The sequence below is a fragment of the Seriola dumerili genome, unplaced genomic scaffold (genome assembly GCF_002260705.1).
Source record: "Seriola dumerili isolate Sdu_G_001 unplaced genomic scaffold, Sdu_1.0 BDQW01000050.1, whole genome shotgun sequence".
Lineage (NCBI taxonomy): Eukaryota > Metazoa > Chordata > Actinopteri > Carangiformes > Carangidae > Seriola > Seriola dumerili.
Genome location: NW_019174305.1, coordinates 2,592,576 through 2,736,754, shown reverse-complemented (window position 1 = coordinate 2,736,754; position 144,179 = coordinate 2,592,576). Strand labels below are relative to the sequence as shown.

At 41.2% G+C, this 144,179-nt stretch overlaps 4 protein-coding genes across 13 annotated transcripts in view; 2 read left to right on the top strand and 2 right to left on the bottom strand.

Annotated features, from left to right (window-relative positions):
* LOC111217928 (neuronal pentraxin-1-like) overlaps positions 1–3,084 on the top strand; it is a 4,813-nt gene extending 1,729 nt beyond the window's left edge. Inside the window, exons 3-5 of the mRNA XM_022739970.1 lie at positions 237–478; positions 903–1,082; positions 1,760–3,084. Coding sequence (XP_022595691.1) covers positions 237–478; positions 903–1,082; positions 1,760–1,981 — 644 coding nt within the window. The 3' untranslated portion in view covers positions 1,982–3,084. The remainder of the gene's footprint in view (positions 1–236; positions 479–902; positions 1,083–1,759) is intronic.
* Positions 3,085–28,831: 25,747 nt separating this feature from the next.
* endov (endonuclease V) lies at positions 28,832–91,973 on the bottom strand. 8 transcript variants are annotated; one of them, XM_022740036.1, is made up of 9 exons: positions 91,833–91,973; positions 89,146–89,317; positions 85,418–85,552; positions 83,255–83,294; positions 82,740–82,852; positions 76,833–76,897; positions 76,512–76,640; positions 59,055–59,124; positions 28,832–29,159 (listed from the first exon to the last, which is right to left on the bottom strand). In XM_022740036.1, the coding sequence occupies exons 1-9, from the start codon at positions 91,874–91,876 to the stop codon at positions 29,049–29,051; spliced, it is 879 nt and encodes a 292-aa protein (XP_022595757.1). In that variant the 5' UTR covers positions 91,877–91,973; the 3' UTR covers positions 28,832–29,048. The 8 variants fall into 8 exon arrangements, with proteins under 8 accessions (XP_022595757.1, XP_022595759.1, XP_022595763.1 ...); XM_022740039.1 differs by having other exon boundaries at positions 29,077–29,159; positions 76,833–76,901; XM_022740041.1 differs by lacking the exon at positions 28,832–29,159 and adding an exon at positions 34,551–34,631 and having other exon boundaries at positions 76,833–76,901.
* A 1,592-nt stretch (positions 91,974–93,565) lies between these two features.
* Positions 93,566–125,030, bottom strand: LOC111217909 (SEC14-like protein 1). 3 transcript variants are annotated; one of them, XM_022739936.1, is made up of 18 exons: positions 124,658–125,030; positions 124,044–124,059; positions 122,978–123,067; positions 106,781–106,930; positions 106,403–106,534; positions 105,150–105,278; positions 104,364–104,637; positions 104,012–104,121; positions 103,594–103,783; positions 102,813–102,901; positions 102,493–102,563; positions 101,238–101,409; positions 100,760–100,894; positions 100,480–100,614; positions 99,572–99,823; positions 99,289–99,467; positions 98,810–98,836; positions 93,566–96,511 (listed from the first exon to the last, which is right to left on the bottom strand). In XM_022739936.1, the coding sequence occupies exons 2-18, from the start codon at positions 124,047–124,049 to the stop codon at positions 96,406–96,408; spliced, it is 2,247 nt and encodes a 748-aa protein (XP_022595657.1). In that variant the 5' UTR covers positions 124,050–124,059; positions 124,658–125,030; the 3' UTR covers positions 93,566–96,405. The 3 variants fall into 3 exon arrangements, with proteins under 3 accessions (XP_022595657.1, XP_022595658.1, XP_022595659.1); XM_022739937.1 differs by lacking the exon at positions 98,810–98,836; XM_022739938.1 differs by lacking the exon at positions 124,044–124,059.
* A 4,649-nt stretch (positions 125,031–129,679) lies between these two features.
* Positions 129,680–141,994, top strand: LOC111217986 (RAS protein activator like-3-like). Its single transcript, XM_022740062.1, has 19 exons — positions 129,680–130,521; positions 132,864–133,006; positions 133,147–133,225; positions 134,462–134,529; positions 134,642–134,715; positions 135,822–135,951; positions 136,076–136,174; positions 136,251–136,925; positions 137,052–137,196; positions 137,291–137,435; positions 137,557–137,793; positions 137,901–138,102; positions 138,925–139,013; positions 139,107–139,220; positions 140,197–140,383; positions 140,604–140,714; positions 140,817–141,007; positions 141,327–141,411; positions 141,611–141,994. The coding sequence occupies exons 1-19, from the start codon at positions 129,903–129,905 to the stop codon at positions 141,719–141,721; spliced, it is 3,504 nt and encodes a 1,167-aa protein (XP_022595783.1). The 5' UTR covers positions 129,680–129,902; the 3' UTR covers positions 141,722–141,994.
* Positions 141,995–144,179: the final 2,185 nt, after the last annotated feature.

Genomic DNA, 144,179 nt, shown 5'->3' with positions numbered 1-144,179 from the left:
AAAAACAGTGTTTCATACATTATCAGATTGGATAGTGGTAATTTAAACGGCTGGGAAAAGACAACCTGACTCTAATCATAATAAATCATTAGTTCACGAATGTAAAAATATATGTTGGTTTATGAAGGTTTAGCCTCTGGGTAATGCCTAAATAATACATATAAACAAAATGATGAAAAATCCTCACTATGTATTAAAATTGATTCTGACAGTTGAAACATTAATATCATTTACAGGCAAAGACACCAGGCCCGCAGATAAGTTCCAGCTCACCTTCCCCCTGAGGACCAACTACATGTACGCCAAAGCCAAGAGGAGCCTCCCTGAGATGTACTCCTTCAGTGTGTGTCTGTGGATCAAGTCCAACGCCTCGCCTGGGGTGGGGACACCCTTCTCATACGCTGTGCCGGGTCAGGCCAACGAGCTGGTCTTGATCGAGTGGGGGAACAATCCCATGGAGATTCTGATTAATGATAAGGTAATGGTAAACTTATGATGATGAAAACTCATTTCACACATTGTTTGTAATATTTGCAGTGCATCATTGTGGCATTTCTGCATTCATATGTAACATGTTAACACGTGGGACGACTTGCAGTGGGTACAACAGAAGGGAAAAGTTAGAATACTTTGTGCTTGGGTGAGTCAGAGGAACCTGACAGCTCCTCTGTGCCAGAACTGGAAATAGAATAAAAATAAGTGCTAAGGTGAACAACAGAAAGCTTTATATATATATATAGAGAGAGAGAGAGAGAGGAAGAGATATGTGATAGGGGAAGTGATTCAGCAGGAAGAGGAGAGGGTGTGGAAGCGATGAGTTTTCAGGTGGGGAGTGACTCTGCTACTAAAGTGTGAAACAGAGACTGGAGGGAAAGACTTATGATGAAACGTCTCTGCTGCAGGTTGCAAAGCTGCCGTTTCTCATCAACGATGGAAAATGGCATCACCTCTGCATCACATGGACCACCCGTGACGGTATGTGGGAGGCCTTCCAGGACGGAGTGTTGCGGGGCAGTGGAGAAAACCTGGCACCGTACCATCCCATTAAACCAGAGGGAGTGCTGGTCCTGGGACAAGAGCAGGTGGATATACATTTTTAAATAACTGCTGCTTCCACTGCACTTTAATCCCCCACATAGCTGCAGATAATCCTGGCCAATTATGACTTTCATTCTGGACAAAGATTAAAGGTGGACATATTAATGAAACGAGAGTGTGGAGACACTGGAGAGGTGCCCAATTAAGGATCTCCAGTCTAATTAGTGTTTAATTTATCATCCCATCATAGGAAGAAAAATGATACTGCTGCACCAGTTGGGCCTGAATTTGGACAGGGAAACAGAATTTGAGACTTTTTTTTCTCTGTTGAAAGAGCTATATACATAAATCCAACATGAAGAGACCCTTATAATCCCAACCATCTGGCCAAATGACACTACTATGTATAAATCATGTCATTCATGCTTACAGGAAGTAAATGATTTTCACACTGGAGCTAAATAAAGATATCCCATTTGCCTCTAAGTCACATTTTTGCATTTTTTTTAACTAAAGACAGATAACTAAAAGGAAATTAAATTCAGGATTAAATCGTAATCACTTGTGATCTTGTGCTCAAAAGCACAACAATATAAGGATTCCTCACAAAACAAAAAGTGTCCACCCCCCTCTTCCTCCAGATAAATAGGCCCGTGAACACCTCAGTTCAATTTTATTGCGACACTGATGTGGTTAAACACTTGTCTGTCTCGTTCCACAGGACACATTGGGAGGAGGCTTTGATGCGACACAAGCCTTCGTAGGAGAGCTAGCAAACTTAAATATCTGGAGTAGGAAACTTTCTACCACCGAGATCTACAACTTGGCGACCTGCAACAGCAAAGCACCAGCTGGCAACGTCTTCTCCTGGACGGAGAGCAACATTGAAGTATTTGGCGGAGCGACCAAATGGACCTTCGAGCCTTGCCGTTCGCTCAACTGAACTGCATTTCATCGATCAAGAAAAAGGCCTCTCTGTATTTCTGAGCTTTTGTCGTTCTTGTCTTCATTTGACGTTTGTTAGAGACTATTTGAGTTATTGGTAAGCTTAAATCTGGGATTTCTATCATTCTTAGGTATTTATGTGCAAAACAACAACTTTTCATCTTGAGGAAAAAAAAAAAAAATCGAATTCGTCTTGGGAACCTCAGTGAGAAAGTATTGGTATCTGTTGCTCCTTTTTTTTCCCCCTCCCCCCCCTCCCTCAGACGTTCCGTTAAAAGCACACCTAAGCTTTTCGTTTGGCTTATTTCGTCTTGGACTGGCAGCTGGCAATCTGCGCCTTATGTTTGAACAATTCAATATCCAAGTGAGGAATTACATAACCGCTCCCACCCCCTTCCCTCAGGAGAGTGGGAGATTGTGCTGTCCGTCCAATTCTTGTCAGTGTTTGGCGCTGTGAAGTGATGTCTGACGCGGTACAGCTCCCTGCGAAGCCCAAATTCCCACCCCCATCCCACCCAGCCCCACCCTCCCCCCATCCTCCTCCTCCTCCTCCTCCTTCACTCTGCCCCCACCCCTCCGGAACTTGCACTGTGACTGATGAAGAGAACGCCAGGAGAGGAGGGTACGTTGAAGGACACTGCAAAGTCAGACTGTGGTACAAGTCAATTTGTTCTCGTTGTTCGCTTCAAGTGTTTCTGTAAGAATGTCGTTAACTTGCCAACATTGCTACAAAGCCTGGGTGCCTTGGGCTGGTACAAATATTCAGCACATTCAGTATGTTTTCAGTTGCAAATTCAGTGTTTATTGGTTTCTGTTTTTGTTTTGTTTTTTCTGAGCTGGTTTGAGTTTCTTGTTCCTCTGGTAAATGTAATTTAATTACAGTTTGTTATCTGACATAATGTGTTTTGGCAGGTGTTTGTACTACTCTGTATTAGGAATGTTACAGTATCTGTATAGTAACAGCATGAATGACAGAGTGCTGTGAAAGCATTGTCGAAAATCTGCTTTACTATCTTCTCTGGGTCTGGGTTTTTTACTGTATTGTTATATGCTCCAAGCATGGCAAAACTGAGAGATGAAGAATTTAATTTTTGTAATAAAATTGTGATACTTAATGTCACAGTGCTTTCCTGGCTTTGGTTATGTGCATCGAGAGGTGTGATTGTAACGGAGGGAAAGGAGTGTGAAGGGAGGCGACAGTCGGTGCAGGAGAGACAATCTCTGATCAAACATAACATGTCCACCATGTCAAACAGTAAGAGGGGGAGCTAATTGCGAGATAAGTGAAACATCCAAGGGCAGTGAGGGTCACACAGACAGGGCTTCAGAAAAGAAATGAGACCGTGTGAGTGCCTGTGTGTTTCTTTTTAAGCTGACTGCGGAAGATAGCCCACTCGCTGCTTTGTTGTTCCCGCTGTGAGATGCGGTGCCTGCGCCGAAGCCAGCGAGGCTCTCCGAGGAGAAAAGTGCCTCGTCATATCAGCCTATCAGTGGCTCGGTTCAAGTGAGAGCAGCCTAAAGTAAAAACTACAACACTTAAGGCCGGACTTTAATTATCAGTTCAGTCGGATGACCTGTTGCCGTAGCGCCACACGTCTCAATCGAAGGGATGGATCTGGTGACAGCTCCTGCATTTAAATTAGACACTTAATCAGTTACTCATGCGTCAAGTGGTGAAAGCAATACATCAGAATAACACAATTTGTTTTTTCTCAAACCACCTTGAGATTTTACTATGAGACATTTCAGAGAAGCTCTTCACGGTGGACAGCTGCTATTTTCTATTTTTGTTTTGTTTCATCAAGAAGCTCTAGGTCCTCAAGGTCAAGTTTATCGTGTTATGTCGTGCTGAATCATTTCAGATTCTATACATCACACATTTATCTAGAGTTTTGCCTAAATAAGCTCAATTCCTTGACCTTGAAGTGGACTTTCCTCAGGTTTCCTTACATACAAATGAAAATCTCACCTACATGGTTTAAAGATGAAACTAAAATTTAATTAGAGTTGGCTTTCAACTCGAACACTTCAAACCTTTTCAGTGCTTCAAAGTCAACTGACACTAACACTGCTCAAAGTGCCTGTAACTAAACCTCAAAGTGGACTTTCTTTAGAAGAAATACATCACCTTAACTGACATTTAAAACACTTAAAACACTCAACTGATAATTCAATACTTTAATTTCCAACTTCAGTGTCTACACATCAACTGACAGTTCAACTGCTTACAGAGCAAAGAACATTCTTCAACTCTGGCGCTCAAACTTCAACTGAAATTTTAATTCCTTTGATTGTTTCCAGCTCAGCTGACGTTTCAACTGCTTTCATCTCTCACCTTTTGAGAAACAGTTCAACTGTTTTCATTGTTTCCACTTCAGATGGTACGTCACCTCTCTACAGGGCTGCCGTCTGCAACAAAACCTTTTCAACAGCTTCCAGCTCTTACATTTCAACCAACACTTTCATTGCTTTTCGACTTAAATTTCAACTACTTCCAGCTTCAACTGACACTTCAGTTGATTTAAATTGGACAGTTCAGCTGCTCACTGCTCACATAACAGCTGATACTTTAATTATTTACAGTGCACACACTGACTATCCTGAACCTCACCTGAAATATCAATTACTTTTATTGTTTACGTTTCGGCTGCTTCTTGTTGACTCGATTAACAGTTCAGCTCTTACACTTCAGCAACTGTCAGTTTACATATAAACTAAAAGTAAAGCTGCTTAGAAGACTAACTGAAACTAATATTTCTATATTTTTAGGTTCTCAAACATCAAACGCTTTTCTGTGCAGAAAATTAATCTTTTTCACTCATCACGTTGTGTTTTCTGGAATGAAGTTCTACTCCTCAGGGTGGTTAGCTCATGAGTGAATTCACTGAAATGATATTGGGTTAAGACAAAGTTGTAGGTTTTCACAGGGGTTTCGGTACAACACATTTTTGTCTTAAGTTTGACCTTGAAGTGGATTTTCTTGAGCTGAGAAGCTGCATCACCTTAATCTTCCATGACCCAAAGCAGCCACCAGCCAGGGTCGTGAGCCTGTTGACAAGGCATTATTAGAAGGAACATATTCCTGTTACAGCTTTAAACACACACACACACACACACACACACACACACACACACACACACACACACACACACACACACACACACACACACACACACAAACTAACAAACTAATAAACACACACACACACACACACAGCAGAAAACAATTTATTCTGTCCCTTAGCCACATTGGCAGATGGATCCCAAAACACTCAGGTTTATCAGCCAATTACATTTATAGAAAATACCGGGACAGCTGAAAGATGACTGGGTAGTGGCCAAAGTGGTTGTCTCTGTGGAAAAACTTTTTGTCTGCCCCATCCAAATGGAAATGGAAGCAGTCACTGAAAGATAAGAGTTTTAAACTATTTTGACGAACATTGTTTTGTGTTACCACATAATAAAGAATATCTAGACCAGGAGGTTATTCCATGAATGCTGAGTGAATCCAGCCGCAGGGTTCAGCAGAGGGGGCATGAACCACAGCCAGATAAGCCTGCCTCTAATTTTGAAGCCACGAACAGCACCCATCAATGGGCACACAGTCATAATCACTAGGTCTTCTTACTACACTCAGCTAATACCCTGCCGGCGTAATGCTGCTAAACCCTGACAGAATCCATCTCTTCAGTGCAGTTGCATTATTGCTGCAGACACCTTTGTGCAGAAAGTATATCCAGGGAGAAAATAGATCCAGGCGGCCTAAAACGATGATCGTACACCCTGTATACATAAGAAACATGAACCTCTTACATGAACTCAATCTCTGCTGACATCATTACATGATGAAATGGTTGAGGTGACACCCCCATAAAGCCTTGACATAATCACTAAGGAGGCCACATGACTTAAGGACAATCAGTGCAGAGCAACTTCTGGAGTGTTGTTAGTGATTCTCTGCTCCTGAGGTTCAGCACATTACGTAATGTTTTGCTGGCAAAGCACATCTTCTAGGGCACCTCCTCACCTGGCAATGTAAACAGATGCTGTGATTCGTGTAGGAGATTAGGAGAAGGTGCCCTACTTTACTTTTTAAGTCCTCTTTATATCTTTAGGTAAAGTGCTTTTCAGAAACCTCATATTCAGGGAATATATCATTTTCAGAGAGCCTCCATAATCAAATAACTTCCTGGTGCTTTGGTACCGCTCATTATTGACTGGTGAGACACTTAGCAACAGCCCTGCGTTTCCATATTGTAGAAAGTGAGATTTCCATGTTGTTGTCTTTAATATAAAGCAGGTCTAGGTTCTATATTAATCCTGTGAAAGTATCAACCAGCTCAGTCCACAATGCACACAGTCTGTATTCAGAAACTGAGACTCATTGTCCAACCATGCTGGATGTGGTTCTGAAATCTGCTTCACTTTTATTCGTTATTTTGCTTTTTGATCGATCTCTATGAAGGACTTTCTAAGTGTTTTGTTCAGCCTCACCAACGCCAGTTCTTCTACTGTTCGTTGGATTATTTTTATCTTGCCATTTTCAGTTTCCCATCTTATCTGTCATGTTGTTTTATGAGTTACACTTGAACTGAAAACCAGCTATCATTACAGCCGTGTGTGTGTATTGCAAACTTGCTTACTCACAGTTATGGGATGAGATCCATCGCCTGGCGTCAGAGTGCCCCGGAAAAAGGATAAGCTGCTTGATGGCTTTGTCTCCATAGCTGCTGCCCAGGAAAAGCATATTTTGTTTATGCAGTCTTCCCGATAACCCACCTCCCTGATGTCCTCAACGGACTTGGAATCTGCCCACTGGCACTGTACAGGTCCATCTGGAGGGTGTAGCAGTGGAGGAGAGAGAGGGGCAGCGGGCTGCACCACTCCTGCATTGGTCTTGGACTCTGCAACACCATGGATGGTCACCCCAACGCCAAAAGACGATCGAGGGACTTGCACCAGAACCGGTGTATAACTCCACACCAAGTCCAGCTGGAGAATTTCAGACTGAATTTGACTGTTTGACTAATTTCAGCGCTGACTGTCTGTCGCCATTTGCATTACCAGTGAGTTTACCAAGCTACAGTAGTAGGTGACAATCATTTGCCTGTGGTTGGCCTGGCCATGCGGCACTTATGCTGTGTCTCAGTTCACATTCTTCCATACTCGCACTTGCAAGTAGCTGGATGGTTGAGTCTAAAACGAGGGACCTACAACCTCTTTGCAAACTTGTGAAAACAGCGACCGAGGAAGGAGGACAAGTCGTCAGCGCCGATGGCCGCCTGACTTCCATGTCACACGACACAGGAGGCACACAGGAAAGTAAAATGTTCAGCAATCGCGGCCACATGTTGTAATCGTCATTTCCCGTGAGTGCACAACAGCGGTGTTTGATTAACTCTGCCCTGTTGAAATTCACACACTACGCCAGTGAGTATACTGTGTACACGGTGTACTACATGCGAGTGTACTGACTGAAGTATCCGATTTGAGACACAGCATTAGAAAACAGAAGAAACTCTGAGCCTCGATTGGCCGACCGACACAAAGCACCCTGTTCTTGCTAGAGCTCTGAAGAGAAGTGTGATAGAGATGTAACGCTACACTGAGATGAACTGAAAATGAAAAACTTGAAATAACACACAGGAAGAGTGTAAAATACGGGGCCTTTAAAACAGTGCAGGGGGCTGCGTCGATAGGAGTGTAGGTGTGTTGTTTAATGACCTGGTGAGATGAGGAAATACGATTCAGTGAGTCCAGATGGAGCAACACATTGATGTGTTTAAAGGATTAGTAGTACGGTGGCCCTGACAGCTCAATGCACTGCAACTTAAGAAAACACATGCAAATAGACACAACACAGGCAGATTCAGAAACATCTTCATCAATTTGGCAACACATGCGCTGCAGATACACACAACACAACCAAATGCACGCAATGAGCATGAACAGTAAGAGCCATAATGGACTCATGAAGGTTAACCAGACTGTGTGTGGCCGGGCCGTGGCAAGGCCCGGAGTTAACTGAAAATTTAGGTGTGACTGTCCTTTAATACCCCAGTAAAACCAATTAGTCCACAGATCCCTTAACGATACAGATGACGAAAAGAAAATGAACTGACACAAGGATTTCCCCCAAGATTACCAATTTATTCAACAACAAAAAAAGGTTGAAAAGGTCAATATATAAAAACAACAATTGATTTAAGTTGGTAATTGAAAAAACAACTATAGAAAATATAAGCGCTTTAAGATCTAATCTGTCCGATGTTTAAATGAATAAAACAGCTGTAGGATTAGCAGCTGTGGCCGCAGACAGGGAAGGGAGAAAAGTCACACTGGGATAGAGTACCTCACCACACTCCAGGGCCCTACGCACATAGTGAAGGAAGTGCAAAATTTACCACAGGAACTCTGAGGAACTCTACCACGAAACCCTCCACCGTCGGGCCGACCACACCCGCTGCTGCACCTACAGCACTCGTACAGGGACAGAAAAACACATATCAGATCACAGCAGGGGTATGCATTCTTGGGGGAAATAACCAAACCAATACCAGGAGGGCCAACAGTGTAAAAACAAAAGAAGCAACTAACAGAAAACACCAAATGAACTAAAGGCTAAGTGCAATGCACTGCATCAAACAACAAAACTGAGCAAAACTGTGAACTAAACAGACAATAACTAAACTGACAAAATAACCAAACAGAACAAACATGGAGCAGAGACAGCACTCTACAGGCCCACCAGGCAGCAGAGAGAGAGAGAGAGAGAGAGAGAGAGAGAGAGAGAGAGAGAGAGAGAGAGAGCAGCATCAGGGTAGATATATAGCCTTCCCCAATTAAAACGAGGAAGTACGCATGACTAAACCTCATGTTGACCTGGAACCGATCTCCCACTACCTGCTACATATGAATAGAAGGGAAGACATGCAGCACTCACAAAACAGCCAAGTAAGCCAGGTTTTATAACCACATGCACTGCACAGGTCAAATTACAACACAACCCCTAAACAATTACACAATGAGCTGTTACACATCTTCACATTAAACCAAATCTAATCTGAATCAGTGATTGGTTAGATTTCAGTAATAAAATAAGTGTTTTCCACTGATTTATTCCATTTCATTTTACTCCAAATGTATATCTGTCATAACAAAACAGAGGGAGGCAGCGTTTTTTAAAGATGAGGTCTCCTGAGTCAAGCCACCCGAGACAGACAAGATTCATGGTGCTACGTTACATCTATTCCTCCGTGGAGGTTGTTTTTTCTTTTGGAGAGATTGAGTGGATAAAGACGTGACATCTCTTCTGACATCTCATTAATTCATAAGCTGTCCCCCGTGGCACAGGCAAGACAGGAATAATGCTTCAGTTCAGAACTGCAGCAATTGCTCTTGTTAACATTGGGGTGACAAAGCAGCACCATGTAATGAGAGTTTTGGGGGCGTTGTGCTCAACAAATTAAACCGAGAAGAATATCTGCTCAAAGAGCGTGTGGTCCTTCAAATACCAGCAAAATGGTGAAGTATTTGGACATTTGACAACCTGCTTATTTCTGCGCTGGAGCTGTTTCATGTCGAACCCCAAAGCAGCAGATACCTGAAAGTGGAGAGCCAGCATCCAGCTCCTCAGAGGAGAGGGAGAAAGGAAGAAAGGGCGCCTCCTCGTTTTTCCTCCTCTCCGTTCTCCTAGCGTGGTGAGAGCTCCAAGAGACAGCAGGGAGTGGAGCTTGTGGCATTTACTGATCAGCAGAAGCTTCCAGGAAGGCTGCAGGGAGGATAATGAGGCTTCCTGTGCAGGCTGGGATCAAGGTGGATGTAGGCCATACCAGGAGTGAGCTCTACTGGTAAGGACTCGCTGTGGGACAAAAACTCTCCACTAAACGAAGACTTGCCTAGATCCATGCAGAGAGGACCCACTCCTATTTTAGCCAGCTACTTTGAACGACTGAGGTGTTATTCCTCTCTATACAGAGCCTGAACATCACAGGTCTCAGTGGGTTTCACAGGCCCACAACAACAAAAACAGTTCTCGACCTAGCAAGAGAAAACAAAGAGAAATTTCCCTCTAAAATAAACTTAGTGCATGTGTGACAATGAGAGAAGTCCTGGGAGAGACAAATCAAAGAGAGAAGTCTCCTCCACAGATAGAGGAGAAGCTGAGCGTAGGAAGTGAAAAAAAAAACAGAAACAAACTTGTATCAACTAATATATAAAGTGCAGCAGCAGGATTATATACTGTATACAAACTTGATGTACTAAGCCCAATATAATAACAGTTTCACTTTAATCTACCTTTGTGAAATGAATCTACTTAAACCTGCATAAACTGATTTTTTGACCACTTGGGAGCCATGGAAATACACTAGTCAGACCCAGACTCAGATGAGGAGTCTGTTGTAACCAGAATCAGAGACTAGCAGTCAGCATCTTTTATTTGTTTATGTTATTTGTTAGCTTGTAACTAGCATTGGCTCATGCAGCGTTAGTGGTTGTGCTGATGAAAACTCTCGCACTGCACACTGTTTCCGGGTTATTTCACCTGCCCCCTGTCCCTAAAAGTTGACAGGATTGGCTCCTTAGGTATATTTAAACCCTGGCTGTCAAAGTCCGTTTTTATGAGACTGTCATTGGCTCTTTAGCAGACGCACAGCTGACCACCAGCATCGTTAGACGCTGATATTTGGTTGAACGTAGGTTGTGACGTCAGTGACCAAAAGTCATCTGTATATTTTGTTGGTTTTAAGTTGTGTTGTTAAGTAACTAAAAGCCAACGTCCTCTTAACGTCTGCTGATGTCATCTTGACATGGAGTACAGATATTACAGGTATGGTGACCAAAATTTAATGTCTGTTAAACGTCAGTTAGTCCACGCTGGGTTTTGACGTCAACCCAATTTTAATTTCGGACTAAAATTTGACATCTCTCCGACATTAGAGTTGCTCAAGTCTTTTTGAGACTGTATTTACGTCTACTACTACTACAAGTGACCCCTTTCATATACAAGTTTACATGAAATCCATTGTTAATATTGAAGTATTGATTAAAGCCACTTATACAGAAAACCACAGATATACCATAAATATGTAAAACCATAAATATTTAAAGGCTGCATGCAAGTAATTACTTAATTAATCTTGCAGCAAAGCAGTTACAGTAGCTCACTGGGATAAGATATACTGTTCTGTTCCCTGGTGCATTTCAGGATTTGATTTCTAGTCTTGATATGCCGTCAGATAATTCTCCCAATATGGTTTCATTAATTCAGTCTCATGTACTCTTATAAAGGAGACAGTGAGAGCAAGGTGTTAGCAAAGCCTGCAGGTTCTAGGCTGAATTATTGTCTTAGGTTTACTGGTTAGCTGAGAGATTACTATATTGTTGCCCCATAGTGCTCTGATCTGGAAGCTCTGCTTTTATCTGTATTTTATCTTTTCTGTTGATCTGATTTAAGCCACCAAGCTAAACTCAAAGAAGAGAAAACACTCCGTCCTAACTCTGGGTTACCAAGTGGGCAAAGTGTGCAACTTCCCCAGGTCTCAAGATCCCTTAAAGGGCCAAAAAAACCCTAGTTTCACATCTTGTAAGTTGTTGTTTTGGTTATTTCAAACCATGGTGAACACCACAATGATGCAACATCAACCAAGTGTACTATTACCCAGTCTTATGGCACTGCTTTGTGGGAATGTAGACTCAAAACTAGTTCTTGCTACTTTATTAGTTTATTTTATATTGTGTTTACAAGCTGCAGGAGCCCAAATGGATATTTCTGCCCCAGCACCTCCTAACAGGGTAATCCAGCCGTGCTACTTAGGAACATAAATCATAGAAATGTATTAAAACATCATTTAAACACACAATTAACAGAAAAATCAATGGAAAAAATAAATAAAATACAGAGCAGAACAGAGAGCTTCATTTAAATTTAAAAGTGATTCCAATCTAAGGAACGTTTGAGCTCATCAGGAGGTTGTTTCTGTCTAGCAGCACTGTAGTTACATGCGGCTTCACTGTTATTGACGTGCCCAGCACCATTATAATTCTATCATTGTTTGATTGTTTTGGTCGAACTTCACATTTCATACGGTGGTACCCATGCAGCCGATTGTGTTTTTGCTCATTAACACTTGTTGTGGAGGGTCTGTCTCTGTCCGCCTCATTTAGTAATCCACAAGCAAACTTTCTGAATTAGAGATAAAAACTTCTTCTTTGAGACACGAGTGTCTGTGTGAGCCCGTCTGCCTCCTAAACAAGTCTGGACAATCCTGACAATTCAGGCCGTTCTTTGAGATGCCGAAGCCTTTTGAAGTGTGCGTTTGATCTGAAGCCCTGCAGAGTTATACCTCGGCTCTCCACAGATGGATGCTCTTGCCTGCGGTTCTGGGGCCTCTCAGGTGTTTCCTCCCTCTGTTTGTTATGAGTTCCTCCCAGGTGATTCCAGGTTTCCTCCCAGTCACTGGACCTCTTGGTAGTTAGTCTGTTTTCTTGTATGAGTTTTTATTTTGAATTTTTATTCAGTTTCTTTTTTTTTTTTATGTTCAAGGGTCATAAAACAAACACAGTTTCAGTTCAAGCAAAAAGAAACCATACAACCATTACTGCAGCACACATGCCCACTGCCATACCAGCAGCAGCTCTGTATGAAATCCCACCACGCCACTTCCGATCCGCTTTGATTTATTAATGTGCCTAGCCCTAACCTACTGCCACTTACCCCTCGCTGAATCCTCAATGAAATATGTATGTGTGACGCACGACAACAGGATGTCAAAGAGGAAGCTGGAGGAACGCCGGGGGAGGTGAAGGGGAGGAGCCGCCATCGCCAGGAGTCCTGATCTCATTTAGAGGGTTGTCTCGGGTGAATCAGGATCTGTGAGGCAGGCAGAGTACGACAGAGCAGCCATCAATCAGAGGAGACGACAGAAACAGGAGTGGTTTGCATCTGGAAACTTTTTTTTTTTTTTATGAAAATAAAAATAAATGAATAATCTACCTTATCAGTCTCTCAGCAACCAGGCCTAAAAAATGTCTCTTCATGGATGTTGTGAGACACGTTTGGGCCTTAACCTTTTCTGTGTGTCAGCCTGCAGCAACTGAGAAAGAGAAGATGGTTTAACAAAACACACAACAATGCCATTCAAACACACTATTGTACATGTTACATTTATAAGAGCAAGCGACTCTTACAACTCTTACATATTGACCATTAATAAGAACAACCTTGCTAACACTCCATTTACTGTTTAGCAAGTCATTGAGTAAAGGTCACTAGTGTCTCATTTTCTAATAAGCAACAAGGTCTTCAGTTTTATCACGTAATTGATAAAACAATCTGTTCATTTTGCAGGTCCAGAGCACAAGTTGTTGGAGAGGTTTTTGCTGATGAATTTTAGAGCTGAATAAAAGGAAAGAAAAAGAAATTCACCACAGCCTGGCAACTAAAAAAAGTTCTTTTTACTAAAGGCTCTGAAAACTTTTCAGCTTGTGATTCCATACAAATATAGCCTTTTATTCTCTGCCAAAGTAAGAAAAGTTTTATTTACTTTTATTTTTCTGTGTTCTTTCCTTCCTCACTGTTTTGCTTTCTTTTTTTTTTTTAAATCTGTGTTTTTCTCAGTGGTTTAAAGTGGGCGGGACTCAGTTGGGAAATGGTAATGTCATAAAAACCAGGCCTGATGAAGCTGATTAACTTATTTAGATTATTAAACTCTCATTAAATAATATCTGAAGATCATTGTTTTTCTCTTTGATGTTGTTTATTTAGTCTTGAATATTTAATGTTATAGAAAAATGCTAGATTTAAAACCACGTTTTTAGGGGCTTTAAAGGCTTTTAACTGATCCATAAAGATCAGTAAGTGATGAAGCCATAATTAAACTATGAGTTCTGGTGGCTCATTAGAAAGTGGTACAGAACTTGTAAATGTAGAGTTTAACGACACACTGCTGTTGGTTGCTGCAAATGTTCCTTGTACTTTCAGACTTTATATACCCGTCTCTCTCGTTTTCTTCCCTCCAGTCTTCTCTACCTCCTCCATCATCTTTATTTCTCTCACTGTGAACTCAACTAAGCAGGCGTATACGCTCGTGCCTTATTTTCTCCTCCTGCGTGTTCACCCTCCCACATTCCCCACAAATTCTTTTCTCTCTCTCTCTCTCTCTCTCTTTCTCTCTCTCTCTCTCTCTCCATGCCTGCTCTCTGTCTCTCTGGGGAACCAGTTACAGCCCATATCTCACAGAAACGGGCCATCCACCAGAGGAGGCCAGTGATTTCCATAACGGGGGAGGTGGGAGGGAGGGGTGGGGGTAGGGGGAGCCTCACAGTGGTCTGCTGCATTGAGAAAACCTACCAGAAGAAAGGGGTGTGCACGAGAGGATCACAGAAAGGATGAAAAAGTAAAAGCATCGAAGACAAGAGGAGGAAAATGAGGTGTCTGGAGACGAGGAGGTCAAAAGGTTTGAAAAAGCCATTTGGGCCGAATATACTGTAGGTCCTGGACTTGTCTTTTACAACTCCCCTCCGCAGGGGCCAGTGGAGTGAAGGGTGAACTGTAAATAGGATGATGTAACCTCCCACAGGGGGTTAAGTATAGGGAGTGATCACATATTCAAGGTCAGCTATATGAACACGACAGTTCGCTGCCTGATGGAGATAATTACCTCAGCTCTCCCTGGAGTTTTGAGGGCTCTAATGATCGGGCTCATCCTGTGATCAGGACCTCAAGGAGGGATGGAGATACAGTGTCACAAGGAAGGAGAGAAAAGAGGAAAAGAGATCAGTAAATAAAGCAGATAGAGAGCGACAGATGAAGTGAACAGGAAAGAGACTGGAAAGGGAGAAGGAGAGGAAATAAATGAGCAGATGTGAAAGAGGAGGACAGATCAAATGGAGCAAAAAGAGGCAGACAAAAAGACAGGGAGAAAAGAAGAAGAGATGGTAGAGGTTATGAGAGGCAGGACGGGTAGATGCTGCCACTCCGTTCACATACATATTCCATCTCCAGAGCTGCCTTTCTTAGGAAACACCAACTCCCCACCCCTCACTTCACTCTTCCCCCCCTCCCTCCCTTCCTTCGCTGCCTCACTCCTCCTCCATCCTTCTCCCTCTCCCTCTCTCTCTCTGTACCAGAGCACCGCAATAGCAGTATGAATAATTGAACGAGCCTGAATCGGGATTGAGAATTTCTGTTGCGGTTGTGTCCGCTGGTGCGGCAGGCAGCAAGGCATTCATGACAAAAACAAAACAACAAACACACAAACACAATCTCCGACTGTCCTCTTCACTTCAGTATAAATGTGAGAATAACCTTGAAGACACACAAACACACTGTCTCAAGCACAAGGCTGTGGCTCGCGCTCAGAGTGAAGTGGCCTGGGTTTGCCATCTCACTGTGGGGATTTGGGAGTAAAGGAGAATATTCGGCTACAGATGTACTCGAGCATTTCACAGCCTTGTATGACACTGAGCTGATGTTGAGAGTCAGAGCCTGAAGGGGAGAGAGAACAGGCGATGTTTGATATTAATATTCCTGAGCAGATTTCTACTGGAGGGGAATCTGTGCAGGATTGGATCAATCAGTTTTCCCAGCGGAGGGAAAAAAGAAAAAGCACATGTAGAGGACAAAAGTTAGGAATGTACTGCAGTCGATGTGGATGTGTGTTGTATGTGAGGGGAGAGAAGAGACAGAAGTGCTGCAGTGTGTGTGAGTGTGTGTGTGTGTGTGTGTGTGTGTGTGTGTGTGTGTGTGTGTGTGTGTGTGTGTGTGTGTGTGAGGGAGGGACAGAGACACTGCAGGATGTGGTTGCATACAGTGTGTGTGTGTGTGTGTGTGTGTGTGGGTGTACCTGCTTAAGTGCCTGTGGGATGTGGAACAGAAGGAAAACGTATGTGTTTGTGTATGAAAGAGCAGGAGGGTGTACCTGCAGGGGTTGTCAGGCCAGGCCAGAGCTCGAGCTACAGCATGTGTATATGTGTGTGTGTGTGTGTGTGTGTGTGTGTGTGTGTGTGTGTGTGTGTGTGTGTGTGTTGGTGGGTGTGTGAGAATTTGTGTTTAAATGCTCCAGTTCCAGCTTAATTGGCCCAAATCTGCCAGTCAGTGACACCGGTTCCTCGCCCCTCCATGTGGCCTCCTGGGAGAGAAGGAACATAAGTGACACATTAAGCTAGTACCCTCTCTCTCTGTGTCTCTCTCTCTCTCTCACACACACACACAAACACACACGTGCACACACACAAACACCTGCCCACTCAACCTACCTCCATCTGGGAATACTGCCAATGGATGTACAAAGTAATTAGGTCAACTGTAAACTGTTTAATGCATATTCACAGGTATACAGTAAACACACGTACACACACACACCTTCATGATATAACCTGAATGCATTTTGAAATCTGTTGTTTGACTGTATGAGTTTTACCTGATGGAGGTCAGAGGACCAAAACTTCATTGAACGTGAGAACAAATGATCGACGGAGTGCAGGATTCTTTGGTTTCTTCACAATCCTTTGGGGTTTTTTTTCCTACACACCTGTCAGTAAGACTTAATGCATGCCAAATAATTACCTGCATAGACTGAAAACAAACAGTACATAAGTACAATTCAAATCATTTGTGCATGCATAAACACACACATGTAAACACCCACATATTATAACACACAATGGAAAGTATTGCCCACAAGTCTTAAAAGGTTATCCAGAGAATTTAGAAGTGAACATCCATAAAGTTTGGCGCTTAATTAAAGAAAGATATCAGCATTTTTGCAGTTTCCTTGCATGACACACTGTGTGAGATCTCGGTCCTCTCTGTATCAGATTGTGCCATTAATAAGTGGTGAATTACAACATGACAAAGAAATTAAAAAAACACAATATCTACTTGTGATAACTTGCATGTGTGCTCTTCTCATATTTTAACAAGTTTAAAAGTCAACTTCCAATGCTAGAGGCTCTGTGAAGCTAAAATCAGCTAAATGCTAACATCAGCATCCAAACATGCTTGCAATTGCAATGCTAACATGCTAATGTCCGGCAGGCGTAATGTTTGCCATGTTCACTGTTTTAGAGTGCTAACATTAGCTAATTGAAACTAACTGTTCTGTACTAATGTTAGTACAGCAGATGTTTATGGGAACGTCTTTAGGTTTGCAGGTATTTGGTCATAAAACAAAGTACTGGATGAACTGAAATTGTGAGTGCTGGATGAAAAGTCCAGAAATCACAAGTCTTCCTGAAGCGAACATGAATGTCTCAACAAAATTCAAAATCCATTTAACAGTTAAACATTTCACTAAAAACCAACATGAGGTTGACTTTTGTCAACCAATAAAAAGTTGAGAGATCACCAGAGTCATTAGGGTTCATCATATGGGGACCACGTTTGTACAAAATCTTAATGAAACAGTTACTGAAATATTTCAGTCTGGACTAAAGTGGTAAACCAAATGACCAGCCGACAGTGGCACCCCTGGAGCCACACTGCAAGAATGGCTAATGCTACAAAACCAAAAAATTAGTAAATAAGCTTTGGTTGTATCCTAAATTTCTGACACTGACATTATTTTGAAACAGGCTGTCTCTGGTTTCCAAAGCTCCAAGTCAGCCAGTGGTCGTGTCTAGCAATGTATTCTAGGATTGCATTTGGATTGACAACAGAAGATTTCAACCACTTTCTCCTACAAATGCCACTCGAGGTTTGGGACAGCTGAAAAACCTAACAACATGTGAATGCTGTGGAAAAAGAAAGGTCATATCGGTACAGCAGAGAATAACCATCTGGACTGAGCTCCACAAAATCTGGGTCCTACATTTCCCATGATGACTTAATGGCTTCTCACACTTAAATCCTCCCTGCTTATTTAACAGCCATGTCTTAACACCATGGCCCCAGTCTGTAAGGCTGATGACATCATCAGGGTTAATTTCTCAGAGGTCAACTTCTAATATAAATCCAGTTTGGGCATCTAAACTGGTGCAGCATTAAACCCTGCGGCCACATGAGATGTAAAAGCAGCAGATGTAGATTTGCAAAAGCAGATAAAACTCTAAATCAGTATTTAAATGGTCATGCAGAGCCAACAATTAGGGAATTGAAAGCAAAATCTCAGCCGCTGAATGAGCTTTGCTAAAAGTCTGACTGCATACGAGCAAGTTAAATCAAGACAGCAAGGGCCAAGAGAGCTAGCTAGCACGCCGCTGCGGTAATAATGCTTCGCTAAAGCCCTCATGGTAATAACCAACACAATGCTGCTCATTAGTCGTGACAACTGTTTGGTTCAATATGATTCATCTCTGCATAAAGCCTCACTGGCAAGGATATTGTTTTGAGTGTTGCTACTGCAGCAAAAAACATTACATAATATAACATATAAATAAGTTGGAATTACATAAGCGAGCACAGAGCAACTTTTTCTTGGATCAGCGGCTGGGGACTGAGAACTGGCAGATGATGGAGGGAAACAGACAGAAAGAAGGGAATCAAAGCGATGATTCAGCAACTGAGTGAAAGCCAAACAGAAGCCATGTGGCTGCGAAGCTCACGATGACAAGGCAGAGAGAGAAAAGACTTTCAAGGCAACAAGGAGCAGAGGACCTGGGTTCACCTTCAATAGATGAGGTTGGTGCTGAGAGACTGATAGAACACAAGAGCACAGAAAACTAGGAGAAACGCAGAGATGAGGAAGTGGGAGAAAAGAGCAGAGTCAAAGACGGAGAATACAGGAGAAGATAATGCACACTCAAATGTTTCTCATGTCCTGTTTTCACCTCTTCATACTATTCTGTAAACATCACTGCGGCTTGCATGTGGATGACAAGTTGACACAGGCAGAGAGGGGCAACCAATCAGTCTTGTGATGGAAAGGGAAATGATTAGAGGACTTTTATTTTAGGTTCCCTGCATTCCCTTACTGCTTTACAGCACATCACTGTAGCGATATAGGGTGAATCGTTTTCAAGAAGCTTGTGTCATATTTTTTTTCCAACACCTTTTTTAAAGCATTTCACAGCGATCACGTCGTATTCCACTGTTCTAACCATAAAGAAAAGCATAGCAATTTTAAGCTAAATGTGTACATCACATTAGACATTCTGCCTTTTGTCAACATATCCTGTGAAAAGACCAAAACAACAATGAATTGATCCCAAACAAGTGTCGTTTAAGTACTAACAAGACTGATATATCTTATTCCTCTGTGCCACAGAGCTCCATTGTTGTCCGTAACTATTAAAAACTCATCAGTGAGTCACTCTGTCGCACTGGGAGACATATTCTTGAACATGGGCATTGTAGTTTGAGTCGATCCCACATACACCATCCTTTTGCCATAAATACTCACTTGACCATCAAATGTGTATTAATCCGCATCTGAAAATAGTCCCAACAAATTCACTGTTTACTCTTCAGGCTAGTCTGAAACCAAGTGCAGAACACATAGACCCAATTATTTATGAGCAGGTTGGTATTAGAGGCAGGGAATGAGCGGAGCAGAATGGATGGCTTGAGGGGATGTGGGGCTGAGAGACGAGGAGCAAGGGCAGAGGCAGGCGGCAGGAGGTCAGGGGGTAAGGAGGGAGGCTTGAGCTGGGGAGCAGAGCTGAGCAGGTCGGGGTCTTTACAGAGGGGGAGCGGGGCAGAGTGAGTCCAGAGAGTGGGGAGGAAGACTGGATCCAGGCAGGGATTCAGGCGGTGGAGGCAGGAGTCAGACCAGGGACTGGTGCAGGAAGAGGAAGACAAGTAGACTACACTACTACTACACTAGAGAACTGCTGAATAACTAACAGCTGGAAGGTGACTGACTGTGTCTACGATCTGAAAAGGGAGAGGGAGAGAGGCCAACCAGGAGGGAGTGGTGGGCCCGACACTGGTTTTAACACACATCTCTCTATGCAACTTAGACACATCATCAGTGATGTAACCTGGGGTCATTGGGTATTTCGGGTCTTTTCAACATCAAACACCCTCACCCAGGCTCCAGCTTGTGTCTAAGGAGCTTATGTGGTCCACAGATTGCCCCGTTTGCTCCACAGTCATCTTGATGCCTTCTCTGCGGCATCAGTGATGTTCTTGATGGCTCTCCTGCTGTGCAGTCCCTTGACACCCAACATCTTGAGAGTTCTGTAGAGTGACGGGCCTGGGAAGCCTCTGCATCCGACCCGGATGGCGTTGCATCGGGTCCTCTACCCCCTGCTTCGGCATTCACTTGCCAGCTCCTCATACTTGGCGATCCTTCTCTCAAAGTCCTCCTCTATCCGGTCTTCCCAGGGGACGGTCAACTCCAGCAGGACCACTGCTTCGTTGTCTCTGACACCAGAACCATGTCTGGCCTGAGCGTGGTCACTGCGATGGTGTCTGGGAATCTGAGCTGTCGGCCTTGGTCGATCTTCAGCTGCCGGTCCCATGCTGATACCAGAAGCCCCCTCGGCTTGACTTGGGTGCTGTTGTGGCTTCTCCCCGGCTTTGACAAAGGTGATGGTGTGCCTTGCTGGTTGTTATTGCCTGCTGGTGGAGATCCCTGTACTGACGATCTCTGCTGTGGCCTTCAGCACCTGGTTATGGCGCCAGGATTAACGTTTACTAAAAATTACAGCGCCTGGCTGTGTTAGGAAATCCTTAATCCCCTTTTTGAAAATTAAGCTATACGTTTTGAACCTTTTTTTTAAGATTTATGTCTTTAATAGGAACCTGTGGGCTTGGGGCTGAATACCACATAGAGAAGTGAGAAAGGCACTAGGAAGTGGACTAACTTGCCTTGGTTCAAATATTTATGCTGGAGATCAGGTGTGTGTGGTAATTTAGAGGGTCCACGTTGTCCCTCAGAGGAAAAGGACCTGAAAAGTCTTTGCAGACCAGTGTTTTTCAAGTTTGACAGGTCTCTCTGCTCACTATGACAGTAACATAAATGCAGGACACAGGAGATCTCCCACTCACCATGACTCTGATTGTTCTTGATCAGCACATTAGTACTGTACATCATGTCAAATTGAGTTTTTTTTTTAAAAATGTGAAAGGTTTGAAGTCACAAAAGTGATTTTAAAAATAGTTTTATTTGTGGTAGGTATTCAGATCAGGGGCAGACTTAAACAATTATTAATTTAATTATAACTCCACCCTAGACCCCCTTCACACAAACCACTAATTTTGTAGGCGAATCCTGTATGCTGATGTATGTATAAATATGAAAAAAAATATGTTCAATTCTAAATATTATTTTTTTTAGCATTTTAGCAGTTAGATGTTGTCAAAGGAGAAAGTGGAGGCTTCATGTGCGCTACATAATCATAGCAGAAACCCCATGTTGGCTGTAATTATGTCGATAAGTTAGCAGAACATTAGGTGATGGGTAGTAGTTTTCCAGTGCTCCCTCTCTCTTAATCAGAACAAGGATAAAAGCAATCACTCGACTGTTTGCTGGTAACAAGTCTTCACTTTTCAGACCGCTCATCAGCAGTGACTGATTATTATTATTGATGGCCATTATCAAAGGCAAATGGCAAGCAGCAATGATGTGGGCACACACTGCGTGGTGCAGCAGTTCAGGTAGCCGTCAAACACGGGTGAGGTGATACAAGAAGTCCATGAACTCATTCCTGCTCCTTATCTTATCGATAAGATGACTGTTCATGGTGCAGGCCAAAACAGACCTCAGGCCTCCGGGAGATGTCCACCTTTCCACCTCTGGTTCAGATTAAAAGGGACTGGAATCATAAAAATGAGCTGAAACATCCAGTCTTGCTGTAGTCATCCTTTGGGGGAAATGTTTTGATGCTCTGCTGAATATGACCTCATGAACTGGACACAGCTCCACATGGGGTAAAGGACAAGCAATTCCCTGTCAGTTTATCCCAGTACCCCTTTCCAATTACTGCCCTGAAGTCCCAAGGAAAGACAACTTGAGCCCCACACACACTGCAAAAATCCCTCGCCCCCCTCTAACCACACACAGGTAGCTCACAGACTCATTAAAAACCCTTGCTCTGGTCCTCTCTCATGTGTACATCTCCCCTAAGAGACCTCTGAGAATCTCTTCCCCCGTCTATTTTCTACTTAACTGGGCCACAGACTGACCTTCACATGGATGACCACGCACAGAAGTCTACATATGAAAAGTGTTCACCACCAGTTCAGACACATTTGTCATGTACTCTCTTGGCAGTGAAAATGTAGTATGCAGCTGAATGCACTCTTTTGGAGGAATGAGTAGAGCATGCATGATCACTGAGAAAGAGAAACTGTATTAAAAAGTAATGTGTGTAATAAGAAACCAAGAGAAAAACAAGTGAAGGGCAGGTTTAAATATTAAACTTGGCCAAAAATAGTCTGAATTTAAGATTTCATTGACCAAGAAAATCCTGCCCTTCTCTAATGCCCCCAAAAATGAGCATCTATGATGTCTTTTTTCACTTTTTAATGTGATGAGTTTGACTTGTGCTTTGTCTGCTGTGAAAAAGGCCTGTTGAATCAAGGTTTACTTTAAGATTGATCTCACAAGAAAAACAATAGCAATTGTGGCTTAAATTAAACCCGCATATAGTATATGTTTACCTGAAGAACTTCTTGCATACATGTGAACTATGACCATTGTCTGTGGTTCCCTTGTAATGAGCACTTGTAAATGACAGATTTAGGTTTTTGGATTTTTTGTAAATTTGCTAATTGTTTTACTTTGAGTTTATTGAGTTTAGATTAATGGGCAACAATTTACAAAACGATAAAGTGAGAAGGTCTGAATGTTTTCTCAAGCCACTAGTTGGTTGAGGTTAGGGAAATGTTCAATAAACGATGGTTAAGATATGATTACAGTTAGGTAACTGTAGTTCTTGGTAAAGGTTGGTTAATAATTGTGGTTATGGAAACAGAAAGGTTAATGTGAAATGCATTGTTTGTGACAGGATACAAACAATTAAGGAGCTATTTGTAAGTTTTGCTACATAGCCAACATTGGCATTAACAGCTGTTTACTTACCAGTCAAGAAGATACGTTGCAAGTTCAGCATCAGACTTCATTCTTTTACTCACCAAAAGCTGTCTCCATAGGTGGAAAGCAGTTGTTTTGCCTCTTCTATCACTTCTACTGAAGTTAGCATGCTAAACAGTTAGCCCCAGTCTCCTGTCACTTTCTGACACTGCAGCATCCAGTCTGCCCTGAAAAAGTAAGGCTACACAGAGGGCGTATTATAATCACTTGTATTTTAAACACAACAATGGCTGAAGCTCTTGACAAGCGATCATCATCATCACCTGCTCCCATCACGAAATCTTGTTCGGCAGCAGAGAAAACTAACAAATAGCCCCCTCAAACTCAGGTGAACTCAGGTCCATCGACCATTCTGACCTCTATTCCCCTAGCTTGACGACATAAAGGCCACACTTCTTCCTTCCTTAGTGTGTAATGTTGGCATTGGCAAATCATGAGGTGCATGTAATAGATGTAATTTCTAGTAAAACTGGGCAGGTCAAACAATACTGTCCTCCCAAAAGGCATCACAGGGCAATTTCAAATGACGAGGACTTTTATTGATGAATAAGTGATTAATCATAAAAATACCGGTGGTATTCCCAAATTCCAGTTCTGCTTGATCATCCTTGAAGTATCACTCTGTGTAACACAAATTACACTTAAGGTACACAGCAGGATGGCAGCTCCACAGAGGTGACGGAGGAGACCATCAGGAGGCGGGCAAGGAGAGGACAGAGCCGGCCCGATGGAGATGAAGCTCCTTCTCAAAACAGATTTTCCTACAAGGACTCCTGCATGATACTTTGGGGGATTGTGAACTGCTGCTAGCACATACACTAATACATATATTAGTGTGTGTTTGCATATTCACCTGTACTTGAGCACACAGTGTCCTAATGCATAAATGAGTGTAACCTTCAGTCAAGTAGGCACAAAGGGAGGCGGTGTGTTCGCTCTGCTGATCTTCTGTGCAGCTCTGTATGACGTGATTTCTGTCCTTACCCCTTTAATCTCCAGCCAGCTGAACACCACCACGAGGCCCAGGTATACCATAGCTGTTCCAGGAGGGAGACACAGACAGACAGTTAATATTTCATGTCTGCAGAGATTTTCAGTTCACGAAGAGCCGGGGACCACATGAAACACTGTTTGATGGTCAAACCAAGTGATGAGAAATCAACTGGATGAAACCCTCTGGATAAAAGGGACTGAAAGCACTTTATCTCTTCTTTCTCTTGGAAGTCATTCATCTGAGAGAATTGGAGATCGTTTTGGACCACAGAAAAAGCAAAGTGTAAATCCCTGTGATTCTGTGCAACCAAGCATTAGCAGGTCTGCTTAGATACTCACCAACATACGAAGGATGCTGTGTTTGTGTGTTTTATATTAAACATATTAAACATATTAATCCCATCTGCTGCATAATATATGTTTCATATTGTGCAAAAGAGAAGTACAGACCTGAGACTCGGGCTTGGGTTAAATTTCAATCACAAAAATGAAGACTTGAAACTTGACTGGAACTTGACTGCTTGGAGACCTGACTTGCCTGAGCTTAGACTTCCTAAGGACTTGACATGATAGCAAAAACATCAAGCTTGGAACAAGGCCAGCCTGACCTACATATCCACACTGCTTGAATATTAAATTATTAGGCCGTTTGTATGCTGAAAGAACTTTTCATAGCTATGTAAACCGCACTATAAACACACCTTTGAAAGGAAAATGTTCTAATACCGCAGGATTTGATGGCCATTATTCAGTTTTAAAAAATTGCATGTTGACTTGATGTTGAATGTCTTAAGACTTGAAGCTGTGCCAAATGACTTAAGACTCGACTTGGACTAGCCTCATATGACTTGGCATCCCATTTGTCTTGAATGACTTGAACATGAGACGACTTAAACAATTTGAAATTACTTCAGACTTGACTTGGACTAACTTCAAATGATCTGATCTTGCTTGGACTCGTCTTGAACAACCTGATGGTATAAATTGACTTGTGACTTGACTTGGGCTTGTTTTGAATTACTTTAGACCTGAACCAGTGTCGATTGACTTGGGACTTGACTTGAACTTGTGTTGACCGATGTGAGACGTGACATGAATTATGAGTTATTTGAATTTAGATATGACCGTGACTCAACTTGAACATAGCTTTAGTGCTAAATCATACTAATTCTTCTTGATATATTTTTAATGGTTTAGAATCCTCATGAACAGCAAATATGGAAGAAAAATCAAACTGCAGACATAAAAGCAAGTGTCAGTGGCTCTGATATTTTTTAAAGTAAACAAATCCAAATATCAAAAAAGAAAAACATTTTTTTTGATTAACTAGAAAGCAAGAGGCAGTAAAACATATGACCCTTGTTTTGACAATGAAACATCCATTTGGATCAATAATTAAAAGGTCTTCTCCACCCTAAAATACTATAAAAGAAAAATAGCTATAAAAGAATAGCTATAAAAGAATAGCTATAAAAGAAAAGCTATCTGTGAATATTCCCTTGTTGCGTTGGTGTTGTGCAGTTGAGGACAGATAGACAATGTTTATGAACTAGCTAACCACTGCCTGCTAGCTAAATAACTATTGCTGCATCTCAATTTGCATTTTTCCATAGTCAGACTTGCCATTTTGAGACTGTAAGTACCTGGATGGTGAACTCAAAACAGGGAAAAAAATTAAGTGTAAAACGATGGACATTTCTCACACCCAACAGTTGCCATCTTAGCAACGTATCGGAAAGGGAGGGACCATCAACATATTTTCAAATTTGAGAAAATGGCGACTGAGGAGTGGGAGGAAACATCATCTGCGCTGATGGTGGCTTTTGGAGCAAAAACTGCGCTGTCGAAATACACGCACTACACCAGTATACTGTGTACAGGTGTACTAGTACACCGTTTACACAGAATACTTGCACACGCAGTGTACTACATGTAGTGTACTGGCTGACCTATCCGATTTGAGACACAGTTTGTTTTCTAAGGGATACCAGAGTTCATTCTGAGAAATGTAAGAAATCACAGACTGACGCAGAAATAGATGAGACAAGTTAATACACAAAGAAAGTGAATTGCAACATTGATTACAAAATACCTTCAGTGATTCACCGCTCTGGAGGATTTCTTTTCAGCTTACCACGTCTCTACATGACTGCTGTTTCTCAGACAAAATTCCTCTGCCTTCTGCCGACACCTTAGACTCAGGAGCTTGTCGACTTCAATCAAAAGAGAACTGAACACTTTGCTCTTCTCTTTACTGACTGCCACAGCACTCACCACTGTCTTGCTCACCGACCTTTGGCTTTGATGCAGTTCAACTGAGAGGAACGTCTCAAGGACAGCCGTGCTTTAGGGCATCTTCTCATTAGTCCTGGTCAGAACGTCAAGCGTTTGAATGATTGATTTCTTAAGTTTTTCTGTGATTCTTGTTTCAGGCTTTAACAGCTGGTTTTTCCTCACGACGTGGGGGTGGGATACAGGGGGCAGATGCCACTGCTCCCCACCTTTTAGACATGTATTGTGCCTCACTGCACTTGTTTCTACAGTTTATACCCTTGGTCTTCTTTCATGCTCTCCTTTCTCTTTGCCTTGGTTGGCTTCAGTGCCTCTCCCAATAACAATCAGTTTGTTTTGTATTTAAATATGTAACTTAATGAAGAGGACCCTAAAGAAGCAACGATGATTTAGTAAAAATTAAGTTTAGGCTTCTGAAGATTTAGAATTATTTTGTATCGTTGACGATAACTTTTGCTAATTTAATTTACTGTTACAGAATTAATAAATATCATATATTTTGAGAAATATCTGTGTTTTCAACTCCAAAAGCCAACAACTAAAACTCTAACCTTTGATTCTAGTTGTATAAAATGTATTTTACAGTAAGTTAAAGAGATCAGGGCACAGCCGTAAAATACAACAGTGGAAATGATCAGCCACTAAAGTAAAAAAAAAAAAATCACATTTTTCAACACCAAATGAAATGTGGGGAAAAAGACAAGAAGATATAAGGAGGTCATAGTTGATAGTGAGCCAAAACAAGCCAGGTTTTCTTCAAACAGAACAGGGGAGAGAACGGAGAAGACAAATGCTGCTGAGAGAACAGTGGCAGAGCTGTCAGAGGAGGAACAGCAGGATCGCTGCCCTCTGTCAGAGTCTACAGGGTCTAAATAACGAAAAAGCAAAGATGTCCACCCAAGTTTCAACTGCTCAGGGCCTTTGAAACTGAATGAGTGAGAGGGGTGATGGAAGAGAAGATAGAGGGATTGCAGATGGGAAAACTGTGGAGTAAAGAGAGCAAACTGCAGAGCAGGAAGCTGTCAAATTCTTTCTCTGAGTGTCAGGTCCTCACAGACCACAGAGGTTCATAATTAAAGCAGAGATCCAACTGAAAAGTCTAATGAAGAGGTAATGTATGATGATGTAAAACCCTGTAGCATTAATTCTACTTAATGATTAGATTTTTATGAATAGTTATGAATAGTGCAGAAGTGTTCATGGTGGTTGCAGTTAAAAATGTGAGGAGGTAGGAGGTGGAGATGGGAACTGACTGGCAACTTCAATGTGTATAAGGTTTTATATCAAAAACAGGATATGACCTAGAAAATTTTGACAATCCAACTTGAAAAAATTTGTTTCCATGGGATTGTAAAACATCTTGCACAATGGAAAAAGAAAGACTTGGGTTCACCCGACCTTGAAGTTGCAACTGTTAGCATGTCTGGCTAACTTGCTTTGTAGCAACTGAGTATTACTTTCAAGATCAAGACTACACTAGTTTGTGGGATTATATGATGGTTATGTTGATGATTTTTTTTAAAAGCCCAATGGCTAGCATACCACTGGATAAAAAAAGTTAACGATAGCAGCTCTGTCCTGCTCTTTGGTTGGGGGAATTGCAGGAAGTTTACACTCCAGCAACCCCAGGCGACGCTGCCTGGGATAGCGTTGTTTGCCAAAGACATCAGTTAGTTGGTTTTCATCCAACTCGTCGAGCTAACATTAGCTTGATTAGTTAGCTAGCTACAGCTATAGTCTGCATTTCAGTTGATACAGTACGGCTCACTATGTAGCTCAAAACAAGACAATTGTGTTTTAAAGCACATGACAAAAGATTCAGATTTCAGTTTAATGTGTGTTTGGCCAATCATTATTCAAAATACACGTACTCTTCCAGTGTTTTATGTAGTGCTGATGTAAACAAATCACTGTGAGTGTAATACCAGATTACAAGTTTTGGGTGTGTCTTTTAGCAGAGGGGCCTTTAATATACTCAATATAAAAAATGTCTAACTGCTGCTGTAATGTTAAACATTTAAAGTGCTAAGAGGTTACCTAATCCCTGATCACATCAGGGATAACTTGATCGAGTATTCTAGTTTCCAGTTAGCATCAGTCACCGAGCATCTTGTGTGATTTCTGCACACTGATGGAGTGAGCACGTGATGACCTGCATTCTTTCCTCACAATCTGTCCATACTGTATCTACAGTATTTTAGTCCTATACTCTGTACATCGCTCTGACGTGGGCTCAGTCTGCGGTCTCCACCAGCTGATCCTCTGACCCCTACTGCTGATCAATACTGCCCCATCTGACCACTTCTATTCCTGGCCACCATCCCTGCAGAGTCAGCCCCCTTCCCCCCTGCCCTTCTTTTCCGTTCGCCTAGCTGGGACCAGCCTGGCACAACGGTGCCCTCTGCCAACTCTGACTCATTCAAAGAGAGACGCTCAGTGACCACACATTATACACAAGGCCTGGGTATGTTTTTGTGTTACAGTGTTTGCTGTTCCCACATATGGGAAGAGCTCACTGTATAATTCAACATAAAGCAAAATTCACACACCTCACAGAAATTAACAGAAGACATGATCAGGGACATTTATGATTTATTTACAAAGCTCCCAGTGTAAAGAGCTGAGTGACCCAAAATGTAATGAGAACAGCATATAAAAAGAGCCAGTCTGACCCATATCCAGTTTAAATATGGGGCGAGTGCATAAAAAAGATACAGTCAGTCTGATGGTGTCTTCTTGGCCCAGACTAAAACAGCTGTGCTTTTAAAAGCACATGAAAGTTACTGCACTTTTTCTCTCTCACTCACACTCACACACACACACACACACACACACACACACACACACAGGAGTCTCCTGTAGTTGCTGGTGTTTGAGGGTCTTCAGATCCTTTCTGGCATCATTTGCAACCTGAAACAAGAGAGGAGGAGACAAAGAACAAACCTCTTATTGCAATAAAAATAGCACAACACCTATATTGCTGCGTCACCTCTTTTCAAAGATGAAAAACAAATACATTGCAAAGCTTTATAGCATTTAAGTCAGAGTCCTTTAGCATTGAGCAGCTGCTCTCAGCTCAAATTGCTAAAATCCCCGGAGATACATGAAGTCCAGCCTGAGTTGGGTATTTATCAGGCATCTCACAGTCACTCCTAGTAATTGCGTTGAAAGTTGACCTAGGACTAACAACACTCTTACCTCAGAGGGTTATTTATGAAGCGTCCTACACTTTCTGTCGGCAAAGAGAAGGACCACTCCTCTGAGAGAGTGTGACATCTCTCTATTACAAAACTCACAGCGGCAAAGTAGAAATTATGTTTTATGATAATAAGCAAATAAGATAATGAGCACAACTTTATTATGTGTAGGTTTTACATGTATAGGCAAATAACTTGGTTATAGATATCAAAATATGAAGCCAGTACAATCACATGGGGGCTATTTTTAAGTTTTCTCTGCCGCAGAGTGTGGTTTCTTGCTGGAAGCGGGTGGTGGTGATTGTCACTTGACAAGAGCTTCGACCATTATTGCGTTTACAAGACAAGGGGGTTTTAATACATCTGCTGAGCAGCGCTACGTCTTCAGGGCAGATCGGAGGTTACAGTGAGTCACTATTGGAAAGTAACGAGACGGGTTGGAGCTAGCTGTTTAGTATGCTAACTGCAGTAGAAGAAAAGACATCATAGAGACAAGAGTTAACATTGGTGTTCCTTTCCACCACTGGAGACAGCTCTTGGTGAGTGAGACACGCATTACACAGACACATGTTGAAAATCTTCTGTGTGCTGTGGTGCACAACTCCATGAAGAACATCTTCTCCTCCAATCCCCCTATCAGCTACACCCCTTCTTAACTGTCTGCCCGACATGTACATTAGGACAAGCTTTTTATTTTTGTCTGTAGTCACATAGTCCTGGGGAATACACCATAACAATATAAAAATATATTTTATAGTGCATATTAGCCTGAGCTATTATTTGAAAGAGCCTAAATAAAAAATAATAAGATATAATACCTTATAAAAACATTTTACCTGCTGTAATTGAGTTGAGACATGAGTCATTATGCAGCTGACATCCAGCCAGGGGGACATGATAGTGTTCAAATAAGTTTTAGTCTCCTGTCCTTCACCCTGCACATTATCTTTATGACGTGTATAGGCACAAAGTTTGATTTATTGCTGCCAAAACTGTGGCTCTGACTCATCACTGTTGCAAACCTGCATTTTCCCTGTTGTGTAACGTCGTGAGGACATGCAGGGACAGCATTTGTTATCCTGACACAAGGTCAGTCTCAAATATTATTCCGTTCATGTAAAAATGATCGTTCAATAAGCTTATTGTCATCAAGCTATCTCAGAACATCTGTCCTCTCATTGACTCTCTCTTCAAGCTCCTGGCATCTCTTTACAGGTTAGCACATTTGTAATAATCACTTCTCAACTTCTGGCACATTCCTACATATCAGCAGAGGTAAGAGTAATTTTCGAAAGGTAAAGTTAAATGATTAATATTTTTAACATGGTTTTCCCACTAAAAAGTGAAAAAAATCTAATATAAAAAATCTGGATCAGGCCTTGTGCCCCGCCCACCACCACTACTTGCGCTAAGTTGACCAGTGAAAGAGCAGAGGGTATCATGATGCTACACTCAGCTACAGTGCTGAGTCAGACCCAGACTCAGATGAGGAGTCTCTTCTACACCAAAATCGGTCACTAGTAGACGTATCAGAATGGTTAGCGGAGTTAGCATCTTCTATTTCTGTTTATGTTGGTTGTTAGCTTGTAACTAGCAATGTCTGACACAACTCTCGCTCTCTGTACTGACAAAATTTTGGTTTATTCAGCCCTGCCGCTGTCCCCGAAAGTTGATTGGTTCCTTAGGTTTGTGACGTATGAAATCCTGTCCTGTCTGAATCTGTTTTTATGAGACTGTCATTGGTTCACTGCAGTTCAAGGTGGAAACACTCAGTCATGGTGATGTGTTTATTTTTGTCATGATATGTCTTGTATTGTAACATATGGATGTTAACAAGGTTAAACATCGGAGGGGGTCTTTAAGAGAGTTGATAAAATCCTTTTACTCCTAGCCCTAAAAGTAGGACCAGAAATGTATCACTGGGATAATTTTGGCCAGTAGTCTGCAGTGATTTCTGACTGAGACTCTGATCCATCCAGACGAATCTGAAGAGGTAGTTTAACTTACAAGTGAGTTTACACCCAGGGGCTTCATCACACTGCACTGAATACATTATACTATCATGCCACAGCGTTTTCTGTGCTGTAACAGCAAAAACTGGAGCCTAACAGAGAGGCCCATTAGCGGCCTCCGTCATTATTTTCCCCCCACACCGTGGAGGCCTCAGCCTGCCTCCCCAGTCCAGTTAGTTTTTGCCCTACAGCAACACAACATGAAGCAATTCGCTCTGAATATCCACCCAGGACATTTTCAGTGCATTACAGAGGCAATCAGCATCAGCAAATAAACTGGGGGAGAGTGTCACTGAGCGACAGAGCAGTGGAAAGAAAGTAGAGTCAGAGACCGGGCGAGAACGACGGATGGAGAAAAAGAAAAAAAGAGAGAGCCAGATGGAGAATAAGAAGGAGAGCTGTTATCATGTTACAGGCAGCCACAGAGCCGGTCAAGGTGCTGAATGGGCAATAAAAGGACAGCATAATGGAGTTGTAATGGCAGGAGAGTGGACATTCCATAAGGCTGACCCAGGGTCAGTGTTAGAGGGAAGAAGATGAGGCCCCCACTGTGTCAACAGCAGGGGGGCTCTCAGAGGACCTGATGTTAATATACTGCAGCACAGATTAGTTACTAGATGTAGACACATTATGTCACGGCCAGTGATTACGAGGAGGTATGATTAGTTCTATTGGTGGGGTTTAATGTGTGTGTGTGAGTGTGCATGTGTTTGATGACTCGAGGAACCATATTGTTTTCTACAAAATCGTCTTTGCAGGTGGATGTCTATTTAACACACACAGCACCCCCGAGTGCACAATGTGAAGCAGGAGGGCTTGTTTCTCCTCTTTTGTTTCAAGTAGTCACTTTGCAGAGAAAAATATTATGCTCTAAACATATAATCAGTACTGTTTCATCTCACCTTGTATCACCATGCAGCACAGTTGGTAGATCTGGGTACTATCAGTGCCAGGATTAAATTATAATTCCAGTTTACAGCAACCTGGGTCTTATTTTTTTGCTTTGGCGATCATTTGTATCAGTAGTAATAAAATTGTACTCATCAGGATACCTGCTGAGAGCTGTGGAAACTGGAAACTGGAAATCAGATGGGGCAAAGAAAATCAGGCAGATTTTAAATAGAACACACATTTGAGAAGCATTTGAGCAAATGGCAAAGATTGGATTCCTCAAAGTGAAGGCACTAAAAACAATTTTCTCAATGAAATTGTTTTGAGCAGCACATGAAAACAACATTTTCTGCCAAAGTTGGAACAGTCTGGGGTGTTTGATGTGAGAGATTTGGTGTGTTTTTTAGTTACTTTTTGTTTTGTCTCTGCACTTCTCACTGATTTAATCTGGACATAAATGAAATGGAAAACAGGTTGAGCTACATATTTCTGTGCACTAGTGCTGGGTTTCTGGACTTAGTACCACTTGAGTCAAAGTAGGTTGACAGTTGTGCTGTGGTTTGTTTACTTTTCCAGGTCACTGTCAATCAAATGTAATTGGACCACACCCACACAGTCCTGATAAAGCAGATTAGCTGAGTTTATGTGACTAAACTCTTGAAAATATTTATGGATTTTTTAATCCAAATCAATTTTAACACTGATTTATGCTTATTTAGTAATTCATAGTTAATATAAAAAAACAGTGTAACATTTGAAGTTTTCAGAGGCCTTAGTATACAGTTTAACTTCCTTCAAAGCTTATTAACAGTGATGTAGCAATGAGGTGAATTACTGTTTTGCAGTTCCCCAAGCGCTTCCTGCAGGAGGTGAGAGAGCAAAGAGGAAAACAAAGTAAAAGAGACCATTTCCTGCCCTCTTCTACAAAGTATCGACTTGACAATGAATGTAGATACAAAAAAGGATGTTTTTAGACATCTGTGTTTCATAAAGGAGCAGCATTTCTTGATTTGCTTTTCAACTTGAACACTGAAAATCCAGCAGAAGTGCCAAATACTGCAGTTCCTCGGATGACCACTGGAGTCTGGCTCCAAAAGTGAGTCAATGCCCATAGGCTCCCATGTTAAAACGGCCAACTTTACAGTAGAAACAAACATGTTTACAACCTGGTAAAAAACTGTTTTGGTCTCTATAGCTAATTTCCTCCTTCATGACAACTGAACGTTTATTTAACTCACCAGTTTGAATTTTATCAAGGCTTAAAATATATGCATAACTGAGGGTGTGCCGCTATAAGTGACACAAACTGGTAATCACCAAAGTCTCGGCTCCATACAAGCCCCACCTCTTTGCCCATTTTAGGATTAGCTGGGAGTTAGGCGGAGTCTGGTACTGCCAAGATGGCGACAGTAGAGCAGCTCACTCTGAGCTTCAAAACACCTCTTCAGAAACCTATAGATGATGTCACAGAGGCTATGTCTATCTTTATATACAGTCTATGAGGTAAAGTGACTCAGGCATGCTACATTTCAAATCATTGCCTTTAAATGTTCAGCGTCAAATTGACACTGAAAAGTGGAAAAAAATAAAAGGGACTAATTCCCATTTCTTCTTCTATTTTCCCACCATCCCATCTAGTCTCTTAAAATACACACTACTTCCAGTAAAAGCATCCTCACTGTCGAGTGTGGCCTCATTCTTCTTTACACACATGCTTGAGGCGACACAGTCTGACACTGTGTGTGTTTCTGCTAAAAGGTTACTGTTGATAAAAGGCACGTGTTGTTTTGTGGAAGTAACACCTTTTTAAAGTGCATAGTAAGGCTTTGATGGCTTATGACTCAGGCAATTAGAGTTGAGGAGTGTTACTCTAATAGGCTATTATGCATCATTTATAATTAGATATAAGACTTGATGATACATGAGGGAGATATTACAGGGACCCGGCACTAATTATAAACAGGGAACTTTTTAATTTATATAATTATATCCAAAGATTATAAATTTCCAAACTTAACATTTAAAAATTTTAGTTACATTGAGGTTTATGTTCAGTCCTAATAAAGAAGTACAGTCAGTAGAAAATGCTGTGTGGCATCTGTCAGACCATGCTCAGATTCAGTCAGCAGCCTCAGGTTTCTCAGCTCCAGTCCTCCTTGCTCTGCTGTCAGACACCCCATGAACTGTGTCGAGCAATACTGCAGCGTTCTTCAAAAAGGAAGCCTCTACTTCTTTAACGGATGAAGGAAGTGAGCCAGAAACACTGATGCTACTGGTAACCTCTGAAATGAAATAGTAAACAACTGATCGAAAAATACCAAACAGCTGGGCCACACATTTTTCTGGCAAAAATCTAAAAATAATCACCTTCAACATGCAGCTTTGCTTTTGCAACAAAAAGATAGGTGCAATAGCATATGTACGGTGGCCCTGAGAGGTCAATGCACTGCAGCTTAAGAAAACACATGCAAACAGACAAAACACAAGCAAATTCAGAAAAGTGATGCAAGTAGCACAAAAGTGATGAACCCAGCTGGGATGCACCTGCACGGATGTGTTGTTATACATTCACACTTACTGTTGAATCCTTTTAACTTCAAAAGTCAAAAAGCATTGAAACACAAGTGCGTTCCAGCTGGGTTCATCACTTTTTTGTGTCCCCTGTGCTATTTGCAGCACGTTTGTAATATTTGGTTTTTGCAGCTCACATGTTGTCAAATTGATGAGGATGTTTTCTGAATTTGCTTGTGTTTTGTCTAATAAATTAAAAGGAGCACAATCACCGTTACAAAGACCAAGTTCGATTTGAAAAGTGAAATGAAACAGACTTACACAAAAGGAATAGATATTCTTTACCCCTGTGTCTCCCCTGGAACTCCATCATCAAACTCTGTGACTTTTAGTCTGATAAATATGATGTGTTACAATATGAAACACAACCTTAAACTTTATTAAAACTCACTCGAGCACTGTGTGGAAAAGTTAAGCCTGCATTCAGCAGGGTGGGTGGTGACTGACAAGCTCTTCCCTTAAGGCTCACTGTAGTGGTGCACACTCGCTGCTGGGATCGTTCAGCACTACAAACCTGTATGCTTGACTGGACTCGGCTGCTGCTGCTACCAGCACCCATACAAACTGACACTTTCTGTGCACGTCAAACAGCTGGCAGTATGACAAAGAGTATCCAAGTCTGGCTGTTGCAGTTTGATAAACTCACACACCTGAAGAGCATAACCTTCACATTCCCCAGCACTACTTCATACATGCTAACCCTTGGCTGTCATACTCATGCTGACATCACTCAACTTTCCATTTCACTGTCTGCTAATGACAAGAATCAATTACTACTAGATATCAGGTTGGGGTTGTAGAGACTCAAAGAACATAGTGAAGTAAAATGTAAAAAATGACCAAATTAAAAATTTCAGGGTTGTTACTGATGCTGATATGAACTTTCATAATCACATTAACAGCATCACTGCCAAGAGATATTTTAAAAGATCAGATCATCGGTTTTATGGTTCCCTGTCCTCATCTGACTATGAAAACTCAGAATGCTGGTTATGAATGAGCTGTTTTACTGCATTTCCCTTTTAATTGGTTTTCCTATTACAGCCACTCATGGACTGCAGCTCACTTAGAGTTATCCTCAGAAACCTGCGTTGGCTACCTTTTATTTTCAGTATTCAGAGTTCAATTCAATTCAAGATCCTCTTCGTTGCACCACATCTCAGACGTGCTTTTGGTTTAAACCCTTAAGGCACATATGTCCTTCATCTTCCTAGAGCTTTCTCCAAATCTGGTGAGAACATTAGGCATTTATGCACCTGAAACAGGCTCTATTAAAATGCCTCATATGTCTCACATTTTCTCCAAGAGAGCAGTTTCAAAGGCTCAAATTTGTTCTTTTTGATTCTCTGTATGAAGAGTTTGAGTTTCTCCCCTCTGGACTGAGCTCTACACCATAAAAGGCTGGTTTGTATGTATTTTATTTTGTCTTATGTTGAAGTTATGTTCTATTAAAATGACCATTTTTATGCCTCCGCACCAGCGACAGCCGGAGCCGGAGGCATATAGTTTTCGGGTTGTCTGTCCAATTCTTGTGGACATGATATCTCAGCAATGCCTTGACAGAACTTCTTCAAATTTGGCTCAAACATTCACTAAGACTCAAGGATGAAATAGATTTTGGTGGTCAAAGGTCAAAGGTCATGGTGTCCTCACAAAAGACAGTTTTGGCCTTGTGAACGCAATATCTCCAGAGCTCCTCAAAGGAATCCCTTCAGATTTTGCACAAATGTTCACTTGGACTCAAAGACGAACTGATTAGACTTTGACTCTGTGACTCAAGGTCAGTGTGACCTCACAAAAGACTTTTTAAAGACTTTTTTGACAAAATTTCAGCCAAATGGTTCATATTTTATATGACTCTGGATAAACAGGGATGCAACCTGAAACTAGTCTGAGTAGCGGAGGCAGACAACCATGAGGCGGTAATTTTACTTACTAAAATGTATTGTTCTCATAAAGTGCTGTCATCATGTTTCTGTAGCCTGTGTTCTGCTCAGTGCTTTATTGTCCTTCAGTGTGCTTTGAGCTGCATTTGTATCACAGTTCTTTAACTTCAAGGAGAACATGATTTTACATTAAAGGGCAGTATTAATCCTGACCAATACATGGAAGATTAGAGCTAACTTCAATTAAACAATTCTGGACTCTTACAGAGGGAGAGAAAGAAATGAAAGGGTTGACCTTTGACCTGCAGCAGCCAGGTGCACCATCATCTCTGCTAATCTGTCTGACCTATGTGTCTGTGCTGGACAGCCAAGGTCAGCTTCGCTTTCATCAGCCTGCCACAGTCAAACTGTCTGACAGACACACAATATAGACATATACCAGAGAGCGAGGGAGAACCTCTGCATCACTGAAAGCTACTGGAAAAGGTTTTATAAGCAATACTTTTATTTATTTGGGTTTTATAACACCTTGATTAATAATGCCTTTAAATTCTTTATCTTTATCCAAGAGCATGGATCTAGGGTTGGCGATGTCAGTCGGTCAGTTGGTCCAGAGTCTGAAATGCAGTCTATACACTACTGGACAGACTAGCACCAAACATTGTGTAGACATTCATGGTTCCCAAAAGATGAATCCTGACTGACTTTGATGATCATCTAACTTTTCCTCTCTAGCACCACCATGAGGTTGACATTTTTAACATTTGTGAGAATAAACCTGGATCTATAATTCTGCTTAAAGTCTGTTTGTTTTCCCCTACATGTTTCTGATGCCGGTGGAGTTTGTTGAGAATGAAGACAACATCAAAGTGATAGTTTGGGTTATTTGATTTGGGGTTGCTTAGCTCTGTCTGACTCCAACAGCTGATCATCAGAGTAATTCGGTACATGCTGTAGGTGCCCTTGTACATAGTAATACGGTTGTTCAACACTTCACAAACTGTAGTTCCAAAGGAAAGGGCTGTTTGACAGCAAGATAAAGAGGGGAAAATATTCCAAATAAAGCCCACACTTCAACTGATATAAGTTTAAGACATTTTTTTTTTAGTGGCTACCACCTGTTTTTTTGCTGGCCCTATCCACAGCTGTGCATCGCTCAGCTTCTGTGCCAGGGCTCTGGCTGCTTCTCTAAAATCTCAGGAATGAGATACAGCAATGACCTAAATATAACTACAGTTCTATAAATCTAAGTGTGGCTCACCATGGCTTTGTATCACAGAGTAAATGAAAGAATGTAAAAACAGCCTCTGTGGGGAATATAAACACAACTATAAATCAAAACCTACGCTTCATGTACCTACAGCAGGCAGCAGGACCCCTGTTGACCCCTTGCATCGATTATAAATCCAGCTTAACTGTTGTTAGCTCAAAGTTTATCCTCAAAGGCTGCACACTCATAGGCTGCCACTATATTGCGAGTTTGCCATTTTGTAGTGCTGTCTGAATGTATAGTGAGAGTAAGTACAGTATAGTATGCTGCAATGCATCGTGAAAAGTAGTGTACAACCAATGGTCACTAAGAAAGCAATATATACCACCATGCATTGAGCTCGCGCTGAAAGAAAGAAAAACCAAGAAATGGTTTTCATCTTGTTTTTGATCTTTTGGTATATGGTTACTTTGATACTGATCTATTAACAATGGTCCTTCACAAATTTCACAGAGAAATTCAAATCTAACTATGCTGCTGATAATGAGGGGATGTAATGTTCATTTCTGTACTCAGTAAGATGTCATTGGGAGGGCGACCTCCTCATGTTTTGGTGCTTAAGTTGCATCAGATTTCATCTTTAAGAATGTATGCAAATCTGGCTGTGACATTAACGCCCTGAGAGAGAGGACTCTGCTCATCCCTGCTCGAACCATTTACATGCACACACTGCAATCATAGCTACTGCTCTAGGTACTTGTTCAATATCTTTATGTTAATTTAAGGAGAATGGTGAACTGAGTGAAGTCTCTTTAAAAATCCCCCTACCCTGCAACTCATTACCAAATAATGAGACTGACCTATAATTTACATGATATGTGCTAATAGGTTTTCATTTATAGCACATTAGTCAGCTTCCCTCTCACTTAGCAGACTTACTGATCAAAGTAGCGTGATGATTGTTTGGTACTGTAGTTTTAATAGGCTTCAGTCTTGTTTTGGTCAGAACAGAAGAAGTGAGGCAAACAAAGAAACACTGTGGAGCTCACAGGCTTCAACAACAGCTGACTCCTGCTGGATTTATTGATGTGCAAAAATAAATTTACACATGATGACATACCCACACACACACACACACACACACGCACGCACGCACGCACGCACGCACGCACGCACGCACACACACACACACACACACACACACACACACACACACACACAGAAAGAGAGAAAGAGACGTAGGGATACAGAAACATTTGCACACGAAACCCCCTGAAGTCAGCACATTTCTAGATGCTAAACAAGCCTGAGAGCTGCTTAGCCATGCTGGTCAGGCTTCAGGCATTACTAGTGCACATAACATGATGACCCCCCCCCCACACACACACACACACACACACACACACACACACACACACACACACACACACACACACACACACACACACACACACACACACACACACACACACACACACTCAGGGCTGTAAACATTAGCAATATTTTCCCATTTCCTCTGCAGGGCAGACAGGAGAGCAGTAGATCTTCAGGGGGGGCTGAGCCCTTCACTGGTAATAATCTCCTTTACACTTCACACTGCCAGGGAGATGAATCATGGTGGATGGGGTCACTGTGTGTGAGAGAGGGAAGGGGGCCCTGACGTGCCATGCAAAGGCTGGCTGTTATGGTCTTTCAGTGTGTATGTGTGTGTGTGTGTGTGTGTGTGTGTGTGTGTGTGGAATCAGAGGGGCAGAGGGAGGTCAAGGATCTAGTTCAGATATTGTCAGCAAAGAACAGTTGCAGAGCTGTTTTCAATGATGCAGGTTACATGGATTCACAGAGGTTTATTTATAACCACCACCTTTTCAGGCTGACGCAAACATTGTACTTTTAGTACAGTTTAGAGGACATACTAAGACTATGAAACTTTCGAAAATTTTAAGACAAATATATTGATCTCCCTTATTGAAATGCATTTATATACAATAGAAGTTTACTCCCGGCTGCTTACATAATTATGTTTACATGACTGTATGTTTCGTTGCAGTTATGTATTTTCGTGGTCTCTGCCACCCACACACACTTCCCTTTTTCTAAAACAGATGATATACAAAAACTATTGACTATCTCTTGGGAACAGAACTAGTCCGAACTGCTGAAAAGAATAGATTGACATTTCGGGAAATATGTTTATTTGCTTTTTTGTGAGTTAGATGAGAATATTGATACCACTCTCATATCTGCACAGTAGCCTTAAATCATTGCATGTTTTGTTGCTGTAATTTTTTAGTTTAGTTTATTTATTTAATGAGGGTGATGCAATTTAACATAGTTCACTTCAATACAATGCATGAAACTGATAAACAGAGTTTGTTGTTTATTGCTAATTTTCAACTCTTGTCCCTAGTTGGGCTTTTACGTATACAGTGTAATTAAAAAAGCCAGTTTACATTATCATAAAACCACAATACACTACAGATATTAACGTAGAGTAAAATACTGTATTGAAAGGCATTGATTGTGATGTATAATGTATTTGCATGGTCTCTGCAACCCACACACAAACAGAACAGGGGCTAAAATTACATGTGCAATATATTAACCATTTAGTGGTAATAGGACTAATCTGAACAGCTGAAACTCATGGCTGTTCGAACTAGAAGTACAATGGGGCCAAGATGAAGATTTGACTCCGCCTAGATTCCCGGGGATTGGACTTTAAAGTTCACCTGAGAGCTCAATATTAATTAATATCAATTAACATCATTATTACTCTTTTCTTACTCCCAATTTTAACTACATGGGTCATTCAATAAGTGTTGCTCTGCTGCTGTCAGAATATTTAGTGTATGACTAAAGTGCAACCAGGCTCATTTTATATAAAAATGAATTTGTACTGCAGATGTCTTTATGTGCAGATGCATATTTGTGCATTCATGTGTGTCTGAATTGATGACTTCATATAAACCTTTTAAAAATGTGCACACATGCCAAGATTTGGCCTCAAGGTCTTTTCATTTTACACAAGTCCCAAAGCCTTCTAACTTCATCAAAGTTTTTTATCCAAGCTTTAACTAACCACACGAGTAATGTTAACTTGAATCACACTGAGCTCCTCCTCTGCTCAGTATTCTCTCATGGCTTCATCTGAAAAGAATCTGATGAAAAAGAGAAAAGATGAATCGCTTGGTCTCAAAATCACACCTTTTTTAAAATCATTTAAAATAACATAATCTTATTAGTCTTATTCTCCCTGAACAACATCAAACATGCTGTTGGTTTGTTCATGAATAAATAAAGAGGAAGAGTATGAAAAATGTGAGCTGTTGCAGTATCAGGTCTCAGAGCTACACTGTGTGACGTTAGCAGCAACCTGACTGATGAGGACATGGCAGCGTGACAGAGACAGAGACACCTGCCACCAAGCTACTCCCGAGGAGATGCTCACTTCCTACGTAAACCGCTGACTGACTTATGGACAGAAAAAAAAACAAAAAAACAAACACCTGAATTTATGGGGGTGACATCTGTGGTGCAGTGACAGGCCGCAAGTCAAGATCAGAGGCTGAGTTTTTAAGAACTGGTACCTTCATGACTCAAAATGACATCCACAGCATATTTTATAGGAGGTGACATTTTTGCAAAATATTTATGACAGACACGTAAAGTGCACTGAAGTACAATTTTAGTACTGTATGAGGTACTTGTACTTCACATGAGTATTTACATTTTATGCTACTTTATACTTTTACTCCATTGCACTTGACAGATATTGTAACTAGTTATTTTGTAGATTGATATGTCAAAAAATATGATCTTAAAAATATGATTAAACTGTCTCCCTGTATATACAGTGATTTATCTATAGTATTATTTTCATTACTTCATGGAGGTTATAAAGTTTTAGTTGAAACCTATTTAGAGAGGTGTTGAATCTTAAAGTTATTTTAAAGGTTGTAGTTTGTGATGCTGTTTCTAAAATTTAGTCTATCCACACTGATGCAAATGGGGCGGCCAAAATAATAAAAAGATATGAATGAGAAACAAATGCAGTAATATAATTCAAAATAATGCAACATCCTGAAAGGGGACATTCTGGGACACACTTGACGGAGCTTTTTGTAAGTGTTGCTATTGGTACATAGCCAACATTAGCGTTAACAGCTGTTTACTGTCCAGTCTAGAAAAAACCTTCCAAGTTCAGCATCAAACTTCATTCCTTTACTCGCCAACAGCTGCCTCCAGTGGTGGAAAGCAACGCCAATGTTAACTCTTGTCTCTATCATGTCGTTTCTTCCACTGAAGTAAGCACGCTAAACAGCTAGCCCCGGCCTATCTCGTCACTTTCCGATAGCGACTCACTGCAGCCTCCAATCTGCTGTGATGATGTAACGCTGCTCAGAGGGCGTATTGTAACTTCTTGCATTATAAAGACAACAATGGCTGAGGCTCTTGTCAAACTACAATCAACACCACACGCTCCCGGAGAGAGACCACGTTCGGCAGCAGAGAAAACTTACAAAAAACACCTTTAAGGTAAATTTTGCTGATAATATTATGACTAATTTTGAAAGCAGGACGTGTGCCTGTAATAGAATATTTGACACAGTGGTTTTTCTTGCTGCTGAAGTAAAGTGTCTAACTACTTACAAATGGTCTTAAAATTCATCCTGAAGGGAACATAAATTTCACTGCAACTGAGCCAATATTTGTTGAGATATTTCACTGAAAAGAAAAATTATCAACCTGACGGTGGCAAAAGAGGAAATATCTGAGAATCACAGGCAGAAGACAAGACGATGCATCAACTCGCTCAATAGTAGTGGGTCGAATAGTTTGTAGTACGGGTACTCCCGAGTGTTAGTGATTGACAGATAGAAGTCATAAAAAATAGCACTAGTAGCAATAGCAGTAGTAACAGGTAGATTCACAGGGGAAAAGACTGTCATTAATAACACCTGAAGAGATTGTATAGTATCCTTAACTAAGTAGAACGTATTTACCAAAACTGTAATATTGTCCTCTGGAAGTGAGCAGGAACAGTCTGCTACTGTGATGGTTGACGGACAGTGGGGCTCTGTGCTCCAACACATTTTGCTTATAATGCCATGGATGTTTCTGGACATTCATACAATCTGAACCTTGATATCAACCTCCCTGCTCTCAAACCTTCGTCACACAGACATGTCTCTGATGGCATCCACATACTTGACGCCTAGCCTCACTCATTTGAGTGAACTGCCCCTTTAAAAACAACTACAGCAAGCCCACTAACCAGGAATTCCAAGCAGAGAGAAATCAGTGAACAGTAAGAAGTTCAGTCCCTGTTGCCTCCAGTCTGTCTGCCTGTCTGTCTGCCTGTCTGTCTGCCTGTCTGTCTGGCCCTGGTTTCTGCTCCAAAAGCAGCTGCTCACCAATGGCCCACAATCGCTTTGAAGAGATGCCTGCTCATACTGAATTCTGATTTGGTCAGTGCGATACGATTCACTGCCATGTCTGACAGCTGTGTACCAGAGTGAGAAGCTGATGGAGGGGAGGCAGAGGTAGAGAGACGGTCTTTGGGAGGGAGGGATGAGAAAGAAGGAGGTAGAGGCAGATGAACAAAAAAGAGCAAGGTGTGACGACAGAAAATATTGGACAAAAGTGGAGGAGGAGAGGAAAATGGAAAGAGAGGAAAGGGGTGTTCAGAGACGTAAAAGGCAGAGGAGGGGGGAGACGAGGTGAGAACAGAAATGAGAAATGTAGAAAGAGAAAGACAGAATGTTTGAAGCTGCCTGTCTGACATTAAAGCACAGGCTTTATAAGGCAGCTGAGCCTTGACAGGGAGGGGTGAGGTGACGAGGAGGAGGAGAAGTGAAGGGTCTCTCTGTTAGACCCTGTCTGTGAAGAGAATTGACATAACAAATAGTACAATCTGCACCACTGGCTTTCAACAGCCATGATTTACCACCGCGCACGGTATGTTCTATATGTTCTGTAACTATGTAGTAATATGCCGGTGCGTCATTCACAAATTTATGAACACAGCAGATGTTGGCACACACACACAGAGAGAGAAAAAAAAAAAAACACATTTGTGTGACATTTGAGTTTGAAGTCAAATATCCACATCATTGATTCACTGCTCATCTCGCCAACAAATCACACTCCGGCCTCGCCTGTAGTAAAACACCATATTACTCTGATGCAAATGAGCTGTAGTGGGTGTGAGGCGTGGAGCTAGATGTAGTGTCTTCAGGAAACTCGCCGGCGATACAAGGCGCCACCACTCATGTTGATCTACTCCACACCAACACGTACATTACTGCTTATGAATGGCCTGGGAGACGAGGCTTTACGGTGGGCTGCAGTGCAACAGCGCAGGGGCTGGGGGCTCTTTATAGTAAGTAATGATGTGTGTGAGTGAGGGGAGGTGTGTGTGTGTGTGTGTGTGTGTTTTCCCACAAAACATGTACTCATACTCGTGAGCTTAAACACATACATGCAGAGAGTCCCAGCTGAACGGAGTGGAAGGTGTGTGAATACGCACACGTGTGAGAGGGGGTAACGGCACTGAAGCTGCTGATGAGACGTCAGGGCTGACATGAGAGGCTGATGCTGCTGATCAGCATGTGATTATTTCAGGGGCTTAAACCTGTGAGCTGCATGTGTTATTTCCTCAGGGGTTATGTGGTGTATGCATCATAGAACAAGTGAATAGAGTGAAGTGTGTGGGTGAATCTGTGAATTAATAAGAGTTAGAAAAGCAAGACAGCAAGACAAACCAACAACTAGCAAGGTTTTCTTCTGAGTCATGAGTCCAACTTCCTCCAAAGCCCTGACCACACACCAGAAATATCTAAAATGTTCAAACTATTTGGATTTTTAACATTTTATCAGTACAGTTATTTGTTCAAGTATATAGTTTTATTTCCCAACATAGTCACAAGTGGTATTTCAAAAGCCTTCACCAAACTGAAGGAAAAATAATCCCAGTACATCACACTGAGTCCTTGTTTCCTTCTGGACCTAAATATCGTCCTGTTTACGTTTATTTTATATTTGTAGCATCACTATCAATACCGCTTAATACCACTAAATATGATTTATAGTGCTAAATATAAACTCCTCTAAAGTATCTACAACCTCAAAGCTTGTTGGAGAACCAGCCAGAAAGACACAGCCAGTCAGACAGATACAGTAGCTAAATGTTATATGCTACAACACCTATCGAGAGCTGAAGTCACGACCACTAACCTCTGCAAAACAATCTCTCATTCAGCATTTCTTCCGTCTGCCATTCTGAAAAATAAAGGGTGTTCTTTGGGTTTACTAAGACGATTCGGCATCCAACATCAGGGCTGTGTGCTTCATAAAAACTTGAGAACAAATTCAACAAACATGTTCAAATTCATTCAAATACAGCTCATTTTGCTTCTGATCGTTCGTCTCCATTTTTATTTAATAGCTTGGTTCACCGATCAATCGGGTCAACAGGGCAGCAATAAGTCAAGCTGAAAGTGTATTTTAATAGATCAATCTCTTGGACCACAAAGCAAACTACTTTGGTTTGGTGCATTTATTCACTGTGAATATTTAATTCAATCAGCTCATTACAGTTTGAATGTTTCATTTTTTCTCATGTTGAAGGAAACGGTGGAATTTTAAATAAGAAGTGGCATCACTGTCCACCACAACACTTTTAACACAGCTTGGTCCAAATCCATTAAACTCACCAACGCTCTCTTTTACTGTAGGTTTTTTAACTTTCTAGTTGAAATATCTGCTTACTAAAAACTTCTACACTGTTCAGTCATTTCTGTGCTGCTGACATGTCACAGCCTCTTTTATCAAACTGTGACGTTTAGCCCTAAAAGGTCCAGGACTTATGGGAAATGGTGTTTGATAAAACAGAAATATCAAATAAGTAATTGTGGTGGCAAAAGTCATATCTAAATATCTATCATATGTATCTAAATTGTAATCTAATCTTATGCACTCATGTATTCAGTATTTCAGTATTTACTTGTGTATGTAACATCTGTGGAAAACATTAGTGGGAAAGGGCCTGAGAATGAGCTGACACTGCTGACCTGGACTTATGTCAGCGTGACTGGGACAAGAGTTCTGGTGGTGGGGTGGGAGGGATAGTGGAAAAGAGTTACTGGAAAGGGAGATTGTTTTCTCAAGAACTTAGAACGTAATTATATTCACAAGGGACGAGAGGTTGTTTGTCCTGCTCCATTAAAAGTAGGATTTGGGGACAGTCGTGTGCGACTATCTGCAGATACATGTTTCAACCATCTCCCCAGCAATCAGTGCAGAAAAATGTTGAGATGTATTACATCATTCGCTAACTTTACTTTCACTGTCACTTTAGTCCCAACAGTGACTGAATCTTCATCTGATGTTGGCTCACAATCATAGAATCCACAAGTAATTGATTCTGCCCACAGCACCAAGTAATGTTTGTCGTCGTCAACCGACTCGCTGAGCAGGTGAAACCCTGACTACACTGACAGACAGATGGAGGGAAATCTCTTGTAGCAAGAAAAATAGACAGACAGATCCTCATTCAGTGAGTGATGCTCGGCTGAGTTCACTGTGATGAGGTGCGCTGACATGCTCCGAGCAGCGTCTATCCAATGCTCTCAGCAGGATTATTAATATTCATCAGCATCAGCCAACACTGATCAATTGCACAAATACAGAAGGAAATTCGTATGAATGTATGCACAGTTAAGCACACACACAAAAACAATCTTTCCAGGTATCATTCCCATAGATCTCAGCACAGCGATGATGTGGAAGAGCCTCCACTCTGTCTGTGAGTTTAAGAGAAAAGCTGATTACTTTTCCAGCAAAAAAAAAAAAAAAGAGCAAACAGAGCTTTGAAGATGACGTCTGAGCCACAGTAATGAAACATGTTGTCTGAATATTTTGAAAGGTGTACACTGGAATAGGAAAGCAGTTTGAGGGAGGGAGGGTGTAGCAACACCACTGCTAGAGTTGCTAACAGTCCCTTGGGATTGTGATGTTTATTAAAAAAGAAAAAAAAGAAAAAAAAAACAAAATAAATTTTGATGAAACTAACATCACACTGACAAGTTTGCCTCTGAGCCTTACAAGTAGTAAGAGAGATTTCCTGAGGGTGGGGATCTAGGGTTTTGCATGATTGTCAAATATCAGTGTTCTGATGATGGGGTCAGAGAGGGGGAGAAACAGGGGAGCTGATACAGGCCCGGGGGTTTATTCTCCTCCAGACACCCCCCAGCAGGGTATGGGGACAAAGCACCGACTCAGCAGACTGCTGGACTGTCATTGTGTGTTTTTTTTTTGTTAAACAGTGTCCACAATGTACAACAGGCAATAAAGTTAACATTCTAATCAGGGAGCCAGCTGACATCTGGCAAACAGCTCCTGAATAGTTTAACACAGGGTTCAATGTTACACAACAAAGCTGAGGTGGGAATCTCATTAATGTCTGAAGCCTCCAGTCAGTGGGAAAGGCTTCTGAGAGTGTTAATCCCACTCCCGACGAAGTCGAGCATCGCTGCTGACTGAAGCACCTTACGAGCAGCAGCCCGCTGGCACCGACGATGGAGTTACTAAGCAGGGGTGGACTTCACATAACAGCCACTCAATGAAAACAAAAGCCCCGGCCCTGTCTGCTGAGCCTCTCTTCCCCTCGCTGGAAAATCTAATAACCGATGTTCGCAGCATCTCCTCTGCCTCGTCCAAGGCTGACGCATCCTTATTACAATAGATCGGCCTCAATTGATTTGTCTTTGGAAGCCTCGGGGAAAATAAAGGCCCAATTGATTTTCTGGTTTACAGCCAGGGCTTGTGAGAAGTCTGCGCTTGGGATGAGGTTGATGGCAAGACACCCGGACGGCTGGAGACCGGGCAGGGGTGGGGATGCACGGGTGTGTATGCGTGATGTTGGTGTGAGTGGGAGAGGGTGAGCTTGGTGCCAGAGCTTCTACTGGAGATAAACAAGGCCGTTTGTTTGATACTGCAGCAGCTCATCTGTCATTTTAACTCAAGTGCCAGGCGATGTTGGTCCAGTCATCTATCAATCACACAAGCACGCACGCATGCACGCGCACACACACACACACACACACACACACGTCAGGATGCCACAACAGAATAAGAGGCTGCTGTCGATGGTGGAGATAAGCTACTTCGCCACAGGGACACTTTTTGTCACTTTTTTGAAAAGACACAAAACAGAAAACACTCACGGTTCCTGTGTGTTTTCCTGTTTGGACGTTTTCTCAATACTAAACTCCAAGTGACTTGTCACACTGACTCATCCATCATTATGAACTAAAATGTTTTACAGCCATTCATCAACTTTTTAATGGTGACTGCAGTGATTTAGTATTGTACATCCACAAAGTGAACAATTTTAAAAATGGCCAAATTCGAAGGTATGAGTCAAGTATCAAAACACTGGATCCTACATTTCCCATAATGCAACTCGATATAAACTTTCATTAGACCTTCTCTGGACACTATAAACTCCATGCCCACAGGTCATATTGCAGGTTTTCTGTCAAGACTGAAGAGCCCTGATGACATCATGAGGGTCATTTTCTCAGCCTCCAGAGCCACAGCAGACGTGACACAAATATTTACACAGAAAACCGTGGCTTTACCTATTTCTTTTTTTTTTATTACTAATAAGTAAACCTTGCTTCAAATGTACAGATCATTATATAAAAAAACATCATCCTAAACATGAAACAAGCATACCCTCTGAAAAATAAATAGACTGTATATATAACTGCACTAGAGCTGAAACAATTAGTTGATTAATCAGTTCGTCGACTGACAGGAAAATTAATTGGCTTCAAGTAATTATATAATAATTATTCAAGTAATTTCTTAAACTTTTATTTCTGTTTCAGCAACTTATACAATCATATTCACAATTTCACTCGCTGCTTTTTCCCATTCTCAGCTGTATCTCCATTATTTATGAATAATTTAACATATGAAAAGAAAAGAGGCATGAGTGTAAGTATATGTACAAAGATGAATATTTCAGTCATTTTTAAAGTTAAAAACTCCAACATTTTCTTGTTTAAGCCTCTGAATTGTGAACTTTTTCTGTTTTTCCTTGTTTTAACATTATAGTTGATTATATATTTTTAGGTGTTGGACTGTTAGTTGGACATAACAAGACATCATGTCATGATATCACCTCCTGCTCTCAGCTGTGGAAAATATTTTTTAACAATTTTCTGATAATAAATAAACCAAACAATTTATCAAAAAATAAGTTACAGATTATCAATTACAAAAATAATCATCAGTTACAGCCTTAAAACAGGACACATAACAATCACGTCACCGCTGCATATAATCAAGTTAAACTGCTATTTCCATATTCACATTGCCTGTAGTTGTATTTACATGGACATGATGTAACAAGCTTTACCAAGAGCAACAAAATCTGAATGAGTGCATTTCCATCAACTAAACAAATATATTCAAGAACATGTGACTAGTAACATAACCAGTAATTCTGATATATTTCATCACCACTTCCCACCTCAGATGGTGTTTCATCCAGTGATTTTATCACTCCATGTGTTGCTTTTGTTAGAGAAGGGTGATACACAACGAGAGCCCCTGTTTGGACTTGATTCTTTATTCTTAGCACTCTCTGGTGGAGTGGAGGCAGTTGACAGTGAGTGTCTACAGTACAGTAAGCAGACGCAGGTACTGGAATGTCAAGGTGTGTTTTTGGAAAATCTGTTACGGTCTCCTCCTTCAACACATTGTCTCTCTGTCTATAAACCATTTTTTCCCACCTCAGCCGGGTTTAAAAACTTTTTTGCAATATTCCCTTTTTGCAATATTCCCTTCATTTTCCTGGGTTTGTATTCAGGTTTTCTTTTATGCACAAATTGAAAATGCTCATAAAAATGGGTTGAAAACACTACCTGCCTTCAGGATACTGCATATCCACCTTTTTACTAACAAACATACAAACAAGATCTTTCCACCCAGTGATTTGTCAGAGGTTCATCAGTGTATTAAACCCTCAGACTATGATGCTTCTCACTAACATCATCCACCAAGAAAAGAAACAGTCGCAGGAAAAGGTCAGAGCATGATGGGAGCAAATGGAAACAGACAAGTGGAAACTCTATTGATTAACTTGTGTGTCTGTCCACATGTTTGAGTCACATCCAGACCTTTCTCCTGCTGTAGTACCCTCTGTACAGCAGCAGTATCCTGCATCAGTGTATGGCATGATTCACCCCCTCATGACTCAACCACCTCAGGGTGATTTACAGTCACACAGCTGCTGGAAATGACAGTATCGTTAGGGTGTTGGCAGGTAACGAAACTGTTGTTTGTAGCATCCTGATGCAGTGACGTTGTTAAAATTCACAACTGCTGAGCAGCTAAAGGGATTTTGTAACACTCCTGCTTTCCACCTTCTCATACCTGTGTCTCAGTGCTTCCCTGGTTTACTGAAATCCCGGATTGTGTGGATTCAGTGCAGCCAGTGAACTGTAAGTGTAACAGTACTGATATTTGTTCGAACTTTGTTCAAACTGATTTCTTGCTCTTCAGCACACCGATTTTTTTTGTCACTGGCAAACTGTATCCCTACTTGTCTGTCAAAATCTAAATGAAGCAATGTTTTCTTCATCTGCCCCCTCCCCACACCCCACCCACTTATCCACTCGCTCATTTGCCCTTTCTCTCTGTCTTCCCGTCTCTCATTCCTGGGGCTCGGCGATTGTTCTTGTTATCGCTGAGGAGTGCACGGTAGTTTTGTGTCAGTGTGTTTGACGACGACATGGCGATTGTGAAAAATGAGGCAGGTGGTGGCAATTCATCAACACTTGTGCAGCACATGGCGGCACTCTGGCAGAGGGAGGCAGAGGGAGGCGAGGCGAGGCGGCGCAAAAAACGCGACACTGAGGGGTTTTCTGTGTGAGGCCGGGCATGATGAAATGGATGCGGTTTCTCCTCTGCTGCATCACACAGACAGGAGGGAGGATGGATGAAGAGAGGAAAAGAAAGAGAGAAGGGAGGGAAGAGGGAAGGGTCTTTCCTCGATCTGCAGGCTTCCTCTTCCACATCAAGCATTGGCTTTTCTCCCTCAGCAACGCCCTCCACATCATCCCCATCACCGCCCTCCCCCTCCCAGCCCATGGAGTCAGTCTTTGAGGGTTTGCTCTACAAATTTGCAATGCACACTTTTTCTGTTTCCCTTTTTCCTATGCAATTTCTAAATCTCTGTTGGCGTGGAAACAGATGACAGAATACTGATAGAAACAGAGGATGAAGAGGGAGAGAAACTCTTTCACAGTCCAATGATGCCACGTCAACTCTCCCTCTCGCTCCCTCCCACCCTTTAACTTTCAAACCATCTCTTGATTTATCTTCCTCCCCGTCATCTCTGCTCTCAACCCCCTAAATCAGCATGTAAACACACACACACACACACACACACACACACACACACACACACACACACACACACACACACACACACCCACCCTTGCCACCCTTACACTTTCTGACCTTTTCGCAATTTATCTCCTTCCCTATCATCTCTTCCCCCCAATGCCTCACTTCAATGCATAAACACACAAATACACACAGACACTGTTGTGGTGCCGCTGAACGCCTGCAGCTGCCTCAGGCACACTGTGCAGCTCTCTCTACTGGGAGGAATGCAGAGAGGGAAAGAGGGAAAGAGGCATAATGGCGATGGAGGGTCAAGTGATAAAAAAAAAAGCAAAAAAAGACCAAAAGCTCTCAACTGAAAGTTGTCCTTCACTAGCTCTAAATAACTGATGACTCCATCAGCTAATATGTCAACAAAAAGGAGAATGTGCCTCCATCTTCATGCCAGATAAGGAAGGAGTCACACAGAACAGATTAGAGAGAGTTGAATATGAAGTGCAAACTCATTTTCATGAAGCCAAACCAGTGGAACTGTAACAAACTAGAATTACTGCCTCACAGTTGTTTGCCTCTGCCAACCCGCCGAGTTGCAGGAAATATGGTCACAATCTCCCCTTCCTGAGTTACAGCATTGAATAACGGGCAGAGGTGTTTTTGCGTTATGATGTCACACTGAAGTTGACCTTTGACAAATTTGGAAAATGTCATCATTTTATCCTATTAGATATTTGTTTTAAACTGTGTCCTAATCAGCGTAAGAATGAATTATGACCAAATACGTGTTTTGTGAGGTCACAGTGACCTTTGACCTATGACCACCAAATTCTAATCAGTGCATCCTTGAGTCCTTGAGAATGTTTGTGCCAAATTTGAAGTTCCATCAAGCCGTTACTGAGATATGTTCAGGAGAATGGGACGGACAGATGTACGACCGAAAACATTACGTCTCCAGCTGTGACTGTCGGCGGCGCAGAGGCATAATGAAGAAACAATACGTGAGAATGGTGAAACAAGGACAGATAAGAGGAAAGAAGAGAACAATAGAAGTAAAGCCTTCAGAGATTCTTAAGTGGAGCAAAATGGCTTTATTGTAACTCCAGCTCCGATTTCAACAGCAAATTGAACAGGGAGCCTTTTCTTTGTTTTAGGTTCATACTTCGTGCTCACAAAAGCAGAGAGAGGGAGGAGACAAACTGTGGAAGAAACAGTCCAAGTAGTAGTGACGCAGTGACATTAAAAGTTCTTTGCACTTCCCACTTAAACAGGATGTAATAGAATGTCAATGATGCAAGAATTCAGAAGACGCACCAAAGTCCCTGCCACTATTGGCCAAAAGTATCAGTTGATTTACAACAATCATGAACTTCCAGAGAACAAGCGTCAACGGCACAAATGCCCCATTTTAAAACACATTTTACAGCAGCATCAGTCTGTGTTTTTGGCTGCTCCACAACAAGCTGACCATCACACACACACATTTGACATAGTATGGCTTTCTACTATTATACTATTTACACATCCAGCAGAAGTTGTTTCTGACCATCTGATGAATTTAAGTCCAATATTCACACTGCTTTTAGCTATTTTTTTGTTTCCACCACCCACCCTGAGGGAAATATCTTTAAAAAAAGCTTCACTTTGCTCATTAGCTAGTGGCTAACCTTTCTGTTTCTGTTTGTTGTTCGTTGCCGGAGAGGGAGCCTTTCAATCAAAATGGTTAACTGGCCATAAAACCAAAACAATGCGCTAAAAGAGGCTAAACAGCCTCACAGAGGTGCCGGGAATGGCAGAGTCAGATGACAAATCCCTGTATGGTTGTTGCCAAGAGTGACCCATTTTAAATTATACATTGTTGAAATACAAAAATATTGAATGCTACAGTGGTACAGCGAGGTCTAACAGCAGTCGTACCATCAGACGGGCAGTAAACCTACCAGACACCTGAAATCATGGTGTTAATAGTTGCACATCCTTTCTTTCTTTCTAATTTTGCCATGTTCCCAGATCTCAGCAATTAACCTGGTGTTATTCTATAATTGTATTAAATAAGAGGCAAAGTCATACAAGTCAGTGTGCATCTCTGTAAATGGACTAGCAGATTTCGGCGTTGTACATGTCCTCATATTTCTCCACCCTGTAGCAATCAATTAATCTTAATTCTCCACATTAACATAACTGATTTTCTGAATTCACTGTGTATGTGTGTGAGAGAAAAATACAAGAGCGCAGAACAGACAGAGAGAGAGAGAGAGAGAGAGAGAGCTGGAGACAGATGGAGAGAAAAAAATATCATTAAAGCTTTGTGCCCTCGAGTCACCTTAACATGTTTTATTTGCTGTCCCTTAGAAGCAGAGTTGGCATCAGAAGTGTTTGCACCACGGTCTGGGTCAGACTGGGCCGAGCACTTGATACACACAGCCAGAGGCTACAGTCCTTTAGGACACGCACGCACGCACGCACGCACGCACGCACACATTGAGTTAGCAAACTTTGAGTTTGATATATTATGTCCACCTATATCTACTCTTTAACTATAACAGATTAATATCATAACACATTCTTACCGTTAAAAATAAAAGTCAAATACATGAGCAAGAAAACGCACCATTACTCAATTCAATACACTGCTACAGCCTTACTTTGTCTCCTGTGAGTGCTGAGTCTATTAAACAAAACTGCATTTTAGCTTTTAGCATAATCCCACTTTCCTTGTTGCAACAGGTGCCAATGTTCAGCAAAAGTTACATGGGATCAGTTTAACAAAATCCCAAACGATAAATCAAATTTACATAATGCCGAATGAAACTGCAGTGACATAAACGTGCCCAGTTTATGTCAGCAAAGGAGGAAAAACACCAATATGTGTGCACAAAGTACTAGTAAAAAAAACATGCACACACAAAACAAAATATATGTATGATTCTTTGTCCAAAATCAAAAGAAAACTGCATGAAAACTGCATTGATGAATACAAATTACTCATTTGTGTGCATGTGTATAAAAAAGGTTTTGTAGAAATCAAAGTGGGAACAGTGACTTTGTTCTTGACCGAACAATCCGCCCGAAGTCCAAACTGACATTTGACCTTTAACACACACACACACACACACACACACCAGCACACATGTATATGCATCACACTGTATATGAATCAGTCCACAACGAGGTGAGTTGGGGTGATGGTGTTTAAAAAATGTCAAGCCGACAGTCAGTGATACGGTTGAATTGGTGTTTCTGAGATGGAGACTGGGGCGGAGGAGGGTGATGAAACAATGACTGCCTCTGCAGCTCAGTCCTCCAGTTAATACTGACACTGAATAGTACCTCCAGCAACAAGCTGTGTCCTTGTACCACTATAACTTTTTAATGAGAGCGGCTGCTCCCAACAGAGCTCATTGGTCCAACCTTGGGCCGACTGCCTCCACAACATTTTCCATGGCATTTTAGTTTTTGAAAAGGGCAGTACAGTTTGAATAACAGCATGAAGTTGATTGAAACAATCTTCATAATCGAAACTAAATAGTTTCCCGATGGCTTACTGATAGTTTGGGACCATGGTGTTACAATGGTACTAAAACTTAAATATAACTCACACATAGCAGCATTGATAAGTGTCATTGTTGCTCTTCCTGTGTTTCCTGTCACATTACAATATCCTTCAATCAAATAAAAGCAAAAAATGTCAAAAATGCACATGCATCTGCATTAGTAGAACAGCCAATAGGAGCGCTCTCTCTCTCTCCGAAAAGACCTGTGATTGGCCAAAGTCTCCGGTCACATGCTTGATTTCCTGAAAACAGAGCCAAGAGGAGGTGCACACGTCTGGTTTACTCTCAGACCACTTCAAATGCAATATGCTGACGGGTGATTTCTGCCCATTGACACCAAAACAATTATTGCCTCACTTGGCTTTAATGTAGAAGAAATCAGACCAGTTTGAGTATTCTAGTATTCTTTAGTTCAGATACTGTATCACCATACAACAATAAAAGCGATCAATAACAGTACATACAAGGAGTTAAATCCAGAGACAACCAGCATATCACTCTGTCACTCTAACCACTGATAGCTTTTTATCCTCTTGCCTTGACTCCTTTCTTTTTCTCTCACGCAGCCATTGATTTTTCCACACTCTTGCTCTTTCCCTCCCTCCCTCTGCAACCCTGTTGTTTGCCTCCTCATGGGATCTCTTCATCTCCTCTCCTGCTGCTCCATCCTTCATGTCTCTCTCCTCTGTCTTTGACAGAGACAGAAACTTTATTTCTCTTCCTCTGCCACCCAGGGACACGGACCACAGTCCGCTGTCAGGTTGCTCGCTCCCCGAGCCTATCTGCAGCTGAACACTGGAATGAGTTCAGCTACGTACTGAGGAACTCGGAGCAAAAGGCTGATTTTCAACCTTCTTATTCAGTCTTGACAAGATTATGTGTCTTAAATCAGATAGAGATACCAATCTGTGTCCAAAAACAGGGTCCTCCATCAAACTATCTCGACATGAGTCAACAATTTGTGTGATAACATGCAAACAATCATTACCTGCTTGCATATAGAGAGCTCATTAGGGAAATCGAAAGCAAAAGACAAAATAATTTACAGTAAAGAAACCAAACGTACATACTTCTAGATGCATGCCAGGAATGTGACATGTAGTGACTCTGATATCCTCCTTCAAAATCATTTTACTGTTGCTGTAGCAGGCTGAGATTCTTTGAGCACAAGAGGCATGAACGTCTCTAAAACACCACACACTCAACATTATGTGAAAACTAAAAAGCATTCAGGGAGGAATTGTCTCCATCAAGGCCACTCAGCCCACAAAACACAGATGATAGAAAATGTTGATAAATGATTAATCTGCAAGTGAAGATGGATCTGCATCTGACTGTAGGCTATTAAGTGACAAACAAACCTTAGCTGGATGATGGATATGACTTTAAAAAAAATACCTAAAATCCTGTCATTTATGTCAAATCTCACTGTCCACAAATGTAAGCGACCAAGTGGGAAAACTGTTCATGTCCTCATCCTTTTGTAAGTCTAGATCCAAGATATCAGGAATTTTTTGTACATGTGTTGTCAGCAAATCGGTGGCAAAACTGGATGCAGCTATAACTAAAACATATTAACACTGACACAATCTATTTAGCTAATGAAAAAACCTGGTTTCAGACCACTAGAAATATGTAATTTGCAAAAAAATGTCTCTTTCAGGTTTCATTTCCCTTTATCTGGTGTAACTCAAAGGCAATTATGTGTTACCACTACAAACTTGGAGGTTTTCCCATGCTTTTCATTCTTCTGAATAATTCAATATTCAAAATGAGCCATGACGTCTGAGTAATGGAAATTCAAATTTACCACGTTGCTTTTGCATGGGTGAAATGCACTCAAATTCTGCAGGGTCACCTGGAGTAAAAACAGAATGTAAAACGAAATTTGTCACAACTGCGCATGTTTAAGACATAAAGCAGTTCACAAACAAGAATGTGGAATTGCACATTGTATATATGTGCACACATATATATGTATACATACAAACTATATAATTGTGCCAAAATGAAACTTGTTAATTTAACCACTTAAGCTATGACTAACAGCACTCGCATTTACTGCAGGGTTCAGGAATTACAAGTCAAAACATTAAGTGCATTGAAAATAACCACATGCTGGCACCACCTGCAACAAATCTAATTACATCTTCTTTGGCCCATGGGCTCACTTTTCATTGAATAACTGAAAGGAGCTCTTTGTAAGTTTTGCTATTGCTGCATGGCCAGCATTAGCATGAACAGCTGTTTACTTACCAGTCTTGGCAAGAGCTTCAGCCATCGTTTTGTTTATAGTACAAGAGGTTAAAATACATCCTCTGAGCAGCGCTACTTCTTCAGGGCAGGCTGGACACTACAGTGACTCAGTATCAGTGAATAACGAGACAGTCCAACCAGACCAAGGCTAGCTGGTTAGCATGCTAACTTCAGTAGAAGAAAATAAGTGAGAGAAATAGAACCAAAACAAGAGAGTTGCTTTCTACCTCTGGAGACAGCTCTTGTTGAGTAAAGGCATTAAGTATGATGCTGAACTCATGTTTGTTCTAGACTGGTAAGTAAACATCTGTTAATGCTAATGCTGGCTGTAGCAAAACTTACAAATAGCTCCTTTTTGGGATATCCTGCGAACAGACAGACAAGCCTACCTGAATAATCATGTTCCAAACAAATCCACAGCAAACACCAATGATGTTCAGATACAAATTATAGTCCTGTTAAAACATAAATATTAGAAATGATGGGATCACATGTCTGTAGCGTAAAGCTCACCAGCTCTAACTGCTAATGTACAGTAGGTCTGATCGAATGTGCCTGCAGCCTGTTGAGTGAGTGAAAGGGTAAAGCTGGGTTAAGGCCTTGAGGAACCTGCTACAGCGCTGCCTACTCAGCACAAAGCCTCTCTCCCTGTCTCAGTCTCTTTGTAGAGAGGCTGATCAAAGAGTGGGGCGCGCTCAGAGGATTCACCACGTCAGGGAGCTTCTGAGCAGATCAGCACGGACACCCCATTATGTTTCCCAGTGGGGTACACTGAGGGATGTTAGAGTGCACACACACACCAGTGTGCCTGCGTGTGAGCCACTGTGAATGAACATATAAGTGTCAGCTCACACAAGCAGCTGCACTTGGGTGCTGAATGTTCAATTCTGTGCATGTTTGAAAATACATTTCTGAAGCATCTTAGTGTGCTAACGGTCTGCAGCTTTGACTGGTAATGAGGAAGATAGGGCCGAACTGAGCAGCACTGCCTGTTATTTCAGATGAGAATCACAGGATCAAAGGCTTTTTCTCTGCTCATCGTTACTTCTCCTTTTCTGCCTGTGTGTCTCTGCTTAACCTCAGGCATCCTTGGCTCACCTCTGCCCCTTCCACACCCCTCTGAAAATGCAGAGAATCTGTCAAAGGCTCTTAAACTCTTAAACTTTCCACGTCCTCTGCAGCAGAATGGAGTTGTGTACTATTACTGAAACAAGAAGCCTGGGTTCAAGCTCTCATCTTAAAATAAAATATGAGGAATCCCAACTAGCTGCAGGGGTGCTCATACATGACCTCAGACCTCCCTGCTGACACGGGATAAAGCTAAAAAAATTAGCATACCAACATGCCATGTGCACACACACACACACTGGATCTGATGTATGGGTTTAATTTCGACTTCACTCCCTTTTCTCCACATGTGTGCCTGCTAATAAGGCAAGAAGAAGATATTTTGATCAAAAACAATTCTTCAATCAATATTCTAGCAAATTCTGCAAGAGTCTGTCTATTCTGAACAGTTTTCTGTAGCTACCAGAGTTTTTATGCTCCTCTACAATAAATTTGCTTAACAGGAAATTAGATAAGAATCTTTGGGCCTTCTACCAAGAAACTTGGCTTTACTTTAGGATTTGGGGAAATTCCTCAATGAGTCACTTGCAGTGGCTTTTAATCCTATTTTAAGACTGTGTAAATCACTCCTCTCACCATGTGCCAAGGTACCACACAAACAAGTTATTTGTGTAATTGCATGTGCGAATGTGTGCACTGGAGTGTGAGAACACAAAGGTCTAATATATATTATTTGTCACTTACCTCATTCTTTGATTCCTGTATCTGCAGCTGGGAAGTGTATGCGAAGGTATTCTCTGGAGCGACAGTCGGCCTACAGAAGAGGAAAGGAAGAGGAGAGGAAGAAGAAAGGACGAGGGAAAGAGAGAGACAGACAGTAAAAGTCACAGAGAGAAAAAAGGGAGAAAAAGAGGGAGAGATTCCACATTTAACAAGTTGTCACAAACAGTTTGCAGTTGCTCAGCTGCTGTCAGAGGTGAGCAGGAACGCCCTTACACACCTAACAAGCTCCTCTGAACTTTGAAATGAAAATTAAGTCCCTCGATGCTGAAGTTACACAGAATAAACTGAGCTCTTGTGGTTGGTGCCAAATCTGACAAACAACATAAATCATTATCTGTGAGGTGTTTGTGCACATGTCTCTTAAGCAGCATTTCCATCTTAACATCATTAGGATATTACAGCACCCATACTCAGGTCATTTAAATATTCTTTGTTGTGATCTCCTCTTAAGACTCACAAAAATCTACCATTTATTTATCACAGTGCTGCTGTGGGTTACTCTCACTAAATAGTCATAACAAATCAAAACTCATGCTGTGAAGACGAGGCTCCACAAAGGCAACATGAAATGAAGACTGGGATGGTAAACCCCCTGCTGTCAGGGAGAGTACTCATGAATGAACCCTTCACCTGTTAATTTGGTGCTTATGATCCAATCAGCTGTCATTTCAAGAAGTTGCTACAACTTTGGTTTGTATCATCATTCATGGACTATGGGACTGGGACTGTGTCAAAGGCTAAGGATATTAGTGGGGTTCCTCAAGGCTCAATATTAGGGCCTCTCTTATTCTTTACAGATTAATTACATGGCAGCTGCAGCAGTGTTATGATTTAGAAAGTTTTTCAGGATCCAAAAGGATCAAAGGAGGTGTGAACTGCTGAAAGATGCAAGCAGACAAAAGCTAAACTGGGTTCAAAAGACAACACGAGTATTCAGGCGAGAAAAACTACAAGTTGGCTGAAGAGTTGTATCACGTAGATGAACTGAGCAATCTGCTGAAGACTGGAGGGAAGGGTTTGGGTCGAAAAGTCTTTTTTACTTAGGAAGGTTCCCAACTCAGTGAAATGACCTGGAAGTATTTCAGCGGCAGCCATGATAAGAGCTGGTTATATTCTCTCAGTGACAAGGAAAGGAGCTTCAATACTTCCTATCTTATCTCCTTTAGCAAAGGAAACACTGGACTTTCCTTTATGAAAGGAAAGGATAAAATGCTGTCCCATAATTCCTTGCAGCTGCAACATTTAAAGCAACGCACCATTGAATTTTCACATCGTCAGACCCATGCACATGTAGAAACAACAGAGCAGCTGTTTTATGTTTGTGACACAATCATGGAAATCCTTGTTTGATCGACTGAAGCCGAAAACCATAAATAGATCTCTTCTCTTTCAAATTTGTCCAGTTAGGAGTCATCATGAAAAACAAATACATTGAATTTCTAGTTAACAATATGATCATCATAACAAAATATTATAGCCTAAACATAAATGTCATTTCACTAAATCCCCTCCCATTGAGGAATTCACTAAAAATTTATTTTCTCTATAACAATTGCATAGAAATGTATATGTAAATGTATGAATAAACTTTACACTTATGTCTGAATATAATTTCTTCAGATTTCTTGCTAAGTCCCTTATTTCTATTTAATTATTATTTTACTGACACAGCTTTCTATATTTGTATATTTCTTTCATGTCATCTTATTTTAAAATTTCATTCCTGTTTGCTCAGTTTTTGTGGTTAGGGAAGGAGGATTTATCTTCCAAGTTAGTTAAAAAAAAAAAGAAGCTTAGTGTAAATGCAGTCGGATTCTCTCCGCACTGCAATTGCCTTTACCTAAGTCCTTATGAATTCTCCTTCACATCTTTCCTTGACCTCATGACATTTTCCATCGAGGTTGAGGAGAAGTGGTTAAAAAGGAGATTATTTTGACTTTTTGACCGCAGCCTGGGTTTAAATACTACAGGTGCTTGTTGAGTTAATGAGGTGATGAGTAGCATGTGCACAAGTGGATTGGTGGGGGAAGGGACCGGAGGGCCATGCCCAGGCAGACACATATGTAACACAAGGCAAGAAAGGGGAGCAGAAACACTATGGGAGAGACACAGAGATACCATAACAAGCAGGGCTTTTTCTGGTCATTTTGATGCCCTATAGGCCACCGCACACCCACCGCTGCCAAATAATTTAATCACATTTTAGTTTATTTCAAGTTAATTTAGCTTCAACCTCAACCTCTGTTCCATGTCCTATCATCATCATATTAGTGCCTTTACATGCACATTACTCCCTGTTATCTCTTATCCTGATTTTAATAATGTCTGGGATGGGATATGGAACAAAAGCAACCTGGATTTTCATACTCTAATATTAAGTTTCTGATCATGTGTGCAGGTGTGTCATTTTACTCACACACCAACTCTCTGTCATTTCTGTCCTGAAGTGCAGGTATTTTCTTTTATTTATACTTATTTATAGTTATAAATGTCCTGGTCGCATTTTATTATCCAATATATTGTGGAGTTCTATTTAAATTACACAGCTTCCAGTGCATATTTAGCATGCATTAGGCCCGCATTAAAATTACTCAAGCAACTTGGATGTTTGACAGCTTAATAGCTCTGCATTAAGAAAATATAACCCATATCACCCACAGCTTTTCTTTGATGGCTTCCTATAATATTTTGTAAAGTGTCCTTTAGTGCTTTGTATCCTATTCATGGAGTTACCAATACTCAGGAACCAGTCATTCCAGAAACTCAATCTTACTTGCAACTAAGAAGAAGCTGCAAAGGACAAACAGATAAAAAATTGTGTCACAGAACTGAAGCTGTATCCCACACATCTATCACATATACAAGACCTGTCACCTGTTGTAAATCTGTTGCCGAAGTGGGGTTTCCACATATTTCGACTCTCATTATTAACAAAATGCGACATTTTTGACTGTCAGCAGTGGTTGTCTCATGTGGACGTTTTCAACAGTCATTCCATGATTTTGCTTTCCACCAACTGGCTCCTCCAGCTGGTGGCGCCCTAGGCAACAGCCCTGAACCGCAGTTACAGGCGAGCTTCTGGTGAATGGGTTCTGTTACTGGTTTCTGGGAAAGATATCGGTTAGAATGAGATCACTGCAGAATTAGGATGTGGGAGAGAATGGCTCGTAGCTAATTAGCTTTCAGTGCATTTGGGTATAGCTAAGTCATTCATATTTGCAACTAAGAGGATGTTGCAAGAGACATTAACATTAGAATCTGTGTGTTACAGAACTGAAATTGTATCTCAGTCATCTGCTGCACATTCAGGAATAACAGGATTTTCTAAGAGTGCCAGTAAACCATTCCATTTCAATTTCAAGTAAGAACCATCCTTTATTTTGATTATGCCCATTCCACTTGATATGATCGTTTGACCATTTAAATTTAGGAACAAGTTGCAGGTAATGCAAAATTACTGAAAGCATCTTCTCAAACTCATGCTGGTTGTGATGATGATGAAGTGCTGCCTGTACGGCTCAGGGTAGAACAAGAGAAGCTGCAACATATGTACATCATCATCACTGGGTATATCCTTGACTGTCTGCATTCACAGACAGCATGCCTTAAGTGTGTGTTTGTGTACAGTGCCTTGACTAAATTCTGTAGTCAGATGATCAGAGTTCTCACTTCGACAAATATCCCTTGGATCTGTGTGTTTTGAAGAGCCATAAATCAATCAGTCAATCAAATCTCTGCAAACTGGAGGAATGAGACACGCTGCTGCTATTAAAGGTCATTATGAAAAAAACTTGAAGAAATAAGGCCCAGTCTGATTATTTCTGCCACCAGCTTTTGATCAATGCTTTGATTCAGTGAAGCTGTTTGAGTTCATAAACCTGGTCTCCACTGATCAAACTGTTCTGCTGCTGCACAGTCATTTGATACCAGTTATGCAATTTAGATGTGAATTGCTGGCAAGGACCCATGTGTTTGTGTGTGTGTGTGTGTGTGTGTGTGTGTGTCTGTGTGAAGAGTATGTGTGCGAATGTCTGCACACATCTCCATGACAGTATTTGTGTTATGAGAGAGCAACACTTCACAATGAAGCTAGCTGCTATGTCAGATAGAATAAATATGAATCAAAACTCTCACATGCACATATACACACACACACACACCTTCATGTATAAGGTGAAGCCTACTTTAAAGTATGACGTCGGTGCTTTTTTAAGCTTGAGATACTAACTTAAGCACCAGCTCATCTCTGTCTGGGAATGTTGAATCGTGGTCATTACGCTGCATATTTCTTGCAAGCTTCTGATTTAAAGTGCCTGTGGGGATCTGAATTAGCGTGGCAAACCATGTTAAAACTGCAGTGGCCAACAACCTAACCTGCTGTAGTGTTTTCTGTCTGTGCTCAGATCGCTGCTCCCTCCCCGGTGGGTAAAAATACTTCAAGTTGAGAGAGGAGAGGAAGATCCAGGCAGAAGCTACAGCTGGAGAAATGTTGAAAACCTCAAAACAGAACAGAACAGCAGGTTTGAGACTCCTCATTTACATAGTGCCATAAAGAAAAAAGTCCCCAATGCTGCTTGAGCTGTGCTTACATGCAGACACACACACGCACGCACGCACGCACGCACACACACGCACACACACACACACAAAGAGAGCAGATACAACAACAGTAACACGGGGCCATCCATCTCGTCATTAGGCCGCCCGGATGGATTACCATGACATTTTGTGCAGACATTCATGTTCCAATCAGAACTGTAATAAACTTGATGATCCCTTAAGTTCTCATTTACAATCATCAGGTAAAATTTTTAATTTGTCTTTGGTTTATGACCAAATAGTAAAAATACTACAAACTACCGCCATATAAACATCAGCTGTACTTTGCGTTTACTACTAATTAGCGAATCCTAGCATGCTAAATCATGACTCTTGTGTCTCTAAAGCTTCACTCTGAAATTTTATCCCCTTCCTGGACGGTGTGTCAATCATAGAGGGAGATGGGAGACTCACGACAGACTACTATGACCTGCACGGTGAGGGTGTGTGACAGTCGGAGACAGCTGAAGGCATTAGTACACCACTTTTTGACAGCTCTCCTAGCTTGTCAACTTGAACTCAAATTCTTTCAAGTGAGATTTTGTAGTTTTTGAAATGAGAAATAACTCTGTTCTTCTGCTACAAATGAAAAGTTTAATTCATGAGCGATTAAATAAATATACACCCTTGCTCAATTCAGTGCACTCGGAATTTGTGTCATACGTTACATATATTATGTTTTTTTCATTTATCATTATATTGTAATTGTCACATGTAGCTACTGTGGCTACTTTTCAGCAAGTTACACAGTCTCATGTTCTCTAAAAACTCTCAGTAAGAAAGTAAATTAGCCAATTTCCCAAAATGTCAAAACAACCCTTTAAAGCAAGAGAGAACATCACTGAAGCAGCTGCACAAGAGGAACCTAAAACTTAAAACCCAAATATTTAGACTTGTCTTTTCACCAAAATACTCTTACTTGGCAAGCCGACAAAAATCTGTCCAATAAAGCAGCTACTTCTTAGCTCCTTACAACGTTTATTTACAAAGCCTGGTTGGTTTGTAATTAGGCGTTGTAAAACAAATGCAGTAAAGACATTTTCCCACTCTGGTCTGTAGCACCATAAATTATCACACTGTGTATACCTGACAAAGAGAAAATAGAGGGAAAGTAAATGTGACAAACTGAGGAGAAAGTGACAGCTGTGTTGCTGCACAGCAAAGAAAACCCTTGACTTGAATTTCCATCAGTTCAGATCTTGTTTCCTCTGGCCACAGTCCCTGGCAGGGTGGGAATGCACAGGTGAACAGATGTGCAGTGCTCGCTCTCTGCCGGCTTTTGGTACATTCAGGCCACACACACACACACACACGCACAGGCACACACACGCATGCACGCACGCACGCACGCACATACAGAGAGAGGAGTCTAAGTCCTGGCTTTGGTCCAGTGGCCTGGGGCAGGTCTTTATCCTCCAGCCCCCCAAAGCCTCTTAAGCCCTGCAGCTATGCCAGTCTACTTTTTTCAAGCCAAATCCTTTTTATCACTCTAATCATTAAACTTTTTCCTCCAGATCTCCCTCCTTCCTTTTCTGTCCTACCTCCTCATACCTCTGTTTTACCTCTCATCTACACCTCTATCTCTCATATCCACCCACGGGCTGCTCTTTCGTCTTTCTCCAACCTTCCTCCAATCTCTCTGTGGAGGTCCAGAGTCCAGTGGCAGCAGCACTAGAATGTCAGACAGCCATATATTAACATTTACACAGCCTCGGGGCCCAAAGGGGAGCTCCACTTTAAATCAGTCACATTCTCTCGGCATATTCAGAAAAGTTCCACAAGCCTACTGGTACAGCTGGCGCCAGCAGAGCAGCGGTGTCACTCTTCACCGATGTTTTAGCCTGTCAGTTGTACAACATGACTGTTTTATGACTGTGCAACCTTGTCTTTCTCTCACAAGACTCATCTATCCTTCAGATTTCACTAAACACATTGTGTTGTGTTGCGATCACTGTCAAGTCAACATGACGTTCAAGCTGCTCCAGAGAATTTGGTTTTAAAAGAGGAACAAATGGGGAAGTGATGTGTATCACTGCTATCAGTGTGGTTAGCAGTTATTTACATTATTCATTAATCTGTTGATAGTTGTGAATGTCTATTCAGAGGTTCTGGAAAACGTCAGAAAATAGTTTCCCAGAAGCTAAGGTGATGTATGGTGACTGCTCATTTTGTCTGACCAACAGTCCAAAACCCAGAGATGTTCAATTTACAAAGATATAAAAAAGAAGAGCACATTTGAGAGCCTGAGGGCCGTGTCGTTCAGTCAAACAGTCAGTTCACCACCACAGCCCAGAGTGAAATATCTCCATAAATATTGAATGAATCGGCAACAAATTTGGTCACAAAGGAGGAATCATAATGACGTTGGTGATCTCCTGACCTTTCTACTATTGCTTCCAGCAAATCTAAATTTCCATTTATCCAATATCTTTGTATCCTACACGTATAAATTACACTTTTATTATTTTAATGAATCAACACAGCAGAAGACAACCAGTATCAACTACCTTATTAAATGAATGAACCACTCTACATTGAGCCATGAACTTTTTTAATATCAGTAACTTTCTAAACATACGCACATTGCCGTGCACATATATATTTTTATATTAGCTAAGGATAAATTGACTGTGTGTAATGACTGACTGCAATTCCCCTCAGTTCTTCGGTCTTTCAGCCTCTTTTAGCTCATTGTTTTGGTTTCCTGGCCTCCGGGCCCACAAACTCTGCTCTAATAAACACTGTTTCCAGATGCAACAGGTACCTTGCTTTCACCTAATAAGCTATGATAAACTGACCGTGTGCTACCTACCAGTATCAAATTGCAGAGACAAGAAACCAGGTAGTTAGTTGTGACCTGGTGATTAAAGTGAATCATTTAGCAGCTCAAGAGCCAGATATTTTCCTCAGAAGTTGGTGGAGACCAAAACAGAATTAAAAGGAGAGTGAATATTGGATGTATATGCATCATGGATCCCGTTCAGACCTGGTATTAACATCCATCTCAGCTGATCTGATCACAGGTGTACAGCTGTCAGTTCAGGTGTGAACACACCCAAGCATTCGAGAGCCAATCACACACTTTGAGAACTGATCTGATCTGATCCACATGTCCACATTCTTTTAACAGTGTGAACACAAGGACCAACTACTCTACTGACGTCCTCTGTCACAGTCTGATTAGCCCCAACACAGTTTCATAACCAACCAAAAACATTTTATTATTTCAAATGACTAAAACCTGATTTCATTATACAGCTGTGCTCAGTGATTTGCTCAACCCCTCCATGCCTTTCCATCTCCCTCTCCCTCTCTCTCTCTCTCCCTCACATACAAACACAATGGACTCGTCTGTCATTGTCGGATTGGCTAAAAACAGCATCGCATACGTGTTAATTTGCATATAGAGCGGGGAAGTGGTCACTCGAGACGCATTGGAGACGCATGTTAATGCCAGGTGTGAACTGACCACTTGTGATCAGATCGCCCGAGACACAACAGGACCATGACGACCAAAAACACGGCTTCAAATGAGTGCTAATGTTGCTCTGTGTGTTCTAGAACACTTTCACTATTACAGCTTTATAATGTGAGGTCAGTGTTGTGTTTTCAGATGGTTCTGCTGTCCCCAAGTGGCCAAAAAAAAAAAAAAAATCAATTATGCAGCTTTAAAAGAAGCATTTGTTGATGCATGATGCCCAGAGGATGTAGTGGAGCCTCGCGTTGTCTACAGATTCAAAACGGGCCTTTAACTACTATGTAAATATGCTGCTGTCTTCAGCAGATTTTTACAGGTTGCTTAATGATAGATTCTTGATCTCAACAGGAATAATGAAGGGAAATGATGATTAAATTAATAAAAACCAGAGTGTGGCTCATAATGACTCCTCAATTTACTCCATTAACTGTCTAAACACAAAACTCAGGACCTTGCAAGAAAACAAGTGAAGGAGGATCCATGTGACATTGCGCCAGTCAAACTTTGTGTCACTCTGGAAGACACAGAAAAGTGAGACATATTATTAGTCACTGCTGGGATAGCGAAGCAGAGATGGGGCGGAGCACAGTGATGGTGTGAGTCTCAGCAGTCTCACACACTCTTTTTTTTTTCTTTGCTGTTGGCATCTTCGTTTTTGTGACGTTCTGCGTGTGCACAGCTGCATGTGTGTGTGTGTGTGTGTGTGTGTCTGCGTGCGTGCGTGCGTGTGCATGAGTGCGTGTGTGTGTGTCTGTGAATGCTCACTGATATGGGCTGTGTTTATGTTACTGCAGAGGTGACAACAACCAAAAATACACTAGCTCTGCAGGCCTGAATTATTCAAAGAGTGGAGACGGAGCAGCGGGGGGGGTTGGGTGGAGATAGATGGATGGATGAGAGACAGCGGCGAGAGAAGAGAAAAACAGTGAGGACGAACAAAGTCGAGGAGAACAAGGAGGTTGAAAGTTGAAAGAAAAAGTTGAAAAAGTGGGGACTTCATCAAACATCAAAAGAAAGTCACACACACCGGACAGGGCTGGTGACTTAAGAGAGAACACACACACACATACACGAAAACATACATCCTGTTTTGGCCGGCTGTACAGGATTATTTCTTGCATCTGCATACTGTCGCGCTAAAAACAAAACAACAAAAAACAGAAGTCCTTGTTTCTTACAGAAATATATCCTCGTCTACACAAAATATGCATCTGCAATATCTCCCTCTCACACACACAGACACACTGCATGCCTCCTCCTCCGTAGCCACACACAGAATGCATTTCTCAATCTCTTTTATGCTATGCATGCGGGCTCCCCATCGCCTATCACTCACATTGAAATTCCATCTGTTTTTGCAATCTGGGAGTGCAGCTGTGGAGCTTTTACATTTCCCGTCTTCCTACAGAGGGGGGATGGGGGGGGGGGCTTGGAGATACAAAATGGAGACTGGAACATGGAGCCACATTTATCGCCTCTTAGCAGGGAAATTGTATACATCCGATTTCCAGAGAGCTCTACAGTATTGTAAAGGAGGTTGTTTTTAGCATGCGTGGCTCTGCAGGAGATTGTTTTATGTAACAACGGATAAACATCAGCTGCACAGAAACACAAGTTAAACCCCTTTGATACTTCCAGGAAACAGTTTGCCAGAAAGCCAGACAAACTTTAGACTGCACGGTGACTTCTCACAGTCCTCTATGAACTTGGTTTTGCAGTACAGGGCGGCTCTGAGAGAGTCAGCAGTGTCCAGGTGACTGCTGCAGAGGGAGAGGGAGTGTAATTAGTGACTTCCTTCTCTGTGCAAAGCACTCAGACAGAGGTCTGGAAACAAGCTGTTACTGTACATCTCAGCCAGCTCCTCAGAGTCCCATTACCAGTGGATGTCTTCCCATCAGGGTATGTGGAGGAGGAGGAGGAAGAGGAGGTGGTGGGGTGGGGTGGGAAGTAATGGATCTGGACCGAACATGGGCCAAGACTACACACATGACACAACAATGTGCACAAACCTATTGAGTGAAAACAAGCATGAGACTTGCCTATGAAGCGTCAACCACATGACAGGACGTATAGTAGTGATGAGTCAGTTGTAGAGATACTGTTGTAGCAGTTCATCGAAATGCTGAAGCTTCTTGGATGATTGAAAAACGTCTTATTATACGTCTTAATATTTGCACTACGAAATAAAATGACACTGTAAAACAGTGTCATTTTGTTTATAGAACTTGAAACTGCAACCCTTCATGACCACTCTATTTCTTATAATTCTTTGTACCTATTTGATCAAGAGCCAACAGACAGGCCTGCTAATCCCAAGTGAGCAGGTCTGACAGGATACTACTGCGTTTGTCAAGGAACATTAGCTTGAGGAAAATTAGGTTTCTGTTCCACTGCTGTCCATTAGCGCTTTTAACTGACTACTGGAAAGGAAGTCAGGAGCTGGAGATGTGCCCGTGTGTGTGTATGTGTGGCCGGTGTGCGCACACGTTTTGTTTATATGTGTAGGCCACCGCACGTCTGAGCTGAGAGGTCAGAGGAGTGAGCTTCTGACCACAGGGCTGCATGTTTCAAAGCTGAACATGTGGGAGGGAGAAGTGAGAAAGTTGCTCTGTTTGTATTTTATTTTATCCATCATTTCCATCTGTTATTTCCTGATCATTTCTCCTCTAGTTCCAAGGAAAAAATATAGTCATTTGGCAGCTACTGATTTAAAGGAGCAATAAAGACAAATTTCTGAGTTTTGATAGTTATAGAACAGTTCAGTTAACAGGAATTTCTTTAGAGGAAGAAAAAAAAAAAAAAAAGAGCAAGAAAAAACATGAATGTGTGAGGTGGCTCTGTGGGCAGCACAACCTGAATAAAGGTGAACATTTTTGCTGCTGCTACATTTACCTCTAAAGGTTCGGTCTACACGACCTCCATAAAGAACATGAACAAGCGTCACGACTGTCTCTTACACATACATAAATGCTGGGTGAAATATCTTATCACACAACCACAGTATTATGACTATATATATATATATATATATATATATATATGACTTATCAGTGTCTTCTCTCCTTCCTCTAGGAAAACCACTATCGTCCAGAGGGTGAGGACACTTGCTACCCCTGTGAGTGTTTCTCAGTTGGCTCTGAGTCTCGGACCTGCGACCCCATCACTGGCCAGTGCCCCTGTAAAGGAGGAGTCATAGGTCGTCAGTGTAACCGCTGTGATAACCCCTTCGCNTATATATATATATATAAACAGTATATATTTATAACATCACGCTGAAAAGGTTGGAAAAGCACAAAAGGTAAAGAAGGGAAAAATATTCATCATGAATTATAATCTCACCTTTATTAGCCATACATATAGAGAACTACAATAACATCCATATGACATCCCCAGAGTTTCTGCCTCTTAAAAGGAAGTCTTTCCTTGCCACTGTCGCCTAGCGCTTGCTCTTGGTAGGAATTGTTGGGTCTCTGTAAATAATCCTGCTCTATTTGGAAAGAGCCTTGAGATAACTTATGTTGTGAATTGGCGCTATACAAATAAAAATTGACTTGACTTGAACAAATGACGACTGTTTATCATTTGACGAGTGCACGCTCCCTTTCCTTCCATGAAATAAGTCCATTAGGATTTGTATTATTTTCACTATACATTAATCTGCCAATTATTGTCTCTATTAATCATTTGGTCCATAAAATGTCAGACAATAGTGGAAAGAATTCCAGTTTCTGATTGTTTTGTTCAACCAAACCCAAAGACATTCAGTTGACAATGACGTGCAGAGCAGCTCTTTACACTGGAGAAGCTGGAACCAGCAAATATTTGACATTTGCTTAAAAATTATTTAAACATTTCATCTACAGCCAGTTTCCTTTCGACTGACTTATCATTTCAGCTCCAAACTCCACACTAAAGGAGGAGAAAACTGAAATATTTTGTCGTCCTCTCTTTAGATAATTAATCCAGCTACTCTGTAAACACTGGTGAGGTTTTTCACTTTGATTCAGAGGAATTTCCTTCAGAAAACGGCTCCATTTATGCCCAAGTAAAAAGTTATTTATGATCAATTTGTTGTTGGAAACTTTATCCTTCATATACAGTATGGTGAACTGCACGCCTGCCTATAGACAAACTGGACAGTTCCAATCGAACAGTGTCCTGATTTTACCTATAATAGTTTGTGCCGAGTTACGTTGTTTTTTCCATAAAACTTCATAGGAGATTATTAGGAAATGATGGACGTGTAAAATACAGTGTATTGTTACTGTGGAGCTGCTCAGTGGTTGACAGTAGGTACACAAAAATCTGTGAATGTCAAAACAGAGCCATGCAGGAAAACAGCTGAGCTTAGACAAGAGCACCTTAATAAATTAAAAGTCAAAAGTGCACAGACATTAATCCCTTGAACAGATTTAACAATACATGTATTCTGTGTTGTTTGTTCCTGCAACTCAAGAACAACTGAGCCTTATTTCATCAATTGTCCTGCAGCTTTTCTCATTTGGGGCTTGTAGTTAAATCTGCCAATATGAGGTAATGTATGGTAACACTGCTTTAAGCTTGAAGTCAACTCTTCTGATCAGAATTAATACATCAACACAGGAGTCAGTTCCACCTCAGATGACGGCAGCAGGCCAAGACAAACACCAGATGACTCTGAGACAATGAACCAAAACCAGGTAAATACCTGTACAGGGATTAGACTTGTGATTTGTGTTCGGGTCACTGATGACACATCCCCCTGATGTGTCAGCTCCCTCCCTCTAACCTCGCTCACTGTCACAGTGACCGCGGAGTAAAATAAAAGAGTCAGGTATCTGCTCGCCTTCTACTTCCCATCACATGCTCTCTTAGGCTTTATCAAGTGAAGCGTGGGACACAGAAGGAGTGTGAGAATTTAATGGTGTTAGGAAGCAAGGCAGAGATGGGGCGCGAATTAGTCTGAGCTCCTCTCTCTCTCACTCTGCGTTTGTGTGTGTGTGTGTGTGTGTGTGTGTGTGTTTCAGTTTTTCCATTGTGGTACATAGGATTCTGCTGCAGTGCATTCACACATCAGCCTTCTCCGCAGAATCCAACCATGATGTCATCTCTCCCTTTCATCTTCCTCTCTCTGAATCTCTCAGGCTGTGGAAGGAGGGGTTTACTTGACTCATGATGTAAGGTGAGAGGATCTTATTAGATGGTGAGGAGGAGGGGGCGGAGGATGAGGGGAGAACACACGGCAGAGTGAAGGGTTAATTCATAGAGGTGAACACCCAGCTGCTGTGACACTTTACCTTTGTCAGTCATGATTATTAAAACTGTAAGTAACACCTGACACCATGTGCTAATCCAAAACCTTCTACAATATCTAATTGGATTTTGCTCATTTTTCAACTGAAATTTAATAAATGTCCACCATGGTAGAATATTAAGACAGCCTCATCTGAAATAATTACTTTGGATTTAGATAATTATTATGATTAGTTGAGCACTGATGAATGAAAAAAGATTTTTAAAGGATTAATATGTTTTTCTCCCTTTTCTCTTATTTTCCTACTTTGTCAAACATGAAATTTTGCTGCTTTCTTCCACGTTATTGATAATTTAACATGAATAAACTCTGGTACTGGTTCTCACATTTCATCTTTGAACCTTCACCATCAGGTAAAAACCATATAGACAAACCACATACATATACCATATATAGAAACACACTGTATGAATTACCTGATGACGGTCTGTGGACATTAACAAGACGAGTGTTTGTGTTTTTGTTTTGTACTTTTTCATAGTCTGATGTGTCAGCTGTGCCCTTATCTGACAAACCCCACCGCTGCTCTGTGTGTGTGTGTGTGTGTGTGTGTGTCCCGGCAGTGAACCACAACTAGATACAAACCGCAACACAATGTCTGCCACAGACACCCTGGCAACCTTTAGCTGCTGAGTCTGGCCAAGTGTGTACAAGTGTATTTGTGTGTGTGTGTGTGTGTGTGTACAACCGACAGAGAGATGTGACAATATTATGTATTCGCGCATCTATAATTTGACCTGTCTGGCCTGTTCCTGTTGTTGTTCACGGCGAGTGTCTGGACAGAGGGGAGGATACCGCAGCTTGTTTTCTGCTGTGTTCAAACTTCAAAAAGACGACTGTTACGTAATTCACAGAGTCTTCCTGTCAGATCGACAGCTTTTTCAAAATTTTTCTCCACGAGTTGTGATTGAGGTTTCAAAAGGCCAGAGGGACACGGATCTCGCTCTGCCCGCGAAAGAGCGACGTAAACGCAGAGTTCAGCTCCGAACATGACACTCACCAGAACTGGATCTGTGAGGAGTTTTTTTCTGTGATGTCAGCAATAAAGAGAATAGGAAAGATCTGTGGGACAGACAGAGACAGACAGAGAAGACAAGGGCGAAAGAGTGAAGAGGGAATGTGGACGTCGGAGAAAAGGAAAAGAGTTGGACAGAGAGAAAGATAAAGAGAGAGGTGTCAGTGATTGGACAGAGGAAGGTGAGTGTCCCTGTCCATATTCAGTCCCTGCTGCTTCGTCCTCCTCCTCTTCCTCCTCCTCCTCCTCCCACCAGCTAAACACATCGCACCACACTTTGATGAAATAAACACACACACAGGAGGGGATGAGTAAGCCGCTGCTACTGCAGCTCCCTTGGTGAAAAACTGATTTTGAGATGTGTGTGTGTGTGTGTGTGTGTGTGTGTGTGTGTGTGTGTGTGTGTGTGTGTGTGTGTGTGTGTGTGTGTGTGTGTGCATGTGCATGTGCATGTGTATGAGTGTGTGTTTTCTGTGCAGTGGAAGTAAAAGCAGAAGCACAGCACAGCCTAGTGGCAGAGAAGAAAAGAGCCTGAGGGAGGAAGAGGAGGAAGGACGGGTTCAGGTCAAGTTTTTCTTTTTTTTATGTTTTAAGACTCAACTTTTTATAAAGAACATGCAAAATACTGTCAAAGCTATTACTCCTTTAACAGGTCTCGTGAAAGCTGTAAAATTACTTTTCAATACCCACTTACCATAGATTACACTTGGAAAGAGGAAGGCGACAACAGGTCATAGTGATCTTATTCACCATCTCTGGGTCAATACTATATTGTTGTTGACAAAGTAGGGACACAGCGAATGGACAGCATCTTTACTCCATATTCCTTTGCTAAACCTAGGTATGTTTTTCTGTGATGTTTGAACATGAGGAGGAAAATCCACCCTCCGCTCACAGCTGTTTTCACATTCATCCTTGAATCTAAGTTTAAAATAGTTTTTCCACCACACTAACAATTGTTTTTATTCCACACACTCTTCTACCTTGTCAAACCTGGTACTCACATTATCCAAAATGCAACTCAACCACCAACACCAGGTGTATTGTGCTAGCAGTGGCTAATGTAGCCTTGAGCTTCTAGTAGCCTCAAGCAGAATTGAGAGCAGGCCACAGAGTTTGGGTTAGCTCACTTCTTTCTAACTCCACACAGATTTTTTTCATCACCAACCAACACTGCTGAAATTTTTTACAAAGATCCCTCTGGAGACAAAAAGTCTTTACACAACTTTTTTTTCACACATGCAGTAGTTCTGCTGCACACATACTTTGATAAATAAAATTGGTGGAGTTCAATAGTTTGGAAGCCAGCGATGGTCCAGTGTGCAACATACACAAGTCCACAAGTCCTCCAGCGCACACACACTGAGAGTGGGCTTCTCAGTGAGGTAGGAGACATGTTGTGTCCAGCAACCATGATGGACATCCCATTGTGAACAGTGGACAGAATATTAAATTTCCAATGGCAGTCAGTCAGTTTTATTTTTTGCTGATTTTGGCTACAAGTTTAATCTCCGAATTCATCAAAATTTAGGCCTTTAATTTGAATCATTGTTAGTCCCTTGTGGCTGGAAGAGCAAACTAGCTGTAGCTGTGACGTGCCTGGACCACTCATGAGATTTGTATAACTAAGAGAAAATTCTAAATATGAGAAAATTAACGTTTTGATAAAAAATTTAAAATTAACGTAAGTTTTGCACCATGTGCCACAAACACATCTGTTCATGTAAGTGGTATAGTGGTGCATGAGAGTAAACGCACCTGCTCTACTTCAGAACTACATAGTTTTTTCATATCTAATGTAACGTTATGTCATATTTATTCTATTTTTGCAATCTAACTCACTCTGGACAGCTGTTCAGTTACTTCACATATAAGATAAGGAGGAATGGGTTTGTCTGTTTCTAGGCCTTATTCAGCCTCCCTTACTTTATTTAGGATTTTAACCTCATGATTAAATCTCAGAGAGCAATATGATTTTCAAATAATTCCACAAACTTTCAAATGGATTCATACAGTGTGTGAGTAAAGTGATGGTCCAGCACGAGCCTCCAGAGCCGACTCTCCCAGTCCACTGGACTGAACTCCACTGTGTGGACACTCATCAAACATCAGTGAGCTCCTCACGCCTTGTTTGGAAGGATCTGCATTTGTCATGTTTCTAAACTCATTAATGCAGGTTTTTCCTTTAATCTGTCACCTATCTGTATCTTCCATCCTCCGAGTTACCAGGTGCTCAGCGGTTGTTTGTGTTCTCTGCTTACTGTCACTGACCTGCTGAAACATCAATCATCCTGCTCTGTTATCCTGCAGCCTGTTGGCTTTTTAAATTTGACTGTGCATGGCAGAAACGTGGACCTAAACAATGACGGATGATATACACAAAGCAACACTCAAGGCAAATGTATAACTGGCGATTTTTTTGCATTTTGCTCATAGATATGCGCTGCAATCGTGTGAAAAATCAAGCTAATTCATCAACTGAAACCTTCACTTGTCCACACAGTTTATCTAAATATGACAGCAGCAGCAGCAGCAGCAGATACAGATACAGATACAGATACAGCCAATAAACTCCTCGGCAGGAAAAAGGATTGTTTTTCTGCTTTGGAGCTGAAAAATAAAATCCTCACATTGTTGCTTGGATCAGTTCTTGACAGTTGACATCATGTTATTGTCCAAAACCGTTTCCATGGTTATCTGCGCTGGTTCTGGTAGAAATCCCTAATTTGACTGCATATGTTATTCCCTCCATTTCTCCCAGGCCCTTCTGCTGCAGAGCGCACACAGCGTGATGATCACACCTCCCTGCCTCACAGCAGGACGCTGTTACACAAGTGATGATCACTGCTCGCTCTCCAACACAGCGCTCTGCCTCACAGCTGACGAGTTCAACTTTTTGTTACATCTTATCACAGAGTCTTTTGAATTTGCCTTTTCACTATGGCAAGCTTCCTTTCAGCAGCTCTGTAGTGGGAGTGTGTGTGTGTGTGTGTGTGTGTGTGTGTGTGTGTGTGTGTGTGTGTGTGCATGTACCTGTCTGATGGGCTCGGGAACTCGGTAGCGACAGCAGGAGTGTGTGAGGCGCACAGCTGTGTCCAGACTGATCTTGTGGCCCACGGAGACGTACACCGGCTTAGAGCTCCTGTCAGAGCTCCGCAGCGCCTGGACACAAAGAAGCTCTGGTAACTTTTCAGCATCCACCTCACTCTCTCTCTCCCTGATTGTGATCGTCACACACATTTTGTGGAGTTTGACTTTTAGCACGGCGTGTGTTCTTTGAAGTCAGCAGCAACAAAACAACACTGATCTGAAAACTATTTGCTTCTATTTTTGTGCGTCTGTCCTTTGCCGCACCTTTCCGAGCACTTTGCCTGAGGCGGCTGTGAGTGGGAAGCTGTCTCCTCCTTTCTGCAGAGCAGCTATCTGCGGAGGCAAAGAAACAAAAATCAAAGTCAAAAAAAGAAGATGTACAGCAGGGCAGAGCAAACAGTAGCAAACTGAAACAAACTATTAACCTGCTGGAGAGGTTCACACTCTCTTTTCTTTCTCTTTGACCTCTGTGCGTCTCGACTTTCATGTCCAAGTGAAGCTGTTTCGAAATTCTAAAATGGGAACAAACTAATCCAAACAGTCTTTTTCACTGTCCGAGTAGATTCCAAGAGTAAAGTCAAAATGTTGTCAACTTTTTTTTTTTGTTTTATTATACATGTCTTCTGTCTATGTGATGTTGTGTTGCTTTAGGGCTCAGTATGTTGGTGGGACAGCCTTCAGATATCACGCCCCATTTGTCTGGAATAATTCACAGCGCTGACTGAGAGTTGGCACGTTGACACTGACAGGCCAATTCAAAAAAAAAAAAATTTGCTTAGAAGTCTTCCTGACTTTTGGTGTAACTGTTTTACATGATCTATTTTTACCTAATATTACAGAATGCACTTATGTGTATAATCTGTCATCTTATTGACTACATGCTTGTGTATTTGAATGCAGATATTTAAATGCATTAAAATATACACTCTGATCGTTGTTTATATAAATAGGCTACATATATGAATTTATACTTAAATCACTGACATTTTGTATCCCTTCTATTAATATTGTGTTTCTTTTTGTTATTTATTTTATTTTCTGTACTCAGGTCTCATTTGAAAACAAGATCTCTATCTCAGTGTGACTTTCTGATTAAATAAAGTATACAAACATATATATATACTGTATGTTTTGATAAATATATATATATATATATATATATATATATATATACAGATCCCCCTCTCCTCATAGCTCACACAACACATACAATACATACAAATGAAAAGATCGTATACACTCTCAGAGAGGGATGCAACATATATCTAAAGATATGGCAACTTTAACAGTATAGACACAATGCTAATGCCTGTTTCACATTTGATGTCAAAATACTATCACTACATAAACTGACTGGCTAATCTTTGATATTTAATAAAAGCACAAACTAGACAAGATTGATGCCTCATATTTATGATTGGAGGATGATGAACTCACTGTAACTTTATTTTGAAATGACCCCTTCATTTTCTTCTGTACGAACTAAACTTTTATTCTCACACTTGAAGACACAGTGCAAAGTCAGACACAGAGATGTGGGCCGCTGTTGACAGGTGTGCTGTGGGTTATGGGCCAGAGCCATGAAGGGAGCTTAGCCTCTGTGATGGATGGGGTGTCCACTCTACTATGACTGATTACAGCAAGCAGCCAGCAGGGAGACAGGAGGGGCCGCACAGGGCCTCTGATCCCGGCTGGGATGAGGCCAACAGTGTGCGAGAGCGTGTGTGTGTGTGTGTGTGTGTGTGGTGTGTGTGTGTGTGTGCCAGAGATTTGGCTCCTAAGAAGCAAGTGTAGGACTGAAGCCAGAACAGCAGAAACACAGAGCAAGTCATCAATAACACACTAGTTTGAGTTACAGCCAGGCTATCAGTGAGAAAGAGAAAGAGACAATGAGAAACAGAGAGGGGAAAAAAGAAAAAGAGATGAGATGGGAGGAAAAGTAAGTGAGAGGAGGAAAGAGGATGGAGCAGGGGAGGAGGAGAGCGACACTGGAGGTAAAAAGAGAGGAACGTCAACAAGGGTATAATTTTCCAAAACTGAATCAAGGACAAACAGGAAACTGTTTGTTTTGTCTCAGACTTGGCACAGACAAAAACACACTGCACTCCCCTGTCTCTGCTCACGTACAGACACATTACATTTACATCTTGTGGGAGTTCAGCTGCGAGTAAGAGAGGGCGACTGGAGAGCAGGTAGAGATGAAGGCTTTTGTTCGAGGGCACTTCAAAAGGATGCATGCGCGTCTTTTAATGGAGACACTGGCTGTTGAGGATAATACACTGCAAAGAAGTTTCCTCTTATCAAGGCATTTTGTCCATTATTTTGTGGTAAACTAAGCCATGCAAGGCAAATGTGCAGCTTTTAGTGTCTTTTTAAAGCCAGTTACAGTTTGGGCAGATTTCACCTCCACTGGGAGCTGGTTCCAGCAGTCAGCAGCATCGTGGCTAAATGCCATTTCACCCTGTTTAGTTTTAACTCCAGGCATCACAAGCTAAAAACTACAGCTACATTTTTCTCATTTAAAGGAATACTTTGAATCTTGTGAAATTCATTTATTATTATTTTTTCCCCAGAGTGAGATGAAAAGATAAAGACCGCTCTTACATCTGTCGTTAATGCTGCATTTGTCTTTTGTCTGTGATTTGGATAGTAAGACTAGTACAATTGACTCAGTTCATTTAGAAGAAGCCATTAGTACACTGTTTGTTAGTACCTACTTTCACTTGTTAAAGAGCGGCTCCAAATCTGTAATACTGCAAAATTAGTTAATTCAGGCTAAATTAGCTAATTTATTTAAATGATGTGACAACAAGGCTGGCAGAAAGCTTGAAAATTCCCACGTCTGAACAACAGGATGTGTTCCTGTTCCTCCCGTTCTGCCAACATTGTGGGGATGTAGCACGAGTAGGCTACAGAGGAGCTAGAGTCAGAACGTGGTGGCGACTGGAAGTTTCTGTTCAAAGTTCAGAAATACACCGACCTACCCACCTCTAAGGCTCACCAATCAGTGCGATGCATCTTGTTTGGGGATTTATGTGTTGGGAGTCTTCGTACGTCCCAACTCCAGCTTCGAACTTACTGCACAGGCATGACACACAGACACTTGGTCTCATTTTTATTATTTCACACATAAACGTACCTATACATTAGTATTAGCGAATGTATAGGTACAATCTCTGACATACTTAGCAGCCTCACACTAAGATCTGGGAGAGTCTCTGAGCACCGTTGTTGTTTGCTAAATGCTTATTGCCTCCTGACTCCAGGTCAGGATTAATATCGATCTTCTCATCTCACTCTCAGACATTTGAAGAAGAGTATTTCTTAAAATGCTGAGCTATTCTTTTAAGAATCTCTTAAACTAGCTGCTAAGATGAATGTGTTATACACACATAATGTATCTGTAACTTTGTGGATACAGGAGAATACACGACAATCTCTGTAACCGCACGGCCTCCAGCAACAAATTGTGTATTCGTAATATAGAACCACACAATACTTTTGCTTAAAAGTACACACACATACACACACACACACACACACACACACAAACACACATACACACAAACTTTCACTCTTGAGACTTGCACATTTAATTATTGCAAAAGTGGGAAAGTTGTGTCTGAAACTTTCAGAGACACTTCTCAGACAGCATATTGGTTTTTAAAAACTGCCAGTGAGCTGGAAATGTTTTCAGATAGACTCGATGACATCTAATTGAGTATAGCAGCGTATCAGTTGTCAGTGGTATGAGCCGGTCTGGGTGTAGACCTGGTTATGGCTAATCTTATTTCTAAACGGCAGATTTTCTAGAAATTTGGTGGCGAGCCTGATATGGCTTGTGTTTCTGCAGATTACTTCAAAACTAATTTCCCACCGAGCGATCAAACGCCAAAGATGGTGTTGACTCGAGGCGCCGCACGTCTTTGCGTGCCTGTAGACAAATGAGACGGAGCACCGGGGAGTGACAATTACATCAATATGGGCGGGAAGGGAGTTCTAAAATTTCATGCACAGCAACTGATCCATCGCTTGAGTCGCAGCATGGGCGTGTAATGCCGATGCTACCTGATACCTAAAATGGACATGTCCGAGCCACTAGGATTTTGTCCTTGATTGCATCAGTAGATGTGTGTGACTGCGTTGTCAGAGGTGACCGTGCTCTGCGTGAACAAAGAGATCGGATCTTCCCACAGCGGAGACAATTTTCTGATGCCAAAGCCACAAACAGTAATTGAGGGAGATGGATACACTCCTACAGAGAATTGATTAGCATGTTACACTGCTACATGAAGACTGTTGGGGTTATAAACAGAGAGTGTATGGCCTGCTAATTGAGTTAGCAGTGGATCAGATGATTGCTAGAGCCTCCACTCTGGTTCCCTTTTGAGAAGCACTTGTCATCAACATTACAGGAAATGCCCATCACTGTTCTGCCGCAGAACAACATCATCTACAAAGAATTTGCATATTGAAAAGCACTTAAGCTCAATTATTATCACTGTCATATTAAAAAACAGGGCTATTTTCTGCATTAGCCATGTTTGTGTAGGTTTTCTTCGGGTTACGTTCCCCAAACACTGACATTCCCATTTTAACCATCTTCCAGAGGGATGACACATGCATTAGCACCACTGCGTGTAAATGCATCTACAGTTCACATGTGGAAGTTATGTAAATGTACAAATCTTTTCTTAAATATTTTTAATAGAAATCCAGCTCAGAAATGGAGAGTGTGACAGTCCAGATTTCCATGTGGAGACATAAGTGGAAATATAATCCAGATGCATATCATGACAGAGCATAACACTATGCATGTTTTATTGTAATGTGTCCTTTTGTTAGTTTTTTCTTATAAGCCTTTCTAAATAAAAAAACAATATTTACTATGTTTATCCTTCTGTTTCAGACAGCAGCCGACTTAACTTCCACTTGTTTTTGTTCTTTCCTCAACAGGTCACTGAGGCTCCAGACTGAAAGAGCGTGAACATTTGCATATTAACGACATCCAGATTCTGTTGTCCCAGAGGTATACTTTGACCAACAGGTATTTGTTCCAGCTTGATTTGTATTCAAAAAGTCACATTAGCATTAGCTACACAAGGAGGCCTTGGCTTGCAATAAAAGTCACACTGTCAAAACAGTGTACACACAAACATGAGTGTGTGAGTTCACATGCGCGCACGCACACACACACACACACACACACACACACACACTAAAAAAGCAATTGAGGATTCTGTCCTTTGCCTCGTCCCTTTCTGACATTTCTTTGTTTTTTTAAGAACACTGAGCAATAAACACAACAGGAAAAAGTGATTACACTTTAGAAACTTAAATAATTAATCTACTGACTCTTGTCAAGGTTGGCGACTCTTACAGGAGAGGCTTTTGTACACATCTGAAAGAAACACTCAGCAGCACAACAGCTTTTCAACATCACACACAGTGACCTTGACCTTTGACCTCTGACCACCAAAATCTAATCAGTTTATCCTTTAGAGCAAGTTAATGTTTGCCCCTAATTTAAAGATATGCCCTCAAGGTGTTGCTGAGATATCGCGTTCACAAGAATAGGACGAACAGACAACCCGAAAACATAATGACTACGACCACAACTTTTACCAGTGCGGAGGCGCTAGTTCAAGTCAGGTCAAAGGGTAGTTTAAGGCTGCTTCCACACCTGCACTATTTAGTCAAATTAAACCAAACCCTGGTTCGTTTTCCCCTTTGGTACGATTCCTTTGTGTGAAAACAGTAATCTCACTCAGGTGCAGACCAAAACAATCGCGCCAAGACCCTTCTGAGGAGGTGGTCTTGATCCGGTCCCAAACGAACTCTGGAGTGTTTGCTTTTGCTGTGAAAGAGTTCTGAACTGGATCCGAGCCCACTAGCAGGTGAACTCACAGGTTTGAGCTAGATGGTTCCCGTAACCTTCTTCCTGTGTTTACTTTCCTGCTCCAGCCAAACAATCTGACCAGTAAGAGGAGTGAACGTTCTCACGGGGTTTGTAATGATGCATTTTGGTTCGATTGAATTTTTCTCTGTGTGAAAGCAAACCAAACCAAGGGGAAAATGCTACAAGTTTACAAACTCATCATCTCAACTGGACCAGAGCAAAAAAGCTTTAGGTGTGTAAACGCCCTAACATCAAAGAAGTGACTGTCTCACCTGTGACTGGTGCTCCTCACTCTTGTACACCCCCTGCACCTGCAGCAGGTTCTTGGCCACACCCACACACGGCAGCCCTGACAGCACTCCCAGATGACACGCCAGGCCGAACTCTGCGGGGGCCAAACAGTGACAGGAACAAAAACAAGGAGTCAGCACTGATATAAAATAGATTTGAGTCCAGGCAGGCTACAGTTCAACCCACCTGATACTAGACTGTGCACCTCTGGTGAACACCAAGACAGCTGGCAAACTGTATCCACTGACCTACACAACTTGTTGGGCTCACCTTGAAATCTTAACTCTTAATTGATCTCTTGCTCAACAAGCTGATTTAATCAAATGACATCACAGGGCAGTTATAGTTTCATTTGTTCAAAAATAAATGGGCCTATTAATTCATGGGGCTTGTGGTTTTTAAAAAGCATTAATCAAACAAAAGTCATTAGTGCATTTGTTTTGAACCAGCTGCAGATTAATAAACATTTAGGTCAGTATAGACCAGCTTTACTTACCTCTGTAGTGGAAGAGACCGTTCCCATCTACAAACACCACCTACAGGGCAGGAAACACAACACATACACAGATTAAATTAATTTATCTATAGCACAAAAGCTGTTACGTGTTCATTTTTAAAACATCACAAAGGGGAAGTAACATATGTATTTCTAAAGCCCTGTGAGCTCTGGCCTGAGCTGTTGTGCCACACTTCAGGTCTTTGTACAGCAGACACTTTGACACGTCATAGCAGGAAAAGCACAGGGGTAATGAATAATGGTGATGAATAATGTTGATGAATAATGTTGACGATGGCTGTGGAGCAGGGGCATTGTTAATGTTGTTAGTCCCACCTGCGCTCCCCCTGATATGACAAGTTAAAATGTCTGAAGCTGAAGTTGGTCACGACTATGACTGATACAATGCCAGATGTAGCAGATGTAGAGTGAGATAGCATTCACCCTGAGCTTCAAAAGTTAAACACGATCCTCAAACTGATTCTCTAACTCTTCTAGTTCCAACACACTAATGAATTCTTGACATTGAAGAGGACTCTGCAGACATTTTTCCTGCAGTGAATCGTAAGTCACAGGAAAAATTCACTTCAAAGGTTTCAGATAAAGGGACTGCAGTTGAAGTGAAACTGAATGTGTGTGTGTGTGTGTGTGTGTGTGTGTGTGTGTGTGTGTGTGTGTGTGTGTGTGTGTTTGTGTGTGTGTGGGGGTGGGGGCTGCAAGTGTGTTCCTACACACACACACACACACGCACACACAAACACACACACCTGAGTGCTTTTGAACCATTTTTATTCATGAAAATAAATCACGAAGCACAGTGGGTCTATACAGACTATGAAGCTCTTAAAGTAACATTTACAGGATAATTATGAGTTTTAATAAAACAATTTCAGAACTTAAACACTGCGTTTTCAGGAAAATTTTCGTTCATTTTTTAAAACTTTAATTCATAGTATCTAGCATGACATTTTCACTCCCATGCCTTGTCTAGATGCCAGAATTATAAACACCATTTCAGTACCATGGATAGCTCCGCTCAGCCAGCCGTGCCAAAGCACTTCTTTGTAAACTTCACTTTTGAGAAACAGTGGGACATAGAACAGAGGAGCTTTGTCACAGTAACTACAATTCATTCAGTGTGTTTACATGCGCCTGAAGTAAGGCAAGGTTTACACCATTAAAACAAACAATAATGTCGATAAGTTATCAGACTTGTTCACTGTGTAACTAACCTATAACTCAAAGTCCAAAATGTCCACTCACTCGTCTCCTCAGTCTATCCCAGATACCTCAAGAATGAATGAGCAAAATTAATTTAAGATTAATACTAGCATTGCAAGCTTCAAATACTCAATTTAGCATTTAACGTTAGCATACTTGCAGTTAGTGCGTTAGTTCTACTAATACAAATTCTAACGTGTAAGCATGTTAGCAGGCTTCCTTTAGCATTAAGAACAAAGCACAACTGAGTCTAGGTCCAGCGTACACTAAAAATTAAGTACACCTACATCGATTTCAGTCTGACAATGGAACCCTGCCTTCATGTACAGTACACAACAAGGCTTTTCCTGTGGTACCACAGTTAATAATGACTTAGCATAAGACAGGAGCTGGGGTCAACCAGCCTGGCTATATCCAAAATGAAAAAATATGCCAACACTACTAAAACGGATCTTGTTTGCGTAACCCTTACAAAAAAGAAATGTAAAAACAATGATTAGTTAGTATTAGAAGTGTTACGTCATGTAGCCAACAGTTTAGCTAGCAATTTAGCAGACCCAGTACGTCTGTGCAGCTTCTCCGGCTATAACACAGGTCGCCAGATACGTCTGTAAGTACAAATTGTCATTTTTTACATTTAGGTTTGTGCACAGATTAATCAACTGAGATAGCATGTTAATTAGTTAGGTATAGATTTTAACTGCAGCATTTCTGAGCCATATGCCTCCAGTCTTTATGCTAAGTCAGGCTTACTCACAGAAATGAGAGTATCATTCTTCTCATCTCACTCTTGGGAAAAAAGCAAATACATGGATTCTACAAAATTTTGAACTATTCCAATTAAGTCACATTTTAATCCACATTACATGTGTAATCAGTTTTCCAGCCACTGCTACGGTTGGCTCCACTCCACTCCACTTATGTATGTGTGCAGAAGCTGACCTGAGGGAGAAGTGTGGGCTGGTTCCTCTGAAGCCGCTGCAGAGCCTCCAGGAGGAAAGGTGTTTCTCTGAAGGCCAAGAAGCCAGCAATGTAAGGGGCTGTCAGGGTCACCATCTGACTGTCCTCATACAGCACCTGGCAGGAGGGGACAGAAACACAGGGTTTTGTTTATGACTTTTTTTTTTCAGGGCAGTACAGTGGCTGATGAAAAAATTGTATTTCTACACATGTCCATCCACATCCATCTGTGTCCTGTAAACCACACATGAGTAAAAACCCTTAATAACTGTGTCAATTCACTGTAATGACAGCACTGAGTTTGAATACAAAAATGTGTGTTCCTGAATGGAGCTCAGGCAGTGACAGTGTTTGGCTTCAGGGGCTGCATGCTTTGGACAAATGCGTGCACCCCAGTGTATGTGTAAGGGCAAGTCCACAGACGCATACACAAGCTGTTTAAGATGGTCACTAACATCCCCCATCTGGCACAAAATGAAACATCTGTTACTTGATTAAAGGCCGTGAACATATTCTGAACATCAGACAAAGTTAATATATTTAGATTACCTCCTGTGTCCAGAAGTGGACACTGTCAAATTAAGGTTATCCAGCTTTAATGTTGAACTGAGATTAAATTGCATGGTTTTTGTGTGCTGCAGCATAAATATCTCATCTACAAGCACACACACGTCTCAAGTGGCATCTTTGCTTGCTATCCAGTGAAGCACATTGAACAGTGTGAAAGCTAACCTGCAAATGTCAACATCAGTCAGTGTAGAGTTTCACTGATGCTAAAGGGTGTGGTCGTTATCATTCATCACCATTGCTGCCTACAAAACACTGTCTGTCCTTAGCTACAGTTAGCCAGCACGAATTTGATTACATTGTGTGACCAATGCCGCTGCTCGCTCAGCTGTCAATCAAACACATATAGTGGCCCGCCCACTGAGAGGCTTTAGGGCTAAATGAGCATTTCTGAGATCTATCTCCATCGTTTTCCTTTCAGAAACAAAAGATATTAACAACACATTTAAAAATTCTTAGCAGATTATTTTCAACTAAAAGTAGATCAACAAAAATACTAGTTCCATTTTCAAATCTTATAATCCAAATGGCAGTTTGACAAGACTCTGTCCATTGGTATGTTGTACTCGTGGTTTTACAAGCTACAGACAGAACAAATGCCAGCATAATCCATGTAGCGTTGTAAGCAGGGGTGTCACAATATACCGGTATTGAAGATAACAATATTTAAAAAATGAAATATTGATATTGTGTTAATAATACACAAATGATGGCAGATGATAGGCCTTGTGGATCTTTAGTTCATCAGTTCATCTGACTTCCTCCATTAAGTGTAAGTGTTATGGTTATATACGCTTTCTCCACCGCACCCTACACACAAATTTAAGTCTAATTTATTTGCCAAAAAATAGAAAAAACAGAAAATAAACAAAGATAAAGTTGAATTTGACTGATAGCACTTGTTTTTCAAATTTTTTATTGATAATGCAATAATATTGTTACTTTGGACTCTTGGTCACGATAATCATGTTGTTAAAATCTGATATCGTGACAGCCCTAGTCATATGTGCAATCAAAATGTCTATTATACTATTTGTGAGCATAGTAGAAGTCAACAGAGGTGGGACAAAGTAATTGTTTCGCAAGTCACAAGTGAGGCTTAAGTCTTGGCTATGAAGTCTTTGCAAGTCGTGTGTTTCAAATACTAAACAAGCCATTACTGTATGTACTTATCACTAAATTTATTGCCATTTAAAAATTTTTCTTGTTTATTTAAATACTCAAATACACTAAACACTGACTAGGTATGTTCTTGTATGTTCGTCCTTGTTCCTGTGTTTGTATTGTAATTTCTGAGCCACATGTTTTTGATATAGCCTTAATATCTCACATATCATCTGTTTACTGCTCGTCTGCTCTGCCAAATGCACCACAGTCCACAGCCCTGCTGTTTGTGAATATGTACATGCATTTTGTAAGATGATGACAAGAGTTAACAGTTTCCTTTTTTCTAAATATGAAAACCAATGTTATAAAGTGTCTTAAATGGAGATTTTAAACTCTCCCTGGATTCATGAACTGGATTCCTAAAACAATTAAATTTTCCTTGGCTTTACTGAAATTATACAGTAATGTTTTTAACAGTTAATACACATTGACAGGCTGCATGCACATTTTACATAACATTTTTATCTATTTTAGGTGTGCACCAGCACAGGTAAACACATCTCCCATGATGACCTTCTCATTGCAGTATCTCACTGAGTATTAACAGGGTTCAGGAGACCAGAAGCTGCAGCATTCTTGTGCTCAAGTTGCTGAACTACTTTCTGACCAGCTTGAAAAATCTTTTTGTGCTCACAGCGAAAGGACACTCCACGGTCTCAGATGATGTAACATTAGACACAAACATCTTTTGTCAAGGCTTCGAGCAGTGGCTACAAATAAAACATGCATAAGATCTCGACTGTGCAAAGCAACAAGCCCACAGAGTCTTGACCCATGGATGTTTTCTGAATAGACTCAGCTATCAGAAATGTTAACTACCTTTCAGGTGAAGGTTTTCAGGGATATGTCAGTGTTGTATTTTTGACAGCTGTGACCTTCATCCCTCTCTACTAAATAGCAGTGGTAAAATATTGCCTCTTATGTGGGAAAGTATTGTCGCCAAGAATTTCTATAACTAGGGCTGTTCACATTTAAAATATATTTATTACAATTCACACTTTAAAAAATGATAAGCTTCTGTTTGACCCTACTTTTGCCTTTTTTCTGTAAGACGTCAGTAGCAGTGACACTCAAACTAAATGTGCATCATGTTACCAGTATTACTTTGTGTCACAAATGGCCTTAGGTGGCAGTGTTCGAGTAAACTGAAAGCAAGCAGGGAACATAATCACATTATTGGGCAGCATTTCTGAGCAACATTTCATTAGCCTTGTTGGGTCCATGTATCAACAACGTGCACTGACAAATGTCATTAATTACAATGGGTTATATAATAACAGGGTGCCAGCAGCCCTTGTTAATGCACAGATAAACAGCAGGAAAGAGAAGTGCTTGTGAAAGGCTACACAGAGAAGTAAACGAAATGAAAATTGGGACTGCCAAGGTCACTATGACAACAGCCGCTCTAACAAGACTCAACCTTGAGCTGTTTTTTAGATTAAACCACAGCTCTGCTGTGAATCGACATCGCTTTCTATACTTGACAAGTCCACTTAGTGCTTAGGTTGACAATTTAATCTATTTTAGACATCCACCACTTTATTGGCATAGAATATTAAAATCTATTGCACCTGTCAAAGGAGGCACAAGTTAAGTGATTAGAGGATAGTTTTATAAAATGAACCAATACCAATTCTAAAGTCTATTTTGAGTTTACAGATGAAGATAAAGGGGGATTTTTTTTTTGGTTTTGTTTGACAAACAACTTCTTTCCCATTATTTCATATTTCATAATTCCTTCATGTTATTGTAGGGGAGATTTACTATTAGAGTCTAATTGGCATTTCTATGTCTTAATACTTACTACCTGTTATGGAAAGAACATTTGTCTTGATTCTATATTGTTGATCCCCCTGTTCTGCTCAGACCATGGCCAAATTAAAATGACGATGCTGCTGTTTCCACTGTCACCACTAAAGGTCAATAAAGCTCTTAGTTCATTTTTAATTACAGGTGGCAGTGAGGTAATAGCTCACCTCGAGGTCGGGGTAGCTGAGTACCACAAGCTGGGCGCAGGCATTGATGTCGTCCCCTTTGATGAAGGAGAGGTCCACTCCACCAACTCTCTCCAGGCCTGAGAAGTCTGGACTTATCTGCCAGTCCTCAGTGTCCTCCTCCACCACCTGCTGTCTCAGACGGGCCTGCTCACTGCACAAAGACCAGTAATTGTAGTATTGTGCAGCCACTGGACACAAGCACGTACAAATTTACACACATTCTACAATATACCCCTTGGCACTTACTTAAGTGGCAAATGATCTTCTGCCTCTGTGCTTCTCTTACTCGATCTCAGTTCCACTTTCAATACCATAGATCACTGCATACTCCGAGATCGATTGGAAAACCAATTTGTTGTCTCTCACTTGGTTGAAGACACCTCATGGAAGTAATTTTCACTGACGATACCCAGCTGCATGCGCCTATGCGGGCTGACAACTCCTCTTGAATTAAGTTAGAGGTGTGTTTTCTGCTCCTAAATTCAGATAAAACTGAGATACTGGTCACTGGCCCGAAATAGACACAGTAACCCTCGACAACTGTGTGATTTCTCATGGGTTGACAGCCAAGAATCTGCGTGTCACATATATTCTGACCCTCTCGTTTGAACAGCACATTAAAGATATCATTGAGATTACTTTTTTTCACCTACGTAACAGAGCTACAATTCTGTTTTTTATGTCTATGGCAGATGCTGAAATCCTAATTCACACCTTTGTGTCAACCAGACAGGATTATTGTAAAGTTTCGTTTTCAGGCCTGCTACGTGTTCTAAAAGTATTGCACTAAAAGTCTTCAAATGGTTCAGAATGCTGCAGCAGCAATTTTAACTATATCTACAAATTTTGACCTCATTACACTAAGTTTAGCTTCCCTTCATTGACTCCCTATCATTGTCAGATCAGACATTAAGGTGCTTCTTATGACATACAAATCATAAATGGGCAGGCCCCTTCATACCTGTCCGATTTCCTTAAACCATATATCCCATCCCGTTCTCTGCGTTCTCAAAACACAGAGCTCCTGTCTGACCGCAGAGTTAAAAAGACGTGTGCTGGCTGCAGACCCTTTTCCTATAAGGCCTCCTTCCTCTGGAATAATCTCCCTGCTGACATGACTCTGTCCAGGCCTTCAAACTGAAATTTAAAACTGTATTTTGTGCCTTAACTTTCAGTTAGCAATTTATTCTTCTACTATTTCAGGCTTTTTACCTGTTACCATTCCAGCACCGGCGGGTCGGCCTCGGTCTCAATGAATCAGTTACACCAAGTACATACAGTATAGTCCATGTGGTGCTGCCAACATGGTTACTGTTAACTTTATGAAAACCACTGCATCACTGTTTGTTTACACCCTCAAGCACATGGCTGCCCAGGCTGAGTGCCGCTCTCTCTCGTCCCTGTCTCTGTCTCTCCCTCTCTCTTTTTTTTCCTCTTCTTGTCCTCTCTTTTCATCACTCTCTCTCTCTCTCTCGTAGTTCTGTGCTTTGTTGTCTCTCTCGTCCTGTTTGCTCTCTGCAGGCCTTTCTGTCTTCAGAGCTGTGGAGTCTGGTTATGTGACTGTATGTGACTCATGGTGGGAACTGTAGGGTTTCTGTAATCAGTATTATGAAGAGTTCGTTCTAGACCTGCTCTCTATGAAAAGTGCCCTGGTATAACTTCTGTTGTGATTTGATGCTATATACAAAAGTCAACAGCAGGGCAGATTTGCAGATCTGTGATTATTGTCCACTGAAAAAACACTACATGTAGATTTTCATTACAAAAAACAACACTGTAGCTACCACTCATGACACCGAGGTCATGTCCTCTGTAATATTTTTGGGAATTTGTGGGTATAACGACATGAGGAGGATGTTACACATATTGGGTTTTTACTGATTTTGTTTTTTGTTTTGTTTTTTTTACTTATGGCTGTTTTTAGACTAAAGAATTAAATAAATTAACTGATACATAAAGCATTTAATACTATATTCATCAAAATTAGATACCTGGTTCTACACTCTAATGTAGAGAACCAATTTGCAGAAGATATGATTAAAGATTCAAAGAATTAATAAAGAGTAAAAAAGACTCTTGCTAAAACTTTCTTACAGTAGGTTTTAGGTGTAAGGTTTCTTCCATGCAAAAGAAACCTTAGACCACTTCACTCTGAGACCAGGGATTATGAAGTAGACTTTGAGATTGTTGGTGACAAAACCTGTAAAATAAACTAAGCTCACACACTGATGATACCTCTCTCAGCTGCTGTGGACACACACACACACACACACACACACACACACACACACACACACACACACAAACACAAACAAATCTGAGGTGGAGATAGCAGGCGGCATGAGGACATAATAGAGAATCACGGTGTTATCAGTGGCCTTGTCATTACAAACTCACAAATCAATGGCTGCTGGAGTGGTGGCGCAGGTCCAGAGCTGCTGGCAGAGTTACAACAGGGCCACAGGGTCACAAACACATTTTATTTTGTAGTAACATCCGTCAGCGCCTTACGGACCCTGGTTTGTTTTATAACAAGCTCCTGTTTGAAATTAGCCAATGATAACAAGGGACTACACTGTAGAAAACAAGTGCCATTGATAGTAACTGTGCTGTGTGTAGTTTACTGAATAAAGTTGAGGTCTATAAACGACAGAATAGCGTCTGACCTTTCCCATTGTTTGACCAGATCCTCTGCGGGGGGAGCAGACATCAGTGTCGGCCTGGTGGAGAAGACGCTCTCAGCGCAGAAAGATTATTTTTCAAGTGAAATTCAATTGAAACAAGCAACGTGAAGTCCAAACAGGCTGTTTTGCTTCCGTGTACTGACGTCACTGGGAAGGCGGGGCCTGCGCTTGTTGTCATTGTGGTGTTATGAGGGTAAATACTGTCATCTAGTGGTTCAAAGGGCAAATTACACCGATAAGCAAAACTAACGGACAGTTTTGACAGACAGCTCGCTGTATAGTTTATTTATTTATTTATTTATTTATTTATTTTTATTTAATTATTTTTAATTTAAAAAAAGGGGAAGATGTCATCTGGATCAGGAGTAGTGTCAGTCCCAGTAAGACTCCAAAATATGATCATTGGGTTGATCTGTGATAACAAGAACATGAGTTATAGAGAAACTTTCATGGATATACAGAAATAAGTGATCGCTGCAATTTGTCATAATAGACAGATGACACTGACTGATGATAACATGGACAGACAGATAATAATACTGCTTCAGCCAAAAAAATGGAACCAATGGAACATGTTACACTTGACTCCACTGCAAATAAAATCTCAACTGAATCATCTACAGTCTTTTCAAATTAAGCACAAAGAGTTGAAAATCAAAATTAACATTTTTAAAAAGGAAAATGACGTGAATGGTGAGGATGCTGAGATTACCAAAGTTACCTGGCAACAAGACAGGAATTCTGCACCAATTCTGGACCAAGACTGACATGTCCGCTGATGAGAATAATCCAGCAGAGGAGACAGGATACTGGCTAATCATGATGCAACAAGCTCCTAAAGATAAAACCCAGACAGGTCTAATGGAACAGTATGATAGATACATAGATGATGTATCTGTGATAGATATGTGCAAATGTGCAAATACATGTGCGTATAAACCAGCAGGATAAAACAAATACTACATTTCTACAGCATAGAAACTACAACAAACTTAATTTACCTGTTAAATTTTCATGGTATATTTCGTCTTAATTATGTCTGTAATACAGTGTACCTCAGGGTATGTTTTCTGTCCTCCACTCTTCTTTTTAACTCACCTCTTGGCCAATACATAGTTATGGAATAAATTTCAACTAAACTGATGATATTCATAATTGCAACAATAATAGGCAATTCAAGGCTGCTGAAAAAAACGGATATTACAAAACTTCCTGCTTCTAAATTCTTTAAAAGCAGGTTATTAATCAGATAATAGTATTTCTTACTGTTTATCAGCCAAGAACCTTAGTCTTACTTTTGGTCCTTCTCCATCCTTTGATTTGCATTTTAGAAAATTACCAGGTATGCTTTTTTTCAATCTACATACAGTAACACTGATTTGACCTGAATTGACCTGAGGTCAGTGGGGACTGATCATTATTGATGTGCAAACCTGAAGATTGTCATCAAGTCATAAAAAAAAATTAATGCAGCCGGTGGCATAGTGGTTACAAAATGTGGGACACATTGACCAATTTATGTCAATATGTCTCATTAAACAACGCAAAATATAAGATTCCAAATTTGGTAAATGGTGCAGTGTTACTTTTAGCGGTCATTCAATGTTTGCATACAATGTTTTGAAAGATAACATGTACCCTACTTCATGATCACATAATGAAAACTAGCAAAGTCACAGGTAAAAACATGAATGAATTTGACACAAGCGCATGTATTTTTTGATAATTCAAGTTTAATGTTTTCAAAACATGTAAAGGCGCCATATTCTCATTAATCCAAACATGTACATTTTACATAATTTCTCACATCAAGGTAAAGAGAAGATATGCAACGATGTCGGAAAAGGAAGCAGGGACACAGACAAATGTGTTGACCAGTCAAGACGAACAGTTATAGCCCTCATTTGTCAATGAGATCTTGATGAAAAGTGGTCAGTGTTTATGCCTATGGCTTCAATCAAAGGTCCACTCTGCTTTCTAAGATATACACAATGAAGTGTTTGAAAGCAAAACCGCAAAACCGGAGTGTACAAGTGATAAAGAGTAGATAGAAAGAGAAAAGGAAGTATAAGAGTAGTTAGGTCTGAAGTGATGCTGTTTGTTGTTTCATCAGTTGAACCATTGAAGAAAAGGAAATCAAGTCTACTGGAGAAATAAATAACCAGGTGAAGAAAGGTTAGTTGTGTGGTTCTAGTAGAGTAGAGAAACACACCTGCCCTAAGGGTCAGAGAGAGTGTTTACACACATTTTACAGGCAATTCTTTTATGCCACTGTTCCTAACATTCATTCTTTTACACCATCATACACACCTAATATCCCTCAATCTGAGGAGGTCCTTTTTCTCAATAAAGCATTTCATGTTATTGCAGTTAATGACAAATAGTTACCACATGTTAACCCTTGACCTTTCATTTACAGTTAAAAACAAGCAGTTTCATGTATCAAAAAAACAACAACAGGCAGGGCCAGTAATTACAGGAGAAAGCCTCCGTCCTATCTGTGTTTTTTTCATTTATTTTGTTTCTTTTTGCTGGCAGCTGCACTCGTTTACCATGGCAACAGCACCCGATGACTCTTGGCAATGGTGATCATTTCTGCCCTCTACAGGGAGTCCGATCTATGTGAAGTCATCAATGCTTATTAACCAAATAAACTGTATTAAAAAACAAAACAAAAAACTGTTGCATGGATGTGTTGCATTTAGAAATGTTCATTCAATTCACAATCGCTCATCTATTACAGTGGTGACCTTGAAAAAAGCAGGTACGTTTCTAAGTAATGCTTACAAAGGCTAAAATGGTATTTATTGACACATGGCTCTTAGAATGGCTATCTTTTAAAATTTTTAAATAATAAATCTGTAAACCCAATCACCACGTGAGCATGCAGCAACACACCACACTGCTTCACCCCATCAAGTACTCATCTCTGAAAAACAGTAACAAACTCCAACCAACACTAGCACATGTACAGTTTCAATATGTTGTCTACTGGCGCGCCATCAAATGATAATCACAAAGTAACATTCATCCCCAATGCACACTGAAATCGACATCACTCTGAAAAAGAAGTAGACAATGGTGGCAGTTCTGCCCAATTACACCACAACCCTCCAAATTCAGGTATTTCATTGGTTAGCGAGTGCTAACCAATCAGTAGCACATTCACAAATCAGTGACAAGGCATGTCCTTGATGACTTGATTTTGACTCGAGGTCCTCAATCGTGCAGACGCTGGACATAAAGCAAACTAAGTGTGGTCATTCCAGGTAATGATTACTGAAGTTTTCAATGTAAGAGGATAATAAACTGCCCAGCAGAAACTCTGACCAGTTATTTTTGTGTCTCTCCTGCCATAATGGTAACGGAGACTATCAGTGATAATGTTGATGCCACAGAGTTTAGCGGTTTACTGGCTCAGTTTGACTTGTCTGCCTGTACACAACAAAATAGTCATCTGCAATCAGCACCCATGATCTTCCATATACATCTGAATGATAAATAGAAATATTTCAAACAGTAGAAAGTCAAACTTGTGTTATTGCTTCTAGCGGATTACTTCGCCAAGAGTCAGACCCAGGTCAAATAGTCAAATGCTTTTCAAGGTGTGATAAAGCCCTCGTGAGACAGACAGGTGGGCTTTGCCACATAAGACAACAACATGAATGCCAAAAAGCTCACACAGCCACAGGAACGCATCTCTATCTTCCTGTCAACTGGCAACTTTGCTGACACCATCTGCACTGTCATGATTCAGTGAGCTCCACCCACTCCGTTAATTCCATACAGTTGAAAGAAAAAAGAAAAAGAAAAAAAGAAATTGCAGGCGATATTCGACCCTGGTCTGAAGATTTTCCCCCACCCGCCCACTTGACCTATAAACAGTTCACCAGATCGAACAAACCTCTCTGGTAACAATATGGCAAACACTTTAAATTTTTGCAAGTCATTAAATGTCCATGTGTATGTTTTTGTGTTGGTGGTGTTTTGTTGTATGTAACAGTACATGTAGTCTTTTTAGCCAACGCACATGAATGAGGTATGCGTCGCCTCAGTACAGTTTATGTGGATGTACATGTAAATGCATAAATGTAACAGTGGCCTCCAGTGTCGTCATCCGGTCCCGTCGCTCCCAGAATGAGAATATTGCTTCTTTCAGCTTCCAGTGTCGCAAAGACACCTCAACCCAGCTCTCGACCTTTAACCTTTCCACCCTGCACACGACATGATGCAAACAAACATTCCGCTAATGTTTGATGATTCAAACTGCTGCCTGGCAGAGATGCCAGACACGGGAAATATATGACCATTGTGCAAAAAATCAGCCCTTTAAATTGTACACAGTCTGTTTTTTTTTCTTTTTGCCTCAGATTTGTTTAATTCTTTGTCTTCTGTTTGTGCAAGCATGCTTCAGTTCCATACAGACTGGCTGTGCATTAGGAACAGAGTCCAAAGACAAGGAGGAGGAGTAGGAGGAGGGGGGGACAGGAGAAGAGTTGGCTTCAGTGTTGATGGTAAAGGCAGTGGGGGGATTGAAGTCCTCTGCTTCCGTTCTCTACCTGGAGATCATAGAGCTGGACTGCGATTGGCTGGAGGAGGTGGTGGCGGCGCTGAGCTGAGAGAAGCCGCTGTGGCTCGACTCCAGGCTGGTCATCGAACCCCTGAGAGAAGAGACAGAGACCCAGATTACATGTGAGGCAAGGGGGGGTGGGTGGGTGGGCACACGTCAGCTAATTTGCTAACTGAGTGCATTATGTGTGCACAACTCGTGCTCATGATGCAGAACCATGCAGCCAAATCAAACCTAGTGGAGGACTATTAATTTACACTGTGGCACATATCGCTCAGGCTCTGCCATAGGCTGCACCAACCAAGAGTGTGTGGAAAAGAGAATTAGGATGTGTGTGAGAGGATATTCAAATGCCAAATGCTTGTTGCTTGTTCCAGTGAACTTTTTTTCAGGAGAGCTTTCTGGGAAAATGGTTCTTCTTGAAGTTTAGGGTGTTTTGTTGAGGACAGAAGCAGATCCACTCACATGCATGTTTAAAGGCTTAGCTGCCTATGGCAAAGCATGGACTTCTTTTCTTTTCTTTTTTGTGTCTTTTTTTGTATCAACTTCTGCATCAATACGTAAAAACAAGTATTATTAAAGTATGTAGTAGGAGGCTGCTTGGTGCTTTTGTCTGAGTCAAAGAGTTAATATGAAGTCAACATGTAAACTTTGACAAGACTCTGTCTGAAGCCCATGTATCATATATACTCAGCTGCAGGTTTATTAGATACACGTAGCTAAAACTAATGCAGTCTGATACAACAGTCCTGCTGCAGGTTGTGGTGCTGTTGAATTGTATTGCACTGCATGGACAGGTGTTATTTTGTCCACCCTGTTTATATGGATGTCTCTGTATAATGCAATACAGTTCATCAACACCACAAACTGCAGGCTCCATTCTTTTAATTTACAGTGCAAAAACTGAACTTTATAATCCTCATGAAGGGAGGACTCTTGTATTAGACTCTGTTTGGTTTAGCTAGGTGTACCTAATAAACTGCTAACTGAGTGTATACCTACATAATGCATGACAACAAATGATAATGCATTAGAATGTCTTATATTAATAGTTAAAAGGAAACACAAATATAATCATAATACTTCAAAAAGTCAAATATGACAGTATTTTTTATATTACAATATAACAGTATAACTTTCCATATTTTCTATTCAAGGTTATTAAGTCTTACAGGAGAGACACTCTCCATTCATTATATTTAAAGAAAGCAGCATGACGTTGGTAAGACAGTTTAAGTGAATATGAGCAAGTGTGATACTTCACCTTGGAAAGTATTATCATTAGTACGTAGAGTGGCAACTACATTTGTACATTTACATACATTTTTGCTTCATAAATGACTTTTTGGGGTCATATGACTCATCATTTCAGTTGTATATTGTTGTATTATGATCATATTTGTAATGCTTTGTTGTTATTAGCAATCTTAGAGAGGACGGAGTCGTTCTGACCTAGGGGGCCGGGAGCCACCTAGGGGGTTACTGAATGCTTCAGTATGTATTGCTATAACATTAAATCCTCAGTTAAGACTTTTTTTCAATTCTTTTACCTTCCTTCAATCCAATCCTTCAAATTTAACAATTCATATATACATATATATAATACAGTTCAATAGTTTTTAAATTGCACAGCTCATAACTTTGTCCATACTAATGCAAGAAGTTTCAAGGGGTCATGAGCACAGAAAGGTTACGAACCCCTGTCGTATTGTATAAAAAATGCATTTCATGTTTATAGGTTGCTATGCCACCATCTATAATAAATTACAGACACAGTAAAAGAAAGGGCTACCTAAATTGTTGGGTTCTGGGTTTTCAGATCTAAACCAAATATTAAACCATTAGCAAAACATCCCGTAAAATCCTAATAGAATGAGTTAGATGGTCATCTCAAGGCTGTTTTAGAAGGTAAAGTAAAATGAAACAGCACGTAAACTGAACAAAAGGGTGAGATTCAGTAGGTTGGTAGTACAAATGGATGAGTGTTGAAAAACAAATATCAATGCCGGGAAATGTCTTTGGAGGTGGGTAAACAGGTGCATGTGTTGGTATGTTGGGGTGTGTGTGTAAACTTGGATATACGGCAGCTGACCACAAGTGTGTTGAACGAAACCCAATCTAAGACTCCTTATATTGTTAGTGATGCAAGCAGGGTAACTGAAGCCAGTGAGTTAGACTGTAGTTTCAGTGCAAGGACATTTTCTTCAGTGTGAATAAAGCAACAACTTCCTGTTAGCCAAATTTTAAGCAAGAACAGACGCAAACAAGCATCTCTTTGCTGCATTAGAAGCGTGACTGCCATGGAGGGCGCCATTCAGCTCAGCAGCCAAAAGCAGCGGTGATGATGAGGCTGTGCTAAAGGAAAAGGGGCAAACACTGAGCCACTTACAAACTCTGCACATCACAGCAAGCGGTTCTTCATAGGAAGAAGACAAGAGGAGGAGGAGGAGGAGGAGGAGGAGGAGGGGGTTGTGAGAGATAGAACAGGAGCGGATTGGACAGAAAAAGTTGGATTAAAGGAGTTTCTCAGGCAGGGAAGCATCCTCATTTCAAATCTCTGGGCTTAAACAACTCATGATGCTCTTACGGCTTTTCATAAGGTCATTTTAGCAGCATTATGTATTTATTCATAAGTCATACGTGTCACTATGTAGTAGGTTGTAGAGGGGAAAAACTGAAAGAAGACAGGAGTGAAAAATGAGCAATCATAAAGGAATAATGTCAGAAATTATAACATCATGGTAAAACACCTGAAAGACAGCAAAAAATATGGACACGTACACACTACATGTATATAGCATGGACACAAATGTATGTTTTTGTCTTTCACTCAAACTCACACAGACACTCTCTCTCAGATTTACCAACCTGAAGTCCTCAGAGCCCAGCACCTCGGTGTAGTACATGACTTTACACTTGTGCGAGGAGACCTGCAGGGTGGCCAGCACGTCGTCCACTCGGGGCAGGTTGGTGGCCGAGCAGGCCGGCATGTTGTGGAACTTCCACTGGAGGATGTAAAAGCCTGGCCATCGCGTTATGTGGGAGCCCTGAGGAGAGGATGCCAACAGTGTTAATGACTGACAAGCAAAAACAAAACGATGGAAAATATATTTGAAAAAATATTATGTTATTCATGATCCTGGATCCTCACCTGCACGCTCTCTCCCTCCTTGCAGGTGAGTGGGGACTCCACCATGCTGTAGTCTTGCCCCAGCGTCCATGACTTGTCGATAAGCTGGACGTTGTTGCCACCCGGAGAGGTGATGCCATGGGCTCCCAGGGGGTCTTTACGTGGCGGCTGGGGGGCCCGCTTGGAGTGATAGATGTTGAAAACGACGTCGCCTTTGCACACGTCAAAGTCCCAGGTGATGACTGAGGAGGCGTCAATGATTTCTATCAGCAGCTGGTTAGAAGAGAGAGAAGAGGGAAGGAAGACAGAAACGGTAACTAAGAGATGTTCCAGGAGAGAAAGACAAGATCTAAACAACAGTAAAGAGAAACATTTTCTCTTTAGCTCTTGTTCTCTTATTTTTCTTTACACACATCTTTTCTTTGACAGGAATAATGCCAACGCACTATGGCAACCTTGCACTCTGTATTACTGTCATTCATAAAAGTGCTCAGGTATACTTGAAGAAATTAACTTCATACTGTTTTATTCTTTTCATGTTACTCCATTTTTAAGTACCGGGAAATGAGGGAAAGAGGGAAAACAGTGAGAAAGCAGTGAACATCCATTCGTGATGGTTGCAGGCTTATTACCATGAAATCAAAACTTGCTTCCAGAAGGGTGATTATACATTATATGTGACGACGCATCTCTCCCTATGGTATAAATTATGTAACGTTACAGTAACATTTGCATTTGGTCCACATCTGAATTCAGAAACTATCAAGAAGTCATCTACAAGTTACAACCACTAGGTGGCAGAACTTTCAACAAAACTTCCATCAAAGACACCAGGCAGCTCTCTGTTCTCCTGCCCTACATTCATGTAAAACATCACCACATACTTATCATCTTTACCTCCCACTTTGGTGCACTGTGTTCAGCCTCACCTCATGTGGAGCTCCCTTGAAGATGCTGGCGCTCTGGTAGATTGTCTCCGTCCACAGGCGGACATCCTCGTTCTCGAGCTCCTCAGCTGTACGGTACATCGACTTGGGAACCAGGCCGCCTTCGGGTACCTCACACTGTAGAGAAAAAGCATGTGCACGAATGCGAATTGGGTCAGTAAAGGAGAGCACAGTGTGGGTGGTGTCGTGTCCCAGAAAGTTCAGAATTAAATAATTTTCTCAAAATACAACCTACAAGTTTAAATCTTCATCAGATACTCACCATACACTCTCCTCCCAGGAAGTCAGGGATGATCTCCTTGTCGATGTAGTCTACCAGACCTCCAGGACCCTGGTAGTCATTGCCTGCATAGATGAGGAACTTTTTGCGGGTGTTTTCATCAATGAATGGACTCACCTATGGCCAGTGGTAGAAGTGGATATGGGTCAGTAACATTAAAATGGCTGGATCCTAAATATTACAGGGCAAAAATATATGAATTTACTGTAATAACAAGAGCAGAATAGACTGTGTGTGTTTTGTGTGGTTAAAAACAGAGTTAGCAGTTTGTAAAGCTTGTGTATGCTCACTGAGACACAGAGAGAGTTTATTTTTAAGGCAATAGGGATTGTTATAGTGTGCTGTGATATGATGACGTTTATGATGTTCTGCACGTATGAAAATGTGGATGGACCACATTTTACTGTCAGAGGAGGGAAATGTAATGTTCGAGCCAGTGCGTGTCCCTCCTGGTTCTCACCAGTGTCCAGAGGACAGGGAAGACCCTGGGCGCTCTCAGGATAAGCAGCCGTCCCAGAGTCTCTGGGTAGTTGGCCTCCACAACCTCGATGATCCTCAGCAGCGCCTTGACTCCTGGTCGCCACAAGTGACGCATGTTCAGCCCCTCCAGATCTACCAGACACGTCCAACAACTACAGAAGAGGAAGCGAGAGAAGTGTGGACAAATGCACGCCACAAACACATACACAAACACACACACACAACTGGGCTACAGCCTCTGTCTGACCATGTAGCACCTGTCACCTTGAAGTGAAGCTTAAGTGGTGAAGGCAAAACTTGCTAATTCTGGACCTCATCACATCTTCCCTTTCACTCTATCTGCTCTGGCTGAGAGCTGTGACGTGACAGCAATTCATAGTTCACATGCCTTCCTGCGTGGCTCTTATCCCAGCCACTTCCTCCTGTTTGAAAGGGCTAACAGATGACAGATTCCATCTCGGTTCACTCTCTCCCACTCTGTCCTTCGCCATCTGAATCAGTGCACTCAGAAACGAGCCGCATGCATTCTTTCCATTTTGGAGCTGATAATACTCCTCTGGACTCACTGTGTGCGTGCGTGCGTGCGTGCGTGCGTGTGCATGCGTGTGCATGTGTGTGCACCTGTGTCCAGGCAACAACTGCTGAACTGAATCCAAATAGCTTAAGTGCTGCTTTGTGATAACAAAAAAAAAAAAAACACTTAAAGCTTTTCATATTTTACTGAGAAATTAGCTTTGATCTATTGCTACAACTGATGATTATTTTTATTATTGATTGTTAGATAGACATTTTCTTTGGTTTATCATCGTTGATTAATTGTCACTTTGTTCTCTCTGTCTTGTCTGACACACTGGCCTCTGTGAATCATTTGTTCCTTCCAGTACATTTGCTTATTTTTACACTTGTTCCAATTAGTTCTCTTTACTTCCCTCTGCCTTTTTATTACAGCCTCAAGAGCAAAACACAATAATACTGAATTTATTTTAGATTATTAAATGTCAAAAAATAGTTCCCAGGGCCCCAGATGTCTCCAAATAGCTCGTTTTGTCCAACCCACAGTTCAAAAATCTAAAACTATTCAGTTGCGAATCCACAAATCTGAGAAAGTGGAATTAAAGAGTGTTGACATTTTTTGATTGATAAATGTCTTCACTGATTAACAGATTAGGAAAATTACTGCTTCATTTTCAGTCTATCCACTGAACCGCCTTCTCTCTCCAGTATTGAAGGTTTACCTGATGGGTCGACCAAACACCTTGGTGTTCTCCTCACAGCGTCTCAGACCCTCCTCATTGATAGACAGCACCTAAAATGACACAATAGGAACTCAGCTCACACAACCAGCGACTTCCAGTGATTGCAGCATTATAAATAAGCACACTATTTATACACGTCCTATACTGTATACATCCTGGTGTTAATGCACTCGTCAGGACATGCCACTGCACATTAATTCCCTAACCTGTAATCCAACCACCAACTGCCTGACCTATAAATGTTTTGACCCACATTGATACATGCAAACTTGAAGTGTGCTGCAGCTTGTGTCACGTACATGTCTGAGGAGAGACTCCTCTCCGAGAGCGCGGACCAGCCCTTTAGTGTCCATCTGGCCCAGCCTCAGGATGTACAAAGGACGACCATCTAGAGGAATAAAACAAATATTTACATGATCCATCACACTGTTTACATTCTGCAAGCCCGCGTGTTAAGTGGAAGGGTCTGCACTGCCTTCTTTGCCTGTGTGTTCTTCTGTTGTGTAAGACAATAAGCGACTGTGTATACTGAGAAATGCTTTCATGTTCTGTCCTGTTGATCCCATGTAAATACTTGTGGAGAGAATGAAATGAGAAGATTAACTGTTCACTGATGTGGGAACATAAAAGCCACTTAAATTTGATTTTATTTAGTCAACAGTCACCCTCTGTTGTAAATAAGGAATCCACAGCATATATCCAAATGAAGAATATGACTGTGTGTGAGTATGTGTAAGCTATTTGGGTAACCAAGTAGTGCCGGCAAATTGGTCTAATGTTTAATTCATGTCCATGGCTGAAGGCTGTGGGTTACTAAGAATTACTTTGGTGCGTGTGTGCGCGTGTGTGTGTGTGTGTGTGTGTGTGTGTGTGTGTGTGTGTGTGTGTGTGTGTGTGTGTGTGTGTGCGTGTGTGTGTGTAACTTAAGAACGTAATAAACTGGAGAACTGAGATCTTCCTCTAGTTAACGGCACAAGCATAGCAATCTCCAAGATGGCCTACATAAATCAAAAGTGCACATGTTGGCAGCATGTTAACTTGTTCACCTGTCATTGAGTGTGGCTGCAGATGCAAACCTACCTCTGTCGTGGTGGTGCCAGCCCCCAGTGTAGTAGTCCTGGAGGACCTGCGGTGAACTCCAGGTCTCCAGCAGGTAGTCCACCTGGTGCTGCTTCCTCCAGGTCAGCGACTGACACAGGATCTCACGGGCCTTGTCCATGTTGAAGTCCCTGGCCCGCAAGAAACGCAAAATGTGCTCGTCCTTAGGGATCTGAGCGGTAAGGGGAGAGCGTTAAATAAAAGAAAATACAACAAAAGAACAAAACCTGTCATAACCTTTACAACACTACCAATGTCACTGTCAGTTTGTAAAAAGTAGCTGGTAGCAATCAGTCTAAGATATGACACAAAATCTGAAACAACCGAATCTTTGTGTTGTATAGCTCTGCAGATCTCCCTGATAATGATCAAATTTGGCGCTGGAAAAATTGTGCATCACCTTCCCCTTGTGCGTCTCCTGCAGCCATTTGCGAAGTCTGATCAGACAGCTTTCCTGCATGGGGGTCAGGTCGCCTAGGTAACGTTTGATATAGTCTGCATCCAGCTTGTCTGCAAGGCAAAAATATAACATCTCAAATTAAAATAATCCAGGCAAACATCAATGTGTCACCACTGTCAAATAATGTGGCACACACCCTTAATGAAACTAAAACCAAATAATATCCTGTTGTTTCTGTGCCCATTTCTTTAAACACTGTTTTATTGTTTACTCTTTTTGCTTTGTTACAAAGGTCGCTGTAAGTATACAACAAGTGCTGGCATCCATTTTTCTATCATTTGTAGGAACAGACCTTCAGGTGTACCAGCCAGAATCTCAGTTAGGCTGTCTGCCTGAAGCACGCTGCTGTCTTGCTTGGCGTCCTCAGAGTTGTCGTCCCTGGCGTTGGCAGGCAGTGGAATAGAAACGGCGGGTGTCACCACGAGCTTTGGGAGGTCAGGTGGGCTGGTGGAGAGGCTGGTTGGCCTGGGGGGAGGCAGGGAAAGGGATGAGGGAGTCCAGCGGGGTACCCGGGTGATCCCCTCTTCTTCTAGCTCCCTCAGGTAGTACTCGATGATTTCTTTCCCCTGTGAGGAACAGAAGTGAAGAAAAGAGGTGTGAGAATCATGGCGAGCGAAGCAGAACAGGCTGTGAATTCAAGGAAATGTGTTTTAACAGAGAAATTTGGAATACAGATAAACAGTGCTCATGATACTGTATCTTCATTGTACTTTATTCAATCTAGGTGATGGAAGCGGAGGAAGAAAATTAAAGGAACACGTTCAACATGGCCCACGTCCATCCTAAATGAAGGTGGATGACTCACTGGGTCCATAATAGAAGACCCCTGTCCACTCTAAGAGATTATGCAAGCTTATTTCTGCAGTTACAGCATGAACAGGACTGACTGACTCATGCTCCAGAAACCTCTTAACACCAGATTTCACATAATAATTATCCATGCAACACCCATCATGCTGCACTTCACAACCAATAATCTGATGTTAACTCATGTTTCTGTGCATACAGAGGAAGTACATAGGAATATGTACATGTCATTATTAGATGCAACAACTCTCTCACACACACACACACACACCTTGTTGATACTGCTGGCATACTGCTTCATAGCAATCTTCTCCACTGTGCTCTCAAAGCCAAAGAATGACTTGATGTCCAGGCTGGCGGTCTGCTCAAAGCACGTCCAGTCCTCATTCTCTGGGTGAACCTGTACCAACACATACAAGCACATACTGTATTTTATACTGTATACACATGCAGTAACAAGATGGCCACGTCACTATGGCAACCACACACCCAGCTTCACTAGATGATGACGCACGCAGAGAGCAATTTTCACACTGTGCACTGTCAAGTAGGGGTGTGTGCGTGTGTGCGTGCGTGCGTGTCAGTCTGTCCATATAAAATTAGCCAGCTCTTTACACATCATCAGTTTGGAGTGATGTAAAGGTTATGGAAGGCAAATCTCAAACACAGAACAGAGTCACTTTCAGACAAAACTGAAGGAGCTCATCAGTGACCTGCACTGTAAAGCACGATTACAGCTGATTCTAGCACTGCTGTGGCAGCTCTGCGGGGGTGGGGGCTGACATGAAAATAAAACAACACAAGAACACTGTCATTGTCATTTTGGTATATTCTATGCATAAAAAAATAGTGAAATCCATGTTAAAGCCAATGTGCTGGTAGCTTCATTACCCCTGGCTACCAAAATATTTCAGCTTTAGCCAGGTCCATTAGCTCCATGTAACAGAGCTGTCCATCCTGGTCACTGTTAGCACACAATAAGAACCTAAAATTAGCACACTAGCTGGTTAGAGGCTAATACAGTGTGCTTGACCTCATTAACTCAGAGCACATCCATTCATGAATAGGCAGATCTGCAGGCAGTGCACAGAAGTGGAGCTGGTAGAAAAAAGGAAGACATGCTGGTTTCAGATCAGTATTTGAGAGCATTCAGCCAGAGCGTAGAGGACTGAATAATTCACAGAGATATGAGCTACGAGAGCTGGCAGTATGCTCAGTGCTGGTTTAAACATGGCTTTTTCTGTGAGGAAGCAGGGCAGAGATTATAGGAAGCACAAACATTAACATGGGTGTGCTGGCCACAGCTTTCCATTTAGAAGCCAAACAACAGCTTCAACCAGCGTGCGAGTGTTTGCTCGATAGATAAGTGACTCTGTACAACACAGCGGGTTAAAGCATGTCACATAAACAACCAGGATCAAGGTTTGATTCCCGCTCTGGCGCCACCTGTGCTAAAAATATACACACTCGTGTGTTATAAGCTGCTTTTCATTAACAACACAGCGGTGTGTGTATGCAACTGACCGAATAGCAGCAGGTCTCATGGATGATGACCCTGTTGGAGAAGGTCTCATTATGAGACTCAATGTGCAGTGTCCTCTCCTTTCGGTTCAGTGTGTTTTTCTGGATGAAGTACACGTAGTCCACACCCGCAATCTGGAAACCACACACACCAACACACAACAACTTACATTACAAGAAACTAAACTGACATGAGACACCACATTAAAACGTAACGTCGCAGCTGAAAATTAACACATCCAAAATCATTATATTGTTGAAAAATTTGTAAACAAATGAAAACAAACTATTTAATCCTCTCAAGCAATGAGGAGGAGCTGGCAAAAATCATAATAAGTCACATTCACAACACATTAACTGCAGATCTGATGAAGAACATACCCTTTTGAGCAGGCGTGGGGCATCCACATCCAGGGCGCAGCGGCGCTCGATCCTGTGGGTGGATTCGTCTTCGCTGGTCTCCTCATTCACCACGTCACTCGCCACAAACATGGGGATGAGGTGACAGGTGGGGAATCTGCGCTCATAGGCCTGAAAGAGGAAAGAGGAACATAAAAATCAGTTAACACAGTGGTTTTCACTCCGAGAAGAAATCTTTTTGGGTTTCAAGTTTCATTCTGGAGAATAAAGGAGAAAGTTCCGTCTTCCGTTATCGTGAAACAAGATGTTTGTATCAGTGTATTAATGACTGTAGTTGAACGGGTTTTAGATAAAGCAAGTGACAAAATGTTTCAATCTTTTCTTCAAAGAAAATGCTTGAGTCTAAACAAAACTGAACTGTGTAACTAACATCATATAGCTGTTGATGTCCCATTAAAAAAACCATACACTTTCAAATTTTAAAGGCTTTTTCTGAAGGGAGTTAAGTTTTTTAAACTGCATCATAATCATAGTATTCTTGTGTAGGGCTCTTTTCAGTATTTGGAAAAACTTTTATTTAGAAACACTACACTAATGTTTAGTTTGATAAATATGACTGAAAGGCTCAGGATAAATTCAGCTTTGTTTAAAAAAAAATACCACACAGCTATAATGGGTCTTGAAGTGCCAGCTTATATAAAATTCATTAGAAAAAAAAGTTAAAAACGCAAGTACCAAGAGAATCACTCTGCGCAGCAAACCAGTGAGGTCAAACAAAAGCTCCGATCCAAACTTCTCACTTGAGTTAAGCCACAGCAGAAGTATTTTTTCATTCCTTTACAACAAAGGGCTCAACACACAATAACAGGCTTTGTGCCCTGGGGCAACACTGCAAATTATGTGTTCTCATAAAATGGAAAACATAGGCAAACTCAGCACTTGTACAGAGGCCAGCCAGTGGTTATGCAACTAGGCTGTGGCTGGCACAATGTGCAGCAGCAGCGCCCATTTCTTCCTTCTTTTGATGCCACCGTTCTCCTATCTTGGATCTGACTGGCGTGGCTGCATAACTGGCAAGTCTAAACAGAGTTATGTTCATGATAAAAGTTAGTCATAACACTGAGCTCGTCTGAGACTCTTATGTCATGTATCCTTGCTGAATAAACAAACAGGATATTTCCTCTTGAGTAACTTGAGTCTCCAGAATATGTAGGTATGCATTTATCTATGAGTGAATAAGCAAATGAGAGGAGGAAAGAGATTATTCAAAAAAAAAAAAAAGGATCGGGAAGCAAAGACGGACACAAACAGAGACACATCAGTACATCTCTTCTTCCTTGGACAAGATGTACTGTAGGAAATGCCACATAGCAAAACTATCAGCTGCAGATCTTGCACTTCTTCAACAGGGACACAGACTGGAAATATGCAGTATGCCTGACAATAACAGTGCCAGCTGAGATTTAAGCGTGAGCAACGGCGGGGACAGGCTGTGCAAGAAAGAGCAGTGCCTCTCACAAGACTTTTGAGGTTAGCGGAGTTAGTGTCAGCTGAGCCTTGCTGATAAAGGCGCTGTGTTCTGTGGCGAACAGGACCATCCATGTCCTTGAGGGCCCTTTGAAAACCACGAGAACAGGAGATCAGTGTGAAATAAGATGGGGCTCAACATTCAACAAATCCGAAAACAAAATCGAAGTTAGATGTCCTTAACCAGAGCCATGTGAAATGACTGATCCGTCTGCATGTTACGATTAATGAAAGCTTTTAATCTTTATTACTCGTTCAAACAAAATTGCCTCGTTCAGAACATTTCCACACAAACAAACAAACAACGTTTAGCATGTTGAGCAGCAGCAGCCATTGTTTTGTGTCCGAATAGGGAGTCAGTGGGGTTCAGCTGCTCCTGGCATACCGCTGCCAGGGCTACTGAACCACTCAGCTGCCTACTGTCCACTGACTGAGTGAATTCTGTGCTCTGTTTTTCAGCCCTGATGCTCTGGAACACTGGGTGCAGGCTTTGTACTGCTGTCAGCACAATGGCACTGACTGTAAACATTAGTTTCGCCCATTAAAAACAACCATGCGTCAACAAAAACTCAACCACAAATGCCACGTCCCGTCAAAAACACTACGACACGTCACTCAAACAATAGGCTTGCATACTGTTCAAAACACAGGCTTTACTTTAGAGTCGTAATGACCCTCTAAGAGGAACAAAAAACCATCACCAGAGCCTTGTTCTGCTTCATGAAAAAAAAAAAAAAACAGATGAAACTAAACAAACGGTTTTTATCTGGGCCTTGAGCACAGAAAACAGCCTGACTGTTTTGGTATTAAAAACAGGAAATGGGAAGATCATGATTCCAAGTTATTCTTGAAAAAGGAAATGTAAGGGCATGCTGCTAGGTTTTTCAAAGGAAACCAGACCTAATCTGACCACATCTGATCATCTGATCATCTGACTTGATCACACTCTTACCAATAAAGTTGTATTACACTGAATATTTTGATCATTATGTGAACAAAACATTGATAAACAAAGTTTAACTGTGAATGAATTGTTTGTCTGAGGCTTTTTAAATATCCATTGCAATTAGGGAAGTAGTATCCATACATACAATAAATGACTTTTATACAACATACGATACTAATATTGAAGACAACCTACAATAATTGAAAAATAATGTCCATTTGCAAATATACACTACTCAATCATACAGATTTTGTCACATCAATCTCTGAAATTCGTCTCCTTTTTTTAACCCAAGGAACCAAGGGTCAAGGTCTACCAGTATATTAGTGGCTGTTTGCATAAGTTAGTTAACAAACGTTGAAGCTAGTCTTTCCAGGGTGTGTCAACGCACCTCTAACAGGATTGTGAATACATTCGTGTCCTTTGACGCTCTATAGAGAACCTCATTCAGTCATCCATCATGTTATGGAGTGTTCTGCAGGCATGACTTACCATACACAGATAAACACGGGTAAAATAACACTGAGACAATATCTAGGTCATCTGGCATTGAGTTAATTACTTAAGTCTATATTGACCTACACTTCCACACTGTTTGCTGTCTCTTCATTATTTCCTCCTCTTCCCCACTATTAAAGAGAGAACTGGTACTGATAACTTGGAAGGCAGGATACAGCCCTCGAACCTGTTGTTGAATCTATTGAATTCAACACCAGATAATGGATCCAACATTACGAGACAGGTGCACCAAAAAAACAAAAAGCTATAGCTTCACAACAATAAGCTGTACACCTGACACCTGACTCTGATAATCTATTCACTTCTATCTTACATTTAAACCAGATTTCCATGAAATTTCTCAGTGGGCAACCAAAGCAGCAGTTTGAAAACAAACGTTTCTGTTTATACACGACACCACCCTTTCATTTAGTCTTTGGGATCAGGAACAGGCATTGATGACACATCAACCCAAACAGCCATGGAAACCAAGCTCCACTACAGTAAATATTCATTTGTCCCTTGCTTCAACTCTTTCCTGGAACACTTCAGCACAAAGACAATAAAAAAATATAGCAAAACAAAACCGATCCCAGTTTCCAGTCCAGCTCAAAAACCAGTGCATGTCTAAGAAAGACCGGGAGAACATCGTCTTACAGTTGCTATGGTGATAGGACGTGTTCGGACACACCTCAACTGGCCAAGCCGTGAGTAATGGTTTCTGGAATGTGGCTGGAGAGTTTGTGCTTTCCAGGGGCGCATGAGAGAAAATATAAAAACAATACATGATTCCTTAAACCCTTCCTGCACACGGAGGAAACATTTTCCCTGGAACAACAGGCAGAGTGCATAAGGACATGGGTTTGGAAAATAAGATCTGTTCTGCTCAGGAGGGAGATTCAGGAAATCCAGTAGTTCCGAGGGATACATAACACACTTAAGGACCACAAAGGGCTGTGTGGTATTTGTATACGTGTATAACGTACTACAGGGCAAGAAGACAAGAGTACTGGCAGGCAGCCCAGCCATTATCTGGTTTGACCTTCTGGCATTAAAAAAAACTAACTTAAATATAGCTACAAACACAGTCCAAACAAATACAGGAAAAGGTGCTCTCTACATAACAAGTTTTTTTTTCATCTTATTATTTTAAGTTTGAGTGTCATACCTCTACAGCAGCAGTAAATCAACCTTCAGCTATTTTTACGATCAATTAATTATTAAAAACATTTTTCTAGGAGAAATGTCAAAAATTCTCTAGTTCCAGCTTCTCAGCTTCTCTTCCAGGATTTTTTGCTTCTACCTCTTTTATATCATTCTAAAATTAGTATCTTTTGGTTTGGGACTATTGGCTTCTTTGGGTTTAATAGACCAACCAGTTAATTGATGACTATGAAAATAATTGTTAGTTGCAGCCCAAACATCAGGGTATCATCAGATTGATGCAAAAATCATTTAAAGCTAATACTAACTAACTAATCATGCCATAAAACAGTCTTAAAATCCAAAATATTGCCACACTGCTGATTTGAATGAGCTCGTACGGATCTACAATCTCAGGGTTCTTATCCATCTTGAGCTAATTAAATTAGCTTAACCTTTACCACAGGAGTGATTACTTGATCACGAGTGGACGCAGTTGGAAGCAGTGTTTCTGTGTTTTTGCAGCGGCAGACCGCTGTTGCAAAATTATAGCCGACGCCACGATATCATGAAGCTGCAATTACACAACTCAGCAGAGGACTTTTAAATTGAAATGATGGATACAGGAGGTAGAGTGTTCCAATATGTCAAGTTTTATACAGCCTTCACAACTTCAGAGAAACAACCATGGACAAAGTGTCACAAAGACTTATCAGTTTTTTTATTTTGTTTCTTTTGACTGGACTATTCTCTGTCGCTGCCAAACAATATATGGCTTTAAAAAACCTTTAGTTCCACTTCCTGGGTGTGTTACATCTTAGATAAGACCATTTGCTTAAGCAGTCAATCCTGAAAGTGAGAGAAGGGTCAGTCTGCTGGGGGTAAGATGAAAATCCTTGGTCTGTAGGTCCCCTGGGTGCAACACACTGACCGGAGAACACCTCCAACTTCCTCAGTAGCAGTGTCACATCTCTGGAGCTTATGAAAATGGTTGCGTAATAGAGACGACAGCCGCCCAGAGGTCAACCTCTGCTATTTTTATCAGCTGGCTTTTCTGGTGGCTGGGAAAATGGGAACATTTTGGTCGTGGGCACTTTTAAGATTAAGATACTTGATGAGGACAGTTTTGAGATGAAGTGTAAACACACAAAGTATGCAGAGGCCTGAGAAGCAGCAGTTGATATGGCTGCATTTTGTAAGTACTCAGAGGAAATTCACAGGAAGAAAAGTGACTAACGGCAGTGCTCTATAAGAAAAGAGTTGAAATGTTCTATTCAAGGGTTCATTCATACCAATGTATAAATAGCAAACTACGTCTGGTGTTTCTCTAGAAACAAAAAAAAAGTCAGAATGACTTACACATTTGGATTCAGTCATAAACCAGCTGCATACACACACTGTAGAGTACACAAATATTTATCAGCATGAATCAGCAAGTGCAGACTGAGACACTAAGTATTTCCGTCTATCATTTAGCATCTTTCAGTCACACATTCAGTCACTGATAAATAAGGCCCACAGACAACTAACAACAGGCTGCAGTATCGGGAGTGCCGTCACACCTCAGTCTTTCTCTGAAGCTGTTCTCCAATGTTTCCTCTTAAAGGACCCAATACAAATTGTATATTGACTACACAGCACCCTTGACATCAGATGCAAACAAAACAGTGCTTGAGTGAGCGCCAGTGGCAGCAGTGTGACGTCATTTAGCCAATGCTTAGTGGCAAAAAATCATTACGAGTTCCCACCCACCACCGCGCACAGTCCTGGGACCTGAACAGTTGAGGACGTCATTACAGAGGTTGAGATCACACGCTAGCCCAGTCACATATTTGTACTTTTGTTGTTGTCCACCTTGTGCACGCCAATGATTAATTGGCCCCACTGGGTCGCATTTGATGTTGCTTGCAACAATTAGGATGCTGTCTGGTGGACAACTGGGGTCACAAAAACATTCGAGACTATTCGGCCTACAGATTAGTGATTCACTTCTTGCTATAACTGGCCACCAGTAGGACAACAAATGACAGATGATGTCACATTCATTGATGAGCCTGGTTGTTGCAGCGACACGACTCTTCACGACACTTCTGAAAATAATGGTCCTGATGCACAAAACCTTGCCGGCATCTTTTTATATAATTTGAGGTGAAGAGGTAGCAGAGAATGAGCTATAGAGAACGGCATATGGAGAGGAAAATTCCTCCTGGTTTTCATTTCTGAGAGCTAAGCTATAAACTCCAAACTAGGTCATTGACGAGGACGGGGGGAGAGCAGGAGCAAGGTTACTGAGAAGAGAGCTTAAAAATTCTGGGTTTCTGACTCAAGTGTGAAGGGAAAGTGTGAAAAAAATAACACTGCTTACAATATCTTTATACATGAGAACTGGCAGGTTTCAACTGAGACAGGCTGTTCTGGTTTATCAGGGTACTGGTGATGATCGAGAGGAATGAAACAGTCTCATCCTTAGTGGTATAATAATGACACCAAAAGAAAAATCACAATTTAAAAGAAAAAAAATACACAGCACACTCCAGTCCGAGGAAATTGGGTATTTGAATAATAATGAAACATTTTACTTGACGTAAATTACGGCTTGCCTTTTTGTTCATTGTCACTTAATACATTTTTGGACTGTAAAATTCTTAACTTTGATTAAATAACGCAATTATCCTTGTCATATGATACAAACAATGTTGGAGGGGCCTTGGTTTTGTCCGAAAGGGTTTTGAAAGAGACAAGTTTCACTATGACTCATCATTTCATCCAATGTGTACAGACTGAGTATTTGAATAGGGAGATGCTCATGTGAGCCAAAGTGGGTGAAACCACTCTTTGGAAAAGATCCTGTAATGTATCAAGAACTTTTATGTTTCTGTTCTCCACAGCAGGGCCAACCAGTTAAACAGCTTTATACTGCAGCCGGCTGTGTTGGTGTACTCCTAATACTATTCTATTTGTAGAGTGCTTAACAACTTAAACAGACGTAAATGTTTTGATCCGCTGTCATACCTAAAGAGCGAGAACTCAAGATATAGGTTAGTGTGATGAAAAAGGTTCATCATGGAAAATCAAGGGTGATCACAACACCACTGAAAGACAGGCAAGCATACATAAGTTTCTCCACCCATCAGGTCCAAAAGCATCTGAGCTTAGGTGTAGACTGGATGTGGGGTAGGAGAGAGAACAATCTCCTGATTGAAAAGATGCAACAATAGAGCCTTTGGTCTCCGCATGCCATACCACCCACTTCTCTCCTTCCACTGATCTCACTGCTACAGTGTGCATTGTAATGGCAGAACTGCCTGGAACGGCCAAGTCAGAGAGAGGAGGGGGGCAATCTGCCAAGTACACAGACCTTATATACAGTGCATTCAGAAAGTATTCAGACCCATTAACTTTTTTCACACTCTGTTATGTTGCTGCCTTATGCTAGAATCATTTAAATTCATTCTTCCCTCATCAATCTACACTCAGTACACCATAATAACAAAGTGTAAACATGATTTCAGAAAACTGAAACATCACACTGACATAACTATGACACTTGAAATTTAGCTCAGGTCATCTCTGAGATGTTTCACCTGTGGTAAATTCAATTGATTGGACATGATTTAGAAGGCACACACCTGTCTATAGACGGTCTCACAGCTGACAATGCATATCAGAGCAAAAACAAAGCCATGAGGAGAAGTAACTGCCTGCAGAGCTCAGAGACAGAGTTGTGTTGATTCTCTGGTCTCAGGAAACCAAGATTGAACTGGCCTCAATTCTAAGCATCATGTCTGGAGGAAACCAGGCACAGCCCATCACAACAAGACAACAGGGACAGTGGTCAGGGTAGACGGAAAGCTGAACAGATTAAAGTACAGAGATAACCTTAATGAAAACTCGGTCCAGAGCACTTAGGACCTCAGACTGAGCCGAAGATTCACCTTCCAACAGGACAACGACCCTAAGCAAACAGCCAAGACAACGCAGAAGCAGCTTAGGGACGACTCTGTGAATATCCTTGAGCAACCCATTCAGGGCTCTCACTTGAACACAGATGGCTGATGCCCATCCAACTTGACAGAGCTTTGTCAATTTGCTTTGTCATTATGGGGTATTGAGTATAGATTGATGAGAGAAAAAAAGGATTAGAAATGCCTGCAACATAACAACATGTTGTTTTTTTTTGTTTTGTTTTTTTTTTTTTTTTTTTAAAGTGAAGTGGTCTGAATACTTTCTGAATGCACTGTAAATGTCATGTCCTAAATTTTTGGTCAGCCATGCAATATGCTAAACTGTAGTGCTGGATTATGCATGCATGACTGGATATGTATGCACCAGGGAACAGAAAGCAGCAGGATGGCCATCTGTTGGCCATCAAAAAGTCACCACAATGAGAACAAGAAATGCTGACTATACACATTTCTGCTGGTGTAAGGCTTATTGAGACACTACACTGTCAAAGTAAGCTTTACTCTGTCAGCGCATTAAAAAACAGAGAAACAGCTGGGATAATCATGCTCCAAAGTGATGCAATGGACCAATTTCTGAGGACGCATTTTGGAGGGAGTTAGTTGAAGAATAACTTACAAAACATAGCATACCACAAGGATCTTACTGAATTCTGATTTTAAAGGGAAATTAAACGACACAAGTGTTACTACACAGTGTAAGTGACTGGGTGTTCTGTGTCCTTACACCCTTAGTAACAGATTTTTCATCACTGCCTGTTCTCTACACAGGACCAAACCTCTGCATATACAACTACTCCTCATGAGCAACAAGTTACAGGAAATTGCAGCATTATTGACTTGCTGCTTTACAGTAAAGAGAGGTGCTGGCACATCTTATTCACTGCCTGCTCTGCCACCACTTTACAAGATTCAGTTATCTTATCAACTGTGATGAACCTCTTATTGAACGGTTACGGTAAAAAAAAAAAAAAAAAAAAACTGCTGGAGCTTCCCCAGCATCTGATTTCTTTCAGCTGACAGCTGAAGGGAGAGGGGGGGGTCAGAGTGACTGGTCATTTCTGATCACTGATGCTGGACTGTTGTGTCCATGAGCGAGTATGGGGCGTAAGTGACAATGAATACAAGTATGAAGAGAAAAGAAACAGATATGTAACAGGGAAGGATAATAAAGCTGTACGTGAGTTGTATCACAAATCTGACTGACTGAGTGATACATTTTCTGCCATTAATTGCGCTCAAAAATAGGTCATTCTAGCCTTGCTGCTCATTTCACCTACTTTAGCTTTAACCAGCCCAAAACACAAACACATCTTGGTAGAAAAACATGGTGACAAACATACACATACATGCAAAGACTGTCACAATATACTGTATACAATTTCTTTTCATGTCACGTAGCTGCCGCATAGATGTGAGTCACTACCCACTGTCACACTGTAGCACGATTGCAGTGTAAAATACGCTAAAGGGTCATTGGGAGAGAGTATGTGTGTACACATTCATCTGTGTCTGGCAGAGCGAAGCAGAGTGGGGGAGGGGAGCTATTGGGGCAGCATCTCGACCTTGCTGCAGCAAAGAGGGTGAATGAGTGTCCTGGCGATCAGTGAATGAAATCAGCTCCAGAATTTTCTCATAGGCTCCCACAGTCACGTGGTGGTGGAGGTACGGTCCTCTATTTGAAGCAGCACGCTGGACGATAAGCTCCTCTCCCCCTCCTCTCTTTTTGGCAAACAGCATCTAGCCGAGTAAGTGAATTAGACGCTGCAGGCAAAGCTCTGACAGGCTCATTGAGAAGAGTGGATGGGAATTCTCTGAATCAGAACAGACAGGTGCAATGCTGAGAAACGATAATGAGAAAAGCATACATAAACAGCTAAATCAGCAAACATTTCACTGGAGCAGGCATACTAAATTTCACCCCTGAAGAGCTTTGCCTGAATAACTAATATGAATGAAGTGGAATCAGGTTTCATTCTATTTGTCTGTGCTCTTTCTCAATGGACCACAATGACAAAAAACGACTAACAATAAGATGACCCAATTTCTCTGAAGGAGAATTTTTGCTTGTTTAAGTTCACACTTCTAGACCTGAGACCATTAAGTGATATATGAGTGACAGACAAGCCAGCAGCTCACTGACAGATTACAACAATAGAGTAAGGCCTGCGATAATTTGCCGCGAGAGAATTGGGCTGCAAAAGCCTTAACCAAACCTGGCCAGAAGTGGGTCAGGACATGGTGGGACAGGACGTCATCCTGGCATAGCTGATTTACACTGAGCCAGGCTAGACACAGGGAAGGGGGACAGCAGGATGAGCCATGTTTAGAAACACTGTCTGGCAGTAAACAGGCACAAAAACAATGTGCTGGCGGTCTGACACTTGGAAAAACATGCTAGTGATGACCTACATGTGGACAGATATAGGAGGCACAAGGAGCTCAAAGTAGTTCACGATGCAAAAGATGACAAAATTAACACACTGTAGAGGACTGGAGTTCCTGACTGCTGCAGCAAATATTATATATATATATATATACATATATATATTAAGAGAGTTGTGAGCAGAGCATTGATTTGCTTTTCTTTGACCCACTCACAAACACATTGACAATCTGTCACAAACGACTGGCCATCAGGAGCATGGTGGGCCGGTGGACCGTCAAAAATATCCTTCAAGTTTTTTTTTTTTTACTGTCCCTGTCTGTCTCTTTACTGGCGCTCTCTGTGTGCCTGGGTGTGCCTGGGTGTGCATGAGAGCGTGCTGCATGCATGTGCCAGGACATGGCCACTCATGATTTATTATTTGTTCACCACAATGTGAAGCAGTGGAGCTGCATTTATTGTTCAGTAATTTATTTGTCAAAAAAATACTTGGTAATTAAAATGTTTGCAGTGAAACATCTTATATATGGTATGATTTAATAATCAGTGTAATAAAGCTATTGTTGCTATGCTACTGTTAACAGTAGCATGTTAACATGAACCTTCACCACATCAGCTAACATAAGATCAGAATCTAATTCTGTGTGAAACACAGTCTTTGCTCTTTGTAGCATGAAGTGAGCTGTGATATTTTAAACAGCTGGAATTTGGTGCTGTTATCTCACCAACCTATTTCTATTTTGCATGAGGGATTGGCTCTGAAACATTTCCTGTAGTCCCCCATGATCCAGTGTGAAAGCTACTCTCACATGGCGTGTTGGCAGAGGATGACACATGAACCAGTTTTTGAGAGAGAGAGAGCGAGAGAGAGCGAGAGAGAGCGAGAGAGAGAGAGAGAGACTGTAGAGAAAAAGACTATCTAAAACACACTATCGCTAGCACACCATCAATAGAAGTCAAATGCGGAGCTATTAATATGTTTGCCATGATTCGACACAGAGGTGGAGTTAAACACAGTAACAACAGTTCAAAGATGAGCCCCCCCTGCCAACTATCACAGGTGTCCGTGTGAAGAGGACTCATCTGATTAGTCTGGCCAAGCGATGTTCAAACACTTTAAATGAGCTGCAGTGCTGGTTCATTCACCTGACAAAACACTGTACATACGCAATAAGAAGAGAGGACACCTGAACTGAGCTCGACAATTAAGCAATTAATTTTAGTAATACACTGAGGTTTAATGAGCCTTTGGTAACCACTTGTTAAAGAGCAAACAACAGGTTCCAGTCTGCCTTTGTAAAAGGATATGTCTGAGAAGGAGGTGGAGCAGTGCACTCACTCACCCTTTGCTTTCAACTGAGTTAAACAGTGTGTGGGCCCCACGTAAAGGGAAAGTGAAATTCAGAGAATTTGATGTTGCACGTTTGTAGGCCAGAGGCTAATGTATAGGCTGACATAACTTAGCCTAACACATTCTGGTTCGCTCTGCCTCTCATTCTCTTCCCTTCTGCATGTCTCCTAGTGGCATTTCCATTTAGACCTGCGAGTTCTAGTGAACACAGCCCTGTTTCCTCATCTTTTAGCCAATTCCTTTTAATAGTGTTCTTGACACATCTCTGATTACTATTTCAAGACAATTCAGTTTGCTCGTGAAACTCAAGTCTGTTGCCATACAAACATTTAGTATCTTAAGTCTATGTATTTCGCTTGTGTTTCTGCCACTGATAAAAAGGATTCAGTCACAAAGAAGAAAACGTCCCCCGACGTTGATGGTGCCTACAAGTTCAGCAAGCATTACCCTAGCATGGCACATCCTGTTCCTTCCTCTGTAGAAACTCTACTGGGACAGGGGCAGGACCAAAGCGCTTAGTCCTTGTGGATTAGGTACGGACCCATACGTTTCCATGGAGCAGTTTAGGCTTTGACTCACTTAATACCCTCTCGCTGTAGCATTTGTTCTAATCTGAGAGTTGAGGCTTTAGGAATAGTTATTGTCTTTTATGCTCAACTGTAACAAAAAGCATTAAGTTATTTACTATTCCAGGGTCAGCCAAGTTTTTATTCCTCTTGTGGCCACTGAAGTCATTCTTCATCATTGGATGTGTGCCAGATGCAACTCTCCCTTCAGGCCTGAAACAACAGCGAGAGGGGTATTGTGTTGTGCTTTGGACATTCCTGTGACTCCCCGCGGATAGAACAGAGGCTCTGAGACTGGACTGCTGCGATAACAGCAGCAACAGCAGCATTTCCTGTTATTGATATGTGGTAGCAGACTCAAGGGACCGCTGTGGCTGAAGAAAAAAAACAAAAAAACAAACTACTGCTGTACTTCCTTACTTCAGTGATACACCCTAACCCTAAAAAAAAAGTAACCAACTTTATGGAGTGATAAAAGGCTATCAAGGTCAAAACTAATACATAAGGGTGACTGTGTGCTTTTGGGCAGCTCAAACAAACCCAGTCAGCTGTTGTTGGCACACAGCAACCAATAGGCACAGCTTCCAGAGTATTGCTGACTGAATTTACTTATCTTACTTACAGTACATCTCCAAAGGAGGTTTCCTATTAGGGTACATACTAAAGGTGCCGTGGTGTGTGTTTCACTCTGGCGCCATTCTAATCTCATCAGTACTTTCAGGAGCTGGTGTCTGTGACATGCAATCCTCAACATCGTTTATGCGATTAATCCCTTACAGGAACATTACTGCAGAATTTTCAGTTGTGTCAAGTCTAGTCCTGTCAGGTTTACTTGTACAGCTCTTAATTACTGTTGCAATCTCAAAGTGCTCACCAAGCCAAAGTCAAATTAAGTAAAAGGACAACACCCAACAATACATAATGTTCCATTAACAGTATGTTTTAAATGTATTTTCTTGGTATTGATGACCGGATTTTGGAACACAGGTGACTTCATTCTTAACGACAAAACGTGATTACCATAAACTCAGAGTTATACTGGTAGACTCTTATCTAGAGCAGGTATATCTAGAAAAGAAACACAAATTGTAAAAACATCAGATTGGACTTCCTGCCAATTCATGAGAGGAGTGTCAAATCTGCCAAAAAAACAGGAACACTGAGAAAAGCATGTTCAAAGCTTGGTACAGTAACTGCTGCAGAACAAAAACAGCTGAAGGGGATCTGAGATCCAGGCCTGTCTTATGCAACACTACATTCAAGCCACAGTGTTAGCCAGAGGTTGAAATACTTTGATAGCACCTGTCAGTGAGCCGAGTGGCTCTTAGGGGCCAACTGAGGAGAGGCTGTATTTCATCTACACTAAAGGAATGCATTTAAAGGCTTTAACAGAGGAATGTTGAGCCTTGGTTTTTACCCTCACAAGAGTAAATGGGTATTTCAAAGAACTGATGGTATGCAAACAACAGAGTCAAGTAGAGAGAAAGCACCAAATGCCTCAAAAACAAACAAACAAACAAAAAAAAAAAAAAAAACATCAAATATAATCCCCCAATAGACGAAAGGGAGAAGCCATTACTGGCAAATATTTCCGACACCTGAAACTGGAGAGAGGAATAACAAGGTTGAACTAAGCCCAGGCCAAGTATAGTAATGTGCATATTATTTTGAACTACTTTGCATAATGCATAGCCCTGTCAGCTCAACATATACATCTTATTCACATTGAAAGCTAAAAGTATTACTGACACAAAGAAGCAGCAGAAGCAGTTCACAGTAGATAAACAGTAGACTGCATCAGTGCTTCGTGATGGTTTCCCACAGCCACAGGATGTTGTAACATTACTAAGCTGCAATAGTGACAGACCTGATGTGGAGGAAGTGAGAGGGGAAGATATTTCACTGGATTTTCAATAAAAAAGAGCCAGCAAGTGTTGTGACGCACCATTAAGTCTGCTCTGCAGTGTCTGCAAAAAATGCTCACTGCAGGGAACAGTCACAAAAAGGGAAATGAATCCAAATGCACCAAACTCAGCTTCAAACAGACTGAACTGTACATTTTAGACACTTATTTACTCAAAAAATTCACTACAGACTCTGTCCTCATCGCTTGCATCTTAACCACTACACCATAAGATACAAAGCAAACATTTTTTTCCGCATCCACCATATCTGTCGCTGGCCTAGTTTAAAAGCACCCAGGGCTACTCCATTAGTTTTGCAAAAGTAAAGCTGTCCCATCTACAAAAAGCCCATGAGGTGGGTCATCTCCTGCTTACAAATCATGTAAGCAGGATGCCCCCCCCCCCCCCCCCCCCCCTTTGGCTGCATGTGTAGACCCAGGTGTAGGTACCAGCCCTCTATTTATAGCCATCTGTTTGCCTGGTGCTCAATCCAGTCTGTGCTAAGGAGATTTAGTCTTCCTGCATCCTCCTTCATGCTTGTGTAGAAAGCTGATTTCCATTTAAAGAAAAGAGCACCTGTCTGGAAGTTGGCTTAAAAAAACATGACACAGTGTTAAAAGAAAGTAATTCCCAACTAACTTTCCTGGTTATCGGAGGTCATTTAAACGAGGGAAGCAAGAATACATTGCAGAAATTATCAGCGCAGCAATAAAGCATCTCTGACTACTGCAACTGTTTGGCTGAAACTGACGGTTGTATAATCAGGCCAGGACTCTGCAGGCGTGTACTAACACCACATTACTGACAAACAGCAGCTGAGGTCAAAATATGAAACCATCCATTCACAATTTGTGCTCATAGCCCCAAGTGTAGTTTGCTATAGCTTCTTTTTCTACCACTGTTTTTAAAAAGTAAATAGATTTCACACAATACAGAGACGCTACACTACAGGGAATCAATTAGTGTTTTACATGTGATGGCTGCTAAAGCATTAAGCCAGTGTATCTTCTCTGACATCCTACACCACGGTGGCAAAGAATGACTGGCAGCTACATATGGTAAAGTAGATACAGAAAATCAGAAACTAACGCAAGATCCAAAATTCACAGTTAGAAACGGCAGCCAGAACACTTCTAAAAGGGCCATTCACGACAGAGGAAAAGGAAACGAGAGGAACATGCAAATCCACACTCCCTCTGCACACGACACGGGCCCTCATGCCTGAAAGTGAACAAAAACATGCAGCGAGGCAGTCGCTCGCTAAAAAAAGCCATGCTAGGCACTGAATTTTTTACAGTGCAAGTGGACTAACGCCGCCAAGTCTGCGACAGAACCTCTGTTTGACATAACGCCACAGCCATGTTGCATATTCAGACACTGAGTGTGCAGATGTACAGCACAATGGCTCAACACCTCAGTGAACAACAAGAGATCTTAAACCTCAAGATGACAGGAAGCTAGATGGAGTAGGCCATTTCAATAGCCCACATGACATGAGATAATGTGGTGTGTGTCGCAGGGACATAAACTCATTCCAGCTAGTAAATCACTGGTTTTAAGTTACTGTAGGTGTGTTCACACTGCAAGCAACTAAAAAAATTCAACTTCAACTCTGTTTCTACATGAAACATGTGTGCATGTGATGGCTGTTTTAATTAATACAAGTTTATGCTGGCAGTGCTGGTCAGAAACGACTCGTATAGTGCAACGGTGATGCGGGAACATAGTCTAAACTGTGTACATTGGAGTCTGCTTTCAGCAATAGCATTTTGAATGTGTGAGCAAATAACAAGCAAGGTGTGTAATTCAATGACTACCCTCTGACGGTGACCTCTGAAGCGCCCACTAGCCAGCATTACATAACTCTGCATCTATGGCATGCAATATTCATGTGGACAGAGGGGCTGATTGCAAGTAAAGGTAAAGAACACTTACCGCCATCACCAGCTCAAAGGGATGCTTGTACACCCGCACGGGTGACTGGTACTTCTGCACCATGATGGGGATTACAGTAACACCAACAACCTGAGGAACAAATCAATCAGAAAAGAAAGAGTGAGCTATGATCACAGGCATTTGTGAAAGGCAGAAAAGCTGGGATATACGGTTGCATTTCATTCCCTCTTGGCATCATCACCATTACTGTGGGCCAAGTGCCAAAATTACACAATTATAACAGCATCTGGCCCTACAACAGGAGAGTCGCCATGTAATTAAGTAAAGGTGTGTTTTGGCTGACATGATGTTTGAATGACACCAGGTGTGTGTGCATTCGTGTGGTGGCAATTAGAAAACCATGTACAGTGATGGGCCGCAGAAGGGAGGTCTCCTGGGCCATGACGGAGGATCTCAATGATCAGTGGATGCAGCATTTCCTGCTCATTTATCAAACAGACTGTGCCACTGCAATGACTTTACCTGCAAGCTATTGTGAAAATAACTAAGCTAAGTCCAACTACTGCCTCAGCAGAAACACAATTCATGACTATATACAATGTCACTTCACGTAACAATAAAAAAGGCAGGTGCTGTTCATCATTCTTTATAGTGTAAACAGCACATTCCACGTGGTGGAGCATATGAGCAGAGGCTAGAAAACAGGATGAGACTAAGTAAAACCATATCAATAAAAGGAATCTTATTGCCACTACTAGTAGTAAAAGACAAATGCACATATGTTTTCATGAACCAAATAAAATGTGATGCAAGAACAAAGACTCCTTAATTCCAGGTAATTTAGCAGAAGTGCAATGTGTGGCTTGAACTTCACGTTCTGTGTTTGTTCAGCATGCTGATACATGTTTGTATCTCTTGCTATGCTGTGATGGGAACAAGGCTGCAAGGAGGGGTGTAAGCTAACGTCCCAGCACTACTTTGAGAGGGATCAGGGCAGGCAGACTAATAATAACCGGGCTAGGGCAGACAGAGCACAAACAGGTCGCCATAGTATTCCTCTCTTAACAACACATATCTAACTATCTCTACTGTCATATACAATTACCGTCATGCTTCAGGATCTGCCAGCAAGTTCAAAAACACGCCAAAACAAGAAAAGTATTTTAGAATGTTTTATACATTTAAGATAACACATTTCCAAACACATGTTTCAGCAGTTTCTATCGTAATGAATACGATCAAGTATAAATGATTGAAAACTGCTATTTAAAAATCGCATCAAATTATCTTCTCAACAGTCCATGTTTACCTTCTGTTTAAGTGTACACTTTTTTTTTACACTGGATCAGTTAGCCAACCTCTGACGTTTTGAATAATTTCATTTTTGTAATTTCTTGTCGTCTTTAGTGAATTGTTTTGGTGTCCCTGTAACAGGATTTCGGCTGAAACGTTACAGTTTTAACGTACCCACACCTGGAGAAATATAATGTTCTGAATCACCAACTGTTATGTTCGGGTTAAAATTAAATTTTCAAATTTTTCTTTATAGCAGGTATTGTTATTTCAATACAATCGGCTACATAGTGTTTAACATTTGCCACGCCGACTTCTTAACGTTAGCTTACACTACATTACTGGCTAACTGAGACTAGCCAGCAAGCTAGCGCTTAGTTTACAAATCGCTATTAACTTGACATAAATCTCATGAATGGTGCTTACCGGTGACTCAAAGAACTAAAGAAATCTGGACTTGTTCAGTCTGGCTAGTCGTTGTTTCTTCTGAAAGGGCTATCCGAGTGAACTCTTGCCATTGCCCTCCTCGGCTCTTCACTTCGCCGGGTCCGGGTGTTGAGCTGAAGCCAGTAGCTAACAATAGTTAGCTTTATCGTGCTAGCTGGCCATGTAGTCAGAGTAAGTAACTGACAAGCTAACCGTTGGACAAGTCTAAGAGCCAGACACCGACGGGCCTAGAAGAACCGATACACTGAATATCTAAACAGTTCACTGTTCAATCACGCCAAGACAGATGAAGTGTCGACAGGGGAGGACTGTATCCCTCTCTCAGTCCTCTCCTCCTCTCTCTGTCATGCCTGTGATGCCGTTGCTCCTCCCCGTTTCCTAAGCTCAGTTTTTTTCCACCTCTCAGGGCGGCGCAGTGCTGCGTTGTGAACTGTCCCCTGCCTAACCACAGCTGTTCAAGTGAAGGCCAAACACCAGAGGAACATCATCTGTTAGTAATGCAGATGATTATGCCGAAACAAAAACTAGTCTTCACGTCACGGCATTACTGTTTGATTTCAAAAGAAATTGTCATGATACACTGCAGTAATAAGTGGGGGTAGTGAACAGTTTATTTGCAGTTTTATTATGCAACCAGCTCAGCAGCAGTCACCAGAATAATATCATATGTTTTCTAGTGCAATATAGTGTGTTTGCCTATATTTTTATTATTAGCAGAGGAAAAATATATCCCATCTCCCATCCACTTGAATGGGAAAGTGTGTCCAAACCTTTGACTGGTACTATATGTTGGAATTGAGATATAAACACTATCAGTTTGGCATTAATATTAGGCGTATATGACTTGATGTCAACCTGCTTACTCACAAGGATACCACAGCAATATAGTGTTGTACTTTCCTAAAGTTGGGAGAGTCATAAGAGTCAAATTTTGAAAAGATTAGTCCGAATTGAAGTATCAATGATACTGAATTTGAGTGGGGAGTATGGGGAAAGCTCATGTGCCGACATCAGGAAGCTCCCTCAGAGCCACAGAAGACATTATACAATGGTTTTAACTATTACTCCACTAACCCTTACTTGTAAAGTTGTTGTACAATTTTTCAAAAATGATATGATACAGTCTTATCTGTGCAGGTCTTGATTAAAGCTTCAATTGCTGATAAGATAATGAAGTGCACTGGGTTATATCTAAGACACACCACTGTGTTATCTTTTGGCTGTTCAAAATGACAGAGTGGCATGTCTTTCCCAGGAGAGTGTCTTTGGTTTCATCCACCCTGGAGTGTGTGACCTTGGCGAGGTGCCAAACCCCCAAACACCTTGTGTACATGGAGACAGTGTGAGCCATTTTAGGCCATCGGTAATCAATGCTGCTGCTGTTGGAATCTGATAGTTACAGAATCGCTGACATGTAAAATGAGCTTTGCAAACAAGTACTATACTACAAACAGTATGAACCAGCTACTTTACACACTTGAAATGCAACACCTGTTGTAAAAAAATTTAAACAGAGTTTAAATGTGAAATGTTACGGTAAATGTTACTCTTACATGGTATGATAATAACTGGCACAAAATGTAAAAAAAAATCAGAACTCACAACAATCACAACCATCAAATATACAAATACTTAATTTTACATAATTTTTATTTTAATAAAAAAATTTTTGACAAATTATCTTCATTTCAAGCTCATGTATTTCACTAATCAGTGTTTCTTTCCTCTGTTGTTGCACAAATATGTCTGGACTTTGCTATGGCCTATGAGCTTCTGTTTACTTCTCAGGGTTAAATACACTCACATCCTAATTATATAAGAGGTTTAGCAGCGATGGCAGTGGATGATTGTATTAAGGCGATTGTGTTTCAAAGGGCAGGCTAGTTGAGTTTGTGAAGCTTACACCAATATCCGCTTCTCTACCAAATGTTGAAGAACAACAGCAGTTACATTAAAAAGGCAAACAGGCTGGAGAAGTTGTTTATGGAGAGTGTGGTCCATTGTGAATCCATTAACAACAAAGTAATACACCATTCATTGCCTTACCATGAGAACAGGATGTAGCAGTGAATACCACAGCTTTGATTCAGATTCCATCAAGGTCATTGCAAAAGGTCATCATGTTGAGTGTTATTCAGTGCAGGGGTGAACGCCACCTTCAGTGAGTGAAAATAGAGCAAAGGCATTGTTAAGTGGGGTGTGCAGTGGGCTCAGCGCTGTTACTGTGAAGTCCTGGATTCAAATCTAGCAGGGATGAAAACAGGCAACCACTGCTGATACTTTGTGTGCAGAGTTTGAAGACAGTAGCATCTGATGCACATGGTGATACGCCACCTTGGATCAATCACTGAAGAGCAGATGACAGAAAATACTGTATGTTTGTTGAGCACATTTTCAATGGATATGCAGTGTCCTCTACTGGGCAATAGCTGCAGTTACAACACGTTTTAATAGGAGGCAAATGAGCCTGAGTCATGAAGCAAGCAAACTATCAGTTCACCTAATTTAAACACTTTTAATTAAACATTTAAGTTTAATTTAGTTTACTTATTTATTTGATAGGGACAATGCGATTTAACATTGTTTCAAAACAAGGCATGAAACTAATGTGTCGCACAAAGAGTTCATAGCTGTTGCTAATTCAGTAGCCGAAGCTGAAGTTTAAGCAACACCATGGTTTCTCCAGAGCATACAGGAATGACATGGTGATTTCTTATTAACAGTCAGAGCAACCAGATACACAAAATTATTTCAAATAATTTTTGTGGTTTTTATAAAACATTCAGCAAGGCCAAATCACAAACCCTCTGCATCACTAGTTATATAGCACAGTCTCACTGACTAGTTGGCAGGGCATAATGAACTTTCCATTTTCCCTCCACAGCAGAGGTAGAACCGGCTACAGTTTCTGTTCTCCTAAACAAAGATGATTCTATTTTCCCTTCCAGCTGACACTCCTCACCGTCTTCACTATCATAGCAAACTGAAGCAGATATTTTTCTGTGTACTCATGTCTTACAGTAGTGGCAAAGATAAAGGTACAAAATATATCAGTGTGTATTTTGTCATTCAGTCTTCAGAGATCAACCAATTTATGTTTTAGCGGCACAGCTCGAGAGTTGGCCAGTCGTTCCACCACTTTGCTTCAGACTGAACTAGCTCAGTAACTATTGGATGGATTGCCATTTGCCATGACACTTCTACGTTTATGGTCCAAGGACCGCGGTAATCCACTGACTTTTCCTGTAATATTACCACAAAGGTTGATATTTTTAGTGAGTTGTGTCCATAACAACTCACTAAAACTGTTGAATGGATTGCGATGAAACAGAAAAAAACGCTTTGACACAAAAGACATTCATGGTTCCCAGACGGACACTTTTGGTTTTTTAGTAGAACTGTAGGTCTCAACAAGTAGCAGATGTTCGCCATCAAATTCCTGTCTCCCAAAGAATGAATTGTAATCACTGCGTTGATCCTTTAACTTTTTAGCAGGACAGGCCAAACTTTTTATTTGTCTAGTGCATATGAGCAAAACCTTGCAAAACTAATAACATTTCCATCTGTCTTAGCTTTGTGTTTATTGCTAATTAACAAATGTCAGCATGCTAACATCCTAAACCAGAATGGAGAACACAATGAACATTATGCCTACAAAACATCAACATCAGATTCATTTTTTCTCTTCTGACTAAACGATTTGTTGATTAATCATTGCAGCTCTACATTTTCAATATCATTTTAATATCACTATCAATATCAATATCATCACAGCCACCAGAGGGCCCTGATTAACTTCCAGAGCCTTATACAACTGATTTTTTTTTTTTTTTTTTAAAGAATACATTTATGAATACATGAATGTTCACAGCAATATTCTTAGACAGCAAGAAGCATATCAGATAAGGCACAAAAAGCAGTTTTGAAACAAGTAGTTTACAGTTCTGCTTTTAAATCTGAATGTCCAGAGAGTAGATGTAATATACGGAGTGCTACAGTGGCATTAGTAACCCACTGTCCACTTATATTTTACCATCACAGAACAACTGACACTACTGGTAACATCTTTCCCCCAGTGGGACACAGCAATATCCTGCAGGTGCGTACAAACAGAGAGCAGCCTGAGAGCAGGAAGTGGTTTTCAGAGTCTGAAAAACCGAACTCAGCAGGAAGTGCAGCCTCGCTTTGACAGGAAACTGATCTTAACAGTCAACAGTCCATACTCCCACAGGTATCTGATAACAGATGGATACTGTCACTCTGCTTTATTTGCTTTATTGATCATGGTCTTAATATCAGTAATAGTCAAACTCCACATCCTTTATTTTTGTTAGACAAGCAGATGTTGTCCCTGATTCTTGATGTGATTCTAACTACCACACCTCTAAACATAGAACATAAATGTCAGTTACTGTGTTTGAAGGATTAATCTATGAGATTCTTTCAATTATCAAGTATCTTGATAAATAAGAGAAGACAGAGAACAAGTCCCTCAAACTCCATTATCTAAATTAACTCAGAGTGCAGAACCACATTTCTCATACTCATACTGCAACAGAGTAAGTGACTCAACTGACAGACAAGCAGGTTTCCTTTGAGGCGAAGGTGGCACTGATAACTACCTACAGCAGGCCTCCATCTTATCGCACTCTGAGTTAAGTTAACGCTCAACCAACAGGCTGATTTCTTCAAGAAATGTTGGATCATATATATATATATATATATATATATATATATATACTGATATATATCAGGTTGAAGGGGACATCAGACAGAGTTTTTCATTTGGAGGAAAATCTTGGACATAAAAGCAGAACAGGAAGTGAGGAAGAAGGGAAGTATTAAGTGAAAACATAAAGAGGAGACAAAAATAGTGAGATTTCTGTAAATACTGTGGGTAAACTTCTCTCTGTCATCTAATGAGGAAGCAAACAGCCTATTAGTTATGAGGAGTTGGGCGCTGCAGCAGAGTAACCACAGACAGAGTCGCATGTTGTTGCAGGATGACGTTTTGCAAGACAGGAAACTAGAGAAGCAGCGAGGTAGAGCCAGAGCAGGCACAGACGACTCCTGTCATACTGAGGACGGGCAACAATCTCTAAGATAGTGGTAAATCAGTAGGGGAACACGCAAGCTTTCCTGCGAAGGTATTACAGGTATAAGGTTTGTTTGATGCATCCTTGAGAGAAGAGGCAAAACTTGAGTCACACCTGAAAAACCTGAAATGGGCACTGAGGAGATAGATTCAGAGCCCCCAGCTCAACAACCACCGAAGGAGCAGCGATCACCAGAGAAGGAGAAGGAATCTTCTGTGGAGCCTCCTCCAGGACAAACATCCGAGACCACCGACCCCCTCAATACGTACAAGTGGCATACCGGCTCCAAGGGAACGCTCAATGAGGTGAAAGAAGAAGGAGGATCAGCAGCTTCCTCCGCATCTACAATCAATAAGATCCAGAAGGCCTCCACTCACAAATGGAACAAGATGCATAACTGGCGCAAGGCCCTGAGTGAGGAGACCGCAGATAAAAATTCAGGGAAAGGTGGAGAGGGAGCCAAACTGGATAAAGGCACCGGTGGAGCCAGGAAGAACCCTTTCAGAAGGGCCCTGTCCGAGCCTCCGGGGTCACTGTTCGCAACCTCGACCTCTGCCTCCAGTGCAGCCGGCTCAGCGAATGCAGCTTCATCCTCAGCTGCTGAAGAGGCCTCAGGGGTCTCCTCCACAGACCCCTCACAGAGAGGAGGGGGAGGGGCGCTCCTAAAAAAGTACATGAGGGTTGTTTCCCAGAAGTTCAAGAGGCCCAAGCTGCAGAGTCGGAGCAGCACCCCGACATTACTGTCAGGTAAGGCCACATAATCTGACAGTGCTTATACGTGTACTCGGTTTATTTATTTATTTCATTTACTCAGTCTTCCACTTTCATGTTTGAGATTAGCACAATAGTTGCATTTTACAATGGGAGATGATACAATAATGTCATTCATACAAAAGTTTCAATATTTGGAATGATATATTTTGATATGATAAACACATGAAATTATGGTAAAATGTGAATCCCAACATATAACATGCACTGAGCAACATTTTTGTTTTCACATATCAAACTGGTTACTCCATGTGGTTCATGCATGATTCCCTTTTACTGTTTGAAGGATCAGTGACACGCTTGAGTAGGTGGGGTATGTGTGACATTCTCCACAACAACACGTGACAAATACAGATGTATTACTGTACGAGTATTTAAGCGTCTAGACTCATGTCAGACAAACCGACAAATATAACATGCATAAGATAACATGAAAAAGGAACTTGAAGGCGGACAGAGATTCGAAATTAAAAGAAACAAAAAAGCACATCATGTGCAGAAATAGTTACAATTAACTAATTCTGGGGTTACGTTTTGGAAAAAGTGGAATTCATTCATTTACAAATAAAAGCTACAGTGTGGTGTTTGTTCTAATCAAAAATGAATGGAAAACTAATGGAAAAAATTCAAACTTTCAAGCAAAAGAGAAGATCTTATAAAAGCTAAAGAACCTTTAAAAAAATCTATAAAAAAAAAAAAAAAAAGGTTACCAGACATGCCTGGGTCATTGAATTATACCTTGGGTTGACCCTGCAAATTGGCGTGAGAGTGTGATAACATCTGACAACAAATCTGAGCACTTGGTAACTTCATGAAGCTGATAACTAATATTCTCAACTCATTCATTTTTCACCCTAATATGTACTGTAAGAAATAATGAGCAAAATAAAACAAAATAACTGCTTTTATTTTGCTCATTAGGCAACGCTGTAATCTGAGCCGTTGTTATCTGAACCACTGTAATCTGTAATCTGAAAGATTTTAACAAAACCCAGACTTTATAATATCACAGTGAACAAAGTCCCAAGGTAACTTTCCAAAAAAAGTTAGAACAGCAGAGAAATGACCCAGAAATTTATAGTAGATGTAAATGAACAACAACAAACCAACCCCCACAATCACCTAGATTTACACACCACTCCCACAGGAAACGTCTGCTCTGCTGAGACGGAGCTCAAAGCTAAAGCAATACAGGTTAGAAAAAATGAATTTGTTCGTTGCACTGTTATGGCATTGAGGTGTGTGGCTTCTTATAACAAAATGACCACTCAAAATGGTGCAGAAATGCAAGTAAAACCCTACACAGGTGTACAAAAAACGAAAAAGAAAACATTAATTTGATATTCTTTGCTTTCAAGTATCCATAAAAGAGTAATTAAAAAATACCTGTGCCTACCAATACAGTGGTTAAAAATAAAAAGGAGCTCACTCAGCCTGCTGGTACTGAGACTGGCTAACCTGTCATATAGTGGCATCAGAAAACTTACGGACAGCAACAGAGAATTGTGTCTTGCAAAAGTTCACACACAACAAAAACTTGCTACATATTTGGGTGTCAGCTGACAGTATATGACAGACTACCACACAGAAACCACAGAAAGAGAAAAACAATGACAACATGCAGACTGAGTGACTGCAAAAGAGAGATTTTTCTCTGCACATTATAGAAAAGGTCACTTCTTGCTGCCATCTCTTTATTTTTTCTTTTAGACTAATGGATATTGTAGTGTTAGAATATTTTATTATTATTTATCCTACTCTCTCCTACAGAAGAAAAGGATTGATCATAGTTTTTATTTAATTCTACTTGAATTTCCTCAACTGTTTGTAAAATCCATAAAATACCGTGCCAGTGAAGCCTGTTAAAAAGGAGAAAATTTAAAGCCGAAGCACTGTGTAAATACATTTTGAAAGACGTGTACATCAAGCAAACTACGGACAAACCACAGGATGTGCGCAGCTCATGGTGTGTCATAACGAGAGAGCGATAGCATCTGTAGCCTCAGCAACTCCACAAATGGAAGTGGCCAAGTGCTCCGGGAGATAAGTGCCATCATGCCATAATTACCAAATATAAAAAACAAACAAGGGCCAACATGTGCCTGCAATTACACTCCTGCAGTATCCGTATGTTATAAAGGATATGGTTGATTCTGCAAAGTAAGAGAAACCATTCTCTTATTATATATTTTGTGGAATATTTGGTTTGCAATTGCATTTTGTGCAGAAAGAGCTTACGGCAGTGCCACATCTCTGTGTAAGCTGTGAAGTGATGAATATCAATGTAATGTGTGTGCACATGTCCGCTTGTGTGGCAGATGTGGGAGAGGCTGAAGTGGCATCAGCTGTACCCACTGAACTGCCCCGACTGCAATGGGCCCCGCCTCAGGAGGTCCCCTTATGGGACATCAGCAACTGTATGCTTGAAGATGGACAAATCCTCATATCCCCAGAGGAAGAGGTACCAACACTCACACGTACACACCACTCACCAGCTCCCCACGGTTCATTAAAAGTCTATTTCTTCCTTTACCACCAAGTCTTTAGAGTTGTTTTATTTTGATGGAGTGACATAAATGTGTGTGTGTGTGTTTTTCTCAGCCAATGATGTGGACCCGAAACCGTGTCAGCAGCTGCCTGTCCAATCTCAGCCTGCAGAACCTTGTAGATATCGACACAGGTTAATAAATCGACCACACCCACACACACACACACACACACACACACACACACGCACACATGCACACACACACGCACACACATACACACACACACACACAAAGTATGAATACATCTAAATCAAGCAAAATAAAAAACAAATGTATGTATTCTAAAATGGAGTGCACATTATGGAAAACCCCCAGGAAACTGGATAAGCATGACCAGTATAACAGCTACTGACACCACAGCCATACTAGCTATGATTCTGCAGACAGCCACAGAGGAAATAGCTGAATGTTTATGCGTGCGAGTGACTGTCAAATTGTTTCCTCTACGTTTTTTGAGGAAGATAGCATCACGCCTGGGTGTTCTACCAGTCAAATGAAAGCTCCTAGAGAGAGAGAGTACAGTTAGTATCTGCTTCCATTCAACTCAGAAGAAGCTCAGAGGCTGCTCTGTGGAAGTGACTGACCCTGCACAGATTTTGGCTGATTGGCTCGTTGTCACCATCAACATATGTTAATGAAGAGAGGAGAGCATGTTAATAGGACAGAGGTCGAAGTAACAGGACTGCGGCACACCTGCAGACTAAATGATGGGATTTAGACGCTGGTTTGTTTGTGGTGGGGCTTTGGGTAAGCAAAAAAGAGAGAGACTCTACCTGATAATGCTCTGTGTTGTGAACATGTACATTCAGATTTTTGACTGTCTTTACCTTAGAACTGAAAGGTTAAAACCAGTGACACAAATCAGGGGAAAATCATGGCAGATTGTGATTTTCTATTTTTATTGTCTGCAAAATTTTAAATAGATTTCACTAATGAGAATTTCTGCTGTTGAAGTATGTATACTTTGTAAACTTCACTTACATAGCTAAGGCTCCTGCTGAAAACCACATCCTGTATGGGCTAATGTAGTTGTATTTGCTAATACTACAGTCTTGGCTAATATTTTCAGAGTTTAATCTTTCTTCACTTGAAGCGCAGACATGAGTACTGCCAGTGGAGTTGGAGCAGTTAGGAAGTTTAAGGAAAAGATTTGAAGTCAAGGATTGCAAATCAAACAGTTGCCTGGAAACAAATTACTCAGAAAAATGTAATAGTAAGATACAAAATGTGGACAGCAAACGCTAAACAAAAAGAAACTATATTTCTAAAGCTAACATGTGTGTTAAAATATTGGAAAACATGGACGTAAAAGTGACTTTTTAAGTTCCTTGTCAATATCAAATTGTTTGTTTCGTCCTGATACTTAGAATGTAGCCCCGACCATGTGGGCCTGCAAGGTGGCCAACGACCAAAGAACCAAGATGGTGGTGTGAGGGTGAGTATTTTACACATAAGAGATAACAGCCTTTTCTATTTACCTTCCACATTTCCTGTTGATGTAACATATAATTGCCCTCAAACACCATGGTTGCCTTCTTCACCCTTAGGGACTGATCAGGCGACGTCTAGAGAAGGCCAAGAATACCACCACCCAACTACACCCACTAACCAAAGGAAGCAGGTAAAGTACGTTGTGTATGTAAAGAGTAGTACAGTACAGTCTGTACTGACATGGAATATTTAAAATGAATTGGGGGTGGGGGGCAATTAATGACGCTGAGCTAAATGCTAATGCCTGCATGCTAACATGTTCACAGTGACATTACATTAACATTCTAATGTTTATCTGGTGTAATGTTCATCATCTTAGTTGAGCATGTTAGCATGCTAACATTCACTGATTCACACAAAACACAAAGTACAACAGAGGATGAAAGAGGAATGTCATTAGATTTGAAAAGTTATTTGGTCACACGCAGAAGTACAGGACAAACCAAAATTTTGAACTGATGATGGAATAACAAACTTATCACAAATCACCCTGAGGGGAACTTGAATGACTATACCAAAATTCCTTTGATTTGAAAAGTACCTCAATGACAAGAAAGAAGACTCTAATCTATCAGCACATATTTATCACATGCACATGTATTCATGTAACCTGTCGTAGTATCAATAGTCTGTGAGAGTTCCCCATAGTGCTGGTGTCCCATGGTTGGAAAAATGGGTAGTAAAATGTTTAAATAAATTGTGTTACTCTAACAATCATTGCATTTGACACTTAAAGGTCCCATATTGTATAAAGTGAGAGTTCCATGTCTTTTTTTATTTTAAAGCAGGTACTATATTAATACTGTGAAAGTATCAAAGCGCTCAGTCCACAGAGAAATGTACATAGCCTGTATTTGGAAACTGAGCCTTGAAACCAGCCGTCAGGACTTTTGTAATTTAGTGATGTCACAACAAAGCAGTCACCTCTCTCAGCCATGTCCCAAGCCCCGCCCACCTGGACCCATTTCTCCTGAAATCTGCTATATTCTTATCCGATCACTCAGAAAACAGTCAGCCAATCAGAAGAGATACTCAGAGCCTCCTCTCCTCTGATTGGCTCACCGACCTGTTGTTAAAGAGCTCCAGAGAGAAGCCTGAGAGAGAAGATTGAGATGGTTTTTGTTCTTAAAACCACAAATATATCTTCTAATGGATCAACACTTCCAATAAACACAGGAAAAGTGTAAAAAATTAAGTTTTAACATTTTTATCATTTCCATTGTGTTTATTTTTAAGGCACTATGGTTCCCGGGAGTCTGTGTCAATTCCAGTTGGCGCAATGGGGAGTCTGGATCTGAGTGCAGACACCAGCACTGTCATCAGGCCGGTCCACAGCTCCATTTTGGGGGAGAAGTACTGCTTTGAGGTAGATCTTCACTCCTCCAAGTTCCTTAGGGGGCATCATATGGTGTCCTCCATTGAGTCAAACAAAAGAAACTTCCCATCCAAGTAAGGCTCACAGCATCTTGATGGTTTAAATGTACTCACAGGTGATAAGCTCCGAGAACACCCACTGCTTTGGCTGCTCCTCAGCTGCCGAACGTGACCGTTGGATTGAGGACTTGAGACGGGCTGCCCAGCCCAATAAGGTAAGCCTTATTATCCATTTGTTCTAAAAATGTGTCATATAAAATCAAAAAGAGCTAAAGGCATCCATTTTCACAGGATAACATTGAGCGCACAGAGAACTCCCTAAGTCTGTGGGTAAATGAAGCTAAGGATCTGCCACCCAAGCGGCGTTATTACTGCGAGGTACACCTGGATGGGACCCTCTTCGCCCGCACCAGCAGCCGAGCTGTTGGCAAGCAATCTAACCGCTCCAGCCTGGCAGGGGACAACTCTACTGGGTCTTCAGGAGGCCTGGGAACCAGTGGAGGCGTGGCTGGAGGGTGTCAACTATTCTGGGGTGAATTCTTTGAGCTAGACAACCTGCCATCAGTCTCCCAAATCACCTTGCACCTCTTCCGTGAAGAGGACCCCAAGAAAAAGCGCTATTCCAGAGATGAGGCCAGCCTGCACCCACTAGGCAGTGTGGCTATACCTTTAGCTGATATCAGAGGGAGGACCTACCAGGAGAAGTGGTATCCAATCACTCCATACAAGGCCTCAGGCACAGCGGGGAACAAAGAGCTGCTGGGGCCACAGGCATCACTCCGCATCAAGGCCCGTCTTCAGAATCTGCGGGTGTTGCCCATGGAGAAATACAAAGAGTTTGCTGAGTATGTGACGGTGGATTATGTGGAAATGTGCAGAAATCTGGAGCCACTTCTGAATGTCAAGGAGAAGGAAGAGTTGGCAGGAGCTCTGGTCCATGTACTGCAGAGTATCGGCAAAGCCAAGGTGAAAAACGAGCTAACTGCATCATAATTTTGAAATCCCACAAATCTGTAAAAATACAACAAAAAGGAAAAATTATAATAATAAGGAATAATGACGTGTTTTCTTAACTGAATGTGTGTGCTTCAGGAGTTCCTCATTGATTTGGGTGGTGCAGAGGTGGAGCGTCTTGGAGAGAAGGAGGCACTGATCTTCAGAGAGAACACACTGGCCACTAAAGCCATAGATGAATATATGAAGCTCGTTGGCCAGAAGTACCTCATTGACACACTAGGTAGAGTAACTCAGTGGTAATGATGGCTTGATGTAATTGGTATCATTTGGTGCTTTGTTTTTACCAAACTCTGTGCTTTTCTTTTTCACTGCAGGAAACTTTATCACCCGTCTGTACGGCTCGGTGGAGAACTGTGAAGTTGATCCTCGTAAATGCCCTGCCTCTGACCTGTCAAACAACCAGAAGCACTTGAGGGAAGCCTGTGACGAGGTGGTGCAGAAGATTATTGAGATCCATGGGTGAGAGAAGAGAGCGTATCATATAAAAGACTTGAAATAGCAAATGATAAATGTTTAGGTGAGCAGTAGTGTTAGAGTGGAATTCACAGAGCTGATGCTTGACATGTTTTATTGCCTCCAGACCCTTTCCTGAAGAGTTAAACAAGATTTTCTCCAGCTGGGTGGAGCTGTGTGAGGACCAGGACAGACCAGAGATTGGCCAGCGTCTCATCTCTGCTTCCCTCTTCCTTCGCTTCTTATGTCCTGCTATCCTAAGTCCTTCTCTCTTTGGTCTGACACAGCCTTATCCAGAGCCAAACACCCTGCGTACCCTCACCTTAACTGCCAAAGTCATCCAGAATTTGGCCAATTTCACCCTGTGAGCAGCTTCTTACCTGCATACACAAAGTCGAATACATCACTTTTGTGCATTTGTACCTTAACAAAATATCTTTTGACACGATTGAATTTTTTGTTCTGATTCAGGTTTGGTGATAAGGAAGAGTACATGCTCTTTATGAATGAATTTCTGCAGCAGCACTGGGATGGAATGAGGGGTTTTCTACAAACAGTGTCCAGTCTAGATGCCGAAATCCCAATGACTTCCTTTGATGGCTATGTGGATCTGCCTCTGCGCTTGGCTGTGCTCCATGGCCTGCTGGTAGACATCATACATCAGAGGGACCAGGTAGGATGGAAAACCAATGAGTCCACTTTGGTACTTAGTTGAAAATGTGATCATTTATGTGTACTTGAATTTAAAGTCCCCCTAACGAAAATCAAGTTATTAATCTTGTTAACATGTCCATGTGGACATTTTATATCATACAAGACACACAGTATCATGAGCAAAATAAGCAGTCAACGCCATGAATGTTTCCACCTTGAACTGCAGTGAACCAATGACTCATAAAAACAGATACAGACCACCAGGGATTCATACGAAACAAACATAAAGAACCAATCCTGTCAACTTGTGGAGACGGCAGGTGGGGCTAAATAAACCTGAAAGCTTGTCAGTACAGAGAGCGAGAATTTGTGTCAGCCACTGCTAGTTACAAGCTAAAAAAAGGGTAGCTAGATAGAATTGAAATCATGCTTACTTTCCCATCTCCATGTGGTAAGACATAGACCTAGTTAGAGTGTATAAGGCAAAGTTGACAGAACTTGTTCAGTTCATAGGGTGTACCAAACAAATACAAATACACATTGTAGAGTACCATTACACCCCTACACATTCATTGCCTGTTTAAAGGCCTAACTTACACCTGATAGTAAAAATGTCTTGATATTATTTGGACAAAGACCTACTTTGCAATTAGGCATTTTAATTTCAACCTGCCAGACCAGCTCTAGCTGTAGTTAGGCACAGCTAATTACATTCTGACTGATGTTTGCATATGTAGGCTACAGCTTTCGTTAATGCCATTTTTTCTTATCCATACAAGGTATCAAGATGCTGAAGACATGTCATGAATGGGGCCTAACATGCAACTTGTTTCTTCCTCAGAACACCATTGACAAGCTTCACCCTCTGCCTTCAATTCTGAACCAGATTACAGAGTCGCTCGGCCCTGAAGCAACTCGGATCAGAGTTAGGTACGTTGAAGGCCTATATCTTATTTGACTTGCCAGCAACATGTGATAAAAAGGGTGTTGTTACATGTTACTTAAGCAGGCTCTTTCTTGCAGCCAAATGGGACAAGCCAAGCCAGTGTATGTTCCTCCAAAAGACTTGAGCAAGTTCAGCCCTCACCAGTCATCCCTCCAGCAGCTTCCTGTGGATCCCAAAAGCCTCCGAGAACAGTATGATAGTTGCATATGTGTTACTGGACTGGTCAATGATGCTTTTTGGATGTCAATAATCATGAAGGCGATTTCTGACTGTCCCATAAGTTCCTCTGCTTTTAGGCCAGACAGACATAGATGCTAGACCTCCAGCTACTGTATGTCCTCCAGATCCTTTTGGGAAATCCATAGGTGGTCCCAAGCCAAATGGGATATGTTTTCGCTCTAGCAGATTCTGTGTCTTAAATAACCTTAACTGGTTCTTCTTAATGCCAAGGAGTAGCTTATTCAGGATGTCTGAGTTCTTCACTCTATCCAGTCACATAGGTCCATATTCTTGTCACTACCCAGAGCTCATGACCTTGTGTCGAGGTTGGAAGTAGATCAACTGGTAATTAAGGGCTCTTCAGACAGGCCAATATAAGAATGTGTTCATGCTCAATCACAATAAGTTCATCTGTTTAAATATGTGGATAACAGCGTACATTATAAGACAGTCTCTCCTGGGAAGCATTCCTAGTTTTGCACCCCGCTGTACTCATGAAAATTGATACAAATAGTTGTGTCGATAAAGAAACAGGAGAGCTTGAGAGAGCTGTTTAAAGCCTGGTTACTCTCTCACCTTAACACAGCTAATCCCGGCAAGAGGCACTGTCAATTCATTAGCTGGTTTCTGAATCTCTAACAATAACATAAATTTGATGTTCCTCATCCCAAACCACACAAGGAGTCAAGGATTTTGACTCTCTGCAAAAAAAGTATCATTTCACTATGTTTTACTGCAATAAATCTCTCATATTATCATATTATCTCATTTTATTAGAAGACAACACTGGTTGGAGAGTACCTTCGCTCAGCTCTGGATATACACATACACATAGTACACAACACAGAGATAGGATTCTTTAACCTGCTAAAATGATTTACAGATTTTTCAGTTGCCATCATTTGATGTATGGCACATTAATAATTAATACATTTATTCATTCAACAGAGAGGGCAAAACTCGGAGGAGTATGAGAGAGAGGAAACCAGTCGCCAGAGCTCAGAGTGTTCCACACAGACGACCCGGTAATGCAAAACATACCATTAAGAGGCAGGCAAGTTCTGAAGCTCTGTCGACACCTGACCCGGAGCAAGAGCTCGAGAGCAACCAGCCACTTATCTCACCACCAAAAACTGTGAGTACAAAGGATCTGTGAGTCTAGCTCAGCTATTTTGGCTACTGCGCTCAGCAGGTCATGTGCTCATGCCACTGAAGTAAATACTTCACCTTTTTCTTGTAGGCTATATCGAAATATTGCATGTTTTAAAATCCATAATACTGTGAACACAGAGAGAGTAAGGCTTTCTCTAGTTAATTAGAAGGAATAATGGACACAATCTTTCATCTTGATTCAGAGTGCCAGTATCAAACGTCCACCTGCGATAGTTCCCTGGATCAAAGACATGCACAACAGAGAGTCAAGTGAGATGAAGACTGAGAACGCAGAGTTCAACTTACTGGATAGGGTATGTCAAACCTGCTACCCACTAAAATGACCTAAATCTGGCTGTATAGTGCATGATTTCATTATCACATTTCATAAAATGTCAATGTCATTTACACACCAGCATGCTCAAGAGCTGTCAGAGCTTCGTCTGGGGATAGAGCAGGTGACCGAGCGTGAGCTGGACATGGCAAAGCGCCTGGAGGACTTCATTAACCAAAGCCAGGACCAGAATGCATTGCTGCAGGCTGAGGTGACTGAACTCCAGAATCTGCTGGCTGTGCGAGAAGAACAGCTTGCCAGTGCCACCTTCAGGTAACATTGTGCAGTTTAACAGTAATGTGCACGCTCCATTTGTCAGCTAATGTTTTCAGTGGTCAAGACAAATGTATTTAATTTTGATGGCATTGTCTGCAGTCTGTATACTCTATGCACTTCAAACTGTATACTTTAATGAATCTCATAAAATTAATTAAACTGTTGATCATGTCTTTTGGTTAAGATGCAGAGATTAGTGGGCTTGACTGTGTTAAAATTGTTACTATTAATTATCATTAAATTATTTTATGTTTCCATCTATAACTTAAGTGTTCTGTTGTTGTCTATATGGGTATATCTTGTATCTGTGTCACAGGCTGGGTGTGATTGAGGAAGAAAGGGAGGAAGATGAGAGGAAGCTAAGTGTTGCCATTGCAGCAGCTGACCGGATGAACGTACTGGTAAGAAAACAAAAAGCCAACTATCAGAGATGAAGTGAAATGCACTTCTAATGCTTTGTTAAAGGACTAATGTATCTATTCAACTTCATTTCAGTCAAAACTGTACTGAACTTTGTAGAACCATCAAACAAAGTGTTCAATTCCATATATGAACGAGATGAATAAAACATACTGATGACTGTTTTCTATGTGCTCACAGGAGGAGCAGTTTGCAGGCCTTATGAAGGAACTTCACCAGCTCAGTGAGGCCTACAACAGTGGCCAAAACAACATACAGCATCCTGAAAAGCCACACATCAACAGCAACTGAACCCTGATAGCTTCACCTTCACAGTTTTGTATAAATACATACAGTATATAGTGTTCATGTAGAAACCACTGCCTGAAGTTACAATTTTGGTTTCCTAATGAGATGTAAGTTTATTCTATGAACATATTCCAAATAGATGTGAGTGGGCAAACTCTGGCTTAGGTGAACATGAAACCTACAGTATTTGTCTGCATTTCAGCTTTTACCATATCTCCGCTACAGATGCTTTTCACTTTAAAACCTTTCTGATAAATAAAAGAAATACAACCTGAAGTGTTTCTCTCTGTGCTTTCTATAGTGTGTCATTATAAGTGCAACAATGGTGGAAAGTGTGTGAATTTACTCAAACATTGTACTCAAGTGTGGCTTTGAGGTACTTTGAGGTAGCCTACTTTAATTGAGAGCTGTCACTATAAGCTGCTTTATGCTCCTACCCCACTACATTTCAGAGGGAAATGTACTTTGCACTTGACTACATCTACTTAGCAGCAATAATTACTTTGCAAATTAAGATTTTACATGAAAACATATGACCAGCTTGGTCAAAATATGAATTATGAATCACTGATAATCATTAAACTCAGGGCCTTGAGTTGTAGCATTTATTTACTGACAAACAGCCTAAAGTGCGCACACATCGCACTGCTAGTTCAGAGCTGCTAGCTAACTGCTAACTGCTCCAGTCGCCAGCCTCACCTCTCTCTCTCTCTCTATGCACACATCCTACGTCCTGAGCTATTCCTGAAAGGAGCTGCTCTACTCCTGTAACAATATTCTGAACTTACAGCAGATCTTGCCCAGAGATGATAAATCTGTGTAATTTGCTTGTTTACTTGTTGCTGCTGCCTCTTAAGCTTAATGCGCAAGTTTAGTTTCCACACGCATCTGCACATGTGTACAATGCATGCAATATCATAACTGATCTTAGAACGATATAAGCTGAGTCATGGGCAGCTTGACCAACACACTCTGGCTACAGCCAGACCCATGGAAAGATCATTTTACATCTTTGCTTTTAAAACTGACTTTGATGATTAACTGACAATCAAAAGTTGATTTGACTGGCTAACTAATTGTCTCAGCTCTAATTTGGATAAACCATTTTTTATCCATGTTTTGTTGATTGTTACTTCCAATTAAAGTCTTTGGATACCTTTCTTCTTCAGTTTGTATGGGCCCTCTCCTTGTGTAACTGTCCCTTGCCATACACTTACATGGAATGATAAAATCAGCATTTTCCTGAGAAAAGTAGAAAGAATATATGCAGAATGTACATCATGCATCAAACTATGTCACAACAGTGCTGGCTTCTACCTGACAGTTTTATTTTGCCTCACTGCTTTGACCCTGATTAGCATTTGTGGAGGGACATGAAGAATCCCCAAAGACTTTAACAATTTCTCTGTCAATCTGAAAGTCTGAGAAAAACCTTCATTAAATCATGTGAAATTCCTTACCTAATTCTAGCTGCTAAAATGTGTTTGTTTTTGTGGCTTTTGTGTATCAAACCACTTCATTTTTTTCTCTTACTGGCAAATAGACTAATTGACTGCCTCTAACACAGCACTTTGACAACATTATTATTATTACTAGTATTATCATAATAATGATGATAATCATCATGTTGTTCTGGTGAGAACCACCTTTAGGTTATTTACTTATCTTCATACTTGCTTCGCACAGATCAGAAGCTTTAACCGCCTGATCATCATCATCATCATCATCATCATCATCACTTGATTGGTCTGAAATTATCATATGAAAGACGGAAGAAATCTTTCAATTAAATCTGTATACACTTCCATGAGAGAAACCTATCACTATAAATCTCACCTAAGATAACACACCTATTGCACTATCAACCTCCTGACTGAGGACAGGGCTGAGGCTTTTTGTTGTTGTTTTTTTTGGTTTGTTTGTTTGTTTGTTTTCAAGAATGACGAGATTTCCCTTCTGCATCTTGGAGATATCAAATGGCATTGAGTGTTTTGCTAACTATAACCTGTGATAGTGGTGGTAAAAACTAGCCCGCCATAAGATTCACACTGATCCTTCGTACCAGTGTTAAATACGATGAAATGGTAGGCTATCACAATTCAAGACTCGCTAGTGAGTTAGAATGCAAAATGACTAGACTGAGTGATGGCCATTGGCTTTAGCAGGTCCAACTATCTTGCAAAGATGTCTACATTTCTCAAATGCAATTAAGTGTGTATAACTAGTTGCATTTCGTTTTCACACATTTGAAAAAGGGATAACCAGTGTCGGGGAATTATAGCTTTGAAAGCTACCAATTATGTTACACTGGAAGAAGTTGAACTACTGCAAAGCTATACTCTAGAGAGAAACTAGTTAGGTCGAGTAAAGCTACTTTAGCTTTACAATGTTCAAACAACTTTGTAAAACAATGATCAAATTGACAATGTACATGTGATACAAAATTATAATGAAATAACCT

Bases quoted from the DNA above. Each gene is read 5' to 3' on its own strand.
- endov (XM_022740036.1), bottom strand. From the start codon at position 91,876: ATGTCTGCTCCCCCCGCAGAGGATCTGGTCAAACAATGGGAAAG. The intron at 82,853-83,254 runs GTAAGTAAAGCT...TGGCCCCCGCAG, and splicing joins CGGTCTCTTCCACTACAGAG to AGTTCGGCCTGGCGTGTCAT. The intron at 76,898-82,739 runs GTGAGACAGTCA...CTCCGCAGATAG, and splicing joins GTGAGGAGCACCAGTCACAG to CTGCTCTGCAGAAAGGAGGA.
- LOC111217986 (XM_022740062.1), top strand. From the start codon at position 129,903: ATGGGCACTGAGGAGATAGATTCAGAGCCCCCAGCTCAACAACCACCG. The intron at 133,226-134,461 runs GTTAATAAATCG...CCTGATACTTAG, and splicing joins CCTTGTAGATATCGACACAG to AATGTAGCCCCGACCATGTG. The intron at 138,103-138,924 runs GTAGGATGGAAA...TTTCTTCCTCAG, and splicing joins TCATACATCAGAGGGACCAG to AACACCATTGACAAGCTTCA.
- LOC111217909 (XM_022739936.1), bottom strand. The intron at 106,931-122,977 runs GTAAGTGTTCTT...TTCCTCTTTCAG, and splicing joins CCTTTGAGCTGGTGATGGCG to GCCTATGAGCGCAGATTCCC. The intron at 105,279-106,402 runs GTCAGTTGCATA...GTGTTGGTACAG, and splicing joins ATGAGACCTGCTGCTATTCG to GTTCACCCAGAGAATGAGGA.